Source organism: Lissotriton vulgaris, chromosome 7 (assembly GCF_964263255.1).
Source record: "Lissotriton vulgaris chromosome 7, aLisVul1.2, whole genome shotgun sequence".
NCBI lineage: Eukaryota > Metazoa > Chordata > Amphibia > Caudata > Salamandridae > Lissotriton > Lissotriton vulgaris.
In genome coordinates, this window is record NC_141695.1 from 1,303,130,313 (window position 1) to 1,303,274,491 (window position 144,179).

The following is a 144,179-nucleotide window of genomic DNA, read 5'->3' on the forward strand; positions in this document are numbered from 1 at the left end:
TTGATAATATGACCTTGTGAATTCCCATAGCAGCCCAGGTTCTGGTGTTAACCTGGGCTGCTATGGGAATTCACAAGGGCATATTATCAAGCCCATTGTCGCCGCTTTAGCAGCAATTTCCTGCCAATAAAGCAGCGATAATTGTATCGCCTATTCTTGTTAATATGCTCCAAAGTTCTTTATTCCTGAGACACGATACTGTGACTAAAGGTGTGTGAAATTGCATATTTATTTGTGATATTTTACAAAACATAAAATCATGCATTTATGTGGAATGCAGTGTGTCCATATCTTATTTGACATTCTCACAAAAGGGAATACTTGGTGTGGAAAAGGTGGGCTAATAGCTGACACTGTCTCTCGGCAAGACATTTTCTGCACCTACCAGTTTCTCACTGTTATGTAAAACCACATAATGCGAAATTTTGAGAAACTTCTCGTAAGATTACATGTAGCCATCTCAGAAATGTATCCAGTGTAAATTAGATTTTGCTCACTGTTAGTTGTGACTCCCCTCCTCAAGAAATCTTTAGCTACCAAGTTTGTTCCACTTCTATTCACGTTAAAACCTCATCTTAACAAGCAAGGAACTTAAGAAAGAGGACACTCTTCATCACGAGCTCATGGAGTGCAAGAAACTATTTTCTGAAGGTCAATTCAGATTTAGGTCAGCCAAAAGAACAAATTATTCTTAACAGATATAAAAGAAGAACACCCCTAGAATGAATGGAAGACTTCCACAAAGCCCTAAGCTAACAACTTCAGATTGTTACAGAAATGTCCAGGAATAAAATAACAACTGCACAATCCAACACATTTTTTGCAGTTTACACCTAATTTTTAATAGGTGCTTCAACTCTTGATACAGCTGAGGGAATACCTTGAAAGTCGTCTCAAATATACCTTCTTTAATTAGAAGTATTTGCAAAAACTGCAGTAATAGCGAGTAACTGAGTGGTGTCCATAATAAAAGGAAATGGATGTTCTGCATGGGGACTCACATCCATTTTATAAAAGCAATGAGGGATTCATTTAGGAAAAATTAGTCTAAGTGGAAGGAGGGGGTGTGAATTTGGGTTGTTAGTTGAGGAGGGGGTGAGCCCTTCTCAAACAACAGATGAAATACTTTTCAGGGTGAACACTAAAAGTCACGCATGCTTAGAGCTATTTAGTAAACAAAAGTGGATCTGACAAATCGTATGTACAGACCAAAATTGCAATGTGAAAGGGGTAGCAATCCTGATAAAACAGAAACTCAATTCAACCATAATAAGGGAGTAAGACGGAGAAGTTGGACAGATGTGTCATCGCGAACCTAAAACTGTATGATAAAATATATACATTTGTGGGATACTACGGGCCCAATGGGGTGGATACTGACCCCCCTAAATGCAGTCTTCAAAAATTGTTGTCCTTCTCTAACCCAATAATTAAGGCTGGAGACATTAACAGCATTATGGAAAATTATCTGGATAGGTCAAATAATAGTAGGGCTAAAAATTATCCCAAAATGCAGGCATATTTAAAAAGAATGATGAGTCACCTAGAATTGAGCAACATACAGAGGGTGAGATCCGGGAGGGACCAAGGATACACCTTGCATAATAAAAAGTATGGCCCCTCCTACAGGATAGATTTTATACTAACAGATAAGGGCTTATGTGAAGGTGTCAAAGAGGTTCAACATGTAACAGTACGCTCCCTGACCATGAAATAGTCATACTAGAAATGGAACTGACCATTGAGCAAAAATGAAAGGTGGACACTGGATAGGTTATTGTTATAAGACAAAGAGGTTATTGCTGCTTAAAATGGAGACTGACGAAATCTTGAACATAAACCTTAGTTCAGCTCCCCTACCTATAGTTTGGGATGCCTTTAAGGGTGAGACTAATCATGCATTGCAGCTCTGAAAAATAGGGAATATAGTAGAGCGGTTAAGGCATTAGAGGAGGAATTTTGTCAGTTGGAGAGCCAGTATTTCGCCCCGGAGCAGACACCTGTCATTTACTTGGTTGAGTAAATGCCGCCTTTCTACTGTAACAAAATACTATAAACAATACATTATTTTTTCTTGTCTCATGTTATGTTTTATTTTGTTTGCAAGAACAGAGCATAGTCCAATATTTTAATATAGTGTATATGATAACCATTAAGTCATCAACTTAAAAATAAGTCTAACAATAGGTAAGATAACAAGCATTGGCATAGCCAATAGGTCTCGCCTTTGGGACCTTATGAGTGTTTAGCCATTGCAACAGTTGATGTTCTTGCACCAAGGATATTGTGCTGCCTGACTAAATACTTATAAGGTCCCAAAAGCGAGACCTATTGGCTATGCCAATGCTTGTTAAAATAGGAGCCACTAAGGCGGGGTAAACTGGTCCCATCTGAATGTAGTCCTGAAACTTAACAATTTAGGAGAGAACTTTCAAAATGTGATCTAGCGAATATATTCTAATCCCCTCAGCCAAAATCCCTATACACTTGGGAACCACAAAAGAGTTTAAGATTATGAGAGGGACGAAGCATGGTTGTCCTCTCTACCCATTTCTTTCTAACGTATACATTGAACCACTGGTAACGAAGTAGAGAGAGGTGAAGAAGATAGCCCTATTTAAGCATGATGTAAGGGAGAAAAAGATCTCCTTGTTTGCTGTGGATCTGATTATATACACAGCATATCTACAATAATCATAATCAGTAGTTGAGCAACTGGTTTTAGATTTTGGAAAGGTATTGGGATTCTCAGTAAGCTCCTCAAAGATAGAGATAATGATCCGGAATATCGAGGGGGCCTACCAGGGAGCCAAGAGAGAAATGAAATATCTTGGTATTAGAATTACACATATAGATAAGATAACTGTGTCTAATTTTAATTGTGCGTTGAAGGAGGTACATTGCTTCATGCCCAGTTGGTCTCATCTACCATTAACCATTTTCAGTAGGGCCAATTTGTTAAAAATGCCCATCAAAACAAAATTCCATCCCTATGTCTTATAAAAACGAATGGCTAGGAAGGCTGCAGGGTACTATTAGCTCATTTTTCGGGGTATTGAAAGGCCCATGTATTTCGTGGAAGAAGCTTTAAACAAGATAGGAGAAGGGAGGGATCCTGCTGCCGGTTCTTCAGGTACACACTTGGGCTTTTCAGCTGAAAGAGTGTAAGTTCTTACTTAAGTAAACTGTGGCAAGGGGGAGCTCATTGAAAGGTATGTTGAAGGATGTTACAGGGAGGGAATCCCAATTCCTCTAGAATCTGAGGGTGTAATATTCAACAAAAATGTAAGGCAGAAGGTCTTACAAGCAATGGTCTATCTTAGGGCAAAGATACGAAGGAAAACAAAGCTTAAATACTATAGCAGATAGAGGCGGAGATACAATTATGGTGGAAGTTATTGCAGGATGGGGAGCTAATCCCAGATGAGGATAATACAAATGGTATCTTGCGGTAAAATTACAGCTTTCAAGTTTCAGCAATTATACATATTGGCCCTCGATTGGAGGGCCAAGGATGGGAACTCAAACGAGCTATAGCTGCAGCTAAAGAATGTGAAAAGGAGACAGAGAGAGGTTTCATGTTGGTACTGGGTCATTTCGGGTAGCACAGAAGGGGACCTTGCACTTCCAGGGGATCCATGGAGAAGAAGCTTTCGACAGTTAAAGACTCACGATTTATAGCAAGTATCTATGCACTAACTTTATTCTACAGTAAAACCGGCATACATGAGAAGGAATCATCTCTTTTTCCTTCATAGAGCTAGTTGGTCCCCAAAACTGGGGAAATTGACTCCAGTATGCTGCGAGGTGTGGTCTGGAAAAGGCAGATGGCATCCAACTTTTCATGGAGTGCCCAGAGATTTAACAGTTCTAGGAGGATTTAAGGAAGAAAATTAGTCAGATTCTCTCTGTAGAAATCAAGGTACGGCTTGGATTCATAATTATTTGGAAATTAGAAGAACCTGTGAAACTTAACAAAAAGAATAGCAAGCTAGGGTTCTATCTGATATCGCTGGAGAGGAGGGAGAATTGTAGGAAGTGGGAATCAAAAGATGCTCCCACTATTGCTGAGTAGCTAAATTCAGTGATAGATACTTTGAAAATTGACACCTCCCCCAGGGCTTTAAGAGGATTACACGTTTGGGGGCCGTTGGTTTTATGTTTGGTGGAGAATGTGCTGGAAAGGTAAAGCTTAAGGTCCCATGATTACATCAGACATTGAACTTGCAAATCCAGCTGGTCTGTTTAAGTTCGGGAAAGGTCGATAATGTCTTCCCAGGCTTGTAAGCCTAGGGCCCCAGATGGATAAAGGGGGAGCCATCATGGAGGTTGAAGTTTGTGGCTGGAAGTGAAAAGGTGAATCAGGATAAAAGAAAAAAACTGTGTAATCCAATGCAGTCTCTCCCTAATGTTTAATAGGTGCTTCAACTCTTGATATAACAAAGGGAACTGCTTGAACATCATCTTCAATGTACCTTCTTTAATGAGAAGTATGTTTAAACTGCTGTCATAGCCAAAGCGAGCAACTGAGTGTAGACTTTAATAAAATGGAATTCTTGTTCTGCATGGGGATTTTCATGTGTTTATAAAAGCAATAGGGAGATTAATTTATATTAAATGAGTCTAAGTGGATGGAGGGTGTGGGAAATGGGGTTATTTGTTGAGGGGGTTGTGAGATCCCTTCTCAAGCAACAGCTACAATTCTTTTCAGGGAAAACCACAAAAGCCACTAAATTAACTTGTGCTGATACCTCTGGGATCTTGGCAAAAAATCAGTCAGGCTTTGCTTAGATGCAATGTGTAACGTATTTGCACATCACTCAAGCAGTAATCACATGAAAACACAACACAAGCAAAATCTCACACCAATTTAGAAAAATATAGTAAACTTTAGTAAATTATTTGCCACATACCTGGTGTGCTGTTTTCTTGCCGTCTTTGCCCCCTGAGGTCGGAGGACTGCCTGCCAAGCGCCGAGGGCCACCATTCCTGCACCAACGCCAGGGGAGCCAGGAGACTACTAGTCCCAGCTTCCTTCGCGGCCGCTGACACCGCGCTTTGCGCCAGGAGGTGCTTAAAGGATGCCCAAGGCTCCTGTGCGCGTTAGTCCCTTTCTGCCACATACCTGGTGTGCTATTTTCTTGCCGTCTTTGCCCACTGAAGTTGGAGGACTGTGCACCAAGCGCTGAGGGTGCCATTCCCGCACCAACGCCGGGGGAGCCAGGAGACTACTACTCCCAGCATCCTTCGCGTCCGCTGACACCGCACTTCACACCAGGAGGCGCTTAATGGATGCCCAGGGCTCCTGCAGCGTGGGAGTCCCTTTCTGCCACATTCCTGGTGTGCTATTTTCTTGCCATCTTGTGCCACTAAGGTCGGAGGGCTGCGCTCCAAGCGCTGAGGGCACCATTCCCGCAACAACGCCGGGGGAGCCAGGAGACTACTACTCCCAGCATCCTTCGCGGACGCTGACACTGCACATCGCGCCCGGAGATGCTTAAAGGATGCCCAGGGCTCCTGCAGCGTGGGAGTCCCTTTCTTCCACATACCTGGTGTGCTGTTTTCTTGCCGTCTTTGCCCCCTGAGGTCAGAGGACTGCGCGCCAAGCGCTGGGGGCAACCATTCCCTCACCAACGCCGGGGGAGTCAGGAGACTACTACTCCCAGTATCCTTCGCGGCTGCTGATGCTGCGCTTCGCGCCAGGAGGCGCTTAAAGGATGCCCAGGGCTCCCGCAGCGCGGGAGTCCCTTTCTGCCACATACCTGGTGTGCTGTTTTCTTGCCGTCTTGGCCCCTTGAGGTCAGGGGACTGCGCGCCAAGCACCGAGGGCCGCCATTCCCGCACCAATGCCGGGGAGCCAGGAGACTACTACTCCCAGCATCCTTCGCGGCCGCTGACGCCTTTGCTTCGCACCAAGAGGGGCTTAAAGGACGCCCAGGGCTCCAGTCAGCGGCTGACAGAGGCTGGGCTGGGCCACCCCCTAACTTTGCCATCAAGATCTGAAGTAAGCGGAATAATGACCTTGCCTCCGGACATAAGGGGAACACTGTCAATATTTATCTGTTAGTATGAGTAGAAAGATAATTGCTGGATAATCGCCTTGGCCATAGCTGTGCCACATAGTGGTTCATTGTTGGTAATTGAGCTGTGAATAAACAAGAAAGGTGATAACTTAGGACATGAGTAAGACCATATGCAAAGGGCGGGTGTTGTGGGGACCCTAGATGCATTTCTGTCCAGGGGTGAGTCCATGTTAATACATGAGATCCAGCTCACAGAGCGGAGGCTATCACTAGAATCACTAAATTCACTCCTACCACAAGTCCCCCCGCTAGAGTCTAATATTGTCGTAGTTAATAGTCAAATAGCATCACAGAGTATTGCATCCAACAAGCAACAGGGTACCTCTGAACCACTAACATCGGGTAATTCCTTATGCTCAACACCATCTCCCTCTCCTCCTTCCACCCGCACCAGGCAATCGAAGGTCATGCCAGTCCTCAAAGGAAAAGATCAGTCAAAAAAGAGAAAAGCACGTAGCGCTCCCAAAACAAGCCGACAGACTACTGAGCAGGCTAAGAATAGGAACGTCACGTATGAGTAGGGAGGGCCTGCAGTTATGTCTCCAGCTCCAGATAGCCATAAGGGGGGTGGGAATAGCATTAGTTCGCCAGCGGGAGTGCTAGGTCTTAACTGTCCCCAGGTGACAATGGACACTTTAAAGCAGTTAGAAAAGAGGATATTAGCAATAATTAATCCTGTGATGGCGAAGCTGGATGCAATTGCAGTAAGGCTAAGTACAATAGAGAAGCATTAATTAAAGATCCACCTAACTCTAGGGCCTCCAAGGGGGGGGGAAATGGGTGATGTGATATTGACAATGCAGACGGGGGCATCATCGAGTGTTCTATATCTAACAGGCCCCCGCCAACGATAAATCTCAATCATACACCCCAGTGCCCTAGGAACACCGGATGCAGGAGCCAGGGTGAAATGCTTACCAATGTCTCAAATTCTACAGTACTAGATCTACCTCCCCAATCTACACCTCTGGTGGTAATCTTGGGGAATGTGCCGCCCCTTCCCCATGGTCCCAACTCAAGAACAAGGTGATTCACTGGCTTTGCAATAACGCAACATTAAGCCCAGCAATAGATCGCAACATCATAATGGCTCGCCATGTGGGATGGGTGGGAAGCTCAAGAAAACCTGGAGGAGACTGTATTGTTGGAAATTTTAATGACTGCTCGCTTGTCAAGAGGTTATTTAGAGGAATTAGATCTGGCATGCCTAACACTGGCACTGGAATCCAGATCCTCCCCCTGGGTTTTTTCTATCAACCCTAGCTTCCAACTAGTAATATTCGATCCTCATATACCAATTGGCAGTTACATGGTCCGCCAGCAACTATCAGAACTTTTCATCACACCCCTCAGACAGTTAACCATGATCCTCAGGGGAACTTTAACACCTTACCCAGTCTGTGTAATAGATTTGCAGCCCTTTCTTCATTAGAGGACTGCCATTGACTAAACAAATCTGTTGTGCTTAAAGAGTCAACACCGCCTTCTAATCTTCAGCATACAAGAGAAGGCTGCTTAGGAGAGCCTCGGGGTGGAGATTATATTGTTGCCCATGTTGAAAGCCCATAAATTGCCCCCGTTGTAGCTCCAGGTAACAAAGCAGCCTATGATGTAATTTCCTGGAATATCGCTGGGTTGGCAGGGACATTTCAAGATCCCAAGTGGATAGAGTTCATCAGGTTATTTCCTCTTGTTTACAAGAGACCTGGCTGGTGGATTGTGACCTTTTTCTAGAGGGCTATAAGGCTTTTTTTCTTCCGGCCGTACGTTCATCTAGTGGCAGAGCTAAAGGAGGTCTGGTTACATACACCTCTATAGCCTTGAAATGTGTAATCAGCCTTATACCTAGCACTAACAGTAATATTCAAGCAGTTATCCTGAAGCGAGGGAATGTGAAGTTGTTTCTGACTAATTTTTATAATGCAGTGAACACCTTTGGGACATGTCAGATTGACCAACTGGATGGCTTTGTGAAACAACACCGTAGAAACGCTTCACACTGTATGATGCTAACAGGGGACTTTAACATCCACCCGTGTGGCAATCCAACAAAAACTGCTATGGGTGAATTGGGCTGTGGCAGAATGGGGGGCATACACTTTGAACACTCCAGTCGGGGTGATGCCCTTAATCTCTTATTGAATGAACATGATCTGGTTAGCATTATGTCTATGGTGGATGTCGGTAGCAAACAGGCCCTGTACAGATCATATTCTAATTACGGAGGGTAAACGCTCCCGCTTATTGCTTTTCGACATTTTAGACAGTATTTACAGTGATCATAATCCTATCTGTATCCATCTGGTCGGGAATTTACTGTTTTTACGGGACAAGTCCTTTATTACCGGGGTGCTGAAACCTACAGACGGAAGGTGCCACCTTAAGTGGTCAAAAGGAAACCCGGATTCACTTTATGACAGTATTCATAAAACATGTGCCCCGGAACTCAAATCTTGTGTATCCTCTGTCTCTGCCCCCATGGATATTCTTAGGGCCTTTGAGGCGATTACTATCAAAGTGGAGATGTTGCTGACAACTCCGACAACAGCCCCGAAGTCTAGGGATCCAAGATGTTTTGATTACACCTGCTCAAGGGCCATGAGGGAGCTATAGGCAGCCCTGAAAGGCACACCAAGAGACCGCTTGCAGACCCGATTATTACGCTTAACATATAAAAAAGCACTAGCAAAGCGTAAGGGTGAACTAAAAGAAATGATCTGGAAGGATCTTTTAGACCCCAGCACCCTGCATAACAGTGAAAAATTCTTGGGTATAGTCAACAGACCACTGTTTGACACAGGTGGGGAACTCCAATTAGGCACCAATATCTCTGAAAATGATTTGGTACTGCATTTCAGATCCATATTTAAGGCCAACACTCCACAGTTAGAATTGCACCAGGGTGGGCAGGGTGTAACACCACCGCACTTTACCCCAGGTGAAATTGAGAGAGGAATTGCTGGGCTGACGAGTAATAAAGCACCGGGCCCTGATGCCATGCCCCCGGATCTTTTTAAAACAAACATGGCATTATGGGCGCCGGTTCTTACAGCAGTACTCAATGCAGCAGCATCCCTGGGTTGCCCTGGGTCATAGGGTACATCCACGATCGTACCAGTCTTCAAGAAGGGAGATCGGAACAGCACTACCTGCTATAGACCGATCTCCCTGATCAATTCTGTGGTTAAGGTTGTGGGAGATGTGGTCCTGAACAGACTGTCAACATGGGCTGAGGAAAACAGGATTACATCGGACATCCAATACGTTTTCGCGATGGCCACTCTACACTAGCACAATGCCTGAATTTATATATGGTCCTTGGGAAGTATACCATGGCTCGACGGGGAACCATCTACATGGCATTCATGGATCTCTCCTCCGCGTTTGATTGTGTAAACCGGGGGAAATTATGGGATCTCATGGGTGCTATGGGGGTGGAGCCTTCCCTGGTCAACTTCGTAAGGGACCTTCACAAGTATACTAAGGCAAATGTAAGATACTCGCTAGACCGTAGGGTATCCAGGGACTTCACCATCGAGAGAGGAGTCTGGGAGTCTTATTCGAAGACCAGTTAAACTGGGGCCCGCTGGTACAAAGGAAAAAAGGGGAGATAATACTGGCAAACTCAGCAATATTCAATTTTGCGACTAAAATGGGCAAACGTCCAGTAGCCGCACTATTGAAGATATACCAGGCAAAAAGTTTTGCACTGGGTAGTTATGGCAGTGAACTATGGGGGTTTGCACCAGCCAAATGTATCGAGGTGGCTGAGAATACCTTCTTGAAACAGCTATTGGGGGTACCTAAGGGAACAGCTAATCTAATAGTTCACGAGGAAACCGGAATACCCTTTATTGGCGATACTATAGCACTACGGCCTCGATTGTTCTGGCTTAAGTGCTGGTTAAATAAAGACCTGGCCCTCAACCAGCTGCTAGGAGAAGTGTTGTCTCAGGATCATATGCTCAATGTACCATGGCTTAAATACCTAAAAAGTTGTTTTACTGAGCTGGGGCGACTAGACCTTTTTTTAAATCCAGACTTGATCGTTACCGCTGATGTAGAGTTTGTTAAAAAAAACTTTGATATTAATGGAAAAACTAGCCAGAGATGATGCGGAATTGGTAAAACCCAGCATACTCAAATTTGAGATGCTTAAAACCACACCTCTAATGGAGCCGTATATATCATGGGCCATAACAAGTCATGAGCGGTTTTTACTAACAAGGTTTTGGCTTGACTATTATCACTTATTATTAGCTGTATCTAGAGGATCACATAGAGGCCAGGTGTTACCTCCCTGCGGCTGCAACAATACGTCCCCGCAGGACTTGGTGCACTTTTTATTTATTTATCCTCTCTATAATGCTCCCTGGAGGTCCTTTCTGAAACACTTATTAAAAAAATTACATTTTAATCAGGTCCGCCCTGCCCTGTGCTACTTGCAAATGGTAAAACCCGAAAGCACGTTATATGTGGTTGGATTTCCTAAATAAGCACTAAAATCCAGAAATGGAAGAGAGTCCTGACAGTCTTTTTATCCACACAGAGGCCATCTGACACTGAGTCCCAAACTGCGAGCACATCCACAACACCTGCGGTTCATTTTTTAGAACCGGGCCAGGATCAACAATCCGACCCCGGCGGGGCAAAACCCGCCGCGGAAACAGAAAAAGAACAAACTCCGCCAGTCAACAAGAGCAAGAAACCCTACAGACGCAAGTGAACCCCGCTGATAATTTAGTTATCAATATTTCTTCGATGCAACTTTCCTTTGAGGAAATCAGGACCTTACAGAAGGGTCAATCATTTGTCCCTACGACTGGATCTAACACTTTAGAATTGGAGGTGAGCGCCTTCAAACTGATACGTAACATCAGACTCAGACACTACTTTCAGAACATCTCCCCGATGCCACCATTAACTGATGACATGCTCAGAGGACTTCACCCACACAGCACCTTTATGGCACCTCAGAGTCACAAGATCATTGATGCATTCGAAAGTATGATCAAACAAGAGATTTTAAACTTACCATTTCAACAACCAATGAAACATGGTAACTTATCCAAAAGGGAAAGGAACACTCTAAAGAAATTGGCTGACAATCCCACCATTACCTGCCAGAATGCTGACAAGGGCGGCGCTCTAGTGATTATGGACTCGAGTTTCTATGAAGAGCAAATTGAGGCTCATATAATGGACACCAACACATACGGCGTCCTCTCAAGGGACCCCACTAGTGATTTCACCAGAGATTTGGTCAATATCATCAACCATGCTTTTGACAATGGCACCATAAATGATAAAACCAGACGATTTTTGACACCCAACAGTCCGAAACCTCCTGTGTTGCACATGCTTCCCAAGATACATAAGCATCCCACAAAACCCCCATTTCGCCCAATTGTATCTACAAAAGGAACTATTCATGAGAACACTGGAAAATTTCTTGATCGATACTTTCAACCATTTGTCTTGAAAACAACATCACACGTACGAGACACCACTGACTTTCTTTTGAAACTTGAATCCACCATGGAAGGATTGAGAGACAGTGATTTGATCATGTGCACCGTAGATGTCACATCACTCTACACATCCATCCCCCACGATTGGGGTATGGAAGCTATCGAACATGTATTAGCCTCATCTGATTTGGATCATGATTTGAAAGTATTTTTGATGGAATTAACAATGTTTACCCTCTACCACAGTTATTTCACCACATTGGGCAAATGGATACACCAACTCAATGGTACGGCCATGGGAAATTGCGCAGCTCCTTGCTACGCGAATATCTTCATGAGGCAATTCGAAGAGACACACATCTTGAGCCAAACCAGTTGGTTGGAACATGGGAAATTATATCTACGCTACATAGATGACATTTTTCTACTTTGGGACGGCACAGCTGAAACTTTGGTTGGTTTCTTAACCTCATGGAATAACATCAACGACAGGATACAGTTCACGTGGGATTACAACAAAAGTTGTATTCATTACCTTGATGTCGAAGTCCGTAGAGACACAGGTCAATGGTCCACCACTATTTTTCGTAAACCGACGGACAGGAACTCAACCCTTCATTACAAGAGTTTTCACCCTTGGAACTTAAAGAACAATTTACCCTATGCCCAACTTCTTCGTGTGAAACGCATAGTTTCTGATGAAGGGGAAAGTAAACAGGAGATGAGGAACATGTTATTGAAAATGAGAGCACGAGGGTATCCTACCCCCATTTTGGACATGGCCATCAACAGAAGTGAGAAAACCACAAGAAGAACGTTACTTCTACCCAAACCTAAGAAACATTCAGATCGCATGGTTGTTGTGTCCAAATACTCTGCTCTGTCCAATACGTTCAAACGTATCATCCATAAACACTGGTCGATCTTGACCTTGGAACCTGATTTCCAGGGCCTTTTCAACCAACCACCCATGTTTGCTTTCACCAGGGGTCGCAACCTGAAGAAAATTTTGACAAAACCCCACAAACCGACCACTCTAACCACATACAAAGGTTTACAACCATGTTACAATTGCAGCAATTGCAATAATTGTATCCAAGGCAACACCACCAACCATCCACTGAAAGGCTATCCCATAAAGCTCAAAGTCAATGCCACCTGCAACAGTAGCAATGTTATCTACTTACTCAAATGCCCGTGTGGGAAATGTTACATTGGCCACACTGAAAGGAAGATCCGCGTCAGGATCCTGGAACATAAGAGCAATATCCGATAAGTGAATGCTAAAACGACAGTGGCCACACATTTCCATGAAAATCTCCACAACGTGGCTCAACTCAAATTCCTCATTTTGGAACAGGTGAAACCCACCATGAACAATAAGAACACTCTTTTGAAACGAGAGAACTTTTGGATCCGGTACTTGTCCACCATGGTACCCAATGGGCTGAATGACCGCATGGAATTTCAATGTTATCTTTAACATCTCTTTAATTTCTTAACTGCATTAATGATGCTACCACAATCTTATTTCTCTCCTACTTTCCAGTCACACCAAGTGCACCTTCTTTTCTCTCTGACTAATACACCTTCCAATATGGCGCTCACTTTTGATAACGCTTTCCGATAGTCCTTTCTTTATGTTGTTCACTTTCCACATCAATGTTAAGTTCACCACGGTTCCGCTTGATACACAGACGCTAACCGGGAACTCCGCGTAGTGCACGCGTAGTCTGCTGACTGTGAGTACCCTACGGGACCTACGCTTTCTAAACGCATTACTGACGATTCTTAGCACTTGCATGCTGACTATTTCACGATCACATTTTCATTTGCGAACACAAGCTTTGATACTTTTCACTAACACCACCAGCTCTCTTACCCTTTTTAGCTACTTTTTGAATTTGGGATGCCACACCTTTTTACCGTTAGTTCACGTTTTGGTTTACCATTCTTTTTGCGTTCATCACACTAATTCCCCCCACTCTTTTTTCACCGATCGGTTGGTTATGGATCTGGCTTTTTATTGTTATGTTTTAATACTGATTGAGATGTGGATATCGTTCTGATACGTTGATTCTTTTATTTTGTTTGTAGAGTAATCCCCTGATGAAGGGCGGGGCCCGAAATGCATCAGGATTTGCTTTGATTATATATATATCATCGATTGTCAACCAATGAATATGAACTGTTCAAGTATCCACTATTGAACCATGACATTACAATGTGTTTAATAAATCAAGAAAGTGGAAAAACCACTCCTTTGTGTCAGGATTGAACTTTTGACATATTTGAGAGTTATGGAAGAAGACCACCGGTCACCACCCAGTTGTGCTTAGAGGTGCTCTCTCCCAAGAGGGAGAGCTATGTATTAGTCTTTTTATCTTGCCATTATACCAGTATTTTATTGATATATTTTATACCCTCCGTAAGTGAAATAAATTGTATAAAAATTGGGGGTATGATCATGTTATATATCTTTTTTTTAGTTTTATGTTCACGTTGCAATGTTGCTTTTATGGTTTTTAACATATGCAAAACCGAATAAAGTATTTTGAAATGAAATGACATCAAAACAAAAAAATTCAATCAGCTAAACAGGAGTTATGAATTTAAAGTGAAACTTCAGTGAAGAGCTGCTGAACAGGATTTGCTGCTGCAGAGAAGAATGGAGTAGCGGAGTCAGCCTGATGAATGATGCACTTTGGGCGGATCAGCAAGCAAGTAGGTCTGGGCCTCCTCTTCATTCTCAGGTCACTATTTGGCCAAAAAAATTCTAAGTGCAAAGTTTTCATTTTGGCTCTCTGAGCTCTTTTACCACCCCTTCCGAGGCTCCAGTTTTGAATGTGCACCACTTGGAGGGTCGGAACTCGCTCAGGCTGGGTCCAGGTACTGGTTCAAGATTGTCGGAGCCTTTTTTTCCCATTGGCTGTAAATAGGAGGCCAGGCAACTTGTCCTTGCATTCACTCCGGTAGTCCTAGGTTCAACCAAAAAAAGCAGGTTTCAAGCAGCAGGGCAGACCTCTGAGAAAACAGAGCATGCGTCAGGAATCAGAGCAGTCCTCTTAGAGCCCAAGGCAGTCCTCTGAAGTACACAGCAGTCTTCAGGGAACAGGGCAGTCGTCTTGGAGTCCTCCGCAGGTCCTGAAGTGAACTGAAGAGTACAGTGGGTATAAGTGTCCTATTTTGATACCTGGTGCCAGCATTGAAGCCAAACAAATGTCCAGCATTTCTCCCCCAAGGATGGTTCAGGAATATCTTTTCTCCCTGCCCTAGTCCTAGGATGTCTGAAGTCACAAAAGGATAGTGTTAAGGTATTTGTGTGTGTGTCGAGGCAAGTCCTTTGAAGTACAAGTGTGGCTGTGCAAAGCTTTGCCACTCCCATCTTGACTGGATAACCCTCACCTAGCTACACCCAGGACCTTTTGTTCACTAACTGGGCCCAATACACGTTCCTGATGAGGAAGCAATTAACAGGCCCACGCAGCTGGAAACTCCTACAAGGCCTTAGAAAGTTTAGGGCAGGAACATTCCAACTTTCCAAAAGTGGCATATTTAAAATGTCAATCTAAAATCTGATTTTAAATTATAATTAATTTGAGTCCAAACAGGACACTTCTTCCTGCTCCTAAGCAAAAGTTAGCACTGACTAAATGTAATGGAAACACAATGTTATCTTATCGGGAAGTAGACCTTATAGTGGTGACAAATTAATTCAGGATTGTTCTACTACCAGGACACGTAAAACTTGTCCTACCTTTTGAATATAATGCAGTCTGCCCTATGGGCTGTTTATGCCCTACTTTAGGGGAGGCTTAGATGTAATAAAAAGGAAGGTTTAGACCTGACAAATGGCTTATTTTTCCAAGTCAAATTGGCAGTTAATAACTGCACACAGGCTGCAATGGCAGGCCTGAGACAAGTTTTAAAGGGGTACTTAAATGTGTGGCACAATAAATGCTTCAGGCCCACTAGTAGCATTTCATTTTCACGTTGGAACATGAGGTAGTCAATTAAAGTCAAGTGTTTTTATTAAGCGCACATATCATCCGAGGGTCTCATGGCGCTATATGAGGTAGTCAAGTCAAGTGTATTTATTGAGCGCACATATCACCCGAGGGTCTCATGGTGCTAGCGTGCGGCTCCAAAACCTGCCGAAAGAAAAAGGGGATGTTACTAATGATAAAACAGCCATGTTTTTAATTCTCTACGAAATCGATTATGCTCTGTGATAGTGAGCAGATGAGAAGGAAGTTTGTTTCAGAAAATGATGGCAAGAAAGGAATAAGATCTCCCACCATCCTTTACGGTACGCAATCTGAATGAAGTAAGAAAGGATTTAGTGCTAGATCTAAGCATCCTCGTAGGCTTGTACCAGCTAATTTGTTTTGCCATATAACTGGGTCCGCTTCCGTGCATAGTTTTATGTACTAGACAGATGATCTTTAAATGAGTATGTTTCCTTATTGGAAGCCAATGGAGGTCTTTCAGACAAGGGGCTGATGGAGACATGGAGGGGAGTTTCAGTACCAGTCTTTCCGCTGTGTTCTGCAGGACCTGTAACCTGGAAAAGAGTTCTTCATTGATTGAGGCCAGCAAGGCATTACCATAGTCCATGCGACCTATGATTAAGGCTTCAATCAGTGGCTTCCTTGATTCAATTGGGATCCATTGAAAGATTTTTCTTAGCCTATGCATAATTCCTTAGCAAGTACAGATTAGGTAGCACTGTACTATGGACTTGTTCATAAGTTAAAAGTGACCACTAGCACTAGTTAGCAGTTGGAAAGTACACAGAGTCCTAAATGCCAACAAAGTGGGTTCAGAAAGAATGAAGAGTGAATGCAAAACATTTGGAGGAGACCCTGCAGAGAGGTGCAAGTGGAGCAGAGAGGGAATACGTTTTATTTAAAGTTGATGAAAATAGTAAAGGTTACTGAATAGTAAATAGTAACAAGATGGGGTTTTAACCTTTCCTGGATTTGGAAGGGCTGGATTAAGACTGAAGCGTAAGAGGATGCCCTTCGGTTGTCTTAGTGCACATGCATCAAAAGCTTGATTCCATGCAACTTTTCTGCAAACTTTGGAATTCCATTAGTCTCAACCCTCTGGGACCTTCATGGCAGAGCTGCAGGTAAGTGTTATTTTTACTTTTTTATTATTGTTTGGTGCCTGCATGTATGTTTGAATATTGTCTATGAGTGCTGTGAATGGATGTGTGTGTGCACTCGCGTGTTGGAATGCACAGGTGTATATGTATGTGTCCCGTCCACCCCCTTCCCTCATAAATGTACTGGTTGTCACTGTCACATCATCTCTTGTTATTTGACTCAGCAAAACCTGAATGTTTTGCCAATAGCACTGTGAATGCTTGAAATATTTAACCTTTGATGGCAAGTTAAAAGTAAACCTAGAAGTCCAAAATTAAACATACATTCGATAAAAATCAAGGTTGGCTGTCCCCATAACACACTGCTTTTCACCTGTGGCACGTACAAAAACAAGCATTGGCAGTGCCAATAGGTCTCGCCGTATTTTGGAGTTTAATATATAAAAAGTGTAAAAGAGCAGTGAAAGTATTAAAGAGCAGTGTTAGCAAAACAGAAAACAAACCCCGATAACGTCAACAGAAAAGGAACAAATAAATGATCTATCGTATTTTTTAATAACACGCAATGCTTCATATTAGTAAAAAGAAATGCTCTGTGGTTTTTAATATTTATTTTTAAGTTTGACTGTTTGGTATAGTTTGTATTAATCACACAATCAGACACAACTTTAATTGGGCCGGGTCCTGCCGGTGCTCACCATTGTTAGCTCTAAATGCTGGTGCCGAAACAACAGCAAATGCAATGTGATTTACTCCCGGCCACACCTTACATGACTCCAGCATCTCTGCCCATGTCCGCTGGCAAAACAGAAAACAAACCTCGACAATGACAACAGAAAAGGAAACTAAAAATGCTCTACTGTATTTTTTAGTAACACCAGCTTTAATTGGCCTGGGTCCTGCCGGTGCTTACCATTGTTAGCTCTAAAAAGCTGGTGCCGAAACATGTCCATTTGCACTGCGATTTACTTCCAGCCACACCTTACATGACTCCAGCATCTCTGTCCATGTCCGCTGGCAAAAACGGGAAACAAATCCCAACAACGTCCACCGAAAAGGAAACTAAAAGTGCTCTACTGTATATTTTAATAGCAGCAGCTTCAATTGGCCCCGGTCGTGCCTGTGCTCACCATTGTTAGCTCTAAAAAGCTGGTGCCGAAACAAGCCATATGCACTGCAATTTACTTCCAGCCTCACTTTACATGACTCCAGCATCTCTGCCCATGTCCGCTGACAAAAAGGAAAACAAACCACGACAATGTCAACCGTAAAGGAAACTAAAAATGCTCTAACTGATCTTTTAATAACACCAGCTTCAATTGGCCCAGGTCATGCCTGTGCTCACCATTGTTAGCTCTAAAAAGCTGGTGCCGAAACAAGCCATATGCGCTGCGATTTACTTCCAGCCACACCTTACATGACTCCAGCATCTCTGCCCATGTCAGCTGGCAAAAAGGAAAACAAACCATGACAATGTCAACAGAAAAGGAAACAAAAAAATGTTGTAACTAATCTTTTAATAAAACTAGCTTTAATTGGCCCCGGTCCTGTCAATGCCCACCATAGTTAGCTCTAGAAAAATGCATATGCACTGCGATTTACTTCCAGCCACACCTTACATGACTCAAGCATCCCTGCCCATGTCCGCTGGCAAAACGGAAAACAAGCCCCGACAACATCAAGAGTAAAAGAAACTAAAAATGCTTTAACGTCTTTTTTAATAACACCAGATTTAATTGGCCAGGGTCCTGCCAGTGCTCACCATTACTAGCTCTAAAAAATTGGTGCTGAAACAGGTGCATATGCACTGCAATTTACTTCCATCCTCACCTTCCATGACTCCAGCATCTCTGCCCATGTCTGCTGGCAAAACAGAAAACAAACCCCGACAACGTCAATAGAAAAAAAAACAAAAAATGCTCTCACGTATTTTTTAATAACACCAGCTTTAATTGGCCCGGGTCCTGCCGGTGCTCACTATAGTTAGCTCTAAAAATCTGGTGCTGAAACACGTGCATATGCACTGTGATTTACATCCAGCCACACCTTACATGACTACAGCATCTCTGCCCATGTCCGGTGGCAAAACAGAAAACAAACCCCGACAGAAAAAGAAACTTAAAATGCTCTACCATATTTTTCAATAAGGCCAGCTTTAATTGGCCCGGGTCCTGCCGGTGTTCACCATTGTTAGCTCTAAAAAGTGCATTTGCAATGCGATTTACTTCCAGCCACACCTTACATGACTCCAGCATCTCTGCCCATGTCCGCTGGCAAAATGAAAAGCAAACCCTAACAACTTCAACAGAAAAGGAAACTAAAAACGCTCTACCATATTATTTAATGAATAACACGCAATGTTTACTATTAGTAAAATAAAAAGCTCCGTGTTTTTTAAATATCATTTATAAGTTTGACTGTTTGAATATAAGTCATATTGCAGTTACCATCAGGATAATTCATAACAGATGCATGTTAAAACATAAACAAACGTTACAGATATGGTGGTCCTAGACGTTAACTCTACACACAATTCTTGATATTATTTCGTGAAAACTTAATTCAATTCTTATTCCACATGCGAAATTCCACTAAAGATGCAGGCTCCAGGTAGGGGGAAGGTTGTCGACGTTCCGACCCAAGGATAAGAAGGGTGATTGATATCCTCATGAACGGGTCTTCATCAGGACGGGGTGGTGAAGGGAGGGAGCTAAGTTACATTGAATTCATGTAACCCCAGTGGTGTGGGCGGACACCCTTTAATGGTGTGCCATGTGCGAAAAATCAAATGTTTTTTTTTTTTTTTTTTTTGGAAGCCGTCCAAACGTGCTCTTGAGTACCTCGCTGTCAGTGGCGACGGGTGGGTATTGATTGGTTTGTCGAACAGTTTACACGCTGCGTCTCCTAAGTCGGACTGCGCGTGCTGTCAGTGGGGCTCTGTCTGCTGGCGACTGCTGATATCAATCGCCCTTCTTATCCTTGGGTCGAAACGTCGACAACCTTCCCCCTACCTGGAGCCTGCATCTTTTGTGCCCCTGCCGCCCCACCCCCTTGGAAAATACGAAGCAACGGATGAACTGTTCGCCGTAAGACAGCAAGAAAGATTGACATTTTTTGCGTTATAAACATTGAGGGCAGGCTCCTCCAGAATCTTGTCAAGGATTATTTAACCTTGGACTCAAGAAACATTTGGAATTTACCATCCCCTGACCATCTTGGTCCTTTTCTATCTTACACGAGCACCAATTTCTCACTCTATGCACTTTACCCTTTGGTAACCCCCTGTTTTCCTAAATTGCATATTTGTATATTGTACCATGAAGAGGAATTTTATTTAGAATAAACAGTAGAGTCTTTTTTCCTTTACTTTTAAAACGTTTGAAACACCGTTTCTGTGTGAGTTGGACATTTGTTTATTTTGGGCTATTGTTTTCTCCTTTTTGTCTCCAATTCTTCATTGCAGGATTAATTTTGCATGTGGAATATGAATTGAATTAAGTTTTCACGAAATAATATCAAGAATTGTGTGTAGAGTTAACGTCTAGGACCACCATATCTGTAATGCTCAATACCCAGGTCCTAGGACTTTCTTTGGGTCACCCCGTATATAATAACGAAAACATAAACAAAGGCATAGGGCTTTTTCAGGTCAGAATTAAAGTGAAACTGCAGTTAAGATAAGGATAATTGCTAAGAGATGCATGCTGAAACAGAAATAAAGCCACAAGGCTTCTTTAGGTCAGAATGGAAGTAAGACTGCAGTTACGATAGGGATAATTACTAACAGATGCACGTCCCTGTAAACAGGGGCCATCACACGCTACACAGTGTAATAGCTAAACTAAATACTCAATACTTAAAATCGCCAGAAGGAGAGAAGGGAGGGACTTTAACAACCCAACACCAATATAAAGGCTACATTTTTGAATGGCACAGCCAACAGACAATAGAAATCAGTTAATTTTTTGATACACATAGAATACAATACAACATGTCATGCAGACAGCGCAAGCGCTGTCTAGGCGTGACCTAATAATGACATCCAATTACCTGGAGCCTCAGGGGGAACAAAGGGTTCAGGCCGCCCCCCACTCAACCTGCAATAAACAAAATATGGCCTGTCCCTCCAGACACTCTTGCTCTTTCTATTTCACACACAGGAAATGTAGCGGTGTATATAAAAATCTTTACTACCACGTGCCCATTGTTTTTAGGCTGTTCATCACTGTGCAGGTGTCAATAACTATCAAGGTACACAATAGGCAATGTTAAAATTGTCACAATACCATCACCAACCACAAATTTTGTGAAGATAAAATGTGGAGAAAAAGAGTGAGCCCCTCACGGTAGCACCGCCAAAGGGGTTTTCTGGCTAGCAATTGCCAGTGTACCCATTTATCATCATAGGTGACTCACTCTTGTAGTAGTGGAAAGAAAAGATAAACAGAAGAAAAAGACCAACACCATATAACAGCACTTTTTCTTAACATCAGCCAAGCAATATACTGATTGTTCATACGATAACAAGTCAATGTAAGCACATGCTATTTTAGTGTACACAGACACCAGTAATCCCAGTGAGAAAAGAAACCGTGAATCTCACACAATTTAAATTAAAGAGCTCACTGGTCACTCTTGATTTATTTTGGGCTGTGAGTTCTCCAAATTAAAAACGATTCACACTGAGCAAAATCTTGTGTGAATCATTATCGCCAACATGTTTCGTTGCTCTTATTTTGCGCAACTTCTTCAGGGCAAACAGGGGTTATCCACTTCTATTTCCACTCTCTTGTGAACCACACCTGAGGTTAGCGTGAAAGACAGCCTAAAAACAATGGGGCACATGTTAGTAAAGATTTTTATATACACCGCTACATTTCCTGTGTGTGAAATAGAAAGAGCAAGAGTGTCTGGAGGGACAGGCCATATTTTGTTTATTGCGACCTAATAATGAGACAATCCAAAAGGTTATCACCAAATCAACACTAAAAGTATGGATCACTTGCAGCAGAAGGGTGCATCAAAAAACCATTATAAAACATTTAAAATAATTAAGGTGGGAGGGAAACTATGATGTGAAAGGCCTACTATTAAATATGGCCTTGTCTGTTTTTTTAAGGATGATGCTTTGCACTTGGATTTACTTCAGCCTTAGATGCAAATGTTTCAATGTATTTTTTATTCATTCTTCTTTTCAGTCTATTTAGTTTTAATTCACAATAATCATTGAATCAAAAAGAAAAGTTATCATGGAAAACAGAAATAAAGACATCATGTGTTCACCTGGGAAAGTAATCCTAAAATAATTAAATGATTTACATTTTTAAAACGTTAACATGACAAACCAAAGTGTCTTAGAAAGATATTTTAATTTTGTCAGCAGTACTTTTCTATAGTGCGGCTCTTACACACCGCTACTTTGTTTACAATTCTATGATAAGAACAAGGCAGGACTCTGAAATGAAAGTGTCTGTTTTCTCTTGCTCATACTTAACATTGAAATGCTAGAGCCCACAAGCAGTCCCTCAGAAAATGACCTGATGTCACCGCATGTGTCCCCTAGGCAACACAATGACTATAAGTGGTCTAGATCCACACCGGCTATGAAGTAGCTATAATACGACTTCTACATTGCTTTAACATATTAATAAATACATTTTAAATCTTGTAGTTACATGAATTGTACACCAAATTAAAACTTTCAATTTGATAGTAAACTCCTATTATATCTGCTGTTGAACTATTAGGATGTCATTCCAAAGTTGTTCCTGTGATATGATATAGATTTTGTGCAATTGAACAATTGCTCATCAGTGTGCTACATATGTAATGTACACCTTTCTGCAGTAGGTGAAGTACATTATATGGAAAACAAACCACATATGAACAATTGTTAGCATTGTTATTCATTTTTGAAACTTGACTTTGATTTTGAAGATAAGTAGTCTCTTGTGTTCCTCTCTGGCCTCCAAAATATTATGAATACTTTGGGACCAAATATACAAAAGAGAAGTCCAGCGCCAGATGACAAAATTGCAAAAATCTCAACAGCAATCATATACTTTCCCATTGTGCTCAGATAAGCTGGTATGAATGACAACCAAACACTGACGAACACTAGCATGCTGAATGTGATGAATTTGGTCTCATTGAAGCTGTCAGGTAAGTTCCTGGCCAGGAAGGAGATCAAGAAACTGGCACAAGCTAAGAGCCCCATGAAGGCCAGCATACTGTAGAACCATCCAACGGAGCCTTCATTGCATCCAAGGAATATCTCTTGCATTGCCGGGCTAGTGCTGTGCTCTGGGAAAGAAGGGGACGTTGTCAGCCAAGCGACACCAATAGTCACTGGAATTAAAGTGCAGGTCAGAACAATGGTGTAAGCAATCTTTGGACTTAAGAACTTCTTGAGATTGCTATTGGGCTTTGTGGCTCTGAAGACTATGACAACTGTGATAGTTTTAGCAAGCACACAAGAAATGCAAAGGGAGAAGAGGACTCCGAAGATGATTTGCTGTAACATGCAGGTCCATTTTGTGGGACGACCAATGAAATTCAAGGCACAGAGGAAGCACAGCATGAGTGAGATGAGCAGCAGGTAACTGATGCCGCGATTGTTAGCTTTCACCACTGGAGTGTCCCGGTGCCAAACAAAGACACCAAAGACAAAAGAGGCATTTAGGAAGAAGACAGTGGACATTAACGCTAATATCATACCAAGAGGCTCCTCATAGGATAGGAAGCTAGTAGATTTTCGTATACATCTGTCTCTTAAGATACTGGACCAGTGGTCATCAGGGCACTTCAAGCAGTCTGAGGAATCTAGGAAAGACAGTGAAAACTTAGTTGAGGTACTCAAAATGTAAAAAAACAGGTTTGTGGTATGCATATAAAATGGTTAGTGAAAGCAAAAAATACATTTCTAGTCATTTTGAATATTCACTTTTTCGGTTTCAGCGAACGTGTTGTCAATAGTCACATCATATTTTCCTTAACACTGATGTTTAATTTAATTAATTTGCCTTCACGTTAGAAAAATGTTATGGATAGGAAACCTGCCAGAAATGCTAAAAATTTAGTCTTATAGGGAAATTTCTGTTGCAGCTGTATGAAAGGCTGCTGAAGGATGTTAACGAACTTGAGCGAGGTGAAGTGATGTAGTGCAACTTGTGATATGGTTTGATTTTATGAAGATCTGTTCAGCACCTTTTGCAAAAATGCCTTAAGACTAAGGGTCATCTGAACTCAAATTAATTATAGGCATCTGGAATGTGGGGCTGCCATTCTGAATAGTCCAAGTCAGTCAATGAAAAACTGCAGTAGCAAGGAACATGATTGGACCAGACAATTTGTGCAGATTGTATCATTCCATGCATCATAAATCACAAGACTGAAGTTAAAGTAGCTTCTTAATTTTCCCAGGATATCTGTTGTTGTGTCGTGACTCAAAGATGACAGACAAATATATTATCTTTTATAGGAGCTTTATTGCCTGCTTCCACACACGACCCTGTCCCTACTCTAACGGCCCACTAGCCGGTCCCGGCTCCTCCTGTTCCTGTTTCTAGCTCCGCCCTCCCAAGCACTAGACTGCATTGAGCAATGTTACATTTCCCCCTTTCTTAACAAAATGAAATTAACTTCTACCAAGTTCGCACTTGTCCACTCAGCCTCATGAGTCGGCAGAAAGTCTGTTTGGGTCACAGGAAGGTGTCCCCATAAATGAGTTCAGATTCAATCCGGTCTTCAAGCATCAGTAATGTCGAATCAGTGAGGGGCCTGTCTTTGGTCGATCTTGCTGTTGTCTCAACACAAACATCTTTGACCACGGGAGCGCCTTCTTGAAGATGTGAGACATCGTGCGTGAACTGCTTGTTCTCAGATTCCTCAGTTGTCACGGTTTATTTTTGCTGTGTGACTACTGATATCTCGGCGTGGCAGTGGCGGTCTGTTCTCCATTGTGGCACTTGTTTTTCTAAGCATCCGCTTGTGAATTCATTTCTTTTACCCATTCGGTCAGGGGCATCAATGCTCTCGTGTTCACGACCCTGCATGTTGGACAATAGAGCACTGAGTGTCCTGGGTCGGTTTTGGGACTCATACGCAGGCTCTATTGGTCCTCTCTGCTCCCACTCGCGTTTGTAAATGTTGAACTCTTTGAGCATTGGGGCATGGGCACGTTCCGTTCTCGTCCCCTCTTGTCTTCGTGATGCGGATCCATCTTTGCCAACACACCTTGTCCTCTTGATGGAGTGATGAGACAGTCCTTTCCCATGCCAATGTATAGTGTCCCATATGGTTGTCTTTCTTATGAAAACCCTTGGAGTCAGCCTCGCAAACCCCGTCAGGGGTGACGGTACCCTCCTCAGGTCCGGATATGACTGCAGCAGACAGGGCAAGTTGCTCGACGGGGTAATCAAATGTTCCGAGACATCTGCGTGAGATATGTTGTTTTGGATGGGTAGAGCAGTCTCTGAGTCCAAGGCCCGTTTAGGTGATCGGTGCCATGGATGTTGTCGTGAACGTGATTCTGTTGACCCCAATGATCGTACCGACATGTCTTCTGAATCAGAGAGGTCTATTGTTGCTTTTCTACTGGACCCTTCTTTCAAATGTGTTTGGACCGATACACTTCTTGAACTGGTAGGCTGTGACAAACTGCTCTTAGATTTAGAGTTGTCTTTGGGACACTTCTTGGGGTATGTGTCGCGACATGTCTTCCATGCGGTTTCAATGGAATGATTGTCCGACAACCAAGCGTGTATTTCTTTTGTTCGATCCCAAGGCCTTTCGTTGCTACCCTTCTCGTATGATGTTACTGGTCTCCACTTAGTTCCCTCATTTTCACGGGTGTCCTGAGTGTACTTGCCTATCACTTCCTGGTGTTGGAGTAAATCACCCGGTTTTGTGAGATCTCTTTTGTCTTCTTGCTTGCTGGGGTCCCTGGTGTCTGTGTCCTGGGAGTGGTGTTTTCTATGGCTGCACGTTTCTTCTGACTTGTCTGTGAAGATTGGTGACCCGCGGGTTGCTCAGGTGTGTTTGTGTATCGGCTCCCAGAGTTGACATGACTGGTCCGGTGTTCTGTAGCTTGTCTTTCCTTCATACTTGTTGAGTAGGCCAACATTGGTTCCATCCATGTGATCTATCCCACTTGAATCTTCTTCAGAATAGTTGGTACCATTTGTTGAGTGACTCCTTGAAGTTGAATGATTTCCTGAGATTATGTCCGTGAGGCTGTCATAATCCTAGATCATCCCAATCTTATGTCTTCGCGTTGTTGACTCAGAGTCTTTCATGTCATTTTGTCTCTCCCGCTGTCTTGTCTCTAGTCTACCTTCGCCCTTCCTCTTTCTGGTTTCGGTTGCTTCTTGAATTTTATGCTCTGACATGAGGGAGGTCTACTTTTGCTTATCTTCTCTTCTTGCATTGATATGCAATTCTCTTGACAACTCTCTTGTTTCGGCTCGCTCTCCAGCTTTGGCCCTCCAGACGATTTCCTTTAACGAGAATTGCCTTTCAAGTATCTTGCGCTGTGCGTCTGGTTTTGAACAGCTCTCAATCGCCTGAAGGCGGATTGCTTCCTCATTTGTGAATGTATTGAATTGACAGTATCGCACCAACTTTTGTAACCGCGTTACGAAGTTTGGTAATGATTCCCCTGGTTCCCGCCGTGCTTTATTGAAAACTATGCGTTCATGATCGACATCTACCTTTGTGGTGAATTGAGCGCATAACGTCTTTTTGAGTTTTCTATATGTCCCTGTATCCTTTGCTGGGAAGGTTCTGATTAGGCGTCGGCCTTCGTGCCCCACCAATTGAAGTAGTAATAGTAGATGTTTGCTATCTCTTCGCTCTCCGGTAACGTCAAGAAATGCATCCAGTGATTCCAGCCATCAGTTCCATTCTGGACCCAGACTCTGGTTGCCGGTCTGTGTCACTGGGGGTGGCACTCCAATGCAGGGGCTACATGTATGTGTCTCTTCTCTCACCGACATGATGATGGAATATGCTGGTATGACAATGTCTCAGGACTGTTTCCTTCTTCCTGTCTTCTTTTGCTGATCCTCCTCGGCCGCTAGTCTTTGTTTGGTCGTTTCCTTTTATTTTGGTATATTCGCCGCTCCCGGGTGACTATCGTATGTTGTCCGCCCCTGGGGCGACTGTCTCGTATGCTTCAGTGAGCTAAGCTTGGATCTCTTGAGTTCAGACTGGCCACCACTCAGCTACACTGTGTGTGACTCGTGACTCCTGTTCTTTAGAGTCGCATGCTAGCTGCAGTTGGTTGATGGCTCTTCCGTGATGATGCCTTACACATTTGACATCTTTGTTCATTCATGCGTCTCCTCTGGACTAGTACGGGTCCTCCAATCACTCCTTTGATGAGAGAAAGGCTTCCTCAACATTCATCTCCTCATGCTTCTGGATCATTTATTTTCTTGACTTCTGGCACTACCTTCTGCACTCTCGCCCTCTTCGGGATCCTCTGCAGGATTGCCCTCTTTTGGGCCTTCTGCACTTCTGCCCTCTTCGGGGTCTTCAGCAATTCTGCCCTCTTCGGGATCTTCAGCAAGTCTGCCCTCTTCGGGGTCTTCTGCAGGACTACACTCTTCTGTTCATGCTCAACGTTATTTTTATTTGTCTCTTGCATTTGCTTAGGCTCTTTTCCTCATGCTTCTTACGTCAGCCAGCACTTGCTTTCTTGCATTACTTGCCTTTTCATATGCTTATTTTGTATATGCCAAGGCTCATTTGCTTTTCCCTCTTGTCTTTGCTTTGGCTTGTTTATGCTTCCTTATCACACCTCTTACGTTTGCTTAGGCTTGTTTTCTTATTATGCTACTTTGCATTGACTCGTGATTGTTTGTGTCCACTTATCGCTTCTATCTATTTCTTGCATGTGTCTGTGCTTGTTTCTTTTCTTCACTTGCATTGGCCACTGCTCGTTGCATCACTCTTGTAGTTGCTCGTGCTTGTTCATTTATCCTACTTTTGCCTTGCTCAGTGTTTGTTTGCCAATTCACATTTGCACTGACTTGTGCTTGTTTGTCCTTATTCACTCTTGTTTTTATTTGTGCATGGTGCCTCTCCTTGCACTGCCTGACTTCAAAATGGCCGTGTGTAATTCACACATAGGAGATGTCCTGATAGCTGCCTGACTTCAAAATGGCCGCCGTTACTGACCTCTCAGCTCACACGAGACATCATCTCCATTCATTCTCTCTTCAGGACTCACCGGCAGCCGGTCTCAGGGGCGGCACTCTTCCGATCTCCAGACCTTTTCTGCAGCTGCCACGTTCAGGTAAGGTTGGGGTGGACTCCCACCTTGCTTTGTTAGGTCTCACGCTCACTCGGCGACAATTTGCCGAATCTCACGCATCGGGGTGAGATCACGATGTCGGGGGCCGCTCGAGCTCCGTCTTCCACCACGCTCGATGGCACTTGTCAGCAGGCCTTCTTGGGGCAGTACCCACTGCCAGGGGGCAATCTTTTACACCTTGGGGTGGCAGGCAGAGTCAGAGTGAGCTCCCGACTTCTGTTCTTTCAGCGCGTGCCAACTTGCAAGCATTAGGCGTGAGCTGCGTTTTGGCGCGATCGAGCGCTTTTCTCTCAAACGCCCCAGCGCTTGTTATCTCGGCTCCTCTTGGACTCCAAACAGTCGCCTGACTGGGGAATAGGGACCTGCTGCTGGCCTCTCAATTCAGGCGGCAGCCTCACTCTCCACAGCAGCAATTCTCTACTTCTCTTTTCAGACACTGCTCGGGACAGGATGCTCCTGAAGGGTTCTGTGGGTGGTAGACTCACCTATCCCACCCTCGTCGCCAGTTGTCGTGTCGTGACTCAAAGATGACAGACAAATATATTATCTTTTATAGGAGCTTTATTGCCTGCTTCCACACACTTCCCTGTCCCTACTCTAACCGCCCACTAGCCGGTCCCGGCTCCTCCTGTTCCTGTTTCTAGCTCCGCCCTCCCAAGCACTAGACTGCATTGAGCAATGTTACATCAGTTATATGCTTTTTGAATCAAATATTTATTTTGGGGCAGTTAGCTTCAGAATGTGTTTTTGCAAAGAAGGAAATCTTTATTGAAAACAGTAAGTGAAATACTGGACTATATGTATGGCTGTTGTACATTAATTTGATCGTTTAAAACACATTATTTGCTTTATTAAAAAATCATTCTGTCTATAAAAGGAAGAGATTTTTGAGGCTGCTGCCTGCAAAGTGCATATAACAACAAGTACTGATTGGAATTAAAATGTTTAGCTTCCTTTCATGAATAGAAAGTTGATTAAACAACACACCAATGTAAAGATCTGTAGAGTCGTTTGAATTCTCACTGTGACGTCATTCAAGAATTTTGAAAATCATGCTTTGGTTTGTTAAAAACATATTAAGTCTGTAGAAGGGAAAGATTGTTACTGTTGTTATCTGCAAGGTACAGCTTACAATGGATGTTGTCCTGAAATAGAATATTCATGTTTTGTCACCTTTCGTCAAAAAAATGTTTATAAAACAGTGGGCAATGTTAATGTTGCACAGATAGGTTGAAGCTGTCATGAAAGGCGAATATTTTATAGGGACCCCTGAAATATATTTCCATACTGCAACGGTTGTTAAATATGGTTTTCCGTACCACTCAGTTCATTGCAATAATATCACTCAGTTAAAAATGACTTTTCATATGTGATATCATCAGTGTTAGCACTGGTAATGTCATTTAAGATATCACCAATGATTTATCTGCAAGGTTATGAAGACCACATGGGAAGTTTGAGCTATGGTTTGCTTAGCGTAACTTCAGTGGGAAATGTTGGGTTTTTAGATTTTGCCGTGGAATCATATCATCACTATATGTGAGGTTTTCCAATGGCTTTTTGAGATTGTTTGTTAATTTACATTAATGACTTACAAGCAAAGGTATCCAAAATGCATCTTTAAAAATATTTTTAGTGATTTATTGAGGCTTTTTTCATGCTAGCTGCATCTATCACACATATTGGTTATAATGGAGGTAAAGAGCTTTCAGCCATGTGCAAGCAGACCCTTCGTCAGTCCATGCTCCAAGGTGCACTGAGGAGAGCAATGGGCTAAGGCCTCAAGGCCTGTCAGATCTTCGGCCAGGACACTGCACCATTGTATCAGCTGTACACACAACCTTGGTTTTGTGGAGTGAGGCCTGTGTCACCACTTTACCACAGGTCTGACAATCCATGGCTCTTTACAATTAGCACTGGGCAGATGGCGCTGCCAGCCCAAACACCCGCAAGCTTGCTACATGAAGGGTCTGGAAGCAGAGCGTGGCTCACCTCAGCTCTGTGTCAAAAACCACACATTCAGGTCAGTTAACTCAGTCTTCAGTCATGCTCAACAGGCAGAGATCCAAGGGCCTGCATCAGCACTCATGCATCTGTGCCTGCTGCACATGTCCTTTAGTTATGTTCTGAAAGCTCTAAATGCAAGGCCTTAACCTGCAGTCGGAATTTCACTAGTGCCTGCGACATATGTCCTACTGCACAATATTTGCTCTGGACTCAGAACTTGGCTTTAACTGTGCTGGACCTTCAGACCAGTCATGGCAGATGCAGGTAAGCATGGTGGGGCGGTGGAGAGAAGCGGGGAATTTGATGGAATAGGTTTTATTTATTTATTTAATTTAACCTATTCTGTTGTCTGCTGACTTCTCATCCTACATCCCACCCCACCCCACCCCACCCCGTCCGTCTGCGACCCCAGAGTAGGAGGGAACCTCCGCATGGCCTGCGGAGGTCCCTCCTGTGCAATTAGGATGTGACCGCCACCCTGGCGGTCACATCCTCTATTTTTACCATTGCGGTGGATGCAGCTTCAAGCTGCAGCCACCGCAATGGTAAAAATGCACACATTGCACTTGTGGGCAGAAAGCGGCAGGCACCGTGCGGTGCCTGCCGATTTCTGCACACAAATGCTGGGGGGTACCATAGGTTCCCCCCATGTGCACCCCCCCTTCACCCAGGGGGCCCGCAAAGGGCCCCTGCAGTGAAGTACCACATGCTTTCCCACAGCGGAAAAACCGCCGTGGAAAAGCATGTTTTCTAATCCATCCTAATGTGGCAGGCGGGTGTCTGAGAGACACCGCCTCCATATTAGAGCTTTTCCGCCGCGGTTGTAAGCCAACCGCAGCGGAAAAGCAGCAGACTGAAACCAGGACCCACCAGCCATCCTAATGTGGCGGTGGGTCTTTGGTGGGTCCGCAGCGGTTGTTCCACATCCTCCGGGCCAGCGGTGGCTTCTGCCGGCCCAGAGGATGCGGAAAAAACGCAATCCTAATAAGCCCCTAAATTAGAATCCTATGGTTTTAGCGCATTAGATGCGGTGGACGTTCCTTTTCGGGTTTGGCTTGCGAAGAATGGAACACCTCTTGCTTTAAAGAGCATTTCCAAAGAAATCCCTTTTAGAAAGGCCCTTAAGAGGCATCTGTTCGCTCTGGTATACGGTGGCATAGGTGGTCTTAGCAACTGTGATCTAGGTTGGAATTAGCGCTGAGACAAGCTGTTAGAGTAGCTGAGAGCCTTATAAACTCCGTCATTAATGTATTCATTATAGTAAAACTGTTCTGAGAAAATGTGTTTTTTGTTGTTTTATGTAAACCTACTAGTAGTTTTTGAGATATTCCTATAAGTTAAGTTCATAAGCTTGAAACTCACAAGTTCGAATTTTTGATCGGACGTAATTGTCTGATGAAGTGCTTGAAATATGTTTTTCAACATCATGAAATCTGTAAATTTCACAGAGAGTGGAATAGATATGAAGAGTCTTTCCAGAGAACAGAGGAAAAAGTTTAGTAGACAAAGGTGTTGGAAACTATTCACCAAAAAGAGGAAACTGTACTTAGCTCTCTAGAAGAAAGTTTCAATGCAGAGGGCAGGTGAAATGTAAAAGGTGCAGGCTAATGTGCAGGTTGAACATAAAATAGGTTTCAAAGATGAGTTGTACATTTGCAATACATTGAAAGCATGGAATTGAAGCCTTTGAGAAATGTATGAGTTTTGAACACAAAAAAAACAAAAAACAGTTGGACCTGAATCCTTGGTGTGGTTTTCCTCCAACCTTTTGCCTTCCAGCCTCCTGTTTTTGCTGGCTTTAGAACTCTATGGACTTTACCACTACTAAACAGTGAGAAAGTGCTTGCCCCTCTCCTTTAACAATGGTAAGATTATTTTACATCCAATTGGCTTATTTAATTTACCTGTAAGTCCCTAGTAAAGGTGTTCTACATATACCCTTGGCATGTAAATGAAATGCTACTAGCGGACCTGCAACACTGATTGTGCCACCCACTTAAATAACCCTTTAAAATTGCCTCTTACCTGCTATTGCAGCCTGTGTGTGCAGTTTTAAACTGCCATTTCAACTTGCCTAGGTGAACCTCTTGCTATTGTTAATCCCTCCTTTTTAATACATATAAGTGCCCCTCAGGGCAGGCCCTAGAAATACCAGAGGGCAGGGTGCAGTGTATTTGAAAAATCTGACATGCAATTGAAAGTTGTACATATCTTGGTAGAAAATAACTCTTAAATTTGGTTTTCAATAGCGGCCTACCTCTACTGAAGGGCAACATTCCATTAGCATATCACATTTAATATAGCCTTATAGCCCGCCATAGAGGGCTATACCGGCTAGTAAAGGCCCTCTCCAGCGTTAAAGGCCCCGAGCCAAAGGCGAGGGCCTTTAACAAGGGAGAGGGACTTTAATAGCGGTATAGCCCATCTACGAAGGGCTATAAGGCTATTAGAACATTCTGTCACTAGAACACAGAATGTTCTAACAAAAAAACAAAGCATTTTGGGAGCGTGAGGGGATTGGAGTCCCCTCATGTTCCCTGAAGCCTTTGTTCACAGCCAGAGTTGTGAACAACGAAACATTGGAATTTTGGAGCTCCAGGCTTATACCAGCCATTATAAGCCCAGAGCACTCCATTGTTTTCAATGGAGCTCCCAACATTCCAAATGTTCTAATAAGTGATGACTTTCAATTGGGAACAGGTACAAATGTCATGTTTCGAGTCAAACGAATTGTAATTAAAAGCCTTTGTTAATGATAAAGTCAGAGTTTAAGTCACAAGCTTTCATGGTAAAGCCGGATTTCGATACCAAATACTAAAATGACACTTTTGGAAAGTTAGCATTTTCTTGTCCTAAACATTTGGTGCCTGCAGCCAGTCTCTAGGTCACATGACTAGGTGTAGCTGGCAGTTGGTCTCTGTGTGTTGCTTCTATGTGAGACAAATAGAAGAGAGGTTTTCAGGATGAGTTTGATGAGGGTGATGGGGTGTCACCTACCACACTTGCACATCACCTGCCTAGGCACACTCAGAAAGGGTTTGCCACAAGCTGGTTTCAGGGCAGGGAGGAAGGGGATGCTTGAAAGTTCAGGGACTAAAAACCTCCAGAATCTTCTCAATTTTTAAAGTGGGCACCAGGTATAAATATTGGACTCAGACCCAACTATTCAGTGCAGAACTGGACCTGTGGGGAGACTCAGAAGAAGGACTGCTGTGCTGCTCTGCAAGAACAACTACTATTCTGCTGCCCTCCTTACCTTCTTCCCTGATGCCTGCTATCCTGCTGTCAGAGTGAAGGAATGGGCTTGTGTTTTAACCCAGACCACCACAGTGAATCCAAGGGCCTGTTAGCTGGTACCCTGATCAGAAACCTCAGGGAGAGAACAGGCTTCATTCACCTTGAACACGATCACCTGAACTCTGCCAGCTGTGAGTCCTGCAGTCCCAAATGGTGCCACCACAGCCATGGACCCTCGGAAGTAACCCTAAATGTGCTCTGTCAACCCAACTGGGGTCCCAGGAGAAGCAAGGCGGCAGGATGCATTGCCTCTCAGAAACGCCACATCGGAGAAGCTGGACAATGCATCCTGTCTCAGAACTCCGCATCAAAACAGCTGAGCATCCCAACCCCGACTCAGGGCTTCACATTGCCCCTGCTGCCTCATCCTAACCATCACTGCATAATTCATCCTCAATCCAGGCATTCGCATCACAAGCCCCTCATCGAGGGCATCTTTTACGATGACACAGGGCTCTGCATCGTGTAGATAGAGAGTACTTGAGACAGGGTAGTCTCCTTGAAATACAACGTTAGTTATATTGTATTAAGGTGTGGGTTCCTGATGAAGGGCTAATGCCCCGAAATGCATTGGACCATTTATGTGAAATACATGGAACATCATTGGACTATACTTTGATTTGAATGAAAACATCAAGGAAATGCACGTTTAAGGAAAAAACTAAATATAAGAACAGCAAGAATGTAAAGATTTTTTTTGTGATCTACTTTTTTGGAACAAAACAACCACATATTGAACAACATGTTAGCTCAAATGCCGGCCACGGTTGAGCCCAGGGGGATGCTTCAATTACTAGGAAGCACAACTAACAACGCAAGAGAGTAGGAACACCAGCTGTCCATTTGGCCATCCCTGACGACTATAGAATAAAAGAAAACAGAGCAGGCATTAGGCTTGGTGGTGGACAAGCCATTAACATCAAAAAGGACTGGGAGCTATCACTTAAAAGGGTGGAGATCAAAGATTTGTTGGAAGCAATGTCTTTAAATGTTCCCATCTCCCCCACACTAACTATAGCAGGAACACTGATCTACAGACTGCCTGACTCTAAACCCATTGAGTTATGGAATATCTGTGAATTGATCGCTGACCATTCTTTGAAATATACAAACTATCTAGTCTTAGGAGATGTTAACATCCATATAGACAACTCCAAATGTTCTCTAGCCTCCCAAATAGTCGACACCCTCAGAGGTTTAAATCTTAACTAATTGGACATGACTCCCATGCATATAGCAGGACACATATTAGATCTCACTTTTACTAATATCCCTACCTTATCAGCAGAGAAATCCATCCCTCTTGCATGGTCAGATCACCACCTGGTACCATTCAACGTTACCTTCACTACAAACCTATGCTATAGGGTAAACAAGCAAGAAGCCTGAAGAAACTGGCGGAAAGTCACTCCTGAAACCATTGGACCTGCACTACATAACACGCCATTATCACTCAATGGTGAACGATATTGTGATGCGGCAATATTCAATCAATGGGTTGCCTCTGATTTAGACACCATCGTCCCTATGAAACTCATGAAATCAGCCAGGCACAAACCCTCTGCAACTTGGTTCATGCAGGAACTACAAACAGAAAAAAGCCACTGCAAAAAGCTCGAGCAGACATGGCGCAAAACCTATGCATCGAAATGAAAAACATCTACAGGAAAGCAGTGAATCAATTCCATAAACTAAAACATACCGCTATAAAAAATCATATAGCTAACCAAACCAAATTATCAAACAACTCTACTAAAGAAGTTTTTAAAATTGTCCAAAACTTCATGAAACCAGAGGCAATGAAAGTAAGATCACCACGTCAGAGACTCTCTGTGAGAATCTTTCGATCTTTTTTCAAGACAAAATCAAAGATATCTACACCACGTTCACTGAGAATGAGACCCCGAAGACACCTCTTTCCCCACCCACAGAAACCTGGTCAAACTTTAGCCCGATCAGTCCTGAAAACTCTCCTAATCTCCTGCTAAAAATGTAATTCTGCTCCCCCTTGGACCCCTTGCTGGCTAGATTCTTTAAACTACTTGCCCACCTGATTACCCCCCATTAACTGTGCTATGGAACGCATTCTTGAAAACTGGCACTTATCCGTCCGTTTGGAAAACAGCTCTCATTCAACCCATCCTCAAAAAAGAAAATGCAGATCCGGCCATTCTAAAAAACTTTAGACCCATCTCTTTATTGCCAGCACCAGCCAAGGTTCTGGAGAAAGAGGTACATAAACAGTTATCCAACTTCTTGGAATCCAACAAGCTGTTGCACGATACGCAGTCCGGATTCAGAGCTGGTTACAGCACTGAGATAGCATTACTAGAAGTAGATGAAACTATCCGAGAAACCTTGGACAAAGGTTGCTGCACAATGCCGTTGCTGCTCGACCTGTCGGCAGTGTTCGATACGATGTCTCATTAGAACCTCCTCTACAGACCCAGGCAACTAGGAATTACTGGGACTGTGTTAGCCTGGTTTAACTCCTCTCTTGAGGGACGAGTCCAAAGAATAAGGCTGCAACCACACGTCTTGTCGCCCCTCCCTTTGATTTGTGGAGTCCCACAGGGCTCTGCACTCAGCCCCACCTTTTTTAATATTTACCTTGCCCCCCTGGCCCCACTTATTGAGCAACACGACATTAGTGTCATCTCATATGCTGATGACACACAGCTGATTTTTTCTTTTAAGGATCACTCAGATGCAGCTTTTACTAAATTCAAGCATTGTCTGACAGATATATCCACCTGGATGACTACAAAGTGATTGCGGCTTAACGCCGATAAAACTGAAGTATTGTTTTTTAATCATTCTTCGCCCCGACCCGACCCGACCTTTGTTGCCCTGACTCATCGGCAAGGAATTTGGGATTCAAATTCGACAATACACTGTTGTGCAAAACCCAGATAGGACATGTTTCCTCTACATGCTTCTGGAAACTAAAGGCACTGCGGAAATTCCTCCAACTCCTACCAATGGATTGCAGAAAAACTATTGTCCATGCACTGGTGACATCACAATTAGACTATGCCAACAGTCTATATCTGGGCCTACTAGCCTATCTGCTCAGAAACAATACAGAACGCAACTGCAAGGCTCATAAGAAATGTCCCTTTAAGGAATCACATCTCACCACATCTACATAGCCTTCACTGGCTACCGTTAAGAAAACAAACAGAATTCAAGGCACTCACCCTTGCTTACAGAGCAATAAATGGAACTGGCCCCCACTACTTAAGGAAAATAATTTGCGAATAACACCACACAAGAAATCTAAGGTCTAATGACCAAGAACTTCTCGTTAATTCTCGCTTTACCAAGGCCAGATTGGGCGGACGCTCATTGTCAGTTGAAACAAGTATCCTCTGGAATGCTCTACCCATACAAATCAGAAAGGCCTCATCGGAGCCTAGCTTCCGAAAGCTACTGAAAACATGGCTATTCAGTCTCCCGTAGATTCATGCGGGCCCCACAGTGCTGATCTCCTGATCCATCTATCTCCGCTATCAGCGCTGGGACACTCCTGTTGGGGGTAGCCGTGTGCTCTGTAAGCTACATATTAATAATAATAATAGATAGAAGAACCTGCAGCCTGGAGGAATGGCCCACCTGCCTGGGAAGAAGAGAAAGGGCAGTGTCTGTGGGAAACACACTCCTGAAACTCCAATGGTCATGGAGGAGGTGGAGCCTGAGGGTGACACCCGGAATCTGTAAGGGAGGACATTGTTGTCCTGGGTAACCAACGTGAGTTGACCAATTGGTGGAAGGAAGAAAGATACACAAGGGAGAAATTCTGCAAAGCACAAAAGGAGTACCCCATTCTGGAGGTCCCACAGCACTAGACAGAGGCCTAGGCAGCTGGTGAGACATCTGGTTATCACCTGATGTACTGTGAGAATGGTCTTCTCTCGAGCAAGCCTAAGGTTCCTGAGCCTGGTGCAATGCGTGACCTGGTGTCCATCCACCAGTGCTACAAGGCCTTCCTACTGAAACAAGCTTGTGATTTTCCTCTGGCAGGCCATCTGGGGCAAGTCAAAACCTTTGGCAGGACTGCCACCCACTTCTATTGGCCTAGAATGAGGATGGCCACAAATGCGTTCTGCAGATCATGGCTCCCCTGGTTGTTTTTCCCATCATTGGCAATCCCTTTGAGAGGGTGACCATCAACATTGTTGGGCCCCTGGACTTAAAGACAGCCCTGGACAACTGGTTCATCCATGTCTTGGTATACTATGCCACTCGGTACTCAGAGGCTTTACCTCTGAGGACAATGAATGCACCAGCAGTGGCCAGGGCACTGATGGAGAAATTTACCCATGAAGAGTTCCCCAAGGAAGGAGTGTCTGAATAAGTTACAAACTTCATGTCAGCATGGGGGAAAAAGTACAAATACTCCACACCCTATCACCCTCAAACCAGCAGGCTAGTTGAAAGTCTCAACAAGACCCTAAAACCATGCTTATGGGCTTGTCAGAGTCCTTGAGGAAGAAGTGGGACATCCTTCTACCATGTCTGTTGTTTGCATAGAGGGAGGTACAGCAGAATTGGGTTGGATTTAGCCTCTTTAAACTTCTGCATGGGCATCTTGTCAGAGGACCTGTCAGCCTGGTGAAGGAGGGATGAGAGCAAGCACCCAAAACAAAAAAGCCCCTCAGGGTGTGGTCAGATATTTGCTAGCCCTCTGTACCCAGATGAAGTGCTTTTGGGAGAAGGCAAAGGATAATCCAGCAGCTAATCATGAGGTTATGAAACAATGGTATGACCTGAAGGCCACTCTGGTCGAGTTTCAGCCTGGCACAAAAGTGTCGGTGATGGAGCCTGTGAAGACCAAGGCCCTACTAGACTTATGGTCTGGGCCTTATGAGGTGAATGACCACAAGGGGGATGGCTTCTACTTGACGGACCTCATAGACCCTCTGGAATACTTTACAGGTCCTGCATGTCAATTACTTCAAAACCCAATTAGAGAGGTCAAATGTTACCATGCTCCTCATCACGGATGATGGAGTGGAAGAACAGAGTAAACCCCTCCCTGACCTCTGTTCTTCCATGAAGCAGGATGTGTCAGTGGAATGTGTCAACCTCTACCCTACCCTTACCCTAGAACAACACAGAGATTGTTGCCAAGTGTTGGAACAGTTTGCATCTCTCTTCTCTAAAACCCCAGGGATCACTACATAGTGTACCCATGCTATTGATGCTGGGGACAGTATGTCTGTAAAGAATAAAATCTACAGGCTGTTTGACAAAGTGAGAGTCAGCATAATGGAAGAAGTCTCCAAAGTACTTGACCTAGGAGTAGTTGAACCCTCAAGCAACTCTTGGTCCAGCCCACTGGTGCTGGTTCCACAGGCTGTCCCTCTAGATATCACCCCAAATTGAGGGTCTGCATGGATTATTGGGTAAACAATGCAGTCACCAAGACTGATGCATACGCCATCACCTGAGCTGAGGAGCTCATTGACGGGTTAGGGGCGGCTACATTCCTCAGCATGTTTAATTTAACGCTTGGGTACTGACAGATCACCTTAACTGAGAGGGCCAAAGAGAGGATGGCATTCTCTAACCTAGAAGGCCAGTTCTGAGTGATGCCCTTCATTTTCAAGAATGCCCCTGTCATCTTCCAGGTACTGGTCAACCAGGTTCTGGCTGGGTTGGAGAACTTCAGTACAGCTGACCTAGATGACATTGTGGTCTTCAGTTCTAGATGGGAAGACCCCCTGTGCCACCTCAGAGAGGTTCTTCAGGTGCTTCGCAGAGCAGGACAGACTATCAAAGCCAGTAAGTGCCAGATAGGGTAGGATTATGTGGTCTACTTGGGTCACAAAGTTAGAGGAAACAAGGTATAGACCTTCCTGGTGAGAATTCAGACAATTCTGGCTTGGTAAACTCCTAAGACCCGAATAGAAGTGAGGGCCTTCCTGGGCTTCACTATTTGTCAAAGCGCATAGCACATATTTTGCTCCCTTCTAGGAAGCAGCCCTGAAAGGTGATCTGGACAGAGGTGTGCAAGACTGCTTTTTACACCGTGAAGAAGACCCAGAGAATAACTTATTAGTAGGTCTCTACTTTGAGAGTCTCTACACAGGCATATCTCAGGAAGTAATCCTGCGAGTACTAGAGGAAGTACTTTTTCAGAAGACTTGTACATACTAAAGACCATGTCACTTTATTTTGAATTGTGCTAGATTAGCTCTAATGAGGAATTATTTTGCATTTGAAGACACACTCTTCCAACAGCTCCACGTTACATCAGTGAGGAGTATCTTCACTCCCCGTATACTGGGTTTATATGTACACAATTTTGCAATAAAGTTCATATTGAGTCAAACAAATCCACTGTGGTTAGAGTACAGTATGTGAACTAATGAAACACAAAGTAAATCCCTGGATCTTTGTGAAACAAATCCTTGGGTATTACAGAAATATATTTATACAAAAAGAACAAAGATTGATTTGTTGTCTATGTACCCAATTCCTGGGAGTGAATGACAACATCCCTTGGGCAGCTTCTAAGAAATAATATCAATATTACATATATGGTAATGATAAGATTCTACAGACCACAAACTCTCTTGAGTATCCCCACATTTATGTATAAGCTATTACATCAACAAGGCTTTTTTACATATTCCCTTATTCTTTGCAACAGGACTACTTTTGCACAACCTGCAGCATTACATTTGCATCTTGATGTCTAATGACTAGAGGGTGGGGGTGATACTAAATGATCATCTTCAAACCCATTATCTGAGAATGCACAATGAAATCCTTTAGACGGTGGGTGTAAAGAAAAACAATATTAGAAAAGTGGGATTTTGGTACTCGTAGTTCCACTAGGCTAAACAATCCAAATAAATGATACATCCTCCGGGTCTAAAAACATGACCAGTGCCATACAATCTGGCAGCAGATATGCATATAGACGTTGAAAGGAGAAGGATAAACTTGATTACCCAGTGAGGTAGCACACACATGAACATAGAATATCAGGTGTTGACATCTTCTTGACATAACAATATGAGTAACATGATGGAAAGACATGCACATGGTACGTGTATGACGCAACAGACGATTACTTCATCACTGTGGTCACTTAGGAGGAATCAGGTGACACATCCCAAATCAAATGAAAAGATGCCTTCATCGTAAGCAGATTAGCACCTTCCATGCTCATGACGAGCTCAGCTCGTCATGAGGCACAGCGGAGCTGCACTCATGACGAGCTGAGCTCGTCATGTATAATGGGGTTTTCAATAAATCAGCACAGGAGGGGAAAAGCCATAGCAGCCAAGATGTTAAGATGTAGGGGAAAAGGTTGCTTTTTTAGCCTAGGATGCCAGTTCATGGCCTTTGACGGAAGGAGGTTGGGGTTTGACCAAGGCATGCTTCCACTTTGGGAAGGCAGATGGGCCCGCTCGAAAATCTTCTTTACCTTATCTTCACAATGTGTGACTACTAGGCTGAACCAACCCGACTACCATCATTGGGTTACAATAGGGTTTGAGACAAGTATGCATCATGATTTTAACACTGGCAGAAGTATGTTGCACGTCAACTATAAAACTGTAGAATTTAAGCCCTCACAGGTTCAAATCAAGAACTTTATGAATTTGATTTTTAAGAGCAGTAGTCATGTCTGTCTAGTGCATGAGTATGCATTCACGTTTTTTCTCTTAAGGGTTTGTTTTGCAGTGCTCATCAAGTCGTACCAGAGTGAACAAGAAGAGCTGTACTATGGTGGGAATGATAATAAGAGTAATGTTTTTACCCATAGGTACTGAAAAAGAATACTAGGGAAGAACCTCGGGAGGATGAGTACAAATTAGAGTGGCATGTAATTGTGAATGATTGTTTGCAAGCATTATGGCATGTACTAGGGTGAACACATCAATAAAGAAATATCTAATATATGATTACAGGGGATCTACCTCTATTTTGTTCCTGAAGAAAGACATTTGACCAGCTGTTGGCACCGTTGGCTAAAACCTGTAGACCTGATATTTAATGTCATAGTGCATAATCAACTCAGTGAACATCACCAGCTGTTTTGAATCTTGCCCGGGGTTCTACTTTCTCAAATTAACAATACATTAGAATTAAATCCGTCCAGGTACCCATAGGCAATTTTACAACATAAATCCAAAGAAAAAGTACTATCAAAAGCTCCTTTTCATTTTTCAGGTTGAGACCACCCAGATACCTAGATTTATCTGGGTGATACCACGATGATGAAGCATGTCAATAATAAAACTAACAGTGGGTGGGAGTCCTTAAAAATTATTTTTTTAAAGCATATATAGGAGTATAGACACCACACAGCGTAGTGCATTTACTCCCCTTTGGTCTTTTGATGTCTACGAACACTCTGAGATATCACTGTCCCCATCCATCAACACCTACCCCTTCCTCTCAAAATCTTTCACCTTCACTAATCCATCCTCCCACCACCAAATCCCTACCAACAACCTCTGTATCAACACCATACACTAGCTACACACTCCCACTCACACCTATACACTTAGATAAGCACACAGGCTCAAACACAGACACTACTAGTAATAAGTAAAAACATAGAGGCATATTTACAAGAACTGAACCATCAGCAGTGTTACATTGGATTTCTGGTGCCTACCGCAAATGCCTTAACATCGTTGTGGATGAGCTGCATTTACAATACAGTGTTCCATGGCACAAGGATTCACAGATCCATCAGAAATTCTGTTGAATCTTTTGGCGTTAAAGTGGTGCATTGCTGGAGTTGGTCATAAGACTGATGCAACTCCAGCACTGCATCGGATCACAGAAGGGAGTCCCATATTAAAAGACCTTCATCAATCCTTACGCCTGGTTTGAGAAGGCACATTGATTTCGATGTAGTCAAGTCATGTAGTGATGCAGTGAAAAGTTATACATTATTACATTGTGTCACTTCTACAAGGCTTTTAACATTGGAACGCCTAACCTGCACACATTGTACCTGGCACAGGTATAGTGTGACCTCTACAAACTGATGGATTGGGCCCAATGCATCAGTTTGTAAATATGGAGCAGTGTGAAGCACTGATGGTGTGGCAGAGCTAGTTCCTTGTAAATATGCCCCACACACAAACATAAACCTCCACATACATCAAGTAGCACTACACCTTTCAAAACCACAGACACATCACAACACCCAAATACTGCTATATTCCCATCCATCCACCAATATTTTCAATGATCGAGCTCACTACCACGGTCACCACCACACCCCCCCAAATACCATCACATCATCAACTACTACCTCAACCTCTATCACCACCACAACCTTATATAAACACACAACCTCATAAAAATAAACCATACCAAAAAAACACAAACCTTCAGACAAGCACACTCCATCAGCCCAACAAGCAACACCATAGAAGCACACACCTTTAGATAAATACACAACACCAACCATGCAAACCACACCACAGAAACACACACCCTCAAACAAACACACACCATCAACCAAACAAACCACACCATACACATCCCAAGTCAATTCATTGACAAAACCAACACTTACATCCAAATCAAAAACACATCCCACATTTCAGCACACACCCGAAAGCACACCTTCCTAAAACTTCAGACACACACTCAGCCATCCAACACACACATACACACACACCAACACAGCAACAATTCCTACAATATCTACTTCCCACACACCTGCTACACTCACTTCATCCACCCATCCTCCTAGTTCACAAACCACCTCATAACCCCTTAAGAAAAGTCCCACCTCTCCTCCTGAATTATGAATGGAGGTTTATCTGTTTATGGAGTGTAATTTGCCCCATTGCTAGGTGGTCATTTGGATGGCATTGACCTTGATGACAAAATGACAATATATCATATCGGAGAGGAGGGCCGATTTAGTATACGTGGACCCTTGGTTTTCTGCTCTTACGACTAGATTCCTATGTGCTTTACCCAAATCCCAGGCAGTGTACTCTGTTCTGAAAATGGAGTTTTACCAACTGCGTGCTCCACTAGGATCGCAAAGTTGGGGCATAACTCTGACTCCGTGGAGGAGCGGAGTACACCACTCAGCCCCTGTGCCACGGCCAAAAAAAGGGTGGAAAAAACCCACTTACCTGCTATCTGGCATCTGTGGGCCGCCCTTCTCCTCGCCGTCGTGTCTCTCCTCCCCACCGCTGTCCTCGCTGCAAACCCGTACATTTTACGTCTTGCGTGGACTGCGCATGCGCAGCCCACACAAGACGTAAAACATAGGCGTTGTGACCAGCAACTAGGAGGAAGTCGGTGGCAAGGAGGAGACACCACAGCGAGGAGTAGGGCGGTCCGCAAACATCAGAGAGCAGTTATGTGGTTTTTTTTACCATTTAAACAACATTTTTGGGAGTGAGGCGGAGCAGAGTTCCACTGAGATTTTTTTTAACTCTGTGAAACTCCGCGGAATGCCACTCTGCATACTCCACCCAGGGTTACTTCTAATCTTTCTTTTCTTTAGGGTCATATGTCTTTATATAGATCTTTTTTAGTGATGGAATTTCTTCTTCAGTGGAGAAGTGTGGCTCAACGCTTAGAGCGGCAGACCTTGATGCAGAACGCTGGCCAGGGACCAGGGTTCGATTCCCGCCTCGGCGGGTTTCGGGCTTAAATTCCTCTGACCGGATATTCTCGCCTCAGTGCCGATTCTAAGCATGGGTCCCACGCTGCAACTCTGGGCAATAGCTTGCTTAGTCTCCACAAAGGCCCCCTGATACACAAGGGATGCCTGGTTTCAGCATGGGATGCCCAGGAGTGGACACCCCACAAGGAAAAGCCAGGAGGGGTTCCCTTGTGGTAGGAGTACAAGCGCCGGGATGCCTCCGGGTCACTGTTCGCGCTATACAAATACGCCACATTTACATTTACATTCTCCGGTGAGGAGCCATAAATGCGGGCCGGCAAGCACAAGCGAGATATGGCATCCCCTAATGTGATATTTAGTTGCTAGGAGGACTTCTAATGAGATTTTCTAATGCGGGCGGTCACGAGCTGTCAGAGTAAGGGCTTCTTCTCGAGTATATTTTTTACTTAAGCAGCAGCAAAATGAACTTGAATGGCTGTATGCTATTGCATTCTCGTGAAGCCATTCACTCTGATTTTTTAGCGTGAATGCACTACCAGTGCTAAATCACAGTGAGAAAAACACGAGGTGTATATTTCCATCCATCGGCCGAACTCCACAGAATTTAGTATCGTTTTATGTAACTCCATGGAATTCCGTGGAGTGAAGTTCTGTCCACCCCTATTGAGGCATTGTTAAACTATTGTAAGGACAAGCAATATCCTTGTCAGCCTAAAAATATATTGTACTGTATAATTGGTTCATTGTTATAATAATAGGAAATATGTACATTAAATGTTTCTATACTTGACTGCACATATCCTGTATTGGCATGCAAGAAACCATTTAATTACCACCATTTGAGCAGTTCCACAACAAGTGCTGTAAACAAACATGTAAATTCAGATGCACAGGCCCTAACAAAATTAATTTAGAGTTTCTTGGACATGTAAGTGTGAATGTGACCTTGCAAATAACTGTAAGACAAATGAGTGCTGCAAAATATTTTATAATTAGATTGCATAGGTAAAGGAACCATGGGCCAAATATAGGTAGCTAAATACCGGTCGGGAACGGACAAAAATCGGTGAATTTCCCTTTACCGACCGGTATTTAGCCCTTCCCAATGTAGGAGGCTGTAAATAAGGATTCGGTAATTTGCCGATTCCTTATTTTAAGGAATCGGTAAAATACTGCTTCCTTATTTTAAGGAATCGGTAAATTACAGAATCCTTAAATCCTATGTAGGTAGCACTTAAGTGAGTGCATTTTTGCTTTAAGGATTCGTTATTTACCACCAACTACAAGTTGGTGGTAAATACTGAATACCTATAAAAAAGCAATTATTTGCCATGTGGCAGACATACATGCCCTTAGGTCATGTATGTGCGCCACATGTGCACACATGCATGATTCAGGGGTGCAACAGGGTGTCAATGTGACACCCTGCCACCCTTGAATATGCTCCTGCTATTACCGATTTGGTAATACTGAATCGGTAATAGTGAATGGCTTCCCATTCATTCCTATGGGCCTCTAGGCCCATAGGAATGAATTATTACCTTATTACCGAATCGGTATTACCGAATCGGTAATAAGGAATATTAGAGGATCGGTAAATTTTACCGATTTTCTACCTCCATCATATTTACCGATTACTAAAATTAGGTATTTAAGAATCTGTAAATTGAGATTACCTGCATCGGGCCCCATATCTCTAGAATCTGATAGGCATGATGATATCACAGGAGAGGTGAGGGCCCACATTTTATGTGCTTACCCTTTAGAGAGAGCCAGAACAAAAATGAAATAGTGCACTATAAATAATAACATGGGAACCCATTACATATGTTTGTACATTTTTTTTTATACATTTCTTGATTAGATAGTGGATTTTCAAAATGTAAGATTAGGTCTATTTGAAACACACTTAAAAGTGTATGTGCCTCACAGATGTTAGAGCAACATTCAATCAATCAATCAAAGAATTTGTAAAGCGCACTACTTACCCATGAGAGTCTCAAGGCGCTGAGGTGAGGTGGTACCTCTACTGCCCGAAGAGCCAGGTTTTGAGGAGTCTTCTGAAGGTGAGCAGGTCTTGGGTCTGCCGCAGGTGGGTGGGGAGGATGTTCCAGGTCTTGGTGGCGAGGAAGGAGAAGGATCTGCCGCCGGATTCATTCATTGTTACGGGGGATGGTGGCGAGGGCGATGCTGGCCAAGCTAAGCTGGCGGGTGGGGGTGTGGAAGCTGAGTCTGCTGTTCAGGTAGGCTGGACCGCTGTTGTGGAGGGATTTGTGTGCATGGATGAGGAGCTTGAAGGTGAACCTCTTGTTGACGGAGAGCCAGTGTAGGTCTCTGAGGTGGGGGGACGTTGAGGATCAGGCAGGCGGAGGTGTTTTGGATGTGTTGTAGTTGTCGCAGGTGTTTGGCCGGGATTCCTGCATGGAGTGCGTTGCCGTAGTCTAGTCTGCTGCTGACGAGGGCCTGTGTCACCATTCTTCTTGTTTCTGTCGGGATCCACATGTAGATCCTCGGAGCAAGCGGAGGGTGTTGTAGCAGGAGGAGGAGATAGCATTGACCTGCTTCGACATGGAGAGGGAGGAGTCAAGGATGAATCCTAGGTTGCGCGCGTGGTTGGTGGGTGTCGGTGCTTTTCCCAGTGCGGTTGGCCACCAGGAGTCGTCCAAGGAAGAGGGGGTGGGGCCGAGGCTGAGGACCTCCATCTTGTCCAAGTTAAGTTTCAGACGGCTGCTCCTCATCCAATCGGCGGCGGCCTTCATTCCCTCATGGAGGTTGGTTTTGGCGGTGAGTGGGTCCTTGGTGAGGGAGAGGAAGAGCTGGGTGTCTTCGGCGTATGAGATGATGTTTAGGTCATGCTGGCAAGCCACTTGTGCGAGGGAGGCCATGTAGATGTTGAACAGTGTCGGGCTGAGGGATGAGCCCTGTGGTACACCTCAAATGATGTCGGTGGATTCGGACCGTAACAGAGGTAGGCGGACGCTCTGGGTTCTGCCTGAGAGGAAGGATGTGGTCCAGTCCAGGGCCTTCTCTTGGATTCTGGCTTCTTAGAGGCGTGTCTTTAGTGTGCGGTGGCAGACCGTGTCAAAGGCTGCTGACAGGTCCAGGAGGATGAGAGCTGATGTTTCGCCGTTGTCTAGTTGGCGCCTGATGTCGTCCATGGAGATGATAAGGGCTGTCTCAGTGCTGTGGTTTCGTCTGAATCCAGACTGGGACGGGTCTAAGATGTTGTTGTCCTCGAGGTGGCGGGCCAGTTGCATGTTGACGATTTTCTCAATGACTTTCACCGGGAAAGGGAGCAGGGAGATGGGCCAGAAGTTCTTTAGGTCCTTGGGGTCCGCCTTGGGTTTCTTGAGGAGCTGATTTCGGTGTGCTTCCAGCTTTCTGGGAATGTCGCTGTCTCGAAGGAGATGTTGATGACCTTCTGTAATTGGGGTGCGATGGTGCGTCTGCTTTGTTGAAAACGTGGTGTGGGCAGGGGTCTGAAGGTGATCCTGAGTGGATGGAGTTCATGACCTTATGAGTAAGGGTGGGCGTAAAATCCGTTTCGCGGGCAAATTTGCGGATTTTCCGCGATTTCGCGATCCACGAATCTCGCGAAATCGCGGTATAATCCGCGAATCAGCGGGAACTAATTTTCAGCCAAGCAAGGGTACAGCAGTAGGTGCAAAAGTTTAACCTAATTTCTTTGTAAACTTTTACAAAAGGGTTAAAAACAAATTAACTTCACCTGCTGCTAATTGCTTCCTGGCGCCTCGTGCCTACTTGCAACTATTCTCTGACCCTGCTCTGACCCTTGAAGCAGGGTCAGAGAATAGTTACAAGTAGGCAACGAGGCACCTGTCCAAGGAATTAAACCTCATCAGGAAGCACTTACAGATATAAAAAACAGGAAGAAGGGAGAGGATGGCAAATACACCCATTTTGAGTTGTCAGGAGGGGTTAAACTAAAAGAGACCTTTACAGCACAATTTTCATATGCATTTTGCTAAAAATAAAAAAGCTGTATGTTCTGTAGGGGCAACTCAGGAATCTGGCCCTTCAGAGATCCGGCCCCCTCTTTCTTTCTCTCGTTCTCTCTCTCCCTCTCTCTTTCCCTCTCTTTCTCTCTCTTTCTATCTATCTATCTATCTATCTATCTATCTATCTATCTATCTATCTATCTATCTATCTCTCTCTCCCTCTCCCATAAACGACTGCATGGGTAACTTCGCTAGGCAAGCGGCTTGCAAAGACGCAAAAATCCCCGCGAACATGCAAAAAACCCCGCGAACAAGCAAAAAACCCCGCGAACACGCAAAAAAACAAAAATCCGCAAATTCGCACAAATTCGGGAATTTTGCAGATTGCGAATTCGCAAATCCGCAAATTCGCGGATCGCGAATTCGCAAAATTCGCCCATGCTTACTTATGTGTCTCATCGTCGTTGATGTTGGACCAGGAGGTCAGGCGGTTGGGTCGGGTGGTGTTTGCAGGGGGGGGGTGGAGTCTCACTTAGTCGGGGCGGCTGCGGTGTTGAAGCTGTCGTGGATGTCAGCGATCTTGCAGTGGACGAAGGTGGCCAGGGAGTTGCACAGATCTTGTAAGGGCGGGATGTTGTTGGTGTTGGCGCTGGGGTTGGAGAGTTCCTTCACTATGCTGAAGAGCTCTTTGCTGTTGTGTGCGTTGTTGTCCAGGCGGGCTTTGAAGGAAGATCTCTTGGCTGATCTGATGAGGTGGTGATGTCTGCGGATGGCGTCCTTGTGGGATGCGTGGCTGTCCTGGGTACGTTCGCGGAGCCATTTCTTCTCCAGTTTCCGACATGTATGTTTGGAGGTCTGGAGCTCTTTGTTGAACCAGGTGGCTTTCTTGCTGGTGTGGCTGTTGGAGGGTTTCTTGAGTGGTGCAAGGGTGTTGGCGCAGTCGTCGATCCACTGTCTGAGGTTGCGAGCGGCGGCGTCTGGGTCGGTGGGGTCAGTGGGTGGGTTCTGGGCGAGGGTGGTGGTCAGCTGGTCTTCGGTGACTTTGCTCCAGCATCGGCAGGACAGCTGTTGGGTGCCGTGGTGCGTTTCTTGAAGGTGAAATGGATGCAGCGGTGGTCGGTCCAGTGGAGTTCGGAGGTGTGGTTGAAGGTGACGTGGGTGCTTGTGGAGAAGATGAGAACAAGCGTGTGGCCGGCGATGTGGGTGGGTGCGGTGACGAGTTGTCTGAGGCCGAGGTTGGCGAGGTTGTCGATCAGGGTGGCGGTGTTGGCGACGTTGTCATTCTCAAGGTGAAAGTTCAGGTCCTGAGGAGGATGTAGTCTGTGGAGGCGAGTGCGTGGGTCCTGGTGAGGTTGTTGAACTGTGCCCAGGGTCCAGGGGATCTGTAGACAAGTGTTCCTCTAAGGGTGGTGTTGGGGTCGGTGTGTATCCGGATGTGCATGTGTTCAGCGGAGTCGTCTGCGTGGGTGGAGACCTTGAGGGTGGACTTGTGGATGATGGCTAAACCTCCTCCGATTCCATTGGCTCGATTCTTGTGGGTGATCTTGTTGCCGTCCGGGATGGCTATGGCGATGTCGGGCGCCGAGGAGTCGTTCCACCAAGTCGCGGTCAGGAAGGCAACGTCTGGGGTGGTGGTGTCGAGCAGATCCCAGAGCTCGACGGCGTGTTTGCGTGAGGAGCGGGTGTTGAGGAGTATGCAGTGAAGGTGGCTGGGTCTGGTCCATGGAGGGATGGTGGCTGTGTTGCAGGTGAAGCTGCAGGTGTGGCAAGAGAAGGGACCGTGGGTGCGTTTTGGGGTGGCCTGGAAGTAGCGGTGGTCTCCGCCCGCTTTGAGAGCAAGGAGAGTGCTGGCGTCGTATCGGCATCTGGCATTGTGGCGTTCGTGGGGTCCAGGGATTCTGGCGCTGGGCGTGGTCCAGGCGCAGACGGGCGCAGTCCAGCTTGCCTTTGGCACGCCTCTGGCGCGCCAGCGGCGTGGTTGCGCTGCGGCCGGCATTTAAGGCAGGGAGGGAGGATCAGCTGGGAGGCGGGAGCGGGGCAGTGAGGGGGCATGGCCGCAGGGGCGCAGCGGTTGGAAACGGCCTAGGAATACAGAAAAAAAAGGGGTGAGAGGGGAGAGAGCTGTACGCAAGGGAAAAAAGAGGCAAAACGAGGGCAAAAGCAGAACCGTAGTATACAAGACACAGAATACAAGCACAAAAGCACAAAACGGAGACAGTTGCCAAGAGGCAGAGCAGGATAGAACTCACTGTAGGGTGGCAGCAATGGGAGAGGTGCTGGCACTCCGGTGGAGCTGAGCTGCTGAAGGGGGGCCACCTGGCCTGTTGCTTTCGATTATATATTAACTAGCACTTAAACTGAGTCATCTACAATTGGTATTTTGTATTCAATGCCGTCACAATGACAGACGATGACACCATATACACAGTTGGGCTGGACTTTTGTGTGGCCACTTTAAATACTTCACAATGAAGTTCAAAAGAACGCAGTACTAGTTTTGCAGACATTACAATGAAAACTTAATTTTTCACTGTAAAGGTTAAGATTTGTTGAGCATTCAACAGAGTATGTTACATATATGTGCAGCCATGATAAAAGATATTTTAAGATGATAACATGCAATTAAGTACAAATGACTGTTATTATGGCAGTAACATGGTGGGTCATCATCCATATCCAAAAGCAAGTATGCAGCACATTGTAACATAAGGGTCATTGTGAGTAGTCAAGTACAACAGGTTGGTGAATGCAGTTTACACCCTTTTATCAGCTTCAAACCTCCAGCTCAGTTGTGCAGATGTAGCTGCCATGGTAACGCTGACTGATTAGGAGGGCAGAGTTGTGGCAGTAATACCTCTGTAGCCGCTATTCTGCTCTTACTCCATCAACGTAGGTGTCTGCACATAGTGGTGCTGACGGGGGCTTGACAGACTTTTGCCAACATATAAATAATGTGGGAGGACAGTTCAGGCGGTGGATGGCGGACAAAAGGTACTTTGATTTTTGACGCTCAGAGTGTATCCTTCAAGATATAAATTGAGGCCTAAGTCTGAAAATAGAAAGCATCTGGCCCGCAAGGGACCTTCTATGGCTGCAAAACTCAAATTTATCCCAGTGTGAGCTTACCCGCCAAAAGCCAATGTCTACAATTAGATCATGTGCAGCTGCTATCCAATGACATGGCTCCCTCTTCAACCACAACCTGTTTCCTTGCCTCAGAGTCTATGTCTGAAGATAACACTTAGAAACAGATTGAAGTGGGTTTCTGTATCTGACCCATGCACAATAACAGTCAGCCTTAACTTTTTTAGGTGCTATTTTAAATCTTAAACTTCTATTTCCCTAAATTGATTAGACATTTTTCTTGTTTTGAGTTCTGACTTGATTGCTATATTGATAATGCATACATACTTTACACATTGCCTCTAGGTTTAGCCTGTCTGCTCTGTATCAGAGCTAACAAGGCATGAAGCTCAGGTTTAATTAATGTCTTTAGTGGTTTGCAGGGACAAGAGTTTAGAATATTACTTGAGTGGGTACTCACCTTCCTCAACTAATGCTCAAATTTCTTACACTGAGCATACTCTGTTCTGAATTGTGAATGATACTCAGAGGACGGAGGAAACTGAAACCCACCTTTCTAGCTACACCCCTGGTAAACACAACTTAAGAACTGACCTGTGTTTCTAAAGGATGGAGCAATTGTCAGTGCAAAGGAGCACAAATGTAGCTGCAATGGTCACACTCTCTAATGACAACTCCCCTTTATGTTTGGGAACTCACAATTACATACACATACAGACACACAAACACAGTAATGATTATTCGTGCACCCCCACACGCACACTCCTAACCTAAAATCTGTATATTACTCATGATGAAGTCGGAGGTACCAGTTATTAGAGATTGGATACACTTGACATGAGGGCTAAAGGAAAACGCTTGTTCCCTGGAATCATTTGATACATCCATCAGCCACTTGTCTCCCAATGGATTGGTTTATAATCCCACCACTTCAGATGAGATACAATGTGGGTGTACACCCTCTGCAGTTGATCATAGCATTCTGCCAGGGAAACAATCAAACGAAGAACATGTTCAACACTTCAGGAGGACTTGCAAACCAAGAATAAACTGAAGAGCCAGACTATTGCAAATATCAAGGTGGTCCATGGCTTGTAAGCATAATTCCAAATGAAACACTTGAAAAATGATACTAGACTGACTTGTCTATTCATGTCCATACCACATTACTTAATAAAATACCTGGAATCCTTCTTTATCTACTGCTAAGCACCTCCTGAGGGTAGTCTAATTTGTCATATTCACCATCTTTGCTGCCCACCAACATTTGTACTTTTCCTTTTGTGCCCTTCTGTCAAGATGTTCAGTACTCAAAGACAATCAATAGTTCATCTCTCGTCCCAATACTTTGTCTCATGTTTTGACAACTTCAAGTCCCAAGTGAAATTCCAAACTTTGGATGATTTCATAGTGGAATTTCCTATAACTTCTTCATCAAGAAATGGCCCTAAATATCGAGAAGGAAGTAGAAGGAGTGCTGCTGTGTCCACTTTGTCCATGATGAGGCAGATGTTGTCAGTTGCCACAATGAGATCTGCCTCACTGTTATGGTTGGGTCTGAACCCTGATTAAGAGGGATCAAGGTAATGATTGTCATTAACCCCTTCGGTGCTCATGACGAGTTCAGCTCGTCATGAGGCACAGTGCTCCTGTGCTCATGACGAGCTGAGCTCGTCATGACCACACCCATTATCATTATGGCCCAGCACAGGAGATAAATACTTCAAGCAGCCAAGGTGTTAAGGTAATTGTTTAGCTGGGTATTGATGAGCTTCTCAAGGATGTTAGCTGGTAGTCGAAGAAGGGGATAGGTCTGTAGTTAACCATGGCCACAGGGTCCGCTGAAGGTTTCATGAGGTGTAACAAGAGAGTGGCATAGTTCCAGGAGTCCGGGCAGGTGGCAGTGGAGAGTTAGAATTTGAGAAGTTGAGAATGAGTGTCCGTGTAGCAGATGAGGTCAAGCTTTTTTGAAGATGTGTTGCAGACAAGGATCCATTGGGCCCAAGAGTGGATGGAGCACATGTTGTTAGTGGTTTCCAGCAGGTCAATATGGTTGCTAGTAAGGTGTTGTTGTCGAAGTGAAGGACTTTGAGGGTGAGAAGGCTCAGAGTGAAGGCAAAGTTGATGTAGATGCAGTTGATTTGGCTTGTGAAGTACTGGGACAGTTGAGTAAGGAATTCCTGGGATGATGGTTGTGGAAATGGCTGATGGGGACTTGAATTCCTTCAAAAAAGTAAAGATGTCTTTGGTGGTGTTGGATATGTTTTTGGAAGTGTTCGGGGAAGGATCCCGGGTTGAGAACAAAAATGTTTACTACGTCGCTCCATGAATGACAGTGGCTGCTTATCAAACCTCAGTGTCTTCAGAGGAGTTGCTGTGGTGGCGGCTCTGCTGGAGCCACAAGAAGCTCTGCCAGGCAGGAAGAGATCTCCAAATTTGGATGTAAATGACCAACAGAGTTTTCACATCCAATTGCATGATATCTAGTGATCCATGATCCACACAACACAAGAGAGTTTTGTAGTAGGCCTTATATTTCCTTATACTATTTTTTGATTCATGTTCATGCACAGCCATCGCATAGACATCCAGTCAACATATTTTCATCCCTTTTATTATCTTATCAAGGAAAGTATTTATGGTTTTTGCAATGTCATCTATTGTATAATCAATAGAACCAATCTTTTTAGGCATCTTTTATGGCACTAATGTTTTGGGGAGTTGCATTTATCCCATGTCGGCATTACAGAAATGAAATACCCATACCCTACAGATTTAGATAACCTTTTATGGGGCAGGATTGAATCTGTACAGACACATATACACACCAGGCTGCCACTCTATAGTCAACATGAAATTACTAGTGACTCGACAGAACATTAGTGCCATCAAAGATGTCTTACAAAAACTGCTTTTATTGATAAAGTTATCAACAGCATGTGATGGTTGTTTGAAAAGAAAGAAGAGAGGGATAATCGATCAAAGTCTGAGCAGCCTAACATTGCATTAATGCCTTGCACCAATACATTAATTGCATTAATATTTTTTTTAACTAACTTAAGCCTCTTAATGTGACTCACCTGTTTGGTTAGTAATGCTTCCTTCAGAGCATAGCACACACTCAAAGCAACATCTAGGCTTCCCTTCTATAGCTGCTTTTCTATAACCTGTGCGGCAAGGCTCACTGCAAATGGAGACAGGTACCTGAACACAAGGAAGTGGTAAAGAGTGCAAAAAAGAATTTATAACATACATGAATCAGATCTATTTCTGTAGTGTGTAAACACAGGACGATTTTCGCATTAGATAAATTGTCTAACTTGAATTTAGCACATATGTACAACTTAGTTTAGACCAACAACATGTTAGAGCCTAATTCAGCAAACCTTTTCCACAAGTGAGTTGGCCTTGCATGTTGAAATGTTCTCAAATCCACATGCAAAACTGCAAACAGATTCACAAAGGCAGGAGAAACCTATATTTCTATTCTAAAATGTCACTTTTTTAAATTCACCTTTTGCTTCAAAACTGAACATGCAAACTGCTCTTGCATAGTTGTGTCACTGTCACAACGATAGTGATTCTTCCCCAAGGGAATGTCAGGTTGGTGGTTTGAGAAATGCAACACAAGAGGTAAATACCTGCAAAATCATGACTTTTCAGTAGATTCATAGCATTTGCAATGTCATTCCCACAAAGATCTAGGGCCAGATGTAGGTAAAAGTCATTTACCGATTCTTAAATACCGAATTTTACCGAATCGGTATTCAAGAATCGGTAAATGAGATGTAGGTAAAAAATCGGTATGAAATACCGATTCGGAAAAAATCGGTATCGGGCATTCGGTATTTACCGAATCGGTAATTACCGAATCGGTAATGGCCATACAACCCTATGGGCCAAAAGGCCCATAGGAATGCATTGGAAATACCTATTCGGTAAATACCAAATCGGTAAATTCCGAATCGGCAAGCAAGGAAAAGTGAAACTAATGAAATCAGCCAATCAGGTGCCACCACCCTCCCCCTCCCTACCAGGAAGTGGCTACCCAGGCAGCTGCAACTCATTAGAAGGTTCTGGAGAGGCAGTCAGAGCTGAGCAGAGAGACAGAGCAGCAGGGAGAGTTTGTTTGGAGTGAAAGACAGTTAAAATGGCAAGCAGCACTGAGAGCCAGAAGGCTGAGAGAAAAAGAAAAAAAAAAGTTCAGCAGCATGGAGCTGCAGGTACTGGTGGAGGAAGTGGTGAGAGTCCACAAACAGCTATTTGGCAGGCAGTCCCTCACTGTACCTGAGTCAGCTAAAAGAAAACTGTGGCTTGCCATAGGAGAGAAGGTAAATGCAGTGGGTGTGACCATCGGAGCATTGAGGACCTGAAGAAAAGATTTTACGGCATCAGGAGCCTCACCAAAAAAAAGATGGCAGAAATCCATAGGTAGGCTGGTGTGACCGGCGGAGGCAGGAACCCAGCACCCCCCTGACTGACCTGGAGGAACTGGTGGCCTCAACCATCGAGCCTGACAGTGTTGTGGGGCTAGGAGATGTGGACAGCTCAGCCAGAGCTACAAGAAAAGGTAAGAGGCTTGCGCAGCATGACACCCCATAGCAACCAGCTTCCCTTTAGCCTTTGTGTACAGGCCAACCCCAGTCCAGTACTGCTAGCACTATACAGGAGCAATGCATTATGGGAAATGTAGTCAGCAAATGTAGGACCATGTGTAAGTGCACAGAAATCAGCAAGGCACTGAAAGCAAATCAGAGTAAGGAAAGTTAAGTGTGTAAAGCATTTATTGTAGTGACTGTGACACATTAGCACTCAGTTGATATACGCTTCTTTATACCTAGTGGCAACATCAGGCTGTGGACCATCTGCATCAGAAGGGACTGCACCAGCGAGGGAGGAGAGTGTGGAGGCAGGGCCAAGCACTGTACAAGCCTCGCAGGAGGAGGAAGACACCACTGCCATCTTCCATGAGGATGATACTGTTCAGTCCCTCGTTTTTCCCCACTCCCCACACGTTTCTCAATCCCCCCCATTGGTGTTCTCACCAGAGAACTCCCCATCACGGTCCCTGTCAGCACCTGCAACCTCACCAGCCAGGAGGAGAATCGTGGCCCCACTGAGAGTTATGGCGGGAGCAGAGGGTGAGGCTCCAGCAACCATACAGGTCACTCATGCTGCACAGGAGTCCACCAATCAGTCCAGCAGCACTCGCAGACGCCAACGCACTCCCAGCAGTGCAGGTCCACCTGGAGAAGGCACAGTGTTCCGTGGCCTTGAGGGGAGCATGGTGGGCATCCAGCGCATGCAGGGGATATCAATACAGGCATGCCACCGCCAATTCCGAATCCTAAACCAAAAATTCGGAGACATGGGCAAGGGCATCAGTGACTTAGTAGACAGCAATAGGAAGGTTGCAAAGACAAACACTGACATTGCATCAGAAATGCATCAAATGACCACCGCCATCACCCAGCTCTGCGCTGAAATTGATACCCAGGAGCACACAAGGCGCAGGGATGCGCGCGTGCACAATAGGGCCATGAGCCGGCTGGCCACTGCAACATCCCAGCTATGCCGTAGAGGCGTCAATATGCAGGAGAGCCTCACGCAGAACACGGCAGAGGTCACCAGGGGCATGTACAGGATCACCAGTGCCCAGGAGGCCATGATAATTACACATATTGCTTTAAATCCTGCCTTGGATTTGGCAGATGCAGACAACAGCAGTAGCCGCAGCAGCCCAGCAAGCGCTGTACTTGAGCCACGCAGGAGCACCAGGCGCTCAGCTGAGCCTGCAGGCAATGCAGAAGGCAGCGAGCAACATCCCAGTGGCTCTGGGAAGCGCTGCCGCAAATGACATTTCCGGTGTGGGTTAGGCAACCCGGGACATGCAGTCCCCACGTTAGTTAAGTTTGTTTAGTTGCACTTCAGTGCATGAACATTGTGGCAACAATAAATCACGTTCTAATCATTCACAACCTGTCTGTGTCTCATTACTCACTCAGAAATAGTTGTGCATAATCTCCTCACGTCTGTATCTGCCATCACTTTGTGTTGACACTCCAGCAGGTTGTGTTTCAGGCACAGCAATGTCGTCGTCATGATCGTCGTAGTCTGACAACTCCACCTCAATACCCTTCTTCACCACAAGGTTGTGCAACATGGCACAGGCAGAAATTATCTTACAGCAGGTGATAGGGATATACTGCCTTGCACCTCCACTCTTGTGCAAGCATCTGAATCTGCTTTTCCAGATGCCAAAGGTCCGTTCAACCACATTCCGTGTGCTTTTGTGGGCCCGATTATACCTCCTTTGGCTGGGTGTTGAGGGGTTGAGGTAGGGGGTGAGTATAAATGAGCGGAGGGCATATGCACTGTCTCCTAAAAGGGAAAGTGAATACATTACTCACATGCATACATGTACTTCTTACTGAGGTATTATGGGGGTCAGACACTGTTTCTTACCTAGGAGGTACCCTTCACCAAATTCCCCTGCAGTGAGCCGTGCATAAATGCCGCTGTTTTGGAAAATGTAGGAGTCGTGGGTACTCCCTGGGAATTTTGCCACAATGTCAGTGATGGCGCACTTTGCATTGCAAATCACCTGCACATTGATGGTGTGTGTGGACTTTCTATTTCTGTAGATATATTCTGTGGCAGCAGGAGGACAAATGGGAATATGCGTGCTACCTATGCAGCCAATTATGTTTGGAAATCTAGCCATCTGGTAAAAGTCAGATTTTGTTTGGACCAGTTCAGCATGGGTAGCAGGAAAGGAAATGTACTGATCCATCCTCTGTAACATGGCGTCAAGGAATTTGTGGAAAAACCTTGACAGGCTGCTCTGGGTCACCCCACCTACAGCAGCAACCACACTCTGGTAGCTACCAGACGCTAGCAGGTGTAGGCTGCACAGCACCTGCACGTGCGGTGGAATAGCATGTGCCCTTGGGGTGGTGTGCTCCAACAGTGGCTGGAGGTCCCTGATGAGGTCCAATATGGTGTCTGGCTCCAACCTGTACCTCTGGAGAATCTCTGCTTCTGTCAGCATGAACAAGGTGATCCTCTGCCTGTAGACCTGCTCCTGTCTCTGCCATGTAAATGTAAATGTAAATGTATTTGAGCTTATATAGCGCACAGCTACCCACAAAGGGTTTCCCGGCGCTTGCTTAGGGAACCCGTCCTGGTATTCCCCTGTGAGATAACCCCGGCAGGGTATCCACAAGGTGAAAGCCAGGCATCCCGCCGCGAGGGGCCGTTGTGGAGATTAAGCAAGCTATTGCCCAGAGTCGCAGAGTGTGAACCCATGAGTTGAGAAGGCACCAGAGCGAGAATTATCGAGTCCGTGGAATTTTTTGAGCCCAAGACCCGCCGAGGCGGGGAATTGAACCCTGGTCCAGGGCCGATCCCAGCTTCCGGGTCTGCCACCTCTAACCCCTGAGCCACACTTCTCCACTCCCTCTCTCCTTCCTCCTGTAGCCGTAGCCGTCTTGCAATGACATAAAATGCCGCCATTGTGCAAGAAGAATTGCATTTTGGGTCCATTTTTATAGGTTGCACCTGGTTACCACCTGATTCCAATCCATGGTAAATACTGACTCTTAAATAACGAATTTGAAGCAAATACGGTATTTCAGGGCTTACCTACATCTCGTTGTTCATTTTTCCACTTCTTATTTACAGATTCGGTATTTTACAGATTCGGTAAATATACCAATTCGATACAATACACGCAGCAGACGAACAATGCACAAGGCCACAAAATCTGTCAAAGAGCACATATGACCCAAGTCGCAAACAAGTCAGCCCCTGAAAAGCACACAATTCTAAGGCACCCCGCCTCAAAGGAAGAAGGGTACATGAAATTAGAGCTGCAGGGGCAACTCCCAAACAATGCTGCACACACACATAACAATCATGGAACATCAGCAATGACGGCAATGTGGTACAAAGTTGGCAGGGTATGACCAGACATGGGTCTCTTGCTAACTTTACCACTGGATTCAAGCTAGCCTAGCTGATGATGGCTGATTAGCCAGAAACCAGTCCAGGATGCTTGTTTCCGGTCCAGGGAAGACATGGCTTGGCAGTTCAGGCAAGACTGTTACCATGAGGCACAGGGTCAGACTGATTTGCATATGGCCATGTCTGAACTAGGATGGCGGAGTGAGCTAAAGAGTGATGATGGATTAAACCCAGACCAGTTGACTGGGGGTGAGTGCTTGCAATGTTCAAAACTCCGTCCATCATTCCCTTTGGTTTTGCTTTGTTCGCTCTAAGTTGGTATGGTATGCCCAGACGTGAGCCCCTTGCTCACTTTGCCACTGGATTCAAGCTAGCCTGGCTGATGACGGTTGATTAGCCAGAAACCGGTCCAGGGTGCTTGTTTCCGATCCAGGGAAGACATGGCTTGGCAGTTTGGGCTGGACTGTTCCCATGAGGCACAGGGTCAGACTGATTTGCTCATGGATATGTCTGAACTGAGGTGGTGGAGTGAGCTAAAGAATGATGATGGATTAAACCCAGATCAGTTGACTGGGGGTGAGTGCTTGCAATGTTCAACACTCCGTCCATCATCCCTTTTGGTTTTTCTTTGTTCGCCCTAAGTTGGAAGGGTATGCCCAGGCTTGTGTACCTTGCTCATTTTGCAACTGGATTCAAGCAAGTCTGGCTGATGACAGTTGATTAGCCAGAAACCGGTCCAGGATGCTTGTTTCCGGTCCAGGGAAGACATGGCTTGGCAGTTCAGGCTGGACTGTTCCCATGAGGCACAGGGTCAGACTGATTTGTATATGGCCATGTCTGAACTGGGGTGGTGGAGTGAGCTAAAGAATTATGATGGATTAAACCCAAATCAGTTGACTGAGGGTGAGTGCTTGCAATGCTCAACACTCCATCAATCATCCCCTTTGGTTTTTCTTTGTGCGCCCTATGTTGGCAGGGTATGCCCAGACGTGGGTCCCTTGCTCACTTTGCCACTGGATTCAAGGTAGCCTGGCTGATGACGGCTGATTAGCCAGAAACCGGTCCAGGATGCTTGTTTCCAGTCCACGAAAGATATGGCTTGGTCATTTGGATTGGACTGTATGAAGTCTCTGGAAACCTCTAAATTTTCCCTTCATAAACCCACCATCAAACAAACCTCTCATAGCAGACCTAAAAAAGGTCTTGGTCGCAACAGAATCCCCGTAGGCACTTGGCAATGGACAAAGGGTATTGCAAAGTGACCAGCCAGCAAACAGGTAGAACAGGAAGCAGGCAAGAGGCGGAGGGTACTGAGGCAACTGCTGAGTTAAAATAAATATGTTTGCCTGACCTGCATTACCAATATTCGTGAAAAACCGCAAGTCAATCCACCATAAATCTGCAGCCTCCAGGTCAGAATGTGGACCAGAATCCAAAATGGGGCCCAGTGGGGGAAGAACAATACCAGGGAGAATGAAGAATGCCGGGGACACCCAAAGTGTGACCCAGAGATCCAGTAACCAGCCACTAGCTATGAAGAGTGCTCCACACTATGTACTACATTAGGCTCTTGTCCTCCATCCTCCCTCATTCACAGAACTACCAGCATTTAGTGCAAACCATGTCTTCGACCTAGATGAATCTCCACAATGCAGTCCTACGGGAGACACTTCTAGTTCTTGAGTTCGCACTTCTTTAAACAATGTAAGCCACCCCGATGGTCAGATCGTTGATAATGCCCCTGACACTCCTTGAAGCACCTCGGATCATAAACAAGACAAATCAGGTCACAAAGGGTATTATGGGGCACACCACGGTTCAGTTCCCTGCATGTTAGAACAGTTGCTTTGCCCTCTTGCTTTCCTTTAGGTTACAACTTGACTGCAGGTTTGTCTATGTTGTTATTGGTTGCCTTTGTCTCACTCAGGGAACCCAGATGCTGACTTTCATGGTGGAGGCCGCAGGGGAGTGCCAAGGCTCTGTTAACCTGTCAGGCTCACGTGTGCCTAGAAAGCTCCAGTAGCAAGTGCAGGAGCCAGCTAAAGTCCACCCTCCACCCCACCAGACATAAGCATAGGGGACCGGGACTGTCCCTGTCTTAGTACAGTGTGAACAGCTAATTAATAGATGCAGATTGGTCTCCCTACCCTTCCTTCTCATGAACTTGGTCATTTGCTCGTAATTGCTCCTTTTGTGTGGGGAGATGTTTATTCCCTCTACTGGAGAGAAGAGTAAATAACTTGGCCCAGCAGGGAGGACATAGGCCTGGAATCTTATTACTAGCTAAGTCTGAGGCAGCATCTCCTTGAAGATAGTTAAGGGTATGGTCTTACTAGGTACCACCTGTACTGATGTTTTTCAAAAGCATTTATCAGCAGGCAGCAGATTCAATATTCTCTATCAAAAATCGCATACAGCTGCCAACATACTGAAAGAATTAAATAACAAAGTCTTCAAATCGTCATGTAAGGATCGCTTTTGTTGCCACCGAAGTAACATCGTTGAAGCACGTCACAAAAGATTGGCAGTAGGGAATGATGCGCAAAATAGTGTAAATATATTTACTCTTTATATATCTTTAACTAGTATATGCTCTACGGTAAAGATACAACCCCTACCAAAAGGTTGTAACAACGGACAGATAAATATCTATCCTAAATTACAAATACAGTTTCTTAACCTGAGCAACGCTAGTAGGTACAAATGTCCAAATCAATAACAGCCTTTTCCAGGTTTTTTGAATTCCGTGTCTTCTTTATTTAATCCAATTCATACTCATAGTTCAGTCCAAACACCGGGTACAAATCATAAAGCATTACAAATAACCAACAGATTTTGCCAACATGTGTTTTGTCTGGCTCCTCGGCCAATGACTTTGTCAGGGCAAATTAATTATATTTCAGAGGAAATATAAAAAAAAGGAGTAAGATTTCAAATCCAAACGACCAGATAAATATAAGATTCCTGAGTGGTGATAATTATCATTTTGTCATCTTCTATAGACAAGTCAATAACAGCCAATATTTCGACCGATGTATTGAATTCAAATCTCAACTAGGGAAACATGTCACATCTAGTTGAAAAGGTAAACGGTTCTCGTAGCTCGATAATTATCTTGAGCTCGAACCGGTAAATCGAATCACTATTTCTCTTCACAGCACATGTTTAGCAAGACGCTGTTGTAAAATTGGGGGCAGGCCCTGGGGGATGGGGTCCCCAAGGCCAACAAAAAAAGAATAAGAAGGGGGCTACACAGCCCCCGTTCTTAAAAGTAAAGAACAAAAAAAACGGGATCGGGAGGAGGCCACGCCCCCTCCCGGCACCTCTCTGTAAACTCACCCCCTGGCATGTTTACAGAGAGGGAACTAATTCCCCTTGCTTAATGGGGGTCTCCTGGGGGGCAACTAGCCCACCAGGGACCTCCAGTATGCACCAGGGGGCTGTTTTGCAGAGAGGTGTAAAAAGGAGCATGGCCTCAGAACACCTCTCTGAAACGCAGCCCCCTGGCACATACTGGAGGTTCTTGGACAGCTAGTTGGCCCCCATGGACCCCCAGCACAAGGGGAATTAGTTCCCCCTCTGCAAACGCACCAGGGGGCTGCCTTGCAGAGAGGTGTAAAAAGGGCATGGCCGCATTACACCTCCCTGCACTGCAGCCCCCTGGCACATACTGGAGGTTCCTGGTGAGCTAGTTGGCCCCCAGGGACCCCCAGTATGCCAGAGTAATTAGTTTCCCCTCTGCAAACGCACCAGGGGGCTGCGTTGCAGAGAGGTGTAAAAAGTGCATTGGCCTCAGAACACCTCTCTGAAACGCAGCCCCCTGGCGCATACTGGAGGTTCCTGGACAGCTAGTTGGCCCCCATGGACCCCCAGCACAAGGGGAATTAGTTCCCCCTCTGTAAACGCACCAGGGGGCTGCGTTGCAGAGAGGTGTAAAAAGTGCATTGGCCTCAGAACACCTCTCTGAAACGCAGCCCCCTGGCGCATACTGGAGGTTCCTGGACAGCTAGTTGGCCCCCATGGACCCCCAGCACAAGGGGAATTAGTTCCCCTCTGAAAACGCACCAGGGGGCTGCCTTGCAGAGAGGTGTAAAAAGGGCATGGCCTCATTACACCTCCCTGCAACGCAGCCCCCTGGCATACACTGGAGGTTCCTGTTGGGCTAGTTGGCCCCCAGGAACCCCCAGTAAGCAAGGGGAATTAGTTACCCCTCTGCAAACGCACCAAGGGGCTGCGTTGCAGAGAAGTAGAATGAGGCCACGCCCCTTTCCTTTTTACACCTCTGTGCAACGCAGCCCCCTGGCGCATACTGGAGGCTTCTGGTGGGCTAGTTGGCCCCCATGGACCCCCAGTATGCAAGGGGACTTAATCCCCGATTTTAGAACACGCCACAGGCGTGTTTGCACAGTGATGAAGGTAGGGGGTGGGGCTTGAGGTGATATGTGTGGAAACATGCCCTGTGTCACGTTTTAAGTTGGGGAATTATTTCCTCTTCAATCCGGAGGTCCAATATGGGCCAACTAGTCCAACAGGTACCTCCAGTAAGTGCCACGGAGATGCGTTGCAGAGTGTTGTAAAAAGGGGGCGTGCCCTCTGAACACCTCTCTGCAACGCAGCTCCCTGGTGCATACTGGAGGTACATGGTGGGCTAGTTGGCTCACAGGGGACTTCAGGATTGAAGAGGAATTAATTCCTCGATCTAAAACGCGCCACCGGGCATTCACTTACTCACTAACACACCCATACACACACTCATCCACCCATACAGTCCTGCACACATGCTGTCTTCAAAACACATACAAACAGTGAGTCACTCATTCATGCATCTATAGGCTAAGTAATATCCCCCACCGAACCATACAGACACTCATACTGATGCTCAAAAACTAATAACCCATATACACACTCATGTAGCTATTCACCAACCCATGCAGCCACTTATACACAAAGTGAGACACTGATACAGATATTTAAATATTTAAACATTACTCGTTAACACATGTATTCACTAAGATACACTTAATAAGTCAGTTATACAATCAATTTTACAAAAAAAATCCATTTAGACACTTATTTACCCATTTATTCTTCCATTGACCTTTACATATACATGTATAAAAAATATTTATTTTTCGGAAAGGCACACATTCACTGGATGATGTCATCGGTGATGTCATTTGAGATATCATCAGTAATGTCATGAGTGATGTCACTGACCATGTCATGAGTGATGTAATATGTGACATCATCAACAATGCATTGCGGGCGCGCAAGTTATAGTTAGCTGAACTAACTATAACGGGGGAATTTCAATGGTTTTGTATGAGTGAAATGTCCAGCTAACTATAACATGTGTGAAACCTATGGTTTTTTCAGTGAATTTTTAAGGTTTTTTAAATACTAATTCCTAACTACAACATGACTGAAACCTATGTTTTTTTCAGCGAATATTTATATAAACAAAACTTAACTCCTGTACACCACTTACAAGAGACCCTCTGCCTGTGTGTACCCTAAAAAACAGACATGTTAAACTACTGCTTACCAACTCCTAAAACACAAAACTTGCAATAGAACCACCCTCCTGTCTAACCCTATAAAAACCCAATCTTACAGCACCTCTTCCCAGACTTATCGCACCCACAACAGCCTCACCTATTGCCCCCCAAAAAAGTGTCAATTTTTTCATTGTACACTTATGGTTCAGGTGCCTTTTCCATTAAAAATGCAATTTTTATTTGCCTATAATTTTTTACCTTGTATACAATTTATCACCAAATATGAAAGCTTATGCCTGACATGCCAAATTTCATGCACTTCTTTTAAGGGGCTAAATGTCATGGGGGGGATGTGTGGCCCCATTGTCCCTGCCCTATGAAATTCTGTTTGCAACTAGAACATAACCTCCGAATGGGTGTATACCAAACTTGGCATTAGGGTAGAACTTTACTTTGAATGCATGCTGTTTTTAGATTGGTTTAATCTATTTCTGTATTTGAGAAAAATGGGTATGAAACAGTGCAGATGGGCCTGAAATTGTTAACACTTTTATAAATCTCTGCCTTTTAATCCATCAATGTTGACGGACTAAGATCTGTGGACATCTGGAGACATCTGAGGACTGAAAAATGTAACAAATAAAGGCTTCACGTTGAGCATTTTTTCAGGTCCCGGAAGCAAGAGGGGGACAGCAGGCCTGCAGGATCTGGTTGACCAGCCACAAAAGAAAAAACATTCTTGTGCCTGCTATTACAAGATGTGGGCATATTCCCTTCAACTCACAAAATGGGGAAAAAAACAACAGGGTCACACAGGAGGGCAATGTAAATACGCCCTTGTCCCTAGACTGCAGAAGAATGAGAGAGAGAGAGACAGTGTTAAAAAATTCAAGTGTGAATGTTAGTCCATGGGCTACTTTCTAGTCTGTGGATTTTACACAACTAAAATAGTTCTGGAAGTCCTTGGCCTCCAGAAGTAGACACAGACAACCGGTGCCATCTTACTTGTTTTGAGCCCGCTACCTCAAAAAAATGGGCAGCATACTTCTATAAAATTTGAAGCCCTGTTTCACAGAAATCACTATAGGGCAAGTCTTATATGAGATTTTATGGCACCCTTGTATTAATCACAGCAAATGGTATATACTTAAAATCATGGCAAAGCCATGAGCACACTGAAGATAGAAGAAGCAAGTCTGCAGTCACAGGAAATTCCACTAAATGCTTCGAAAAAAGCAATAAATAGACAAGTGTGTGAAATATCTTTCGATCAAGACACAAAGGCTCGCATCTTGATCCATTAAATACATCCTATATGCTAGGAAAAGCATAACCCTAAGCCAGGCCCTTACACCACAAGCTAGAAACAAAATATTTTATCCTGTATGGGCTGCAAGGGAGGAAATATAAAATGTAGGGTGTGTTCTTACACGAGGGAATCCTGGTTGTATCCCCTATGCCGCTGTTGCAACCTCCACAACAAACATCTGCAACTCCTGTGCCCAATCTGCATCGCTAACGGAGTAAAGACCTGCAGTGAAGCGTCAGCTTTGTGCTTTTCCAAAACAAAAACAACGATCTTAGCAAGACTGGGGAAATTCACGCATCTGATTAGGGTTGCCTTAAAAGCTTTGAAAGAAAGCAATCTAATTTTGGTGACTGGTATGCCAATCCCTGCGGTAGCAAGCAGACTGGTCCTTGAGAAGTATTGAGGAGTGTGCTTCATATTATCAGCTCTTTATGACTGTGCTTTTTTTTGCGAGGTGCTCTTAATCAGTATGACTTTACAGAACATTGCGGGCTGTACAATCTTGTTTAAGGGCAAATGATCATTAAAAATCCTGGTTCTGGTTGAACAAGAGGGCGCCAGGGAAAGGAGGGTGGAATTTTGCTGAGTATAAATATGATTCTTTTATACTGTAATGATTTTAATTATTTGAACAGTTAATACATAAACTTACAAACTTACTTCAAATCATCAGTCCAAAGAAATATGAAGCAGCAGACCGGACACAGTAGTGCTGGAACTTGCTACTCAAGAATGGAAGATTATGGCACATTCTGGGAATGAAGATCTTTATGGACTAACTGAACAGGAGGAAAAGGAATAAATGGAGGGTCTTGGAGAGACTGTTGAAGTGGATAAAATGAGCAAGTCTTAGATATTTGTGAGTTCTTCTCATATGCACTCGGGGGAAGAAACTGAATTTATGCAGAATCAGTCGTAAGATGAGTGTACAGAAACTGAGAAGGGGGCGTCTATGCCATGTTTGTGTAGGCCAATGCTTAGTCTGCTCCACATAATACTCATCATAGCTTAATGAAGGTTTTCATTTGGCTGAAGGATCTTCCACAGTCCACATACGTTTGAACAGCAGGCAGGAAGGAATCATCACAGCCAAACTAAAGTGTGCAGGTAAAGCAGAGGTAGATGTAGATGTAGATGTAGATGTAGGAGAGCTGGGTATATGCCAAATTTTCAGCATAAAGATTTGCCATGTAAATAGCTTGCATTTAGATTAAGTCTATGTAAGCATATCTTAAGAGCGTAACCCACAATTCAATGATTGACACCCGTTGTCCATAGTAAAGTGACTATCCTCATGTACCTTTCATGCCAACTATACGTCATAGGTAGGTGCCAATAAATCCCACATATACTCACAAACAAATCTTTCCAAATTGGTGGACTAGAAATGGAAAGTAGAGATGCTAACAATTTCAGGCAAAATAACAGATTGTTTTGACACAACGTCTGATGACCACCTTTTCAACTTTATCACCTTAGCTGCGTGTAAACATTTCTCCCCAGTGCTGCGCTGTCCATTAGAAATAGTGCTGAATGGACGTTCAATGGTCGTGCGCAGCACTGGGGAGGTAGCGCTGCTGACGACCATTGGCCGTCAGCAGCACTTAAGGGGTTAAACCAAAAACAATATACTATGTCAACAATAAATGTTTTGACAAATGTCACCAACAAGCGGCAGTTTCACAGTGTTGTAAATTGATGGTGGTATAGAATAAAGTGTCAGCTATACGAATATCAGGTTGCCAAACACTGGTCAAGAACTGCGACTAGTAGTCTCACAACCAGTAAATATTTTTAGGAACTGACCCATATTCTAATATATCAATTCTTAAAAATCTGAATCATAATGGTAAGAGAGACTTTGTGAACATCTGAATGTATCTCCTAATTGCTTTTAATTGTTTTTGTACTCTATTTATATATTATTGCTCCTTGAATATTCATGATCTAGATGCTTTTATGATTGTTTTTTATTTATCAAATAAGGCTAATGAAATAAATGAAATGGTTTGGAATCCAACCAACCACATGAATATTAGCGGGGTAGGTCACAAATTCTGACTCACTTTGGACTGGAGGAAATAACAAGGAAGGTGACCTGTTGGAATCAGCATAACACAGAGGGGCAGATTTACAAATGCTGTACTGCCCTACGTGAAAAGGAGAGAGGAGGAGAGCACCCTATTTACTAAAATAAGGTACTCTCCTCCCCTCTCACTAATGTCAGCACTGAAATCAGCTGCTGTGAGTCACAGAGACACCTCTGTGAGTCTAGCATAGGCTTTGTACTGGAAGGAGCCCTTCCAGTACAAAACAGTACGCACAGACTCACTTTAACCATTTTCCCACTTTGTATGTGTGCTGTAAAGTGCAGCACACATGCAAAGTCAGAAAAGGAAAGAGAAATAAAAGCATTTCTCCATCCTTCCACCTACTTGAAAAGGGTGAAGTTTTCTCACGCTAAATCAAATCCACATTATTTAGTAAATTGGGTTTAGTGTGAGAAACCTTGGGTGGCTGCATGGGAACGCCCATGCACCACCCTTGGTATGCCCCCACAGCGCAAAGTAATGCAAAGAAGCGCTATGCGCTGCTTCATATTACTTTTCAGTTATTTCCAGTGCTAAACAACTATAGCGCTGAAAAGTAAATTGGGTAAAAATGATTTTGCGCCAATTTAGATCACTTTTGTGATGCAAACACAGCGCAAAACCTTAGTAAATCTCCCCCATGTCTCTGAATGTTTTTAATAAAGACTTTTTTCTTCAGCTATTTTTAGGTCAAGCCTATAGCGGTTTTGCGAGGCATGCAGTATTCAGTATGGCCTGGAAGCTTTGTGGAAGCTCTGCCCACACTCTGCCGATCTTTTCATTGGTTTAGGTCCTAAATGCTGCCTTTCGATTGGTTTTAGGCCTGTTAGTCCCTCCTCATGATTGTCATGTCTAGTATCCTTTCATGGCTACTGGCCCCTTTACTTCAAACACTATTTTCTTCTTGTGCCCCCCCGCAGTCCGTGACTTCTCGCCCTCCATTCCCCAACTGCACTCTCGTTTGTGCCTTCTTGCTCGTCCACACTCTTGTTTCCAATGCACTAGGTCTTGCATAAATGCGAGTCCTAATGCTTGTTTAATTCAACTCAACAGAGTCCCAAGCGGCGCTAGGAGGTTACTCTATATGCTGTAATGAGACTGGCCGAGACTTCATGTGCTCTAAATGTTGAATGGAAATGCCTCTCCGTTAGTTGCCATGATAGCGGAAAACTCAACACCGCCTAGGAATCTGTCATTCAGAATGCATGAATTAAGCAGGAAGTCGCCACGAGCGAAGCCTCAAGTAGTTTCAACAAGAGTGCAAGATGCTGACAGTCGAGCTACCCATGGATTTTCAGCTATGAAATATCACAGCCATAATTGTATTACTGGGTGAGTCATTTGCCGTTCGTGTCATATTACCAAGGTTATTGTCTAAATGGATATGATGTATTTAAACAAAAAGTGGACAGTGGTATGAGTGGTAAGTAGACGTATAGATTTAAATAAACATCATCTGCCTTAACCCTCTACTGCTAAAACGTTTTTTCAGTTTTAATAAGCCTGCCCTGCCATGACTTCACTGGGTCAGTGGATTTACATTAATTTTTTTACTCTATTTGAAATTCAACGAAGCTTTGCTCTTATTAAGGAATTTGGAGGTTTGCATATTGAAAAGCATACTACTGGCAGTCTGATTTCTGGTGTAAGAAACGCATACTTGTTCATGCCTTCCTTAGATCGGTCAGTTGTCTCCCACATTGTTCATCAGTTGAATCTGAACTATCTCTCTGATATTAAAATGCCTTTATGAATTAGTCGCAGCCTGTTTTAGGAAAATCTGGCACTAAACACCTACTCAGGTGTTTCTGCTGATCATTTAATTTTGCTTGTGCCAAAGAAGAAAGATGTTTTTCTATCACTGAATCACAGTTGTAGAATTGCTTGCTACTATTCCTCCTACAAAATCATTCACTAATCAGCAATTGTCAGGACTTAAACCCTTGCATGCTGATGACGGCACCCATCCATCATGCATCACGGTGCTCGTGTGCTGATGACGGCTGGGGGCCGTCATGAACCCGCCCACTCAATAAAAGTGCCGCACAGGCGCAGAATTGCGGCCGCATGCAAGGGGTTAAAGCCCATCTGTTCTAGAAAGAATGCCTCCTTGCTGTTCCCATGGTTCCTTTCTTTCAAAAAGAAAAAAAATGCTGGACGGTTGTTGTCTGAAGAGGCCCGTACATACTACATGGGGCTTATATCAAAATCGTATGTATTAATTTATAACTTGAGTTTTGTGCCTTGGTTTCTTTTAATTATTAATCAGGGGCCATTAGCGCATCTCTAGAACACATTTCGAATGGCTTTCTAATTATATTTGCTGCTTGAAGTTTGTTTAGATAAGAAGGGAAAAACAGGATTTAGGTAATTTTACTTATTTTGGTGACTGTTGGGACTACCTGCGTTGCCGATCGTAAACTGTCCAGGTGGAAAACTTTACGATGGAGTGCTGGCATCTGCTGCATTGCCTTGGAACAGTTTGGTCTGTAGTAGGCACTATAGGTTTCCAACACATAACTGTTAATCTCAACTATGCATAGACAGTGCTACAGTATGGGGCAACATAAATAGACACAAGAGAGAAGTAGTCATAAAGTGTATTTAAATAACATTCAGTTTCATAGTCAACACCAGTTGAATAGCACACAGTATGCCATTTGTATGTCCTTGTACTGCTTTGACAGTCCCTAACTTTTACTCGTGAGGTAAATAGTTGGGCGTTTTTGAAGCCAATCAGAATTGGAGTTAAAAAGCTCTGGTTTACACAACTGCTGTAATAGCACTGTTTGTGTTTAAAACATAAAGAAAGGCAGATAGCCATTGCTTTCATTATATAATAAGTGCTGTAAAACCCAGTAGTACATCCTTTGGTATAATTCCAGTTACACTTTCAAAACTATCGTAATGAAAAAATTAAATCGTAGGAAAAAAAATAAAGGCAGGATTCATCCACTCTTGAGCTTGTTTTGTGAAAATATACCAAAGTCACATTTAGAACGTTTTTACCCAGCTTCTTGTTTAGAATCACTACAGAAAAATGTGCTACTGAGCACTGTATAAATGGGAAACACATGTTTGAAAATTCAGGTAGTGATTTCCAATACAAGACGAAAGGTCAACAAAATACATGTTGCCAGTGGAATTTACACACATTGCATTCCATAAGGGTTGTACAGTTTATTAATTCTCGGAAAACATTTTTTGCAGAACAGTTTTCTTTCCAAAACTAGTCTTTGAAAGGCATGTCCCACTGAAAGTGAAATGTTGCATTACACTCACAGTGCCAACATGTTACCTATAATAGATACATCACAACCTTTGTGAGTTTTCCAGAGTTTGTATAAAAGTTGACAAGGGGGAAAAACATAGCATGCTCTTTCCACAATAACACTGCTATTCAGGGCCCTTCCATCATGCCATTCCAGGTGCCATTTCCAAAGCACTGGCTGGTTTGCCAGTGCACATCATCCCTACGAGGTCCTAAAATGTTGCTACCTAGATAGCTGAAAAATAATGCAGTTTTCCATTTCACAAACCACTGCCGGTTCTGGACACCTTTTCACCAGGATATTGTATCTGTCATCTGTCTTTTCAGTGTTTAACTCAAAAGCATTAGGGTACAGGATCAGCCTTGTACTAAAGGCTAGAATAGCTATTTTTGTCCCTGCTAATGACCCACCACATCACTGAAACAAACACCAGTTTCACAAAATGCGTCTACTTGGTCTCAGCGGACAGTCGGCTTGATGGCCTTATGCCTGCCTGCAGCTTATTCCAGCTTTCACATGAGTGCCTGATTGCCTGTTATTGGGACACAAAAGAATATCTAACTAGCAAATCAAAATGAAATTCTGCCTCTTCCTGTTTAAAGTACTGTTCTGATGGACCCTGAGACAACCACTTTTGTGAGTTCCATGCCGGTACATCATAGTTCTTATAGTACCATCCAGGATCCCATTCAGTGTTCCAAAGAGCTTAATATACCTGGAATGAGGACGTTGTACGGCCATTTTCTTAAGCTCAAAGTCGATTTTTCAGCTAAAGGATGTTCATTATTCATAGACAACATAACATTAATGTCGTAATGTAAGGAAACATTTTTGCAGGAGCATCATACAAGTATAAGCTACACAGTCGGTTAGTCTGTTCCGTAAGACAATGTAAAAATATTTTAAAAAATCATTTTTGTGTCAGTCCCTTTAGTCACAGGTGTCCAAAAACATGCCATCATTTGTATTAATATCTGGGTAGGCTAAACACTGCCACACTGTGCAAATTGTATGTGCACATGAAACTGGCAGGATTTCTTGGATAAAAGTGCAGGACCATGCCACACAGACCCTTGCTGCCATGCACCATCTTCCATCGCAGCCAGCAGGCAGGATTATTAGGACAGCTCTGGATTTCTCTGGAAAAATATTATCAGTGCTCATATTTACAATCTTGAGTATTGCCATTCTTGTTTGCCTCTCACTAAGTGAACAGCTTACAGTTAAATGTACCTGGCATGCTTTCACAGTCTACCGACATGCATGGAGCGTGTGACCTGCGCTGTAATATTCACTTGGCTTGGGAGCTCAGCACACGGGGCGCTACATAAAACCCACAGCTTGCTCAGCACAAGTAGGTAAATGCACTGCTAAGCACCCTCTCCCTTATTAACAAATGCCCCTACTCTCCCAGCTGCCCACCTCACACATAAAAAACTCACATCACCCCTTGTCCAATACTGAAATTTAAAACACCACTTCTTAGTACTTCGGCAATACATATAGGAGTTGATTCTGATCTCGGTCAGTCAGCCCTCCGAGACGTGCTAGTAGCCTTACCTTACGGCCGAACCGTACCAGGAGCGGCACCGTCCGGTCGAGGAATTACAATGCGGAAAAGTACCAAATTCCAGACCGATCCACACGCTCCGACTCCATCATCAATTTCCGTCCGAGCCTGACCCGGAAACACCCAATCCGCGCCGCACGGCAACATAAACACTGCTACTTCCGGCCGGTCAAGTACGATGTGCAGTTCCTACGTTCCGGACGGGTCGCCACGTACAGCACCTCAAAGCACCTAGAAGAGCTGCATATCAACTCCGATTCACACCATTAACCCATTCCACAGATTCGAACCGGAGCAGCCAGCAACGGATCGAGACGAAGCATGAATCCAATTGCGCCAGTCATACCAGTCCTCTACATATATGATCGGATCAAGAACAGATGCGGACACCCACCCTTCAAACAAATCTAGGGGGTCCAGACGCTGTCCACGATTACCATGCCTCCTTAGGGAACCCATGACCACCACTACCACCCATAGGGGCATGTTGCCTATCACTGATGCCACCCTACCCATAGGGGCATGTCGCCTATCACTGATGCCACCCCATAGGGGCATGTTACCTCTCACTGATGCCACCCCACCCATAGACGGTACAATAGGGGGTGGTGATGGACGAAGCATCTGAATCAATCAAGCACTCACACCCAGTCAAAAGATCTGGGTTTAATCCATCACCGTTCTTTAACCCACTCTGCCACCCCAGTTCAGACATGTTGCCTATCACTGATGCCACCCCACCCATAGAGGCATGTTACCCACCCCCACTGCCACCCCACCCATAAGTGTCATGTTACCTATCACTGATGCCACCCCACCCATATGTGTCATGTTGCCTATCACTGATGCCAACCCACTCAGAGGGGCATGTTGCCTTTCACTGATGCCACCCCACCCGTAGGGGAATTTTACCCACTGCCACCCCACCCATATGTGTCCAAAGCAGATCCCAACACAATTTTTAACCCATCTGGCGACTTCAGAGCCCCACAAACCCAGCCCCTTCAGCAAATGCAATCAAAATTTGGAGGTCCATGACCCCTCAATATAATTGGAGAACATTGCACTCATATCAGTCAAACAAGATCTGACCTAGACAGAAACCAGTCTGCTTAATAACACACTGTTTCTCCACTCATTTATAATGAGAGATTAGTCACTAAAGATCATGCAAACATTAAGAATTGCGACTAGCAGGTTTCAATTTAATGCTCCGTTCCCTTTGGGTCATAAGATCAAAGAGAAGATGGCAGTTTTATTTATTCACATCGGCGTTTACGTCCAGGAAAAATTGTTGGAACTACATGCCCCAGAAAGCCCAGCGCCGTGGATGTTGCGAGACGCGAAAAAAGCAAGAAGACGCAAGTTTAACATAAACGCGGAAGCAGGAATCGGCAATACAAATGCAGAAGCATTGGGAGAATTGGGATGTGAACACTCGTCGCGCATTGAGGGGAGTACTAAGGTAATAAATAGATCGAATAAGCCACAATGCACTTTAAATGATAGATTCCCCAAAAGAACAGAGTCATGTTTAATATCCCCGATTTCGATTTGCAGAGACTGCGGGACCGCTCACGCCGTACGGACTAGACCCTTAAAAACAAAAAAGACACTACTTCATCAGCGCCTCGATAAAAGTAAGTAAGATTATACACATCCTGTTCTCTTTGTAGAGATGACAGCTTCCATCCCCTACTCAAAACTACAAGGGCACCTTTAGCACATATTTCCATAAGTGATAAAAAGTATTTGGTTATATGTCAAGCAACGGGCTTATCCGGTAAATATTGGATAGGAAATGAAGCAAGGTACTGGTGGCTTAAGTTAAGTTTGCATTTTGTGTTTGTGTTTTTATTATAGTCTTCAAGTGGAAACCATTGAATAGAACAGAGATAAGGTAAGAGTCATGTACAGTCTGCCGATAACTAGAGTTAAGAGGTCAAGGGCATCCTCCAGTTGACACAATATTATTATTATTTTTCAGCTACGTGGTCCTGAAGAGAACTCCCCAAAGTCTAGGGAGTTCGAAAAGCGTAGACCAGTTCTTCATTTAGCCTTAGGATTTTTTTCCAAGAGATACAAACTTCTAAAAAATTGGCTAAATAAAATCCCATGGTTGCTGTTTGTAAATAATATAAGCCACATTTTGTTTTCTATTTTGAAAGTGAGAGTGTGTAGATAGGTTGTATGTTGGATGTATGAATGTATGAAGACAGCATGACAAGTTGAAACAGATAAAATACAGAATGTGTTAGGATGTTATAAGGTGCAAATGTCAATCAAGAGCATATAAATGTATAAAAAAGAAAAAACTGTTTTTGATATGTAAAAATAAAATAAAAGAATTTGATTTGTTTCAGGCAGAAAGAGTAGTCTATTTGACATATTGTTTCAGGTCAATGTGTCCTCTCAAAAACTAGAGTTCAAATCTAGTGGCAGTACTGGCAATAATGTTGTTGTATAGTAATTTGAGGCTTCGCCTTACTGCTCTGAGCCCCAGCCCAGTGTTAGTTTTAGTCACCATACCCATAGGGGCATGTTGCCTGTCACTGATGTCACCCCATTGGGGCATGTTGCCTATCACTGATGCCACCCCACCCATAGGGGCATGTTACCCACCCCCACTGACACCCCACCCATAGGGGCAAGTTACCCACCTCAACTGCCCTATAACTGATGCCACCCGACCCATATGTGTCATGTTGCCTATCACTGATGCCACCCCACCCATATGTGTCATGTTGCCTATCACTGATACCACCCCACCCATAGGGGCATGTTACACACGCCCACTGCTACCCCACCCCTAGGGGCATGTTACCCACCCCCACTGCCCTATCACTGATGCCAGCCCACCCATATGTGTCATGTTGCCTATCACTGATGCCACCCCACCCATATGTGTCATGTTGACTATCACTGATGCCACCCCAACTATTGGAGCATGTTACCCACCCCCACTGCCACCTCACTCATAGGGGCATATTGCCTATCACTGATGTCACCTCACCCATATGGGCATGTTACCCACCCCCACTGCCACCCCGCCCATATGTGTCATTTTGCCTATCACTGATGCCACCCCACCCATAGGGGCATGTTACCTATCACTGATGCCACCCCACCCATAGGGGCATGGTGCCTATCACTGATGCCACCCCACCCATAGGGGCATGTTGCCTATCACTGATGCCACCCCACCCATATGTGTCATGTTGTGTATCACTACTGCCTCACCCGCCCATATGTGTCATGTTGCCTATCACTAATGCCACCCCACCCATAGGGGCATGTTGCCTATCACTGATGCCACCCCACCCTTAGGGGCATGCCACCCACCCCTACTGCCACCCCACCCATAGGGGCATGTTGTCTAACACTGATGCCACCCCACCCATAGGGGCATGTTGCCTATCACTGATGCCACCCCACTCATAGGGGCATGTTACCTATCAATACTGCCTCATCCACCCATAGCGGTCAGTGTGGCAGACAATATTGACACCCCCACCCATAGGGAGGATGATGCGTCACACATCATCAAACATCAACCACAGGCATGTCAGCCAAATACATTTCACAACAACATCATGGCAACAGTGTGTAGTGCCTGACAAATACCCCCAACAGTGATTTCGATTCATGACACAAAGTAACTGCCATCACATGTGTGAAGAACACCAGAGTGTGGGCTACACAAGTCAAGCTTTGAAATAGCACTGGGCCAATGTGTGAAAAAACCCCATCAGTGTGTACATCCAATGTAAAATGTGTGGACACAAACTGCAGCTAAAGTTTAGCATTGTGGCAAAGGGTGAAAACACTGGTGCCCAGGGGGACAGTTGTACATGGACGCATAACTGCTACTTATCAAAGGGTGAAAATCACCCATCATCACAGTGACCACAAGGTAGGTGTCATCATGGAAATAGCAGCACATGCCAAACAGTATGTATGATTCCTGGGCGTGTCAGCACAACACCTGTACAGTCAACCTTCATCTACCACCCAATGTAGGCACTGGTGACACACGCCTGGGTACGGTATTGCCCCTTAAGTCACCTGCACATAGACAATACATATGTCTACCAAGTTGCACAGAGGACACAGCTGACTGTACACCAATGATGCCCACACCTGCATGTACAGTGGAGATGGGACAACAGTCAGGGAAACTGTCAAATTGGACATTGTGAAGCACATCATATGTGCATGGGTGCAAGCCAGAGATGTGGCCATGCCAATGAAATGTTACTATCCCTGTCTAAATTAGTTAATCATGACACACCCACTCAGCTGCAAAAGATGACATGGATACCAACCTGAACATGAAACACATCTTATGGGCCACATGGAGTACACCACATCAACACCTAAGTAACAGACATTTGTAAATCCTGAAGAATCATACCAAGGTCAGGCTAAACAGAATCAACAAAATCTACAGCTCAATCAAATGCACAAGGAGAACAAAAAATGCTTTAATCAGCAAACTGCCATCTGGAAGGGAAAACCAATAATGAAATGAAGTCCAATGTCCTTTAGAAAATCCTATAGTCCAATGATGGTGTGAGTGGCACCTGTCACCCAATGCTTGCCTGCACTGATAAGGACTGGGGAAATCCACTCTGAGGGGCATACATGGGGTAGGCCAGGCACCGCAAGGACAGGATCAGGGCTCAGCAGAAGGAGGTTGTGAAGGGGTGCTGGGTGCAGGAGAGTCAGTGGCAACTGCAGTGGAGGGGTCTGACATGGGTTGGGCCATCACAACTGTGGGCACAAGTCTGATGGGGTGGGTGCTGGAACAACTGCAGTGGGCAGGTCAGGTGTAGTGGGCACTGTAGTGCCCATGTCAGACAGGTGGGTGTGGTCTCCACTGCAGTGCCTAACTCCATGGGAGTGGAAAGGGGTGCAGGTGAGGTTGGCAGGACAGCTGGGGGGATACCCTCCCCACAGTAGTTGCAGCAACAGATAGACTAGTGGTGGTGTCAGTGTAAGAGGAAGTGCGAGTTGGGGAGGGCCTGAGATTTTTGGGGATGATGTATCTGTGGGTGGGGGAATCTGGGACAGTGAGTGGCGGGGGAACCTGTGGTGTGCTAACCTGGGAGATGGAGGAAGGAGACTGTGCAGTGGAGCTGAGGGTTAGGGGCCGGGTTTTTCTCTTCTGGGTATGGGGTGACTTGCGGGTGGGGGCCTCTGTCTGCCTGTGCTTGGGGGTGGGTGTCCGAGTATGAGAGGCACTCTTCTCTGTGTGTGGGGACTTCCCCTTCCCCTGTAGTCATGATCTGCTGGATCTGAGGGGAAGAGGCCTAGGTCACACAGGAAGAGCTTCTTAGGAGATGGGGTTGCGGGTGAGGCAAGGGAAGGGCTCTTGGAGGGAGATGGATCCGAGGTCTGCGTAGTGGTTGTGGATGCCTGTGTGTGTGTATATGACCCATCCCCTGTGTGTGTGGTATCAGTCCCCTGACTTAGCTTGCATGCACGTTTAGATTTATGTTTGGGTAATTGTGTGCTGTCTGTGTCTGTGTGTTTGGGTGACCATGCAGGTTTTTGTGTGCTGGGGACAGGTAGGGTCCTAGGAGTAGTTGTTTGGGCTGAGGCTGAAGAGGACAGGGACTGCTGTAGGAGGGATACTGCTGCCGTCAATGAGGAGGCCATGGACTGATTGGTCCTCTGTAGGGCAGACATGCCAGATAAGATGCCCTCCATGAACGACACCAGTTGTGTCAACAGACAGGTGTGTGCATGGAGGACACTCAGCATTGATGTCTGCCCTACATGGATTTGTTTAAGTAGGTCCACAGACTCTACACTCAGGGCAGCAGGGGACACAGGGGCAGTGGGTGTGGTGCCTGGCAGGAAGGAGACATGCTCCTGAACACGGGAACTGCCATGGACCTATGGGATGGGAGCCGAGGGGAGGGTGGTGGTGGTAGTGGTGGTGGCAGTGGCAGGGAGAGCCTCACTATCCTTTGTTTCCTGGCTGCTGACACCCCCACCCACAAGGGAGTCATCCTCCAAGCTGCTGTGGTCCTCAGCGGAGGTGGATGGTGCTGAGGACTCCTCAGTGTTGCTCCCCTCACCCTCCGTGCCACTGTGTCCCTCAGACTCCTCAGTCGCTGGCCCAGGCTGGCTCTGCGGCTCCTCCTGTTCTGTGGTACTGTCTCCTGTACCCGTGGATGTATCTGCATATAAGTAGGAAAAGGACAACCACATTAGTTGCCTGCACTGAATGCACACAACACTGTAAATACACCACATCACAGGCCATGCACTGGCATCCTTAGCTTATATGTGTTCAAAATGCACACACAGGTGTACATAGGGCAATAGCCAGTCTGAACATCAACCATGGCACACAAATCCCTCCTGGACCTGGACCCATATGTCTGTTTCATGCTGGCTGATAATACCCGAAAGTGTACTCATGTACCACATACACAGTTGTTGAGCATGCAAATGACCATGTAGAAGAACAGTACTATTGACATACATCACATCGCATGCCAATCACTCAGTACAGGGGTCTTGATGAATGTATGCCCAGACTCACATTTCACAATATTATGATGCCTAGCAGCACAACCCAAAATGATGGCCTTACGTTCTGAATGTTAATGACACAATGGGTTGCATGGAGCACCTCTGACTCCAATGCAGGATCCCTCTTCTCAAGTCAATGCCCTGGCACAGACATGCATGGTAAGTCAGTCTTCACTCACACATGTCATGGGACAATGCATCCAGACAACATCAGTCTGCACTGACACAATAATGATAGGCAGTGGACTGCACACTCACCTCCTCCCCTGGTTTCCCATACAGGTTGCTGTACTCTGGGAGGACCCCATCCAGCAGGACCTGGTTCTCCTCCTCAGTGAATGTTGGGGCCCTCTCCAAAGTACGTGCCATTGCAGGATCCAGAGGAAGCACAGACAGCAGCAGCAGTGGATTTGGGAAAGTGGTCCTGTAGAATGTAGTGCAGGCAAGTGAGCTCCCTGGGGGCCTACCAGCCTAAAATCAGTGCTGCGGAGGCAGATTCTGTAACATTGCCCCTCACTGATAGGCCAGTCACGGTTGCATTCTATGAATCTATCCAATCCATGGAAATGTAAGACTCTTACACGTCTTGCGCATCGTTGAAATCACTCACCTTCAGGACACCCTAGGATTGCAACATTGTTGTACGCATCCAACTGTATTTCCAGCGCACAAAGTTTTTTGAATTTGCGTCAGTCTCCATGACATCCCATTGCCAATGAGTGCGCACGGCTCGGTAAACTGACTATCGGACGCGTATTTTTTTACCAAGATGCATCCGTCTGGATACAATTCTATGGGCTATGCGGCACACAGCTCGGTCCATGCCTGTACGACGCGTCTGCTTACAAGTCACCCACATCGAGCAGATTGCATACGCATCCAACATGCATGAACCAAGCCGTGTGCACGCATTGCCCATTGGCATCAATCTGATCAGATGGGGTGACTGTAATGCATATGCATCATGCAGTCAATGGACAAGGTGTGAGTACTACTCGGTCCATGCATGTACGGCGCGTCTGCATACAAGTCAGCCGTGACGGATTACATTGATGTGACTTAAACACAGATTTAAGTGCCATGGTCACACCTTCAACACCACAGTATGTCCCACACTGCATCCCATGGCATGTAAGGCTGTATCACCTGTGAATGTATGGGGGGCAACATTTCAATTCTTGAATGGCACTTAGGTCAAACCACTCCCAGGCTGGGCTGGAGTTCATGGGGACAGATTCGTTTTGGTGTGGTGCACCTCACAAATGTAATTTCAAAGTGCTGGCTTATGGGCATGAGTAATGGACACAGTACCAGTTTGGGGATGTATATAACCAGTCACGTACACCATGAGTACAGGGTTGCATGTCATGTACGTCACAGCCAGACCCATGGCTACAATCATGATATACCCACACAGTCTGTGTACATGTTGTGTCTCTGATGTTTGTGGTTTAATTTGCCCAATGTAAGACAGGGTCCACCATGTGCATTGTGTATACAATTTCATGCTGTGTGTGTGTGCATGTGTGTAGGGGGCATCCATGTATGGCCTGTAGGGACCACAGGGGCCACTAACTGTGTGACTAATTATTGGTTGTGCGATGTCTATGATACAACATGTCATTCCATTGCACATGGGGCAATACAGGGACCATGGCTATTTCCCTGACATGGAGTTGTGATGCCTGTGAAACATCAGTCCTCCCTTGTCACTGTGTTGTGTATTTTGAACGTGACAGCAATCCATGGGTACTGTGCCACAGCCAAATGTTTTGCCATTGCCCCCCAAGGAACTCATGTACACATGTGTGATTTATATGTGAAATGATGGGGATAAAGGTGACATATGTATCCATAACCAACAGCACACACCTTAGTTAATTGTGAATAGCTATGATGTAAAATGTGACTTTTGCAAGTTGAGTGCCACATGGGTAGCTGAATATATGATGTTACTTTGCTCATCTCTGTAATGCAGGGCCACAGCATTCCATAGACCGCTCTCCGACCTCGAGACCATGGTGAAACGCAACAGCATCTAACGGTACAACTTCACCAGGAACATGATGGATGAGTTGGCGGAGCATTTGGCACCAAATCTGCTACCTGGCCGCACATACCAGACAGCACTGACACCAAAGATGAAGGTGATGGCAGCCCTGCACTTTTTTGTCACTGGTACCTTCCAACACACTGTGGCTAGTGTTGGTGGTATGTCACAAATTAGGTTTAGCCGTGTGTTACGAGATGTCTTGGAGGGGATGTTGACTCACCTGGAATCCTACATCAAGTTTCCTACACCGGGTGAACTTGCAGAGATCAAGGATGCCTTCTATGTACTGGGAAGAATGCCAACATGATTGGCTCAATCGATGGCACACATGTGGCCCTGATACCACCATGGGCACAAGAACAGACATACCACAACCGCAAACATTACCACTCAATCAATGCTCTTGTGGTATGCCTGGCGGACATCTTGATTACACATGTGTGTGCACGTTTCCCTGGTTCGGCCCACGATGCCTACATCTTGAGGAGGAGTCGCATACCGTTGACGATGTCCCAGATGCCAAACCAGCGTGCCTGGCTTGTTGTTGTGTAATGTTTACCACTATATGTGCTTTGCAATGTTGTCTCCCACCCCCTTCAATACTCAACTAATGTGTGATTCTTTGTATGTAGGTGATTCTGGATACCCCAACATGCCATGGTTACTGAAAGCCCTGAGGAACCCTGTGACAGCATCCCAGATGCGCTACAATCAGGCACATGGCATAACCAGGCGAGTCATCGAGCATCCCTTAGGTCTCCTGAAAAGCCGCTTCCGGTGCCTGGACAAGACCGAAGAGGCCCTCCCATATGAGCCTGCAAAGGTGTGTAAAATCATCATCGTCTGATGCATGCTCCACAACATGGCAGTATGGAAGGAGGTGCCTCATCCAGGACGAAGACGACCAACATCCACCACCTGTGGAGGATCCTGGCCTGGGCCACTAGGCCAGTGATGATGATGAGGATGACCTCCGTACACAGCTCATGAACAACTTCTTCAGCTGAAGGTGAGTTCACAGGGTTGTCATGTCAATGTCCTGGGTGAGCATGTGATGTGTTTGTGCAGCTCAGTTGCTGTTATAGTTTGTCTGAGTGGTACTTGACTCGAAGCGTGCAGTGATATGTCCTGTCAGGTGGTATGTAGTCCACAATCGTGTTGACATGCTAAGTTGTTAGTGTGTATGTTTCTTGTGACATGTTTATTGCATTTCCATCCTGTTCTGGTGTGCTTCCGACTCTATCTCATTTCTGTCCTTCCCAAGGTACTTTGCCAGTTGCTGGGGCAAGTCTGACACCGACATCTAAAATCCACCCTTAAAGCGCCATTTGACAGCACTTGGTGACCATGTGCCCAGTGTCATGTGGATTCACCTTGATATTGTTGTATAATAAACTTCTTTCTGGTTTGTAATGAACCTGTGCTTCGCTTAGTTATGTGTGTTGCCTGTCTTCACACATATCTGACTGACATTTGGTTACCTCACCTCTGGGCTTGTTGGCAGTAACTGTGGAAAGGTGTGCTGTCTGTCCATTCCACCATATATCCGGCAACCATCTTTGTAGGCATTGTGTCACATGTCCATGGTGAGTATGTGTTGTGGTGTCCTATTGGTGTGTCTCCCTCATAGGTGTCACATCAACATGAGTCACATAACGGTAATGACATTGCCGTAGTAGTCAGCATGCACTGTGTACATCGGCATTTGACCATCCTTATGACACATACCAAGTTTGAATCACAACATAGGCAATTATAGCGTAATAGTGAGTTTATTTACATACATGTGTGGAGATTGTGCTGTACATGAGATTTAGAATCCAAAGTTCACAGATGAGTTTGATGTATTGGTAGATGAAATGTCAAGAGTGAAGTCCACATTCATCTTCTACATTAGTACAACATGGACCCTCCATGTCATGTTGGGGAGTTGTGTAATGTGCATGCTTTGCACACAAAGACCAATATCTAAAACAGGTTCTGGGTTCCTGAGGGATGTGCATGGACAACTGTGGCTCACTTGTCCTTCTTCAGACGACCCCTCCTCTTCTTCTGGGGGAGATCCTCAGGAGTAGGCGCCGACGTTGCATCAGACTCTCCACCAGATTCATCCTCCCTCCCTGTGGCATTTGCAGTTGTTGTTGCAAGAGATGTTGTGGGCACACAGGGAGGTGTGGACATATTTGTGCTGATCTGGCGGAGACAGGTCAATATGTCCATATGCACCGTTGTAAGGTTGTCCCACTTGGCCTCCATGCGTGCATGATTCCCAGCCAGCTCCTGTTGCATGTCTTTGAGGACACCCACTACCTGGCTGAATCCTCCGGTGCTATCCTGGTACACATCTATGATGCGTACCAGTTGGCGGTCATCATGCAGTACAGGCCCCTCTGCAGACCGTGACCTCTGCCTAACACCACTCCCACCACCCCTAGACACACAGCCTGTACCTGTGGTGGCAGGCACAGTTGACCTGGGGGCCCTTGGGTGTTACTACTGGTGTCATTGTTCATAGCATCCTGGGTGGCCGGGGCCCCTGTGCTGCTTGAACTTAGTCTCCTAGTTCTGTCCGTGTTGGCGGGTTGTCAGGTCAGTGGCCAGATTTTGTTGCCATGGCTGCAGGGGGTGCAGGTGTTTGTGATGGTGGGGCTGCCTGATGACTAACACTGGAGGTGCCAGGTTGATCTTTGTTATCCTAAGAAGACAGAGCCAGATCCACACCAGAGTGCTTATCTTCCTCTAGAGTCTGGGCCAGTGACTCATCCTCACTTGCTGCTTTTTCCCCAGTGGCACCTGTGTTTGGAAGAGACGGACATTGTCAGTTATGTTACTACAGATATCAATGGTTGAACTATGTATGTTGCAACAGGGAGGGAGGACGAGGTACTGATACATTCATCTTGCAATGTGTAGTACTAACAATGAAGGAGCAGGAAAGGTATCACTTATCCTGTGGAGCCACAGTATGTACATGATTACATTCCTTAGTAAATTCCCTCCTATACGTATACAGGAATGGGGCTGTGCTTCTTGGATTGCCGCCTCAGTGTACTGTAGCTGCATTTACTTTGGTTCACCTTTACTGCACATATGATGTGCCTCCACCTGGAGGTAGACTGGCTGCTTTCCCAGTAGTGTCCAGATGAGATATTAGCTCTAGGTTCACATGGGGCTGCTACATGTTGACCAACAGTGACCTACCCTGGTGCGGTTGATCAGTAGCTGGATCCACACACACAACACCTTTGTTTGTAACTTCATACATCACAATGTTCACATTTTTTTAACGTTACCTTTGGGTGTTGTGTGTTTTTGACTCACAGCACTTGAGAACAAACACACACTCTCAGTTTTTTCCTCTGGGCACTACTGAGGAACCAGCCAGGTTACCTCCAGGTGGAGGCACAGCAAATTTGCAACAAGGGGGAGCCAATGATGCTGCTGCTACAGTACACTGATGCAGAAAAGCATGATATCACACCCTACGGATGTGGACATATGGGAGGCTTTCAATGGAGGCAACACAATCAGTTATAAACCAGGCTGCACAGGAGGGTAGACCATTCACCCCTCCTTGATCTTTGTAGCAATGTTTTATATACATGACATTAGCAACGTGACATCAGGATGCATGCCTGAACACTGCATTGTCCTCATTCGTCACAGACAGAGATTGATGTTGTGATAGCACATTGTCCGGCCAACATGAAGCCTTTCAATGTGCATGTTGATGCGTGCACATACCCAGCTCATGTATGGATTTCCATGTACACGGTCATTATTACTCAAGGGCCTTCAGGTGGCTGACACAAGAGTGTTATCCCTGTGAGCATTGGACTCTGCTTCCCTGTGAAGGTGTGTGCCTGTGCTGGCACGATGGCTGACAGTGGAGTCTTGGGGCCAGACGTAGGTAGGCATTTACCGGTCGGTAACGGCCGAATTCGGCCGTTACCGACCGGTAAATGCAATTTGAGATGTAGGGCCCTGTATTTTACAGAATCGGTAAATTTACCGATCGGTAAATTTACCGATTCTGTAAAATACCGAATCGGTATTTTTTCCGATTCGGTAAAATTGATATGTAGGTGGGACTCTTCTGAGTCCCACAAGCATTACAGAATCGGTATTTTACCATCAAATACTATTTGATGGTAAAATACCGATTCTGGTGTGCATGCACATGTGTGCATGCACACCTGTGCCATATGACAGGCAGACCTGCCCTTAGGGCAGGTATGCCTGCCACATGGCCCCCGAACCTTTTTTGGGGGTGCTAGAGGGTGTCAAAGTGACACCCCCTGCACCCTTGTCAGAATTGGTATTCAAAGCCCATAGGAATGAATGGGGCATTACCGGTCGGTATTTACCGAATCGGTAAATACAGATATTTACCGATTCGGTAAAAGGAACATCTGGATGTTCCTACATATCCACCCCTCAGATTTACCGATTTTTAATTACCGAATCGGTAAAATTCGGTAATTAAAAATCGGTAAATCTCATTTACCTACATCTGGCCCTTGGTGTTTGTTGGTGGCCAATTCCCAGTGGAGCTTTGTACTCTGCACAACAGTGCCCAGTCCCAGAATTCTTGTCAGTCCTCCCCCATGAGGTGAGCATGGTTCAGTGTGAGCTTGCTGGGCCATTTGGGTGGGTGAGTATTGTAAGTGACTGCAAGTCCCAGCATGCTCTTGGCTACACCCCCTTCCCAGCATGCCCTCACTTCCCTCCTTCTGACTCTGCTTCCCTGTGAGGGTGTGTGCCTGTGCTGGCAAGATGGCTGATAGTGGAGTCCTGGTGTTTATTGGTGGCCAATTCCCAGTGGAGCATTGTACTCTCCACAACAGTGCCCAGTGCCAGACTTCTTGTCAGTCCTCCCCCCCCTGTGAGGTGAGTATGTTTCAGTGTGAGCTTGCTTCGCCATTTGGGTGGGTGGGAATTGTGACTGACTGCAAGTCCCAGCATGCTATTGGCTACACCCCCTTCCCAGCATGCCCTCACTTTCCTCCTTCTGACTCTGCTTCACTGTGAGGGGGTGTGCCTGTGCTGGCAAGATGGCTGACAGTGGAGTTCAGGTGTTTGTTGGTGGCCAATTCCCAGTGGAGCTTTGTACTCTCACAACAGTGCCCAGTCCCAGAGTTCTTGTCAGTTCTCCCACCCTGTGAGGTGAGCATGGTTCAGTGTGAACTTGCTGGACCATTTGGGTGGGTGGGTATTGTGAGTGACTGAAAATCCCAGCATGCTCTTGGCTACACCCCCTTCCCGGCATGCCCTCACTTCCCTACTTCTGACTCTGCTTCCCTGTGAGGGGGTGTGCACAGTCTGACTGTGTTTACTCAGATGAGTGCAACTGCCTTGCCCTATTTGTTGGTAGGTTTGTACATGTCATGACACAGTTACAAATCACTATGATGTGGCAATTATTGTGTTTGTCTGACTAGCATACACTTCTTGGGCTTTTGTTTACTGGGCCTTTGCTATCAGTGCCTGGTTTCACTGTCCCCTTAACGGAGAAGTGTATGTATTACGACACAATATTGGGTATATTGGTTGTGTACTCACCAGGCTCTGGTATGTCAGGTAGGCCATGGATGCCCTTTGGTGGTAGGATGTCCTGCACCTTCTCCTCCCCGGACCTGAAGTAGACTGATTTGGCAGGAGGGCCACGGCCAGTGACCTGGCTCAAGGCGTGTTCCTTCTGGAGGAGCTTCTTGACCGTCCTGCGCACATCATACCACCTGTTCTGGATGTCGGTATTTGTGCGATACGCTGGTGCTTGTGCGTTCACCTTGTCCACGATCCTGTCCCACATCTTGGTTTTCTGTGACATGGGGGTCCTTTGTACCAATGTGCCAAACAAATGCGGCTCCACTCTGAGGATCTCATCTACCAATATTTCTAACTCTGTCTCTGTGAAAGGTGGATTCTTCTTAGGGGGCATGGTGATGGGTGGTGGTGAGGAGTGATGTGAGTGGGTGTGGGTGTGGCTGCAAGTGATGTCTGTTTTTTTAGGGGTATGTGTGAGAGCTTTTGGAGGGGTGCAGATGGTGTGTAGTTTGTGTTATGGGTGAGTTGTGTGTGTGTCTGTGTTTGGTGTCTCAAGTTGTTCTGTGCTGGCTGCTCTGTTGTATTTGCAAAGGATCATGGTAGTGTAGTTTTGCCTTTTTATAGGTGGGATTGTGGGTGTGTCTTTGTGTTTTTTTAGGTGTATTTATTGACTTTGTTATGGCTTGACTGGTCGTTTTTTGTGTTTTTGACATTGTTTTTGGTGGGCATGTAGGAGACGTTCTTCTGACCAAGTCGGACGCTCATGTTGGCTTGTGCGGGCTGCTCCGTATCTTTCACGCTGATTGTGTTCTGTGTTTCATGCGAGTCTATCGTGGTGGTTTCTCTCGCTTCAGGTACGTTTTCGGTCCGGGTCGGTCATGCGGCTTGGGCTCCGGGCGATACGGTCTGATTTCATGCTTTTGGCATTGTACTGTGCGGCTCGGATGTTGCGGGTACGTATCAGTCGGGTTCATTCCGGGTTCGGTTCAGTCGGTGCGGCTCATGTCCATTTTCCGGCCAGATGGCTGAATTTTTTATGGCTCAGTCGTACGGCTTGGTTTCCGTATGGCTCGGTTGTAAATCACGGGCTTTAATTCGTACTGCAAGGCACGTACGGTGCATGTAGGTGTCGGTCGGACTCCGGTCCCGGGACGAGTCGGTCGGGCCGATTTCCGACCTGAATCAGAATTGGCCCCATAATCGGAGCTTATTTGAACTTCTCAGGAACACACAGGTATTCTAAATAGTGCATAACTACACTACTATATTTCCAATTCAAGTTCTGGAAACAGCAACATGTTTCATCTTCAGAATTAAATACATTGGATTATGTTATGTTACTGCTCATTTTCTTCTTTTTGTTTTTAAGCTGTGTGCACCACATGGCTTTAAGATGTCTGCAACATGTTTAGCAGCAGTACTCTGTGCTGCCTGGACTAACGGTTGCTGCATAGTTCTGGTATGCACACACCAATAAATTGAGTATCAGTGTGCCAGGGTTATAGTAGAGGAGTTCTATCCGATGTATGAGTGCTTTCGTGTGCATGTGTTCTTCAATACTTACTAATTACAAAACAGTGGTTGAGAGTATAGAAATAATGGCGCCACTCAGGAGAGTGCTATCAGATATGTATCAATTGGTTATTATCCGGAATGTTGCTGAAAGGTGGGGAGCACCACTGATCCCCCCTAAATATCCGCCCGAGCCAAATGAATACAAAAGTAAACTATCCTCAGCACACATAAACAGTATTTTTAGACTTTTCAAACTACACGTTTGTGAGTACCAATTAGACACATGTAAAATGAATCTTGTGATTTCTTTTCTTTTTATTTTCTGGTTCTTCAGACAGCCGACACGTGTTTCATTGCAAACAGGCAATACTCGAACTACTTTATCAAGGCTGCAGCACTTCCTTGTAAATCTGCCCCTCAATGATTTCAGTCGAAAGACATTGATACATAAGATAATGATGCAGTATTTGGAAAGAACACTTACGACACACTCCTTTCAGATACCATATTGTTATCATTTTGGAATCCCATTTTAGGAGTCAGAAAAACTCCTAAAATGGGAATAGTACAAAAAAAATGTATTTCTTAATCGCAGCAAACACTGAATTTGACTGTGTTTTATCATTAAAATGCTTTGCCTCTCTGGCCCAAAGAGTTACATTTGGAAAACCTGTGTTCTCTTACCATATGAAACTCTCTACCCCATTCAATGGCACTGCTGTTGAAAATAAGCTTCTTGCCTTTCGGGGCATTAGCCTCGTAGGTACCCACTTTCAAAAACCTGCTAGTGTCCTTTGAGGTCATCTGCCAGTTGATAAAATCCATCATTGGTGGAGCATCTCCATTTTCATCAAAAAACACCTCTTTTCCAGCTGAGTTCTTTGTCCGGACATTCTTCAAGTAGTGCAGAAGCTGGAAAGAAAAATGGTCTCATCACTGTAATCGTAAGACTGGACACTTTGCATTAAATTTCTTTCTGCAAAAGTCACAACAAGTGAATCAACTTTAAAAACTATGTTTTCAAATAAATGATGAGTACATATGTGATTATTATAAAACATTTCCTATACTATGGTTCTGTGTATTAGTACTGAAAATGTTTGTGTTGGGGCGGGAATGTCCCCTGAATAGTGTATGTTCCACTGCACCAAGTTCCCGACTGCGTGTGAATCTGGTGTCGCTGCTTTTATTTTATAACTCTGCAGCCACACTACTTTACTGCACTCAGAGGCCTAGTCCTAGTCCTGTTCCTGAAAATGTGAGGTCCAGGACCTGTGCTGGACTTGTTGTATTGAGCTCCATCTGAGGCCTGGTAAACTCCTACATTATCTTCCTAAATCCCGCCCATATCTCAAATAGTGAGAAACAAAAGGCAAGGTACAGATGGTTTCTCAAAATTACAAACTACACAACATATAGCAAATATATCACCCTGCAACTGCTGCAATTGTATGAAGAAGTAAAAGGGATGGGTACCCTCCAAAACTCTCTTGATTTGATTTGATAAAAATTTATAACGCGCAAAACAATAACCCGCAGGTATCAAGGCGCCTAACAATACAATCAAAAAATTGAAACATACATCCTTACACATAGGCTTGCAAGAAGAGGCGAGTTTTAAGGGCACTACGGAATTTCTGTAGGGAAGGTAGGGACCTGAGATCCAGAGGAAGATCATTCCACCATTTGGGAGCTAGGGTGGAGAAGGCCCTGCCACCCGACTTGGCTCTTCGTATGCGGGGAACTGTCAGGAGCGATTTCCCGGAGGAACGCAAGTTCCTTCCAGGAGTGCAGTGGGAGATGATGGAACCCACTCCCGTGTCGCTGTTTTTTGCAATGGCTCTATAGGTCATGCATAAGACTTTGAACCGTACTCGGTGTTCTACCGGTAGCCAGTGCAGCGTTTTCCTGGCCAACGTGGCTGAGGAGCGTCTGGGAACGTCCAGAACAAATCTGGCTGTGGCATTCTGAACTACCTGTAAGCGCTGCAGGAGGCTCCTGTTTAGCCCCCATACAGCGCATTACAGTAGTCCAGGCGTGAGCCAATGAGTGCGACAGCTATTTGCTTTCTGGACTGCAAAGAAAGGTATTTCCTAATCCTTCGCAGGGTGTGAATTAAGCCCCAGCAGGTGGAGATGGTTCTACTCACCTGTCTGCCCATATCCAGGGCAGGATCTATCATCAACCCGAGATTCTTAGCAGATGTTGTGGGGGAAGGGCACATTCCTAACGAGTCAGGCCACCAGCTGGCTGACCAGATGTTTTCGTTCCCTCCAAACACCATCACCTCAGTCTTCTCCCCATTCAGTTTGAGTGAGTTCTGAATCATCCAGTGACCAACCGCCTCCATACAAGATCTAAACTTGGAGGCGGTCTGCACATCTGAATGGGAAAGAGAGACGAGTATTTGGGTGTCGTCTGCATAGGAGACTACCTCCACCCCGAAAGTTCTTATTAGTGTGGCCAGTGGGGTCACATAGATGTTGAATAGGGTCGGACTAAGAGCCGACCCTTGAGGGACCCCACATAGCACTGGTCGGGATGGAGATAGGAACTCACCCTCTTAGGGAAGCACTGGTAGTAGTGCCCCACCAAACAAGGGTGAGAGCCCATAAATCTGTGATCTTTCAGACTTTAAGCCATTCTTAACCTAAACTAAATTGCTAGCAAATTCAATGTTGTCCACTGTTGAAATGTTAGTCCACAGTGGCCAAAATGGGTTCATACAAGAAAGTAACACCTTTCTAAACTTTTACCAAATACTGGAGCTGATAGGGGCAAACCCTAGTAACAATGACAAATGCCTGACGGTGTCACTTGATACCATAAGGCATTGGACACTCTTGGCTGGTCATACCTCTTGGCAGTTCTTTAGACAAGAGAATTGGGGAGGGCTTGAGGTTCCTTGCATGGGCATGTTCTCTTTACAATTGCACCATGGCCAGAGCTAAGATGGGGTGGATCATTTAAGACCACTTGAAAATAAACAGAGGAACCTGACAAGGATGCCCACTCTCTCCAATCATCTTTGCACAGACCATGGAGCCACCTGCCTGCATGGTACGCAAGAGACCCCCGGACTGGGCGCTATAACTGTTTCAAGGGTGGCACATAGTGTCTTTGTGGAATACCCAGTTTTTTTGGGGGGTTGCCCATGCCTCCCTCCCAAAACTGATGGAGATGATAGACACATTTGGGGGAATGCCAAGCCTCAAAATATACTGGTCTTAAGCCTGCCTACTCCGGTGAAGTAGAATGGAAATAGAGGCACCACACAAGGATACACTGAAGTGTAGTTCCTATATTCCCAATAGGCTCTGCGCATTGGAATAATATATCCTATAGATTTGACGTAGGACTTATGTCTACTAGGTCTCTATCGAAATATATTAGGCTTAATTGTGAGTGCCAGCTAGCTCAGAGGTCACTAGAAACTTTCTCGAGTTCACAAGAAGGGATTTAGTTTCCGACAACCGCATAAACATGACAACTTTGTTTCCCAAGATAAAAACTGATCTTCAGAGTCGTGGAAACAATAGATAGATATTTTACTCAGTCAATCGTGCATGCTTCGTTTCACCCGAGGTGCAGAGAAATAGAGAGACAGGCGTTTTCAGTAAAAGGATTTATTGAACAGTCTTCTTTCTCAAGCATAAGAAATGAACTGCTACAATCATAAAACTGGGTGCAAAATATAATGCACACAGTAAAAAGAGTAGAATAAAATAATACTGTAAGAGCATTGTATGGTTCCTAAACAATAGATAAATACATACATAAATAACAAAGACTAAAAAGTACTCATCTGGTGCTTCTAAAATATGTCTACCCTGATTCACCTAACCTAAGCTTAGTACGAGGGAAGAAGTAAGTGAGGTGTAGCATAAATGTAGTACCTTTTGCCAAGAATCTATCCAAGATTTCTCTAAGGGTCTAATCAGCTCCTTACCTTGGTGTAGAAAGCACTGGACAAATAAACACACAATGGTGGGTAACCTCTGATACACCCCCTTACGCCCACTATTGACAGTTCCCTAAATACACAGCATTTTGCAGACATACAATGTATGACCATGGAAAGAAGCATGAGTGCTGCTTGTTGGAGATGTCTACATAGAAGGTATTCAAAGTACATTCTAGAAGATAAATGACACATATGGTATGGCAGCTGTACACTTTATAACATATAACTTGATACACCAAGCACCTAAGGCAAGGTGGGGTCATGGTAACTCATATCCGTCTACATCAATATCTCTCAAAGCATTCTTGTCCCATAGGGGCACCCGGACGATTAAATTGGCAATATACACTGTCCTGAATACACAGCAGCATACAAGTGATGTAGTTGTTAGGAACCTGCGGGTAGCTGATTTGGGAATAGATCTCTAGGATCGCAAAGTTTCAGTGCACACAAATTTTATCTACACTGGACCTAACTTACCCCAGAATGCATTCAAGGCTAGTTTGTTGGTGGATTATTGGACTGCTCCAGATGCCGACAAACTCAGGCAGGCTTTTATCATCTGGTATGGGGCTGTACAGTGATCCACTGTGCATTGGAAGTATTGACGGAGGTCATGTCAGAGGCAGTGGATTGCACCCTACCACCCACACTGGAGTCATGCTTGTTGGGCTTAATGCCAAGACCCAAAGGGAACAAAAAACTGTGCAGGTGTATAGCTCTAGCCCTCGTACTTTTCAAAAGACCAATAGCAATGGAAAGTCTGTGTGTCCCCCAAAATGAGGTGCTAGCTACGGTACCTGCTAAAATGGGTCTAAGAAGAAATAAATGTCATTAGTCATTATACTTCGCCAACTGCGGGGGGAGGAGGGCTCGATCTGGACAATCTGGGAAGTGTATTTGATGCAAATTAAAGCTAAAAATTACAACAAGCTGCCCTCACCACAAGTACATACGTATCTGCTAAGGTAAGTGAATATACTCGAAGTAAATGATACAGACAGATGGTAGGCTGGATGGCTACAAACCCCATGTTGACACAGAAAGGTACAGCTGTACACAGAATTAGTTGAATTGACATGCTCGGTGGCCTTCACACTTAAGGGCCTATTAGGATGACGGGCGGACCTGAGTCCCCCTGCCATCTTGGCGGGAATGGGACCACTTGCCTGCCATGCAGTGGTCCTGCACCCCTGATTGTGATGCAACCGCCACCGCAGCGGTCACATCTGGCATCTCAACATCTTGGCAGGTGCTGCTGGCTGCAGCACCCCCGCAATGGTAAAATGCCATATTCTTCATTTCCATGCACAATGTGACCACCTTGTGCAGGGACATGTAGGTGTCACTGTGCCACTGGATTCAAGCTTTTCTGGCTGATGAGGGGTGAAACCCCAAAGCCGGTCCTAGGATGCTTGTTTCCGGTCCAGGGAGGACCTGGCTTGGCAGTTCAGGCTGGACTATTCCTTTTTAGGAACAGGGTCAAGACGGATTTGCATATGGCCAGGTCGAAACTGGGGTGGCATGGTGAGCAAAAGAATGATGGATTTAACCCAGATCTCTTGAATGGGGGTGAATGTTTTGATTTGTTCTGCATTCTATCTATCGATTGTGTGTCTTTTGCTTTGTCGACCTAAGTGCCCTGGGTATGCACAGACGTGTGTCCTAGGCTCACTGTGCCACTGGATTCAAGCTATCCTGGCTGCTGAGTGGTGAAAACCTGAAACTGGTCCTAGAATGCTTGTTTCCGATCCAGGGAAGACCTGACTTGGCAGTCCGGGCTGGACTGTTCCCATGATGCACAGGGTAAAGACTGATTCGCATTTGGCCAGGTCTATACTGGGATGGCATGGTGAGCAAAAGAATCATGGATTTTACCAAGATCTCTTGACTGGGGGTCAATGTTTTGATTTTTGAATAGTCTATGAGTAGGTTTTTTAAGTGTTCAGAAATTTTGGCGCTCAACTTCTCACGGTAAAGTATTAGCTTGTCGTATTGTCTTGGTAGGTGCTTCTTGGCCAGAGGAAAACCTTAACCTCTGCAAAGAAAAGAGGTACAGGAACCTCCCTCTTATTCTAATTGGGCAGGGATCCAGAGCACACTATATTTAGATAAATGATATTCTCATGTTAACGTATTCCTTCATTCGGGATAGATCACACCAAACGTTCCCGCACTTGGAGACCGACCCCTAACGGTGTATCATTTATCTAAATATAGTGTGCTCTGGATCCCTGCCCAATGTTTTGATTTGTTCAGCATTACATCATCAATTGTGTGTCTTATGTATATGCAAGTGCATTGTTTTTTCCATGCCAGAAATGGGAAGCTGTCTTTGTTGTAAAAGCACATCAATGCTATCCTTGTACGGGTAAAGACCTGTGTTGTTGTTGTTACTTGATTACAATTAAATAAAGACTACTGAAGTATATCTACTATATAAAGAACTTACTGAAAAAGACAGGTTGGCAGAGAACTACTCCCCTTGTCCTAGGCGGAGCACATAGCCAGTGAGAGTGTGGCCTTCAGACCATTCTTGTGTAAGGTTTTGATATTATGGGTCAACCTGAATCTTGCTCTGACATCACATAAGCATGTCGAGTGCATGTGCGTGTATAGTGAGCCTGTGATGATTCATGGTGGTAGGAATTTGTGGGTGCTGAGACAGAATATTGAGTTGGAAATGTCGACTTACATTAATATTGAGTTGGAAATATTGTGATTCAGAAACATCGACAGCAAGAATATCGTGGTCAACAATATCGAATTTAAGGTTAGAAATATTGTTTAAAAAATATATGTCATTAATATTGTTTGCAAAAATAAAGATGTTTAAAATATTGATTGTTAATTAGTGTAATGTATTTAGTTTACATTTTAAATATATGTGATTTTTTTTGTATGAGCATTGTGTTTTTTTAAATATATGTGTTCAATTTTTAGTAGTCATGGATTTATTTTTAGACACATTTTGTATTTTTTTCTTCCAGTGGGGGTTGTGGATTATAGGGGAATATGGTGGGAAGTAATTTAATTATAATAAATGAATGCTTATTTTTTATTTATTTAATTTAAATTGTATAGCTCTGATTGTGGGAAGTAATTCATTTCTAATGAATTAATAATTGTTTGTTAATTAATATTAAATAATTAATTGATAAATAATTATGGTATTTGTGTAATTGTTTGAGGTGTGGGTGGAGGGGTTTTTAGGGGTAAAGGGTGGAAAGTAATGTATTTTTGATAAATTAATACTTAGTTGTTAATTTAGATTAATCAAGTGATTTCAAATTAATTATGGAAATTGTTTTATTAATTTTAGGTGTGGATTGTGGGCTTTATAGGGGTAGGGGTCAGAAGTGATTTATGTTTAATTAATTAATAATTAGTTATTAATTTATTTTAAATAATTAATTGATAATTCATTATGGTAATAGTGTGTTTTTAGGTGTGGGTTGTAGGGTCTATGGGGAAAAGGGTAAGAAGAAATGTATTTTTAATTAATTAATACCTAGTTCCTAATTAATATTAATTATTAGATAGAACACTAATTAATTAATTTTGTTTAATTAATTGTAGGTGCAGGTTGTTGGGGTAAAGGGTGGGATGTCATTTATGGTAATTAATTAGTAATCATTTGTTAATTTATATTAACTAATTAATTGATAATTCACTATGGTTAGTGTGTGTTTTTTTAGGTGGGGCTGTGGGTTTCTGGGGTAAAGGAAGTAATGTATGTTTAATTAATTGTTAATTAGTTGTTAAATAATATTAATTAATTGAAAATTGAATATGGAATTTGTGTAATTAATTTTAGGTGTGGTTTATGAGTTTTAGCGGGGTAAAGTGTGGGAAGTAATTTTGTTTGATTAATAAAAAAACAGTTTATCATTAATAATAATTCATTAATTTAAATTTAATTAGGGTATATGTTTATATTTTTTGTGTGTAGCTTTTATTGTTTATGGGGTACCGTGTGGGGAGTAAATTAATTTTACTTACTTTATACTTAGCTGTTGAGTACTATTGGTTTTTTAATTGAAAATACATTTTAATTGTGTAATTATGTTTTTTTTACAATTTAAGTTTAGCTGTGGGTCGTGGGGATTTTAGGGATAAAGTGTGGGAAGTTAAATCATTTTTATGAGTTTTAATTTGTTTTTAATTAATAATATTTCTTTAATTGGTAATTAATTGTGGTATTTGAGGAAGATTTTTTTTTATTTAAATATGGTATGTGAATTGTGTTACAGGATGGGAAATAAAAAAGTATGTAATATGTAATGTTTTTGTTTCTAAATAATATCTAATTAAACATATTATGTTGTTTAGAAATTATTTTTATTTCAGTTAATATAATATTTGTAGGTATTTTTTTATACGTATTTAACATTATACTATTTTTTAATGTAATATTAAATATATTTGTTTTTGAATTATAACATATTTATATATTTTTAATGTATATTGTTTTTTTAGATATTTATATTGTTGCTAAAATTGTGTTTGTTTTTAATCTTGAACTGACTGGAGTAAGAATAATAATTGTTACTCCTTTGCAATCCAACACTCTCATTACTGTTACACTCACTGGAGTGGGAATAGTAATTTTTACCCCTCTGCTATGAACACTTTCCCTAATTTTACAATTATTGGAGTGGGAATAATACATTTTATAACACCATTATCAAACACTTTCTCTACTGTTGGCCTCGCTTGAGTGGGAATAGTAATTTTTACCCCTAAGCTATCCAACACTTTCCCTACTGGTGCACTACCTGGAGTGGGAATAGTAATAAATAAATATTACATACTTAGGTAACCACTAAAGTAGCCTATTTTATATAACACGATTTCTGCAACATCAATGGGTTTATGCCATGTATCCTAGTGGATACAGCCATATGGTACCACCTCATTGTATGCCAAGAGCATTCTCTGTCATTCCTCTGAAGCTAAAAGTAAAATATTTCTGACTTTTCCTTTTTCCTATATTGAGTAAAAACTATGTCAGATTCTTATCCGTGACTTTCCAATGACTTTTATTTTCGCCATGCCAGACTGTTCTAAGAATTTGTTGACCTCTCACAATTTGCTTAGTTTTTTATGCATTATTGGTGTTGATTTGAACATGACTGATGACTTTTTACCATCTGAAATCATTCTAAATTTTTAAATACACCTTTATGGTTTTGCCTGTGTAGTGTGTCCTGCAATATTTTTTTTAATGCACTAAGGGTCCCATCCTTAAGAAATCTCATGTCCCTGATCCTCTGACTCAGCCTTTTGAATTTATTGGTGCAAAGCACAAACATAATGTTGTTGAAGAATGCGGCCATATGTTGGTGGAGAATGAGGCCAGGAATGGTGGAAATGTGTGAGCAAATTAGCATGTACAATTTTTGCTGTATATTTTAATAATAAGTACCCCCTCAAGAAATTTTAGGAGTTAGGTGTCCTAGAATCACATAGATTAATGCCAGTGCACCAGTTAAGGTTATCAGGAGTTACATTACGTTAGTGTAAATAAGGCTTTTTGTGAGTTGTCTAATGCTAATTGTGAAGATGTCTTTGTGTGGTTTTCCGACATGATTTGGAGTGAAAACTGCATTGTATTGTAATTTTTGTCAAAATGCTGAGGCAGTTTAAAATTAGCCTTTGAGGAAGATATATTGTAAGATATTGTGCTTTTATGACTTTTTGGGTATTTATATACTGAGGATTTTTGGATTTATGGAAAGTTTAAGGATTTATGGAAATCCTAGATCTCGAGATAATATATTAAGATTGTGTGCTGAAGTGGCATGTGGCATCACATAAGGTTATATGTTAAATCCCTATGAAGACCTTAATAGTCTTGCTGTGTATGAACTAATCTGGATAGTATTCTTTATTTGTTTTTTTATAGTATTGTTTATTTCTTTTAAGCATAAGAATTAACACTAAAGATGAGGTACCACTGTTCAAGAGCTTATTTTCGTGTGATTGAAAGTACTTAAGATATTCTTCCCTTTTCTCTGGTATGTTAGATTTTCCATCCCATATCCTAGTAGGCGGTAAAAGTTGTATTTGTTTAAGTCAGTCAGAAATCTTTATTCAGCTGTATGCCAGCCATAAAAGAGTACATCATAAAAAAGAAAAAGCAATTCTGATTAAAAACAAAATGGAAATAATAAAATACAAACATCAGATCGAAGTTCCATAAATAGAAAGGAACAATCTACAAATGTCCAGATATCAATCTCTAGAAGTAAATACTACAAAAGCAAATAACCACAACAATGTTTGAGCTGGAGATGGTAAATATATAAAGAAAGGGAGCTTATACGCACATAATGCAGCAGTTTCAGATATCATCATTAATCACTGTGGGAATCGATCCCATGCTAAGGGATCTTAAGTCCTAGACACGAATTGTAATAAAATACATGGAAACCATTTCCCAACAATATTCCGAAGCCAAACTGCAGAAGAAATATATTTATAAACCATTAGGCAAATTAATTAATCTTTTAAAATCTGAAGATAGTACATAGCAGCCCAACATTTTCTTATATTTAGGAATTTTAAAAGTGGTTTAAAAAAAGAATGTCTTGGATTAATATAACGTTTACAGAAAAACATGAAATGAAACGTACTCTGGACTGATTCTAAATCACATGGGCATGAATCCAATTTGGCATCAAAATATACATAACGTGGGTATGAAACCAAGAGGTGAGAGATGCCAAACCTGAACATAATGAGATAATGCTGTTTGGAATGACTAAAATAAAAGGAGAGATAAGGCTCAGTGCCTAGAGAACAAACTATAAGCGAGTGGTCAACCACCATTTTTTTTTGCCATCTCCCGAGTGCCTCTTGTCGAAAAGGAGTAGGCTCATAATTCTTTTTTCAGCTTTGCCCTTGAGATTTTGATTTTGGCAATATTTCCAGGATTGTCGAAACAATCCGACAATCACAATTTTTCCAGCTCAGCTTCGACATAAGAGATCGAGGGAAGTTTATTCACCCACTCCAATTTTAAAGAGTCTGTAATAACGGCACGGTTCAGGACTGCTTCTACCTTTCCCTAAATGTTGTGCCACAATAATAGAGGAGCTGATTGTATGTGAAGACAGGGGGATCACGCCAAGTTCGCTGTGACAGATAGTGGTGGCAATACTTATTGGAAAAGTCAACAAGCGTTTCAAAAACGTATTCTCAGCTCTCTGTAGGCCTACAATGTTATAAAAACCCCAGACTCCAGCACCATACAGGGTAACAGCACACGTACATGCTTTATACATTTCAATATTTGCTTTGATGGGACGGGAGCCTAGATTTTTTATAAATCTAAAGATAGCCTCCAGATTTTGATTGAAACCCCTAGTACTTACCTCTACTAAATGAAAGGTTACACAACTGAGGAAGCAGAAAACATTTACTCTCTCATCAAAGAAACCAGGGATTTTCAAGCAAGACCGGGCACCACAATACAATTGATTAGGCAATTTCAATACACTTTAAAAAAGGAGATCAATCAAAGGCTTCATGCCACAACTCTCATTCAGTATCACAGGGTCAAGCATATACCTAGGGGTTTAAGGATATCACTCAGACCAATGTTATTTAAGTTTAACAAGCCATTTATGACATGTTGGTTTGTTATTCTTAATAAATGTTCTTTAGATTTGGTGCTTTTAATAATTGAAGAGTTATCTAATGTTTTAAAAGAATTAGAAACTGAGATCACTGACATGAAATCTGAATTATCCAAACAGATGACTTCAGAGGAATTAGACAAAAACTACATGACATAAATGAGAAGTTAGAGGAACATGCTAAAGAAGTACATGAAAGAAAGCTGAGAAAATTTAAAAGGGATACAATTGATTATAAACTCGATGAACTTTATACCTGGGCTGATGATTATGCCCAGAGACGCGTGTTCAGAAAACCAGACGCCACAACATCTGAAGAGAGCTTAGTTACAGAACAGGATACTTTACCCACCGGCCCATCAGTTGGAGGGGCTACAGGTGTCAAAAATGAGACAACAGTAGAAAGCAGTGGTTCCTCAAAGCAGGCTTTTTTATAATCTGGCCACACGTCGAATCATCCTCCAGACGATCAATCCCAATCCAAAACCAACGAACAAGGCGCAAAAAAGCAAGACGGTGCACGACGCAATCCCAAGAAGAATTAATTATGAACCTCTCTGATGTGGAACTGAATATGATAGAACGATCTATTTTGAACAAGGGTATGTCCTTTGTAACCACCTATCAAAGTAATGAATTAGAGACAGAGGTATATCTCTTTAAATTTATGAGAAAACTGAGCCTAAGATGGTTTTTCCATCATGTAATGGCAGACTCACAAGGACAGCCAGATAGCTCGCAAATGGGTAAAACGTTTAAACCTAAAAGTACTTTCATGTCACCCATATCCCATAAGTCCTTAGATATTTTTGAAGCATTGATAAAGAAAGATTTGACAAAGGTGAAATGCCAGTCAGACTGACACAGGAACTTGACCAGAAGAGAAACAGAAGCATTGAATGCATTGGCTAGTAATGAGGAGATTAAAATCGTTCCAGCAGACAAAGGAGGAACACTAGTTGTGCTCAACACGGCTCACTACACACTTAAGGTAGATCAACATGTGCAAGACACAGATACCTACATCCAATTGGAGAAAGATCTTACCAATGAATTTCAACGTCTTCTAGCTGTGATTATGAAGAAAGCAACTGATCTTGGGTGGATAGATGAAAAAACAAGCAAGTATCTTATTACTGAACACCCCAGAAGGCCAAATATATATATGCTGCCCAAAATGCAAAAGAGCTCGACAGACCCCCATTCTGCCCCATCGTGGAGGGATGCGGTTCTTTACATGAACCCTTGGGTAAATATTTAGATCATTTTATGCAGCCAATAGTGCAAGAGTGGTCCACCTATGTACAGGACAGATTGTCTGAGGAAGTTGCAGGGGATTGAGATTCCTGCTAACGATGAATTATGGTTATGCACGGTAGATGTATCAGCACTGTATACATCCATTCCTCATGACGAGGGGTTGAAAGCAGCAGAATGGATGCTTTTGAGACACAATTATGAGGAGGGTCACAACATATTTTTGCTGGAATTACTACATTTTTGTTTATATCATGGATATTTTCATTGGAAGGACAATTTTTATCTCCAAAAGACAGGAACCTCTATGGGTTTTACGGGAGCGCCCACATACACAAATATGTTTATGGCCAGATTTGAGGAAACACACATTTTGAGTAAAACAGATTGGATTGAGGGTCTTCGATTAATCATGAGGTATATAGATGACATTCTGATACTGTGGAAAGGTTCACATGAACGATTGCAGACTGCTTTAGAATCATTGAATAATTGTCATGCTCTGATTAAATTTACATACACCATTAGTGCAGATCAGATCAACTATTTGGACATTCTGATTGAAAGAAAAGGAAACATACTGACTACCAGATGATATAAAAAACCCACAGACAGAAACCACACACTACATTATGACAGTTTTCATGCACAGTCTCTTAAAGATCATCTACCATTATCGCAGTTCATTAGAGCACGCAAAATCTTCTCAGATGAACTACAGAGTATCTCTGAAATGACCACTATGAGTCAGGACTATGAACAGAGGGGTTATCCTAGCATAGTATTAGAGAAAGCCAGACGGAAAGCATTTTCTATACAATGCACCAAGCTGTTGGAAAAAGTCACCACATCCCCAGCTAGGAGAGAGGTGTTCGTGTTAAAACATTCCAAGGCAGCTTTTGAAGAGATGGGAAATTATAGATCAAGATTCTGATTTTAAACAGGTATTTTCAGAAAACCCTATTTTTGCTTTCTCACAGTCTAAGAACCTTAAAGAGATTCTCAAGCAGGAGAAACACACTGTTATAGATATTGGTCAGAAGGGCATGATGAAATGCCATAACTGTGGACATTGTGGGAATGTACTTGTTGGTAATAGGTTTGCTCATCCGCACACAGGTAAAGAAATACAGTTTAAACAGATGTCAGATTGTAATTCAAGCATGCTAGTGTATGCTATTAAATGCCTGTGTGGGCTTGTGTACGTGGGGTGCACTACGAGAAAAGTGAAAGTACGTATGACAGAGCACAAGAGCATGATACGAACAGCCAATGTTAAATCATGTTTAGCAGTACACTGGAAAGAAATGAACCACACAATACCACAACTAAGATTCACAGTTTTGGCAAGGGTGCTTGAGTCGCACATGTTGATGCCAGCCTCTTTTTAGCACAAAGAGACACATTGGATACGCTGTCTGAGAACTACGTAACCCCATGGGCTGAATGATAAGATCGAAATGTTATGCTTTTTATGATGTTATTGTACAGTGGTCGTAATACAATGTATTGTTGATGCATTCACTTTTATGAAATTAGTGTTTTCTACATGTTTCCATGGTGTTTCCCAGGCTCATGTAAGATGAACATTTACACACACACTAAATGCTCACAGGGGAGTACATTAAGATTACTTTTTGTTTTGACACAGGAATTTAGGTGTCACCATAGCTTCAGTATTATCACTAGTTTTTCACACTGATGGCATATGTATTCACTTTTGACAACAGTGCGTTAGTAGGTTTTTTATAGCTTGGTTTTTATAGCTAACGCAGTATTTATTTAAGGTTTTGGCATTGCCATACATAGAAGACAAGGTGCTTAGGGCGCTGTTTACCGTGGTCCCAGCTCGTTGGAGACTGGAAAGTGGATAAAGTTTAAGAAAATTTGAATGTTGGAAGCCATCTTTAGTTTACCGGAGGTTGCAGGCTGAACGAGTAACTGAGTCCGTTTTTTATGTTGGTGATACTGTCGATATAGGAAGAAGGGGCGTGTGCATGCGTTGGACTCGTTCAATGTAATTGGAGGATGTTTAGTTGGAATACTGGTGGTTTGAACAGCGAGGACAGAGGAACGCCGTGGGAAGAGAGTATTCGAAGTATAAAGCTAGTCAACAGGTAGTTAACCTTGTTATTCAGTGTAAGTTAGAAACACTGGCTACTTGATATTAGCGAGTGATTAAATGCAGCATTTACTTTGCAACCTTGACAGATTATGGAAATATAGCAGCGGTTATCGCAGGAGTCATATTCGTGTTGTAAAGAGAGGGGGCTACGGTACATACCTACAGGTGAGCACAGCAACGTATGTTTGACTTTGAGATTACATTTAGTAACAAAGGCAGTATCAAATTGAGTTTGCTCCTATTTTTGCACAGTTATTGTTCAAGTTGGCAGATACGAGGTACAAGCCTGCAGCGAAGGTGAGACAGTGGGTAATATATAGGCATGCAGTATGTTTGCAATTGACACAGGCTTTTTTAAGCACACGTTCTTTTATGCACACGTTTTGTGACACATGTTTTTGGCATGGAGTAGTCACTGGAAGATGTTGAGGAATGGTGATCAGCACTGTTTGGATTTTTAGGTTCATGTTTCATGAACATGATAAGCAGCATGACCACATATTTGTTGGGACTGGGCTGGTCTATCCTCTTTTTCTTTATTTAAATAATGTATATTATACTTTGAACTACAAGTAAATGTTTTTGTTAATTACAGTATTCCCCCTGATTAAGGTTTATACCGAAATGCATTGGGTGTTGAACATACCAGGGATTCCGCTATATTGCAATTAATGCATTGCGTTTTGTGAATCTGTTGAACTTTTCTGAATATTCATGGATTGAGAAGAATTAAATCAAGAAATGAAGAACTTTGAATGAGTTGACAGTTGATGGTGTATATGTGGTGACTTATAAGAATTTTGTGTTAACCTATAGAACAAACATTGTTAAAGAATTTTTTATACATTTGTTAAAAATTGAATGAGCATTAATAATGGCACCATAGTGGGCCAGTGAATATTGCGTCTCAACGAACAGGTTCTGTTGCTTTTTTTATGATTTTCCACCTGGCAGGGGTCGGCCAGGATTTGGGACAGCACCAACACACATCTGATTTAAACGGATTAGGTTTTCAAGAGAATTTATTCAGTTAGGAGTGCAGGTTATCACGCACTAAGAGATTCTCTACTAAATAATGCCCCATGCTTTTTTAATCGAACAGATTTCCTCAATAGGAAAAGGTGGGTGCATAAAGCAATTTCTCATTGTTTATAAAACATGTCTTTAACCCCTTAAGTGCTGCTGACGGCCAATGGTCGTCAGCAGCGCTACCTCCCTAGTGCTGCGCACGACCATTGAACGTCCATTCAGCACTAGTTCTAATGGACAGCGCAGCACTGGGGAGAAATGTTTACACGCAGCTAAGGTGTTAAAACTGTGGGGGATTTACCCACCACCATAATATCGGATTTCACTACAATACTCTTCAGGCCAAGGTCTTTCATAAAATTATTAAAGCTAGTTAAAAGCCTTTGCAGCACCACCCCAGTTCGTGGTATTAAAACACAGTTGTCTGCATATAATAATGCCGGTAACAAACAACAGCCTATCTAGGGAGCATCCGCATTCCCATTTTTAATGTGGCTTTCTAAATCATTTAAATACAGACAGAATAAAAATGGGTCAAGAACACAGCCCTGGCATACCCCGCGGCTCATTTCAATTGGGCCAATGAGTTCCTCGCCTGCTCCATAGCGAACTCTCCCCGTGAAGTCCCGATGCATAGCTGCTAAATAGTGCATAATAGCCGGTCCGATGCCCATTACTAACATCTTCTCCCAGAGGCTGCCTCTCTACACTCAGTCAAAAGCAGACGTCAAGTCCATGAACCCTAGATAAAGGGATCCAGTCTTGGCTAAGGTGTATTTGCGTATGACCAGGTGTAGGTTGAGGTACCGTTCTATTGTGCCTAGGCCTTTCCTGAAACCATATTGAATGTTTGAAAACTTTCAGTTTTCTATTACCCAAGCTTCCAACCTTTCTAAAATTACTCTTCCCATAATCTTGCAAGTGCAGTCAATTAAAGATATCGGCCAGTAACATTTGGGATCCGCCCTATCACCTTTTTTGAAAATAGGAACTAATATCCTGGATCTCCAGGAGTTAGGGGTCCCTGAGCCACATATCAACATAAGATGTTTGTTAGCAGCAAGAGCCACAGTGGAGTGTTAGTTAAAAACAGAGTTAGGGCCCTGTCCACATCATCTAGTGTTGGGGTACCATATTTAATATTAACACTAAAATCAGGATCACTACTGATTTTATAGAGGCCTGAAAAATGTTCGACCCAAGTCTCAAACATAATTACTGTATCAATTTTACCACTGTTGGTACCATTAAAATAATCCTGGTTGACAGTTTGCCTAAAAAGATTAGAGTCTCTGCTCTGGCAGGCTATGTGAATTTGTTCCCAAGCTTCATGTCTAATTTCTAGCTTACGTTTCTCTAGCGCCTGCTTATATTCAAGGCGTGACTACTTGACCCTGGATATATTTCAAGGTTTTGTTTTCAATATCTTAATTAATTTGTTATGGAAAAATGTGCAGTCACTATTGAATCACCTTTTGTCGCTCTGTGGCCTAGACTTAGGCATCATTAGGATGGCGGGCAGACTTTGTACGCCTGCCTTCCTATCGTAGAATGGGACCGCCCGCCATTGGTGTGGGGGGTCCCGTTGGTGACATTAGGATGCGCCCGCCACACTGGCGGGCGCATCCTGCATTCCTGACATTGCAGTGGGCGGTGCTCTCAGCACCGCCCGCCGCAATGCCAGGAAGGCATGTCATACAGTTCCATGCACAACGTGGCAGGCACAGCGCAGTGCCTGCCATGTTGTGCATGGAACTGTAGGGGGCTTCCATAGGTACCCCCCTTGTGTACCCCACACCCCCCATAATCCCTGGGGGTCCACTATGGCCCCCAATGGCATAAACCGCCTGAAAACCACCAGAAAGCCATGTCCCCACGGATATGCTAACATGGATGACGGTGTCTCCCAAACACCACCACCATTTTAACAGCTTCTCCGCCCGGTTGGAAAACCGGCGGACGGAAAGACTTTCCGTCCACCGGGGTCCTCCCCGCCATGGTAAAGTGGTGGAGGGAAATTTCAATGCGGCAGTGGTTTGTAGCGGACAGATCGCCACCGCCATATGGGCGGTGGCGATCCGCCCGCTATTCTAATGACCCCCTTATTTTTCTTAGTTAATGCAACATTTAGGGTCTCTGTTGTTGCCTCGAAAGATGTTACCATAATCAAGGGTTTATGTTATCTTCCAGGCAGTCTAGGATTTGAGTCAAATTAGTTTTAATGATTTGAAGTAAAACCAGGTCAGGATTAATAGTAGACCACTTCCATAGTAAACCCTTATTCTTAGCATAAATTAATGGACCTGATCTAGCAGATGTAATTTGATCATAAGATTGGACGACCAGCTCTAAAGATAAAGGGTAGTGATCACTGTGACAAATTTTATGAATGGTAAAAATCAAGGAGTGAGGTTTAAAATACTCAGAGAAGGCAATCAAATCAATTAAAGTGTATGGCCTCACCCAGTATATAATATTACATCAATGCCAACTGAATTTATAAGATCCAGTGTAAGGAAAAGAGAACATTTTGACAATAGTGAGTTAAAAATATTCCCACAGGGATTGTGATTAAAATGACAGCTACTGTCTGTGATCCCAGCTACTAAATGGCATGTGGCCTGTTTTGAAAGGGGACATAGTTTGTAGTTAAATTTGCCTACCCAAAGCACAAAAAATCCGTATTTATCTCTTTTTTATGGTTTGACAATGCATTTTCCAGCTCTTGGACAATACTTGTGTTTGTGGCATTACACTTATTGTGATAAAAGTTCACAAGAACCAGTGTCAAATTTTTCCTAAGGGAGATATTAATAATCCGAAAATGCGATGAATCAGTCTTAATCTTTCCCTAGCTGCCATTTAGAGTCGTTGAAACCAGGGTCAATAATTCTCCCTTTGCGTGACTGCCTAGAGCGACATTAGCTACAATATGAATGGAAAGAAAACCATTAATATGTGCAATATCCCACATCCATGTTTCCTGGAGGCATACTATACTATAATTTTTAATAAAGGGAACCAATTCTTTAATTTCAAATTTGTGCAACAAGCCTGCAATGTTCCAAAGAAGACTTCCATCAGCAGTCATATTATTGTGAAATGGGCCCCTCCGCTATGAAAGGCAAAAGTGGGACATGGCCGTCTTTGGGCACCATATCGATTGATGCCACAGCAAGTTCCAGCTCTCCACACAACATAACATGTTGGCAGCTGTAGGTTTGAACGCAGGACCTCTATTTGTTAATGGCTTATAAACGTACCCTAGTGGTACTGCCTCGATGGGGCCCCTTGCGTTGTTACTCCAGAGTAGCCTATCCATGAGCTAGTACACTAGGGATATGTCCCTAAAATTGACAGCAATACAATTGCCTGTTTCTGTTTTGGGCTGTGAACCCACCGGTGAGACCCGTTCAACATTATTTATATTGTAATACAAGTCATCCCTACGTGACTAATCTGCAGCTTTTGCCAACCAGTGAACGGTTTTGTTCTTGAGCTTCTTCCAGTCCTCTTCCTTATTAGTTAGCAAGGATGGAACATTTTTGAGAACAATGACATATGGGGTAGCATTGGACGGGAGATGAAGTGTTCTTTTAAAGTCCTTTCGATTACCACCTAGGCGTATATTATATTGACTATCTGGGGGGTTGAACCCTCTGGTCTCCCTATGCCTGGATGTTATACCTGTCCGACCATCACCCAATATCTGAACTTCAGCTGTTTGCGGAGTTGCTAGTTGCAATGCAGTCCAATGGGGTATTGATGGAACAGTCTTTAGTTGGGGGTACCAAATGGGAAGACATTACTTTGAGTATGTCCTGATTTAAGTTAGTAGTAGGATTGGAAGCAGTACCTGGGCCCGGAGTTAACTTGGAAATGCTGGAACCGATTAATATTTTTAAAGACGTATCGATTCTGTTCAGCACTCCCAGAAGTGGTTCAAGGAGTGTTTTGATGAAGACTTCCAGGGTGCTGGTAAGCTGTGTTAGTGACACAGAATCCCCTATAGGCTCGATTTATTTAGAGCCCAGGGCAGTATCTTAGACTGGGGCCCTTGCTGCTCTCCTTGTGAGGGGCACCAAGGTTTTCTTTCATGTTGCCGGGGGCAGTGCATCTTTCTTAGCCTTACCTCATGCCTTGAGTTTTTTTGCTGGAGGGGGGCATAACGTATCTACAAAAACCCTGTTGTATGGCGCTAGTGTTGGCTACAGTCCTGCCTGTGTGAGTGTCATTAGGTATTAGGGCCCTGACGGTTTGATCAATACTCCCTGGACCATCACCATCAGCATTGCACTCCAACACACATTCCTGCTCAGGGTCTAACTCAGGCAATGTGGTCCCTTTGAACCTGCTGGTGCCACAAAAGTAACGATGGCCTGGTAAAGTGCTCTGTGCTCCAACTGCTGCCAACTGGTAAGAAGGGCTCCAGCCCTGTGGGAGCCCTCAGCCGCTTATGAGCTCCGCCTGGCATGAAAGATATGCGTTGGCGCCTCCTGGCAGGAAGACTACTGGGCAATGTGGTCCTGTTGAATTTGCCGGTGCCACAAAAGTGACGGTGTGCGGATAAAGTGCTGTGTGCTCCAACTGCTGCCAACTGGTAAGAAGGACTCCCACTCCGAGGGATCCTGCAGCCACTTATGAGCGCCACCTTTTGCGAACGATGCACGTTGGCGCCTCCTGGCGCGAAGACTGCAAGGCAATGTGGTCCCGTTGAACCTGCCGGTGCCACAAAAGTGACGGTGTGCGGGTAAAGTGCTCTCTACTCCAACTGCTGCCAACTGGTAAGAAGGGCTGTTTTGGTTTATGTATTGCATTTCAAGTCTAATTTCTAATTCGTTCTGTGATTGGTTGTATACATATTGCGGAGAATTGGCCCTCCTGCAAGAAAAATGCTTCTGGACCATGGTTTACATGTTTGTGGCATAAAGAATGAAATGGAATTACTGCTGGCAATCAAAAGTTAAATGTTTTTGTACATGACACACTTGAAGTAGAAAATATTGAGAAATAAAGGAGTGCTGTGTTTGAAATGAAGCCACAGCCTAGACCTCCACAGTTCTCAATGCTGTGAATGAAGGAGACTAAGTAGCACATGAGAGAGTGCATAAGACAATGTTAAAACAGCAAATTGGTGAAGCTGGCAAACATTAGATGGATTAGATATTGCACAGGAAGTGCTAGAAACTGTAAGTGCTTTCGCAATGGTTACTACTTAATTGGATAATAAAAAAAAGATTATGTTAATTGTTTATTATGTTATGTTAATTGTTTTTATACCGCGCACAGATGCCCCAGCAAAGGGGCGTCCTGGCGCAATAAGAGGGTGAACACAACACAGCATTAAAAAGAAACTTAATCAGGAATTTTAAGCGAAGAGAAAAGTTTTAATGGCCCGTCTACACTGGAGACAATCATCCAGTGCTCGAATCTCAGCGGGAAGGGAGTTCCACAGCTTCGCGGCCACTACTCGAAAGGAGTGGCCGCCAATTCGACTCAGCCTGAAGCGTGGGACCACCGACAGATTCTGACCCATCGATCTCAAGGGACGCGCAGGAACATAAGGGGTCAGAAGGTTCACCAGGATTTGGGGAGCCCTACCTTTTAAGATTTTAAAAGCCAGGCAGAGCACCTTGAATGTGATCCTCTGGCCAACAGGCAGCCAGTGGAGCGATTGCCGTGTACTGGAGACTGAACACCGCCTAGGCAGACCCACCACCACTCTGGCTGCAGCATTTTGCACACGCTGCAGCCGTGTGAGTTCAGCCTGGTTAATTCCGGCCAGTAGTGCGCTAGCATAATCTAGCCTAGATAGTACTGAGGCCTGAACCACTAGCTGTCTTGTGGGGGCGTCGAAAAATTTGAGTATTGGGTGGAGGCCCCTAATAATACCATAGCAAGAGGCTGCCACTCTCTTGGTATGGTTAGTGAAGCTAAGTGTGGGGTCCAACCAGACCCCAAGATTTTTTATTTCCATTGCAGGAGAAGGGGTCACTCCCAATTCCGAGGGCCACCAGTTGTCATTCCACCGTTCTGCCTGCTTTCCTACTACCATAACCTCTGTCTTCTTAGTATTCAATTGGAGACAGTTCATATTCATCCACTTGGCCACGGCACGTATACCCTCGCAAAACCTGAGGGCCTCCACATCAGAGTCCCCACTCAACGTGACCGCCAGCTGCGTGTCATCCGCGTACAATATAATAAAATGAGAACAAGAATGAGATGGAAAAGACTGAAAGTGATTCTCAGGGAGATGATTATTTTATGGATAGTGTGTTGACTTAAGTGAGGCCACTTTCTGTCTAATGGGGCTCATGTGCAATTGCTGACAGAAGAGACAGAAACAGGACGGATGAGTGTCAGGAGAGATGAAATGTGTTTAGTTTGTCGCGTTCACAGGGTTGTTGAGATTGTTGAGGAAGCAGAAAGACATCATTTGAGAAACTTAGGAATTATCTAAAGAACTAAAAGTAGATTTACAACAAAAAAGAAAGCATGAATCATGTAAGACCGAGTTGTTTCTAAACAAATTGATGAATCAAAATCCTAAAATGTTTCAGGAAACTATTACACAATAACTGTAGATAATTAGAAAAATAAAAAAGGCCTGATCAGGGGTCAGAATAAATAGGCAAAACCTACTGATTAGCCTAACATGTTCAAAAAGAGTAGAACAAAGAAGAAAAAAGTGAGTATGAGTGATTCCAATGGAGAAGTGGTTGTTGAAATAGAGTTTTCATTGGAGAAGTAAAGGAAGGGAGGGCAGAAGCTCCTCTAGTGAGCTCCAGGTTGGGGATCACCATTTTGGTCGATATCCCTGTTTAACCCTGCCATCCTTCGCCCGGCAGACCACTAACCCTCTAAAAACAACGCTTTGGAACCCCAGACTATAAGCACGGTCCCTACTTACCTTCCTTCGGACCGTAGAGCACTTGAGGTGACCGGAGGTGATTGCTGCTCGCTGAGCCCTCGGATGCCCAGCTGTTTGGATGGACATATCCTGGGAGCCCCTACTGTCTGCTGCTCCCTACACCGGGCTCCTTTGGACCGTAGGATGCTGAAGATTAAGGCCACAGGACGATCCCATCGGGTGCACAACTGATCGTAGGACACATCACTGCCCCCTAGCTGAGGTTCCGTGGAGCGTTGAACACTGGAGGTAATTGACACTTATTTGATCCTGGGGGTCTTTCAGCTGACTGCTTTTTTGCCTCGTAGATCAACACTACAGCAGAGTGTTGGACTGGTGCTTTGAGCCTCCACAGTCCGCGCTCCCCAAGCTGAGGTCCCCACCTGTGCGCCATTGTCTCCGGCTCATACCTGCAGTGGGGCCTCAGGGAATCGGAGGTGGTGCTAGGCTCTTGCCGATCACCTGGGTCGCTGTCGCTGCCCTATTGCCTCAACGATCCAGTTGAGACCTAAAATGATTGAAAGACCTCTGCTTCAAGTCCCACCACGGACAGGAGAAAATCTTTGCAGGTGAGATTGAGCTCCCAGCAACGGGCAGCAACTACGGCTATGGACTGCATTTACTGTTGGCCACATTTGCCTTGCGGTTGCTGGTTGTCCCGCTTAATGTGGAGAATGCACAGTGTGGGAGGAGTGTCTTTTAGGCAGCTAGTCGATGCAGCTGACTCGGTCTGGCTTTTGAAATAACACTGATTTTCTGGGGAGCAAGATGGAGTCAGCATGAGTCAAGCGCTGCTCGCCCGCTCACGCCGGTCACTGGATGCTGTGATGATCGGCTAGCCGCCCTGCGTGCACATCGGTAATGCCTGACCTTCAAGCACACAGGCATCGGCATCGGCAACCAGCACCCGCGAAAATTTACAGAACGCTGCCAGGAGGTACGGGATTGTACGGCGCGATTCCTGGCTATGTTTGGAGAGGGCTGAGACGGCTTACATCTGCATTGGGTTTTTTCACCGCACTTGCCACAGAAGCTGAACTTTTATCCTTTCACGCGGCTGGCGTGCACGAAAGGGAGACACCTGATGAAAGTGACGACAGGCGCTGCTGGGAACTGAACTTTTTGTTTCTGGCTGCAGCATTTACCTTCACATACCGGCTTCCAAGCTACCCCCTGACCTCAGAGAAAGCTAATTTCAGCGCTTTACTAAACGCAAGGATGAATGCACGTGGTGCCAAGAAAGGGCTCAGACAGAAAACGCCCATCTCAGGCAGAGACCCCTTGACAGTGGACGGAGCCGGGAAGACCAAAGCTGAACAGGTCAGTGGGGTCAGTGGGACGAAAAAAACGAACTTTGGGAAGACAGGGGTAGGGCCCCCTAGTAAAGACTGCAAAGATTCCCTACAGCCCCTCCCTGCCAAAATTTTCCTGGTAGCTAAAAACCAGGCTGCCCATGCTAAGAATAGCACAGAGAAGCCATCACTTTCTATACCTCCTGATGCTCTCCTACAGCAGGATAATGCCATCACTGAGGGGGCTCAAAATACTACAAATAATACTGATATCTCTACCACCCCCTCTTGTCTCTTAAATTGTCAGTCAGAGCCCATTCTCTCTGCACACGCCCCTGCTGAAGCCATGACCATACCATCGCAATTGAGGGGCCCCCGGATGTTTTAGATCTTCCTACACTCCCGGATAACCTACCAGCCACCCCACTCACTGTACCAGGACGTCCGGAAACAGCGGAAAGAACCATCAGCGGCGGGGCCCACGCACCTTTAGAGAGACTTAATGCCAGGGCACAATCACAATCAACTGGGACAGAAGTCGCTATATAAAACCTGGAAATCCCATCTGGAATCCCAATTCCTTGGACCCCAGATATTGGTCAAGAAGATTTCTACTCTGTATCTGACAGTACCCCGAGCTCTTCAGCGGATGGGGGGACAGAAGAAGAGGACAACACCAACAGCGCCAGCGAGGAGAGCAGCGAGGCCTCCCATATTAACCCTGAGACAGTCGTGCGCCCTAAAAAATCAAGAAACAAGACTAAGCGGCGAAGCCAACTCAAATGGGACTATTCAGACTCGCAGATGTCTTACCATCTGGAGGAAGATGAAGTAACTCAACCACAATGGCACAGCCCGAGAAATCCACAAAGCAAAACAACCGAGACAATAGAGCCCTCATTGACGGCTATACTCGCCTCCATCAAAGACTTCCAAGAGGAGGTTAGAGCAGACAATCGGACCGCCAAGAACGCAGCAAAAAAACTACAGGGCGGGCTTAGAAGACTGAACAAAACTTGTACAGACATCAGCGATCGGGTTGGAATGGTTGAGGCTAGGACGGAACATTTGGAAACCGAAGCTGTAGCTACTAAACAAATGACTGAGTCCAACTCTGCTTGTCTTACAGACCTCATGGTCAAAATGGAAGAACAAGAAAATCGACAACGCAGGAACAACCTCCGCCTGCTTGGTATTCCGGAAGGGAAGGAGGGGGAAGATCCGAGACAATTTATAGTCAAGTTACTACAAGACTCTTTTCCGGAACATCCAGGTTGGGACTGGAACCGTGAAGTGCAGCGAGCTCATCGCTTCCCCTTCTTTCTGAAACGGCAATATAACAGTGGGAAGCCTACTGAAGGGCAACCTCGGGTATTCCTTGTGTACTTTGGCAACTTCCTTCTAAGACAGTTGGTATATGACCAAGCTCGCCCCAACTCTAAAAAGGGGCCAACGGAATTACCTTCTTCGCCAAACCAGACTTTTGTCACCAGACCGTGGAGAGAAGATGGCACCTACGACAACTGATTTCCCCCTTCCAGCAGCTAGGCGCTGAGGTATACCTCATGAATCCGGCAAGGCTGAAGGTTATTCTGTTCGGCACTACCAAGGTTTTTTTGTCCGAGATCAAAGCTAAAGAGTACCTGGAAGAAGTAAAGCTTAAAAAGGGACACAAAGCTTAAGACTGGGGGAAAAAAGACAGGGAAACAAAAGGGGTGCTGCCGCTCTCCTCTCTCTTTTTCTGAAGCTACTGTAACCTACTGGTAATTAACTCCTCCAATCAGTGGGGAGTAACCTCACCGCCAAAATGCAATCTCTCTTATGCATACAGTCTTTTTTTTACATGTTTGGGGGGGCACTTAAGCAGGGGTGAGCCCTGACAGAAAGGGGGGTAGCGAAGGCGACAATGGGAAAAAACAAGCACTCATACACTTTTAACTAAAAAAATATTCGGCACTTAATCTCTGCACAGCACTGGGTAGGCTTAATATCCGATCACCAGATTAAGATTATTTATGTTTCTGGCCGGCGTGACCAGCAGCCGAGGCTCATGTATGACCTCCATCATTCAGGCTTGGCCTGATTGCTCACGTAAGGGGGTGGGTGGCGAGGGTGGAGGGGGGGAGGCGGGGGGAAGGGGTGGGAAGGGTGGAAAGGCACACAGATATTACACATGGGCGCAAAATACTCACAACACTCTTTTGAAAAATTTACTATATCCCTAAAAACAACTTTATTGATTTTCAATAGGCTCTTACCTTTACACCACTTAAATGGCTAAGCTAGATTCACTACGAATTGTTTCAGCTAATATCTGCGGATTGAATGACGCCTCTAAAAGGCAGAAAGTGTCTCTGAGTTTACGAACACTTGGGGGGAGCATTATATTCCTACAAGAAACCCACATAGAACAATCACAAAAACATCTACTGAATACTCTCGGGTTCAAAGTAGTGGGCGCAACCACGCAGGGGGCTAAAACAAAGGGAGTGGGTGTTCTAGCTGACAGAAGATTTACTACTGGCAACCCACGAGTCAAATCCGACCCACTGGGGAGGTGGGTCATTACTCAGATTCAACTCCCTAATAACTCTTCCATTACCCTTTGCTCAATATATGGGAGCAACACCGACGATCCCGGGGCTATTAACCAGGTCTCGGGTGAACTAGCGCACTGGCCCACTCCCATAGTGCTCTGCGGGGATTTCAATATACATCTACCTTGTGACTGGGCCAATAATACAACATGGAGATACAAAGGTAGGAAGCCCCTAGTTTTTCAGGCCTTAACAAACCTTATTCCGACACATGGATTAATAGACAGCTGGGCGACTAAAAATCCTTCACAACCCGGCTATACTTTTTACTCTGCCCCACATCAAATCCTAGTTAGATTAGACTACTTTTTTATCTCTGCCTCACTTACCAACAACTACACAATCGATATCGCACCTCGCTTTTTATCTGACCATAATCCTCTCATTATCACTTTCAAGGGGCTTGGACAACCTAAAGAGGTCACTAATTGGAGTTTTGAAAAAGCCCTACTGTATGATAGTAGTTACGTAAATCATATGCAGGGATGGATTCAAGAATTCCTGGTAATAAATATTGGATCAGCTTCTCAAATGATAGTCTGGGACACACTGAAGGCAGGGATTAGAGGCGAGACTCTAAGGTTCTCTATTCAGAAAAATAAAAGGGAAAAAACTCTAATCAGGGACCTACAAGAAAAATTAAGGAACACAGAAATTAAGTTAACCCAATCTATCCAGGCAGGACTAGACTGCCAAGCTATCCAACAAGAAGCAGTCGTGGTCAGAGCTGAAATAGGAGCTATTTTTTTGGAGTGGGCAGCAGCAAGGGAAAAAAACTACGAGTGTAGTGATAACATCGGCCATCATCTAGCTGTTAGGACACGACAACAGGTTACTAACAGCGAAATCCACTCAATCAGAACACCCTCTGGCTCAGAGATCACAGACCCTAGTCTTATACGGAAGGAATTCCAGGAGTATTATGCCAAATTATACATGGAAGAAAACTCTTCTAATAGGGAAGCTCTAGACAGGGAAATCTCTAATTATCTTAGCGAGATCGAATTAAGGCAACTCAGCCCAGAAGATAGTAAGCTTCTAGATCTTACACCCACGTGGGAAGAAATTCTGGATGCTCTCACCAGCCTTCCGAGCGGAAAAGCATCAGGCCCTGATGGAATCCCCGTTGAATTCTTTAAAGTCTTTACTCCCCAAATTAAAATCATATTCACTGAGGTAATAACATCTATATTCAACGGGACTCCCCCTCCGGCCTCCTGGTCTAGAGCTAGAATTTCAATCTTCCTTAAAAAAGAGAAGTCCCCTTTGGATATGAGCTCCTACAGACCCATAACCCTCATCAACTGTGACTCTAAAATTTTCTCCAAGGTGTTAGCCTCCAGAATCTCCAGAGTAGTGGAATCTCTTGTCTCGGAATGGCAGCCTGGTTTCATACCCAAAAAAGGGACTACGGAACATATCAGGAGAGTTATCACCCTGTTTGATGCTGCACAAGCTGCTGGAGACCCGATGTCGCTCACGTTACTCGATGCTGAAAAAGCCTTTGACCGGGTCTCCTGGCAATTCCTATGGGGGGTAATGTGCAGAATGGGGTTCGGGGATAAACTCATATTGGCAACGCAGGCACTTTATACTAATCCAACTGCCAGTGTTGCCATAAATGGACATCTCACCGATCCCTTTAATATCTCTCGGGGCACCAGGCAGGGTTGTCCCTGCTCGCCTCTATTGTTTGCCCTCTATCTGGACCCTTTCATCAAACAGATAGAGAAAAATGACAACATCACCCCTGTAATCTACTTTCACAATAGTTGCAAAATCTTGGCCTATGCCGATGACCTGGCCATCACCTCTCCAGACCCTGCTAACACCATACTCGCACTGGAAGGCGAGGCCCAGAAATTTGGGAGGTTATCTGGCTATGCCCTCAATAAAAACAAGACACAGATTTTAGTAAATAACAAAATCACCTGGCCTGACGACATGGTGGTACCCAAGGCTAAATATTTGGGGGTGTCTATTTCACCCAAACTGGAGGACATAGTCACAGATAACTTGGCTCCCCTTGCCGTGCAGACCAAGAAGGCTCTAAAACAGATTGACAACCTCCATCTAACACTAGTGGGCAGATGCAATGTCATCAAAATGACATACTTTCCAAAGCTACTCTACCTCTTTCGTAGTATACCCCTTGAATTTAGCAAGAAAAAACGTCTCCAATTCCAGCAGATCTACACTCAATTCATCTGGGCCTATGCCCAGCCAAGACAAGCACTGAAACAACTCACTCTCCCAAAAGAAAGAGGGGGCTGGTCTTTTCCGAATATAACTTTATACTACTGGGCAGCAGTATTACAATATAGCTCAGTACTAGTAAGAGAATCCACCTACGACTCAACAATCGGGCCATCTCTAGCCTCGCCCTTCCGGCTCTTACTAGGGGATCAATATTGGGGCTGCCTACTTCGCGAAACAACATATGGGTACTACAACCGGGTAAAATTCAAGACATTAATGAATTCATTTAAAGTATTCCGCCATATCCGGAGAATATTTGGAATTGGCAGACTTAACTTTTATTCTCCCATAGTTAATAACAGCAACTTACCAGATATTTTCAGTCCTTCTTACTTCTGCGAATGGCACACGGCTGGAATAGTAAAACTTGGGGACCTGATTACAACCAGGGGGATTGAATCCTTCACAAATTTACAATCTAAATTCAAACTAAAACATCAAGACTTATTCAAATACCTGTCTATCCAAGGCTATCTATCCAGGAAGGTGGGTGGGACCACAGGGTTTGCCGAAATTGAACTATTACATGCTCTACGCAATATTACCACCCTTCGTATCGGAAGTATCTACCAAATGCTCAATAGGCAAACACCAGATGACCTAGAATCCATCTCTACAAAATGGCATTTCAAACTTGAGTCGCCTCAAAGTTTCTTTTATAATTCTCTGCTTCTATCACAACAGATATTAATTTCCGCTAAATTACAAGCACAACACTTTAAAACGATTTTCTTTCTTTATATGACACCAAGTAAAATTATTAAATGGGGATCCGGGAAAGGAACACTATGCCCACGATGCCCCGAAGTAGGGGCAGACTCAATACATATTTTCACAACTTGTCCAAAACTAGCCCCAACCTTGCTTAAAATACAAAACCTACTTAGTGAAATAATTAATCAACCAATTGTGTTAAACCCTACGACCATCCTTCTGGGGACCCAAACTGATTCACTCAGGATTAAGGAGGAAGGGCTGATTTTTATAGCAATGGCAATATGGAGGATTTGTGTCTCCTCCGGCTGGTTAGATACTGATTCCCCCTCTTTCGCACAATGGCTGGCCAGACTGGTTGCCACATTCCATTTTGAAAAGGCAATATACACCAAGAAAGGACGAAGAAAGAGGAAGATAGGCACTGAGGTTTGGGGGAAATTTTCTACCTGGATTGAGCAACAAGGGCAACATGACCCGGGCAGATAGCTAGCGATGCCCTAAAGAATTCTTTTTTTTTTTTTCTCTTTTTTTTTCTCTTTTGATACCTGCCTAATCCTCTTTCATTCTACTCTTCTTCGTTTGTGTTTTCTTTTCTTTTTTCCATTTTCTTTTTTTTCTTTTGATCTACTTGTAGTGTCTTGCGCCTTCCTTAATCTCAATACATTAACGATTTTACAGGCCTTGACGGGTGGGAGGTGGGAGGGGGGTAGTTGTAATTAAGTCATCTTCTTCTGTTTGGACACTGTACTATTGTTGAAAAATAAAAAATACTTTAAAAAAAAATGAAATAACACTGAAGGGTACTCATGGTTCTGGTGTGCCCTAGAACGTGATTAATCGCTTGCTAAAATAGTTGTATCATGCTGCTCTGCCTCTGCTGGCATGGTAACACTGTTTATTGTCAGTAATGGTTTCGCCGCAGAGGAAACCTTTCATGCAATTCCCTCTGTATTACCATTGTGACGAAAAAGTCCTGCCCGTCGATGCAAAATGGCACCACATCTTGCGGCCCGGAAATGATGACCACCCAAGTGGGCCCCGGGGAAAAAAATCCAAGCCCAGGTGACTCGCCCAGATGTCTCACTAAGGACATAGGACTCAGCAGAGGACTGGGCAATAAAATCAAACAAAGGACTACTAATACTAGAATAGATAGTCTCGACCAAGCGGCGGCCATCTTAGATCGGATGTCTGCCAGGGAAGACATCCGAAGCCTGATCAATCGTCTCGGTGAAACGTGACCAAGCCTTCCGCTGGCACGTAACCTGCACCCTATTTCGGGTTAGCTTCACCGCTTCCTTCACCCACAAGCGGGATGATGAACTGATTGTTCGCCCTATCTCGCGTAACAACTCATCTATAACCGAGCCCTAGCCGGTGTATGACATCAAAAGTATAGTGACTGGCTATTGTGGCTTGTTTTATTTAGGCATACTTTTTGTCCTGATGATGATCCCTTTGATTTTGTAAATGGGATCGAAACGCCGTCAACTTGTTGAAACACTATATACCTAAAACGTATACCGAATGTGCTATGCTTGTAATGGTGCAAACTGAATTTCTGTCACTGTTGTATTTACAGAAATTGCTCACTTCTGCCTAAATACTCTTCTCTGTCCCTTCACTACCTTCTCACCTTGCCAATTTGTAAGCGTAAGGGCACAGGCTTGTGTCCTACTCTAAAGAATTGAAGGAATGTTATGTGATTTATCAAGTGTACAGTAAAAATTCTTGACCTCTGTCCGGCTGGACAAGTCATACTACTCAATATAGTTTCCATTGTGTCTATATTCATTGTTTTCTCTTATCTTTTTTGCATGGGACCACTGTTGTTGTAAAAATATGTTCCCTTGAGTCCTGTGCTGACTCCTATAGGTGCCCTTGTTGTTCTGGATACAATTTCCTGTAAAGCGCTCTCATACCCTAACAGGTCAAGTTTGCGCTCTACAAAACTCATAAATAAATAAAATAAATGAATAAGGAGTGATCTGTATACAGAAGAATTTCCCACAGCTTGTAGAGGAGCCCTAGCAGTATTATACAGAGGTGGAAAAGATTGTGATCATTTGGAAACTTGATACAGACAGATTTTCATGCTTTACTTTCATTGTTGTGACAAGAGGTTTGTACACTGAGTGTAAGACCATGGTACAGTGGGCAGTAGAAACACAGAGAAGAAGTGTTGAGCTGAGATTTATCAAATACTTGCACTGCTCTTGCAGGGTGATGCAAGGGCAAAGCAATCCTGAAGGCAGAATTACCAAGCCATGCAAAACCACCTTGCGTGGACCTGCATAGATTAGTAAATCTTGAGTAATGCAAGGTAGCACAGATCCAGTGTTCCCAATCATCCACCCATGCATTTTCATACATTCCAAAATTTACCAAGAAAAGTAAACCTGGGAATTCGTCAACATTGTAAGCCTTCCTGATAGAGGCACAACAGAAATATCTTTATTTCTCTTTGTGGTTTCCTCTTTCCTAAGTGTGCTGCAGAATGCAGCATACCAAGAAACAGGAAAACGCCTCTAAGGATTTTTTTTTATGCAGGAAGGTGTCCCTTGCACCATGATGCAACGGTGTTTGTTTTGCCGCCAGGCAGCACACAGTGAGCCAACACAGTGAGAGAGCAGAAATGTCTCATGTCTTGGAAAATATGGGCATTTCAGCCTTCTGCATTTGATGCGGCTCAGCACAGCAAGTTGTTTTGCTGCATTGCTCTACATAAAATAGTCATAAATCTGGCCCTTGGTGTTCAAGGAGTTAATGCACAAGGTATTGCTGCACAATTTGTGCAACGTGGAAATGGTGATCCTCTTGGCAGAGGTAGAGGCTTTACATGCCTGATCTAAATATTAAAAACTCATATGTGTGAAATGGTCCTTGTCACATCTGTGGGAAATACATTTGCTTTCAAATGGATTGTAAATTAATTAAAAAAGATTTTAAAATGAGTTGCAAATGGTTTCCCAAATCCAGCAAAATATGAATCAAATGGCCGTGAATGGTATGATACAGTCAACTTTCCAATCTCTGCCGGATCCTGTGCATAAAATGCAAAATCAAAGTCAGTTCAACTGAAATATGCCTTCAGCTCCAGACGTGCAAACACCCATGCAAAATAATATTCATAGTTTAAGATCCTTGTAAAAACCTTTAGTAATTAAATAAATTTTCCACATATTGCAAGTATACTTTGAGTTCCTGCAGAACCAAATTCAGCACAATGATGTGCCTGAGGGAGAGGAGGATTGCATGCTTGGTGCAGTTCTGGAGGTAGATCAGAATTGCACTTTGTAGAAGAAGAAGTGACTGGCCATCCAGTATCATTGTTAATCAATACAGGTGCCACTCTTTCCAGGGGTAGACTGGTAAAGTTTTCCAACCTACCCCTCTCAGGTAAAGAAGTCTAAGTTGTAGGCATAGCAAATAAACAAGTGACTAATATGTTGTCATCTAAAGTCTGGATCAAATTGGTTTAATCATAAATTATTATGAGTTTTTAAAAAGTAAAATTGGTCCAGGTAATTTGAAGGGGCAAGATTTTCTGTGTAAAACAATTGTCTGATTTACACTGATGGTGTTGGAATTAAGACAAAAGATTATTTAACAAGAATATGCTCACAGTAAAACTTCTAGATTTAAGACATACTGTGAAAAACTAGGTTTGGGATTTTTCAGTGTAACAGCAACTTCTTTGACAATTGTTCAAAGTTGACAGGATTGTGCAGGGGCACACACTTCTTTTGTTGGTTCACTTTCAGTTGAGACATTGCTGACTCATACACAAAATCAGCATCTCACACATAGTTGCTTGAATACATTTAAGGAGATTATTCTAGTGGCAGGGAACATTTCAATTAAATGCTGCATCCCCTAAATCTAGCAAAACGTCTACCATTGCCAAAAGAAGAGGTTTGTGACCGAATACATGCAAGTGATCATGATTGTTATAAGGTAACAGAGTTGTGCACCAAGCCAAAAACAGACATCCAAATGTACCATTCAAATTGGTTCATCTGATTTGTGAATGGGTCGTGTACAAGACACTAATATGGAACCTTTTGAGCAGCATAGGTAGTTTGCACAATAGTATATATTGTGGAACCATCAGATTTGTGTGATGTTCAGCAAAAGTGGCATAACTCAATGCAATCATAGGGCAAAGAACGATTATGTGCATCAAAGGTTTAGCTCCTTTGCCCACCCAACCAATTTAGATGGGCAGACACAAAGCTGTTTTACAGTGCCCGTCAAAACCAGAAAAAAACTGATGAAAAGGGGCACTAAAAGTGGCAACACCACCCTCGCTATTGGAGGAAAGTCCCATGACGAGTGACCACTGTTTTTTTTATTGGAAAAAAAGCTTTGGTATTTTCTGTTTGATATTAAAAAAACAAGAAACTTTGGCATAAAGATTTGATATTTTTGATGGAGCCGTCCGGTAAAGTTACATAGCATTGACAAGAACCACCATGATGGTTGTTCCTGTCAATGCTTGAAATGTTCTCTGGACCAGCTGACATTTAATATTTTGTCAGGTGGCACATCCAACAGTGCGATGAATTTTGTCTGCTGCCCTGGCAGAGGATGGGCCAATTGGCAAATTTTAAATCAGAAAACTTTTGTACATGCACATTTTTAGTAGCAAGGCATGTTTTGAAGAAGATTAATTTATTTACTTAGGTATTCAGCTGAAGCTAGTTTGATGTTTGCATTGAACTTTATGAGCTGAACTCCTGATCAATGTAATCAAACTACATTTGAAGAACTTAGGGGCATATTACCAAGCAATAGCGATAATTATCGCTATTGCTTGGTTAGAGACAAAAATTTACCGCAGTGCTGCGGCGATTTTTACCGCAAATAAACCTTGGTATTACCAAGGTTTAACGCAAATGCGGTAAAAATCGCCGCAAAGCATGAATATCGCTGAAAAGTCAGCGATATTCATGCATTAGCGAGCTAATACTCTTAGCCATGTTATCCACCTCCCATTGGATAACATGGCTAAGAACTGCTCAGGGCAGGTGTTAGCTTTTGGAGATATTCCCGCTTAGCGCGAATATCTCCAAATGTTGGTAATAGGAGATAGCGATGTTAGCGACTGTTTTCAGTCGCTAACATCTTGGCACGCCCACTTTGCATCTCATTAGTGATAAATATCACTGACATGCAAAGTGGGGCCCAAGATGGTCGCTATCTCCTACTAGCTGTTGCTAACTGGTGTTAGAGGCAGCTAGGTAATAGGGAGATAATTTTATCTCCGCTTTCTTGGCTTTTAAAGCCAAAAAAGCGGAGATAAACCCCCTTGATAATATGCCCCCTAATTTTTTATTTTATATCCTGATTGTAAACCTGAATTATAGTTTGGAGGAGATGGTACTCAATCACAACAGCAACGGAGTTCCCTCTCTGAGACTACTCTGTCTACTTTAGTGAAATACTCCTCCGGAGGATTATCTGGGATTTGGCAATTTGACCAACTGCCCAATTTAGAATTGGTGGTCGAATGGGCAGGTGTTAAAGGGCAGTGAATAGTGCAAAATGACCACAACATGAAAATGAAATGAAAATAGTATTTGAAGAGCGCGACAGCTACCCTGAGGCGTCCCAGTGCTGTAGACAAAATTTGTGCAAGGAAAAAGCAGAATGTGGAGAATTAATTGAAAAGGAAGATTTTTAAACGTTTGCGGAAAGACAGCAGGTTGAACTCCGCTCGCAGCGGGAGGGGAAGAAAGTTCCAAAACTTGGCTGAATTATAGGAAGAGGAGCGCCCGCCACATCTAGCTGTCTTGACTTTCGGGATGAGGGCGAGATGGGCTGTAGCTGATTGGAGCTGTCTGGGAGGCTGGTAGGGGAAGATCAGTCAATGGCAGATGTCCGGGCCAGTTTTCCAGAGGGTTCTGTGTGCGATACACAAGACCTTGAACTGAATTTGTTCCTTCACTGGGAGCCAGTGAAGGTTTTTCAGTCCAGGTTTGGTAGATAACAATGTTGTTAGGGTGATTTGTTTGTTTATTTATTGTAAAAAACAAAAACTTGATAACATTTTGTGGGATCGCACCATCATGTTGACTGAGCCATCCATCAATCTTTTCATACATAGACAGGAAATGCCATGATAGTGATTGCTCCAATGTTAAGAGATGCTTTTGGATTTCTGGATTTCTGGAAATCAGGACCTATGTCTAACTTTGAATACAACATCACGAAAATGAAAGAAATTTTACTCCATCCACATCTTAACCATGTAGAAGCCCTTCACAAATGCATACAGATTTTGCAAACTTGGGTATTCAGTTAAGTTACACCACCACACAAGTAGTTAATTTCTTCCAAATAATAAAGATAAATTAGGCATGACTATTATATGTGATGCACTTCCCATGGTTCAGCAGGATTGTCGTAATTGAGATGAAGCTCCTACCTGAAACTCTATGCTTATTTCGGAGTATCCATGACTCACACCACTGTTACATTTTAATCGACTCCAACGCTTACTTAACTCTTTCATTTGATGAGGCAAAACACCAAAAATAGTGAATAAGATATATGTAAAGAGCCGCAGCGCAAATCATACATTCAGGCCACACAGCTTAGAATCATGGGGAACAGGGGGAGCTGGGAACAGTAAAATACTGGTGCTTAAAAGACCATCTTATCGCTGATGCACCTCTTTGGCAAGTCTCATGGATGTGAAAGACACAAAAGAGAAATTGGAGGGTGTGTTCCTCACCTATAACTCGGGTTATACTTGTAATATGAATAAAGTGAACTAATGTTTGTCTCTCCTAATTGCTTTAAAACTGATTTGATCCCAGCAATGGACAAGGAAGCGTTCAGTCATGCCGAGAGAATAGATGGGTTATTTTGAGATCATTTTTCATGATGGTTAGATCCAATCTTATGAAGGTCACAGAAGACTATCATCTTCTAGATAAGGAAAGATTATCTTAGACACATTAAAATTGGGTACTACATCCTATGATTAAGGAAGGGACTGTGCAATCCTTGACCAGATTTGAAAATTGAATGAAGTAAGAACTATATATCCAAAAATCCAATCTCAACACTGAACAAACAATTGACAGGATGTAATCTAGAAGGCAAAACTCCAGACCGTATGTAATGGGATTCTGAAATTTTAGAGCAGCAAGGAGTGGTCAGTACAACAGACCATCCAGGGGCAGGGGCTGCAACACACAAAGGAAGGGAGGAATTAGAAAGGAGCCTTGATAGAGTGCCTCTCTGATGTCATTATAGTGACATTCACTGACATGCATGTATTCTGCAGGCATTTATGAGGTAAAAGGGATAGGCCTTGAATGCAGGCTGCTGAGCAGCAAATTGGGTATCATTCTTCTATAGTTTGGTGGCATGATGAGGGGAAAGAATAACACCCCTACCCCTGTGCTAGTGATGATGTTGATTGGTATTCAGATGCCGATGACACTTTTAAATATTTCAAAAAGTAAAGCTCATGAGTTGTAAGGCCCGAGTTGTGAGCAATATTCCAAACTTGACAACTTTAAAATCAAGTACCCTGAGGTGTAATTTGGCTCTGAAGCAGAAAGAGAACAAGCTTCAACATGTTCTCCTGCTGTCACAGGCCACCTTAGGAAAGCAAGGGGAGTTCAAGCCTGCAAAAGTATCCCTTTTTGTGCAGGGCCTGATGGAAACCCTGGCAGAGATGTGCCACAGCCTTTCAGAACTGCCACAAATGCACAGCTCTGTTCATGTGAACTCTTGGCTGACAATGTCAGATCCTAGGAATGAAAAATAACCACACAACAGGTATATGCATCATTTGAAGACTGCATTCAATGTAAAAGTATCTCTCAAGCATGCAAGGGGAACTGTCTGCTTGAGATGATGTTTCCAGAACAGAATGGACCTGTAATATGCCTGTCGGCTATCTTCAGATGAATGCTCACTTTTTATCAATTTACATATAAAGTATTATAGGTGACAGAGGGGGGCATTAATACCTTGGAGGGGAGCCCGGTGTCACATATGGTCAGCAGGGTCTTTATCTCTCCTTCTTTGGTAAAGGATAATTTGCAACATTTAGAAATACTATAAATGCCCTTTAGGTAGGCAGAGATCACTGTGCCATAAGTAGAGTCCTTGCTGCGGCAGCTGTGATGAAGACACTAAAGCTTTGCCAAGCGTGTGCTAAGTTTGATGAAAAGAAAAGGGTCAGCCGCTGTCCGAGTAACATAGTGGGTGAAAACAGATGGGCGAGCACTGTTTTACTGACGGTAATTGGCCGCGTCCCACCAGCGTGATTCTCGTGGCTCGCTGGGTAGGCGTGGCAGTGCAGGTGTGCGGAGACGCTGCCAGTGGCGGGTGCTTGGCGTGCGGGGGCGGCTCTGAGAGCGTGGAGCTGTCGGCTCAGCGCGGATACAGCGGGGCGAGCCCTCGGGGGAGGACGATTGACCGAGAGACCGAGAGACCGAGAGACCGGTGTGACTCACGGTAAGGCAGCACTCGGCAGTACTCGGCGCATGCGAGTGGGGTACGGAGGTCGACAGGGGCTGACAGGGGCTGACAGGGGCTGATAGGGGTGATCGAGAGGGCAATTGAGGTCATATCTCTCGCTCGCTCCGTTACCACCGTTACTTCGGTGAGCGAGCGGCTCTTCTCTGGTCCCCCCCCCCCGCCCCCCCTCCTGACGCGATGCTTGCCTGGAGTCTGCTTAGCATCTGTGCTCAATGCACTTAGAGCCTCAGAGTCTTGTGTTCTTGTGTTCTCCTTGAGTTCTCCCCTCCGGCTCCCCTCCGGCTCTGTTCCTGCGGCCCCCGCTTGCGGTGCCCCCCTGCTTTCGTGGGTGCCCCAGCCTTTTAGCGCTTACCGCCACCAGCTATCCCCTACTCGCTGCTCGCTGCTCAGCAGGTTACGGTGCTCACTAGCTCTGGGGCAGCTCCCCCTGCTCTCCATCCAGTGTCGGCCGGGTCCTGACCGGCCCCCGAGCAGGGGGGTGCCATATACTAATTCAGTCGCTCAACGCTTAACTTGCACACAGACTTAGAAGCCAGCTGCTACCAGCTCGATATTCTGCTGCTGTAATCAAGCTGCATCAAAGTACCCCTGGTGTTGGACTAAGAGCAACCTGAAGAGCCTGAAGAGCCCAAGCCCAAGCCTAGGCCCTCAGGAAACAATGAGATCAGGAAAAGTGAGGAAGTATACGGCGCCCAAAAGAAGGAAAGCTATAGAACCAGACGTCGCAGAGGTCTTGGCCAACACCAGCCACATTTTAACAACACAAAAAACGCTAAGCATACGGGACTTCTTTAAAAAAACGTCATCTAAGTCAGCGGAACCACCTCAACCAAGAGCGCAGTCTTTGGAGGCAACGAACATTACTCCCCTGGCGCAACCAGGCTCGATTAACTTGGTGCAACCTGGGTCGCCTAACCTGGCCTTGGCGCAACATTGGGCACCTTAAACTGCGAGGGTAATCGAGCATCAGAGGTTTATATTTTTGGGTCCACCAGTAACGACAAAAACAGCAAAAACCTTCAACTTGACCTCCTTCTATCGGACAAGTTTCCAGTGTCTCCAGCAGAGGACTGCTGGCCCTGTCAAGCGCAACAAACCCAGCTGGAGACCACTATGTGCCCATCAGACGTCCAAGTAAAGCCGTCTAAACCTAACGTAACTAACGCAGCGTCCATGGCCATGCCTCTTGTGGCCCCTCCTCACCAAATAACGACGGCACAAATCCACGGGCAAGACAACCCCGAGCACTCCAATAGCAGTCAACAATCTTCAAACCCACAAACAATAATTTCCACAACATTACCACTAGCTTTGAGCCCCCAGTGCATGATATTTTCACCATCTGGATACACAAAGGATACATCGCAAAGCCAGCTAGCATTGCCTGCTCAGAACGATCAGTTTATAACGGACCTGTCTCTTTTCTTCAAGGCGTCTGAAAGTTCACCCAGGTCCAGCCCGATCCCAAAAGAAAAACAAAATATTGAAGAAAACACCGGGACTGAAGCTTGGCCACAACTTTTACAAACCCTGCAGCAAACAGTTAATGCACTCAATTACCATTCGATAAAACTGGAGGTACAGGTCGACCTGCTAAACACCCTAGCACTATTTACCTCTGGGATTGATAGTAAATTAGATAAACTCAATTCCTTAATCTTACGAGCGCAAGCCTCCACGAAGCTTGCCGAAACCACCTGCTGTTGCTCCCCAATCATAGATTGTCTCTCTCTGCTCCCAGAATGTCTAACCACAGTTATAAGGGAAGTAAAGTTGTTGAGAGGAGGAAACGTGTTTACCAAACCGCCACCCCCCGCACAGCAAGAACATATAAAACCCACTGAGTTTCCTGCCAAGCAGAACACAAACTCAAAAGAAGGTGAGGCTCCAAATATAGGGACGACCACTGGGCAAACGAAGCTGAACGGTCACACTCAGAGTGCCCAAGCAAAATCAAACCAGACGGCAGAAAACGGCCCCCCCTTGTCATCAATCGGACCCACTACCAGACATGATCATCGGGAGCCTGTGCAAACAAACAGCCCCACTTCTCAAAGTGACTCAACAACGGCGGCCTTCCCGGGGCCAGTTCTACCACGTAGTAAAAGAGAGCGTAAACGCCAGCGCAAAGCCAGAAATAAACTTAAGGCTAACCCCAACATGGCCCACCAGGAACTCTTCCCTATCTTCAAAAAAGTCGAATACAAAAAACTCCCTGTCAAAAACGATGCCGCAGAGCAAAGAATTATCACCAAGGGAGTCTCCCCGGAAAAACGTACCCAAGAATCTGTGAGTAGTCCGAAGGTCCTAAGTATTCAAACAATGGCCCCAGAAACAACGGAGGGCAGGGCCCACACAGATACCATCAAGGAGAGCACAGACACGGCAAGTGCAACTGGGCCAAGATGACACCAGAAACTTCCAGACCACTGATGGCTCTCATTTCCCCGGGAAAAGAAAACGTAATGTCAAGAATCAATTATTCTAAAACCATCTGCAATGACTCTAAAGTTGCGTCCAGTCATAGTTTACACCCGACGAGGGCTCCGCAACGACTGTCACCACAGCTATACGAAATCAAACCAGACAGGACACTCGAAAACTCCAACACCATACCCGCAAGTGTTCCGAAGTCAATCAATAACGATCCACTGTGCCATCAGATTCTATTGGCCCCCGAATATAAATCTAAAGGGCGGCACGACATTCTTAATAGATCCAACCTGTTAAAACTAGCAGAAGGAATTCCAGGTCTAGCTGGACTGGCCTCGAACAACATTGAATCCATCGAATTCCTCGCCCCTCGAGGTAATCAACCATCTGAGGTCACTGTGGTGACTTTTTTATCGAGTAGCTGGGTAGGAGCTTTTCTTGAACAGAAGTCGAGGCTGCGGAACTGGGGAATTAGAGTGTACCCTTACTCCACCCCCGGGCACCCCACCTCCCTGTTAACAAGGCCGACTTCACCCAGCCACCTGTTAACATCCAAAAAAACAGGATGCGTGAGACCCTACTCGGTCTTAAAAAATGCTATAGGGGCCGACATCAAACCAAAAGGGCCTGAAAAAGCCGGGGCCAACGAAGAACCTAACTACAGCTGGGGGTGGCTGCCGGCAACCCTGTCATCAAAATGTTCAAATTGACCGCCAGCGGGGAAAACACCTGTAGAAACACACATTCCCTCTAGAAAACCTCTCTCAGCGGCAGACACATGACACAAAAGAGACACCAAGCAGGGACAGCCTCCATTCTCACTGTGCTCATGGAATATCAGTGGACTTCATCAAAAAACTTCAAACGAAGATACTATGGCTTTCCTGTGCAAACACACAGCAATCGCCCTAAAGGAAACTTGGGCGACAGAGGGCCGTCCCATAGAAGGATACATCGAGTTTTGGAAACCAGCTCTCAGGGACAACCGATTTGGCCACCCCAAAGGCGGTTTGTCCACATACATCTCAAATAACCTAAAAGGTGCTCTTAATGAATTTCACCTCAAAGAAGACTGGCTACTTGGGGTCAAACTCAACCCCTGGGGGATGGAGCGTCCAATTCTCCTCGTCAATGTGTACATTAATCCCAGCACCCGTACAAAAAAAGACCACCTGGTCCGACTGTGTGAAATCATGAATGACATCGCTACTGAATATCCAAACTCAGACCGCATCATCACAGGAGATTTCAATACAAATCTATTTCAGGGAAATGCAACAGATATGGAAGGGCCGGACCTGACTAACATCTTTGAGGCGCTGACTCAATCCAAACCTTCGAAGCAAACCCCAAACATACGAGGTGAACTCTCCGTGATGAGATTCTATAACGCAGGATACTTGGTAGTGAATGGAAGGACAGCAAGTGACTCACCCCCAAACTGGACCTGGTCGAATGGAAAAAAAGAGTCTTACTTAGACTTTACTATCTGCAACTCAGAACTACTGTTTAAGTTGAACTGTTTTTGCATCCACCCACGGTCTGAAAGCAACCACAGGCCCCAGGTCATCTCCTTCACCACAAACCCGGAATTCCATAAAGTGGCTCCCATAACTTACGAGGGAATTCACACCGAAAACCTTAAGCGCCTCAAATGGAATGAATCCAACAGTCTGAGTGTTTTAAAAGCAAGCAAGGACTTCATGACAGGTAGTCCTGATAAAGATGTCAACCCGATATGGAAATGGTCGCAGCTGTGCCTTCATCTGATCAATTCATACCCTGCAACTGTGCGGAGAGCAAACAGCCCACCTCCAGTAGGGGCCTCAACCTCCGCTGTCTTAAATTCATTAAAGAGAGCAAGGAACTCCGCATTGAGGTTGGCTTTAAAATTCCCGGGGAACAGCGCCTTCCTCGCCACATATCACCACGCCCAAAAAGCATTTAGGAGGGCAGTCTCTCAAGAGAAACAGGCTCAGGAAAATCAATACTGGGTAAAATTGGTGTGGGAAAGCAAGCAAAAAAACTCAAGGAAATTCTGGTCCCTTGTTAACCGCACCAACCTGTCCCTAATAAACTCTGGATCTGCAAATATACAGGAAGCAGAATGGGCAACATTTCTAACAGATCACTTTCAGGCACAAGACAACCAGGATTGCATCAGATCACCCAGGGGCTGCGGGATTGCGGAAGATGCATCACAAAATATCCCCCTGGATACAATCCGGGGACTTTCCCCTGCATATGCACTAACCGAGGATTGAGTTGCCAAAGCTGTGACAAAAGGGAGGCAAGATGGAGCACCAGGCCCGAATGGCCTACCACAAAGGCTATTCAAATCGGACATTCCCTTCTGGTCTATGGTGTTACTAAATCTCTTTAACTACACCCTGAGAACACAGACAATCCCGGACTCATGGCGGCTGCAATAATTCATCTCATTCATAAATCTGGATCAAGTGCTATGCCTAACAATTATAGACTAATCGCCCTACTGGACTTAGAGGCAAAACATTTTGCAGGTCTCATTCTGGAGGATCTAAGGCAATGGGCAAAGGACCACGATCTGATCCCCCTGAACCAGACAGGGTTTGTTGCCAATTCAGGAACTACAACAAATTTACTGGCAATTTCCACTATAATCAACAAAGCTTTATCAACAAACAGGATGGTCTTCTGCTGCTTTGTCGATTTTAATATTTACAACAAGGGGTGGTGAGGGACAGAGTCTCTGAATTTAGCAGAAAACTCTCACCCAGTCAAGAGATCAGGGCTAGATCCAACACCGTTTTTTAGCTCACTGCACCATCCCAGTTTCAGAACCTGGCTGTATGCAAATTAGTCTGTTCCTGTCCCAGTGCATGATGGGAACAGGGCAAACCAAACTACAAAAGCCAATTCTTACACTGGGAAGGAAACAAGCTCCTGGGGACCGGTTTCTGGCATTACAGCCGTCTTCGGACACTCTGTTCATCACCACCCCCTTTTCTGAATCATTTTTGTCCACCATAAGCGTGGAAGGGTATACTCAGATGTGAGTCCCTAGCTCATTGCACCATCAGGATTCAAGCAAGCCGGGCCAAAGACGGCTGAAATGCCAGAAACCGGTCCCCGGTAGCTTGTTTCCTTCCCAGTATAAGAATTGGCTTGGTAGTTTGGTCTGCCCTGTTCCCATGATGCACTGGGCCAGGGTCAGACTAATTTGCATATAGCCAAGTTCTGAGCTGGGATGGTGCAGTGAGCTAAAAAACGGTGATGGATCAAGCCCTGATCTTTGGACTGGGTAAGAGTGGTCTGCTTAATTCAGACACTCTGTTCATCACCACCCCCTTTTCTGAATCATTTTTGTCCACCATAAGCGTGGAAGGGTATACTCAGATGTGAGTCTCTAGCTCATTGCACCATCAGGATTCAAGCAAGCCGGGCCGAAGACGGCTGAAATGCCAGAAACCGATCCCCGGTAGCTTGTTTCCTTCCCAGTATAAGAATTGGCTTGGTACTTTGGTCTGCCCTGTTCCCATGATGCACTGGGCCAGGGTCAGACTAATTTGCATATAGCCAAGTTCTGAGCTGGGATGGTGCAGTGAGCTAAAAAACGGTGATGGATCAAGCCCTGATCTTTGGACTGGGTAAGAGTGGTCTGCTTAATTCAGACACTCTGTTCATCACCACCCCCTTTTTTGAATCATTTTTGTCCACCATAAGCGTGGAAGGGTATACTCAGATGTGAGTCCCTAGCTCATTGCACCATCAGGATTCAAGCAAGCCGGGCCGAAGACGGCTGAAATGCCAGAAACCGGTCCCCGGTAGCTTGTTTCCTTCCCAGTATAAGAATTGGCTTGGTAGTTTGGTCTGCCCTGTTCCCATGATGCACTGGGCCAGGGTCAGACTAATTTGCATATAGCCAAGTTCTGAGCTGGGATGGTGCAGTGAGCTAAAAAACGGTGATGGATCAAGCCCTGATCTTTGGACTGGGTAAGAGTGGTCTGCTTAATTCAGACACTCTGTTCATCACCACCCCCTTTTCTGAATCATTGTCGATTTTAAAGCAGCGTTTGACAGAGTGCCTAGGGCGGCTCTCTGGAAAAAACTGACACAGTGGGGTATTCCAAACAACATACTGAACCCAATTATTCAGCTTTACTCTGACACATGGGTTCGAGTGAAGTTAGGGTCCGGCTCGCACCTCTCGTGAAAAATTATGACCTCACGCGGTGTCAAGCAGGGATGCGTGCTGGCCCCTCTTCTCTTTAACCTATTCATATCTGACCTGTCAAGTATTCTAGACAAGGTAAATAGTCATTCACCCAAAATAGGAGGCGCGGCAATAAGTAATCTTTTATATGCCGACGACCTGGCCCTGTTTAGCCTCACTAGAGTAGGGTTACAAAGGCAATATACGACTGGTAATCAATTAGAAATTAACATGGAGAAAACCCTGATAATCCCTTTTGGTAAGAAACACTACAGCGGTGGTGGTTGGTCAATTAACAAAACAAGTCTTTCGATTGGCCAATCATACAAATACTTAGGCGTCCATTTGGCCGCAAGGGGCAGTTTTTCAAAGCAAAGTAGTGTGATCATAGCTAAAACTACGGCCCTAGTGGTATCCTTGGCCAAGCTATCGAAGAAACTCTCAGGTCCAACCCTTGCCCTCTACTAGAAGTTCTTAGAGCAAAAATTGGGCCAACCCTTTCTTATGGCATAGAGACCTTTAAAGGTAAAATGAATACTGCCCTAAACAAACTCACAACCAAAATCTATAGAAAGGTACTTCATTTACCGAGCACTGCTTCCCCGGCCCAGATTAGATTAGATCTGGGATTAACCAACTATGAAGCTTCTAATGTGGGTACTTACCTTAAGCTGTGTCATAAATTAAGACAGGCCGAAGCAGGTACACTAGAGTCCCTAATCTGGAAAGAAATCAACGAGACTAATCCAGGGGGAACATTCGGGCGCCTTCTGAATGATTACACCCATCAAATGTCAGTTACTGATCTTTGGGCTCTTAACCCCAGTCAGACTGTTTTTAAAAATATAATCAAACAATGTGTAAGACTGAAATCTCTGGTGTTAGACAAAGCTCTTGTTACGAAACGTAGTCACTCCTGGGCGGTAGTTAATTCCTACAATCGATTGACCCCTGCAGCCTACCTCTCTACGACATTTTCACTTTATCTAAAGCGCTGCTTGATAGCCCTAAGAATGGGAGATTGGCGCTTTCTTCAAAACTTACCCACCTGGCGCCGTAAGAAGGAAGACACAACATGCAGAGGATGCGGGTTAGCAACAGAAACAATCTTGCATGTGCTCTGCATCTGTCCCTCATTTAATCTCCAACGCAGGTGTCTGCTTAAGCCAGAATGGAACAGGCTGGGAATTCGGACCTGTAGGCATGCTATCATCGCTGCTTTGTCTCCAGATAATGCTGTCTTAAACATAAACTTGTCCAAATTCATTCAGCACGCTTATCGCACCCTAGATAAAATGGACATTGCTGAGACTGTATTGCCAATTGCCAAGAACGATCATGCACTTTAACAGAACGTGCAATGCCCGGGTGGGCCAATCTATGAATTGAAATGTTTTAACTAGCATGCTTACGGTTACATTTTATTCTTTTATCATTTTTTATTTATAAAACTGTACATAATGTGATTTGTGCAATCTTTTAAAGATATGTTTTATATCTAAATAAAGAATTACTTACCAGTTACCAGATGGGTTTGAATACTGCACAGAGCAATTGCCAGTGGTTTAGACTATCTGCATGCATTCCTCCCATCACATTTTATTTGTTTGTAGTTACACCATTAGTGGCCAAAATTAAGCCCTTTATCGCTGTGCCACAGGGACCAAACAATAACTCTCTTATGAAGTCTAAGATGGATGAAACTGCTTTGGGGTTATTTGTATTCCCTTTTGGCCTCACCTAGAGGTTCTTGATAGACTGCTCCCTCAAAGAGGAGGGTCAGTACTGAGTTACATAGGTGGGCCTTTGTCTAAAGGAGCACACTGGGCAAAACTAATGGTTGAATTGCTACCCAGAGTTTCTGCCAATGGTATAGACTATTTGCAAACTTTCCTCACAGCCCCCTTTGTGTGTCTGCCCTGAGATACAGGGAGATTCCTCCATGTGGGTCTTGCCATTGACTAATTTCCCTGCATGCCTCTGGTAATTGAATGCAGATAACACAAGTGAGGGTCTGCTGTCCCGATATAGCTTGGGGAAGCCCACTTTGATCTAATGGTTGTGAGGCAGGTAGGACATAGGTTAACACTGGTGGATCAGCAGGGGAAATAAAAGTTTGATGGGGCTGGAGTACCCTCAATTAGTGAGATATTCCCACTACACCAAAGTTGAATTGAGGCCCAAAGTGTTTTAACAGGGCTGTGTGCATTGATATGTTTTATGTATTCAGTTTTTATTGAGGTCTTTACATACACTACATGGTAAAATAAGTTAAACATTCAAACTCAGGTAAATAGTTAGACAGTTCTTACTTGCCAAGGGTGAAAATTTGGGTAATCTGCACAGGTCCTGTTAAGAAAAGGGCCGCTCATAGGTATACAAGATTTCAAATCATGTAGCGCTTGTGCTACGGCATAGATGGCATTATATGCCTTATAAGGATATCTAAAGTTATTCACATCGTACGCTGACTCATCAAGAGTTTCCAATTTTTCTGTTTGGGTGCAAATTCTCTTTCCATCTATTTCATTTCCAGTCATGCTTCTATTGAAATCATCACGCCATTGACAACTAAAGGCGTGCTCCCAGAACTGTTTCATAAAAATATCATTGGGAAACTTAGATGGATGGATGCTATAAAGAAACTCCTTAAACATTGGAATCTCTCCACTGTAAACTGCAAATCCCACTGTGCCATGTAGAGTCTCCCACAAGTCTTTCAGAGAAAATACTGAAGAAAGCCAACTTGTGCTTGCAATCCAAACTTTACCAACAATATTCTGAGCAGAGATTACTCTTAAAAAAGAAATCATCTGGGGAGAAAAGGTGAAGCACACTATGACTCTTGACGTAGACCATCGTATGACATTAACCACATGAGATAATGATTTCTCTGTGATCTGTGTAGCTAAGGTTTCATAGAATTCAACACAAATGCCACTCTTAGGGGCGTCTTTCAGTAGATTCTGGCCATGCTGAAGACCAAAGTCATTGTCTGAAGCCAGAATTCCTATCCATGTCCACCCAAAATGAAGACACAGATCGATGTAAGCCTGGGCAAAAAAGTTTCCATTTTCAACAGTCCGGAGAAAAGAAGGAAACTGCATTTTATCACTCAGTACAGAGAGTCCTGCACCAAAGCTGATCTAGTTGGGAGAAAAACACATTAATTGACCATTGAATATTTAACACATACCATGCTATTGTCTAATACTGTCTGTTAAGGTGTCTTGTGTGTACTCCTAGAAGTATAATATATAATCTAAAACCTGCAAGGGACTACATTTCGAGACCTGATATATTGATACTAATGGCTCCCTAATACCCAGGTACTGACACAACCATGTTGTTATGTTGTTTGACTGTTCAGACATGACAATAATTGTCACAGATACCCAAACAGCTCATAAAATGGGCCAGGTGACTTTCTGTTAGGAAACATGGTACCATTGTGTTACCTCCTCATGCCATTTCTTCTTGTCCCATCGGTGCTGCACAACCACTCACATAAAATACAGACCCTGATACATATCAGTAGTGTGCCAGTGTGCTACGAGAATGAAATCCTATTGTGCTTGTCACCAGGTTTGACGAACCTAAAAACCTTTTTGAAAGTGCTTTTTTCCCCAGTAGCAACACACATTTTAAAACTTTACCTGCACTTTTCAAATCATCAGTAAGGGCCAAAAACACATTGTGGCTTAACTCCATTATATACATGATGTACAAAAAAGGAAGAAAGAAGTTAATTCTGCACTCTGCGCTTCCCTGCCTTATGCAGAAGTTGATACAGGCCATTTGAGATGGCCAGAGTGCTGAGGATCACCATGTTCCATGCTCAAGTGTAACCACTCATGGAGAGAACAGCAGTATGGAGTTGGACAGCTGTTCTTTTGATAATACAGGTCACTCTTCTTCGCACATGCATTGTCTTGCAGATACAAAAGCCATTTACCCGAACTTGTCTTGCAGTAATGCTTCGACCATAGTTGCTAAGGAAATCATCCTTTTCTGCATAGTCACTCCAGATTGTTTACAATCTTCTAGACCCAAACTTTCCTGGACATAGAACTCTGTGCAGGTTTACCTCTCTAAACAGAGGTTAAGTGCCTGTACATTCACCTTAAACATGGTTACATTGGCTTTTCCTTAATTGACTTATTTAAATTTCCTTAAAGGTCACATTATATGGTGAGGTGATGCACCTATGAACTCGAAAGGTAAGTGCCACCTGTGCATTGTAGCACCTATTCCGCCATGCATTACAGTAGTAAGGAAACATGGTTTTAAACCTGCCCTATGTACCCTGGCAGCTTGAGCACTGCTGAACAGACCTATCAAAATCACTCTTTTCACAGATGGGCAAAATAAGATTTTAAATATTAGGTCAGTCACCCTTTAAGCACACCTTGATGTCCACGAGGTGGGGTGCTTAATATTAAATAGTCGAACATGCGTGACATTGGAAAAGACCTGTTCCTCCACTGATAATGTTCAAAACGACATTGTCAATGGTCAGTCAGAGGAAACTTTAAAGTATAGTTTTAAAAAATAACCTATAACATCTGAGCTGTACGAGCGACAGACTCCATACAAGACTTATGTTTATATTTAACCAAAATACAATATAATAATAAAGTCAAATTTCGATTAAATATATGGGAAATGCAACTTGTAGAATGTTACCTATACCCAGCCTGAAGATGCCAGAGGCTAAATTGCATGAGCTCTCCAGCCACTACCTGTTCCGTACTTGGCCTGAATAAGCATTGAAAGAGCAAAGACAATGGGCTGGAAGTAGGGAGGTGTTTTCTTTCCCTGGCAGTAAGATCAAGTCAAGTCAAGTCAAGTCAGAAAATTTATATAGCGCACTACATACCCAGAGGGTCTCAAGGCGCTTGGGGAAGGGTGGGGGATTATTTGTCGAAAATCCAAGTTTTAAGCTGTTTTCTGAAGGATAGGTGGTTTTGAGTGAGGCGGAGGTGAATGGGAAGGGAGTTCCATGTTTTAGCTGCTAGGTAGGAGAAGGATCTTCCCCCCATGGTGGATTTATTGATGCGAGGAATATCAGCGAGGGCTTGGCTGGAAGAACGTAGCTGGCGGGATGGGGAGTAGAAGGATAGACGCGTGTTGAGGCATTCTGGTCCAAGTTCGTAAAGTGCTTTGTGTGCGTGGGTGAGGAGGCGGAACGTTATCCTCTTATTGATAGGGAGCCAGTGGAGGTCTTTTAGGTGACCGGAAATGTGGTCTTTACGCGGTATGTCTAGTATGAGTCTGGCTGATGCGTTTTGGATGCGTTGGAGTTTTTTCTGAAGTTTTGCGGTGGTACCGGCGTATAGGGTGTTTCCGTAGTCCAGGCGGCTTGTAACCACTGCGTGAGTGACTGTCTTTCTGGTTTCGGTGGGGATCCAGCGAAATGTTTTTTTGAGCATGCGGAGGATGTTGAAGCAAGATGATGAAACTGCGTTGACTTGTCTGGTCATCGAAAGAGAGGAGTCCAGGATGACGCCCAGGTTCCGTGCGTGGTCAGTTGGGGTGGGTGCTTTTCCTAGGGCAGCTGGCCACCAAGAGTCGTCCCAGGCGGAGGGAGAATTACCTAAGATGAGGACTTCTGTTTTGTCTGAGTTTAGTTTGAGACGGCTGAGCTTCATCCATTCGGCTACTTCTTTCATTCCTTTATGTAGGTTGGTTTTGGCGGTGTTTGGGTCTTTGGTGAGGGAGAGGATTAGTTGAGTGTCATCAGCGTAGGAGATGATGTTGAGGTTGTGTTGGTGTGCGATGGCCGCGAGGGGGCTCATGTATACGTTGAAGAGGGTGGGGCTGAGTGAAGATCCTTGTGGTACGCCACAGATGACTTCGGTGGCTTCTGACTTGAACGGTGGGAGGCGGACTCTCTGGGTTCTTCCGGCAAGGAATGAGGTGATCCAATCCAGTGCTTTTCCTTGGATTCCGATGTTATTGAGGCGTTGTAGAAGGGTGCTGTGGCAGACTGTGTCGAAGGCTGCGGAGAGGTCAAGGAGGATAAGGGCGACTGTGTTTCCGTTGTCCAGTAGTGTTCGAATGTTGTCTGTTGCTGCGATGAGGGCGGTTTCAGTGCTGTGTTTGGCTCGGACGCCGGACTGTGAAGAGTCGAGGGAGTTGTTGGTTTCGAGGAAGGCGGAGAGCTGGTTGTTGACTGCTTTCTCGATGACTTTGGCCGGGAATGTTAGGAGCGAAATGGGGCGGTAGTTCTTGAGTTCGGTGGGATCAGCTGTGGGTTTTTTCAGAAGCGCGCTGAGTTCGGCGTGTTTCCCGCTTTCCGGGAAGGTGGCGGATTTGAAGGAGCAGTTGATGACGTCTCGGAGATAGGGTGCTATGATGGAGTCTGCTTTGTTGAAGATGTGGTGAGGACATGGGTCTGTGGGGGATCCTGAGTGGATGGAGTTCATCAGGCGAATGGTTTCCTCGGTGGAGATTGGGTTCCAGTCATTAGGGATGTTCAGGGGGGGTGAGGGTACGGCAGAGGGTTGGGTGGGTTGGTCTCCGGGTTGGTTGTCGAAGCTGTTGTGGATGTCTGCGATTTTGTCGTGGAAGAACGAAGCTAGGGAGTCGCAGAGGGTTTGAGAGGGAGTGATGTCGTTGGAGTTGGCAGTGGGGTTGGTAAATTCTTTGACTATGTTGAATAGTTCCTTGCTGTTGTGAGCATTGTTGTCTAGTCGGTCTTTGAATGCGGCTTTCTTGGCAGTTCGGATCAGCTGGTGGTGTATGCGGGTGGCGTTTTTGAAGGCGTTCCTGGTACTGGTGTTTGGGTCTTTTTTCCAGGCTTTCTCAAGGGAGCGGCAGAGTTTCTTGGATTTCTTAAGATCATCGTTGAACCAGGGGACGTTTTTGCTGCCTAGTTTAATTTGACGTTTTTTCAAAGGTGCTAGGGTGTTGGCGATGTTGGTTAGCCATTGAGTGAGTTTAATGGCTGCTTGGTTGGCGTTCGATGAGAGGGCAGGGGGGTTTTGAAGAAGTGCTGAGGAGATCTGGTTGATGGTGATTTTGTTCCAGTTTCTTCGCACAGAAGGTTGAGGATGACTATGGGTTGTGGTCTTTTTGTAGACAAAGTGGACGCAGCTGTGGTCTGTCCAATGGAGAACTGAAGTGTGACTGAAGGAGATGTGTTTGCTAGAGGTGAAGATAGGGTAGAGTGTGTGTCCTGCGTTGTGGGTGGGGGTGTTTACAAGTTGTTTGAGTCCGAGGTTGGCGATATTGTCCAGAAGGGTGGTGGAGTTGTTGTCGTTGTTCTTTTCTAGATGGAAATTGAGGTCTCCCAGTAGAATGTAGTCCTCGGAGGGGAGGGCGTGAGGGGTGATGAAGTCAGTGATGTCTTCACTGAATTGTGCACGGGGTCCTGGTGGCCTGTAGAGGAGGGTGCCTCTGAGTGTGGTCTTGGGGTCGGTGTGGATCTGGAAGTGAAGGTGTTCGGCACTAGCAAGGTTGTCGTCTGAGCTGGTTGAGACACAGATGGTGTTCTTATGGACGATGGCGATGCCTCCTCCTTTTTGGATTGTGCGGTCTTTTCGGATTATCTTGTAGCCGTCCGGGATGGCTATGGTGATGTCCGGAGCTGAGGAGGCGTTCATCCAGGTTTCTGTCAGGAAGGGGATGTCTGGAGAGATGGTGTCTAGTAGATTCCAAAGGTCGATGGCGTGTCTGTGGACCGAACGGGTGTTGAGCAGGAAGCATTTTAGGTGGTTGGTGTCGGATCTCTGTTTGGTGGTAGTGGGTGTGGCGTGGGCCTTGGTGCTGTCATACTTGCAGGAGTTGCATGCGAAGGGTCCATGGGTGTGTCCAGGTGCGGCTTGGGCGCAGGTGGGGAGTCGACCGGGGTTTAGTGCTAGGAGGGTGGTGGAGTCGTAAGTAATGCGGGAGGGGTGGGTGGGGCGAGGAACAGGGGGTCTGGCGCTGGGCGTGGACTTGGCACACCAGGAAATTGTTGTTCCCGAAGTGCTGGCGTCCAAAGAATTGAGGACTCGGGAGACTGATTGCCAAGCTGCTGATACCCAGTGTAGGAGTAAAACATCATAAATATCGAAAATAATACCATTCCCCGTGGCTTAAGTTGTCTATCGTTTTTTCACACGTCTATCACGCCAAGTGCGTTTGTATTCACCAAATTGAAGATTGTTGGTCCTGAGGAGAACTCCAAACTGGGGAGTTCGAAACGCGTCGACCGGTGGTGTGGTCATTTTGTCAAAAAATTGTAATACTTTTGTTTAAATAGATTCAACAAGAGAAGGTGTAAATATTTCTTTAAAAAAAACCCTTCCCCGAAAAAAATTTAAAATTGTGAATATTGTATATATGTACATTTTCAGAAATTGATATAAGATTTATGCCCATTTTTTGACATTAGACCTTTAGGATTTGTACTGTTTTTCTGTTGTTGGATGAATGTAGATGAATGAATGTATTTTGGCCAGTGTGCAAGTTTGGATGTGTGGTTTAATCATTGACATAATTGTATTTTGTATCACTTGTAAATATGCTATTGTATTGATTTTGTGTTTATACACCAAACTTTGGTTCTGAATGAAAATATAACAAAAAAGAAAAATTTCCACTAGTGCTTAAATAAATAAAATAAACTAGTGATGTAAATAGAAAAACGGACCCCTATGTTTTGTTTCATATAGGTCAGATAAAAAGTAGTTAAACAATACCCAGTATTGGCAGTTGTTTTGTTGTTAAATAGTGTGGACTCAGCCTTGCTGGTTAGGAGTCACGACCCTGTGTCGTTGTTACTGAGGAGGGTGGTGGAGTCGTAAGTAATGCGGGAGGGGTGGGTGGGGCGAGGAACAGGGGGTCTGGCGCTGGGCGTGGACTTGGCGCGGACGGGCGTAGACGGGCTTACCTTTGGCGCACCTTCGGCGCGGCCGCAGCGCGTGGACGCTGCGCGTTGGGACATTGGTCATAAAATGGATAGTGGAGGGGGCGGAGCGTGGGAGGGTCAGCTGGGAGGCGGGAGCGTGGGGGATGGGCTGGAGGCACGACACAAAATGGCAACAGACAACAACAACAGGCAAATAGGACGAGATTGGGGCACGATGTTCAATGAGCGCTACAGCAGCTGGGCAGGTACAAATATAAGCAGGCAAATAAATTCAATGTCACTGCGAGCAAGCACAGGGTCGATTTTGGCAGCAGTGCTAGCGCTACGATCCCAAGAGGCACTAATTAAGCAGGCAAAATAATTCTGAAAGCGCTACGATATCAGATGCACAGATTAAGCAGGCTATTAAGTTCTGAGTCAGTGCGAGCAAAGTACAGGGACGATTTTGCCAGCAGTGCAAGCGCTACGATACCAAGAGGCAGGGAGGCAGGGAGGAGCGACCGCGTCTGCAGGATTCAGGCTGGCCACAGGGCTTCTCCGGACGGGACGATCCTGGTAGCCAGTGGGTGGGAGGGTCAGCTGGGAGGCGGGAGCGTGGGGGATGGGCTGGAGGCACAACACAAAATGGTAACAGACAACAACAACAGGCAAATAGGACGAGATTGGGGCACAATGTTCAATGAGCGCTACAGCAGCTGGGCAGGTACAAATATAAGCAGGCAAATAAATTCAAAGTCACTGCGAGCAAGCACAGGGTCGATTTTGGCAGCAGTGTTAGCGCTACGATCCCAAGAGGCACTAATTAAGCAGGCAAAATAATTCTGAAAGCGCTACGATATCAGATGCACAAATTAAGCAGGCTATTAAGTTCTGAGTCAGTGCGAGCAAAGTACAGGGACGATTTTGCCAGCAGTGCAAGCGCTACGATACCAAGAGGCAGGGAGGCAGGAAGGAGCGACCGCGTCTGCAGGAGTCAGGCTGGCCACAGGGCTACTCCGGACGGGACGATCCTGGTAGCCAGTGGGTGGGAGGGTCAGCTGGGATGCGGGAGCGTGGGGGATGGGCTGGAGGCACAACACAAAATGGCAACAGACAACAACAACAGGCAAATAGGACGAGATTGGGGCACGATGTTCAATGAGCGCTACAGCGGCTGGGCAGGTACAAATATAAGCAGGCAAATAAATTCAAAGTCACTGCGAGCAAGCACAGGGTCGATTTTGGCAGCAGTGCTAGCGCTACGATCCCAAGAGGCACTAATTAAGCAGGCAAAATAATTCTGAAAGCGCTACGATATCGGATGCACAAATTAAGCAGGCTATTAAGTTCTGAGTCAGTGCGAGCAAAGTACAGGGACGATTTTGCCAGCAGTGCAAGCGCTACGATACCAAGAGGCAGGGAGGCAGGGAGGAGCGACCGCGTCTGCAGGAGTCAGGCTGGCCACAGGGCTTCTCCGGACGGGACGATCCTGGTAGCCAGTGGGTGGGAGGGTCAGCAGGGAGGCGGGAGCGTGGGGGATGGGCTGGAGGTACAACACAAAATGGCAACAGACAACAACAACAGGCAAATAGGACGAGATTGGGGCACAATGTTCAATGAGCGCTACAGCAGCTGGGCAGGTACAAATATGAGCAGGCAAATAAATTCAAAGTCACTGCGAGCAAGCACAGTGTCGATTTTGGCAGCAGTGCTAGCGCTACGATCCCAAGAGGCACTAATTAAGCAGGCAAAATAATTCTGAAAGCGCTACGATATCAAATGCACAGATTAAGCAGGCTATTAAGTTCTGAGTCCGTGCGAGCAAAGTACAGGGACGATTTTGCCAGCAGTGCAAGCGCTACGATACCAAGAGGCAGGGAGGCAGGGAGGAGCGACCGCGTCTGCAGGAGTCAGGCTGGCCACAGGGCTTCTCCGTACGGGATGATCCTGGTAGCCAGTGGGTGGGAGGGTCAGCTGGGAGGCAGGAGCGTGGGGGATGGGCTGGAGGCACAACACAAAATGGCAACAGACAACAACAGGGAAATAAGACGAGATTGGGGCACGATGTTCAATGAGCGCTACAGCAGCTGG

The 144,179-nt window shown here is 44.4% G+C and overlaps 1 protein-coding gene across 1 annotated transcript; it reads right to left on the bottom strand.

Moving 5' to 3' along the window:
* Positions 1-22,566: 22,566 nt before the first annotated feature.
* Positions 22,567-89,127, bottom strand: LOC147703544 (vomeronasal type-2 receptor 26-like). Its single transcript, XM_086929509.1, has 3 exons — positions 89,008-89,127; positions 54,039-54,162; positions 22,567-23,486 (listed from the first exon to the last, which is right to left on the bottom strand). Exons 1-3 carry the CDS (start codon positions 89,125-89,127, stop codon positions 22,567-22,569), a joined length of 1,164 nt encoding a protein of 387 aa, XP_086785635.1.
* Positions 89,128-144,179: the final 55,052 nt, after the last annotated feature.

Excerpts from the sequence above, each read along its gene's own strand:
- LOC147703544 (XM_086929509.1), bottom strand. The coding sequence starts at position 89,127 with ATGACCTCAAAGGACACTAGCAGGTTTTTGAAAGTGGGTACCTACGAG. Across the intron at positions 54,163-89,007 it reads GGGGTAGAGAGTTTCATATG|GTACCTGTCTCCATTTGCAG; the intron begins GTAAGAGAACAC and ends CCTTGTGTTCAG. Across the intron at positions 23,487-54,038 it reads AAGCATTACTAACCAAACAG|ATTCCTCAGACTGCTTGAAG; the intron begins GTGAGTCACATT and ends TGTCTTTCCTAG.